Here is a 139884-nt window from a genome sequence, read left to right as displayed (position 1 = left end):
TGCCATGGAGACAGCTCATTAGTCGAATAATGAGAACCACACCATCCACACATTGTCTTGTTATATCATCTCTGTATCGGCGTATTTGTGGCAGGGAACAGAACATTGGGTACTAGCATGTGCATGAAATAGCCGGTGACTAAGATAGAATTGTGGCACACTGAGGTCTTCGGTTCATCAGAGGAAACCAGTTTACCAGCTCAAGTAACCAGCTCTGCCTAATGGCAGCTGTCCCTATCAACATCTGCCTCTGACGCAACACTGTGGTACAGCTCCATAAGACTGTCCTCTCTTGTTAGAGTCATTTCACCGAGTTGCTTTCAGCTGCAACCAGCTCTAAATTAATCTGGTTCACAGAGATGCAGTTTTTAAAGTTTGGCTCTATAATCTTTGAAGTTATATGGTATTACTGATTACAGCTGTTAGCTGTAATTTCAGCATATTTGTAGCCAGAATGGATGAACCGCCAAAATTGCCAACATCAGGGCTTTTTCACTGACACTGACTCCGGATCATGATTGTAAGTTGAGTTTAGTTCAATTTCACTTCACTAGATATAATGGATTGAAAATGAAGTCTACACACCTTTAAAAAAAACTGTTTTAATGTTAAGACTGAAATAGCAGCAACATAAATGTCAAAATTGTTGCATCTTGGATGTAACCTGCCAAAAGACAAGAAAAATATCCACACAAAAACAAATAGTTGATTATTAGGGACATTAAAAAATCTACATCCCTGATATCATAGGTCTGCACACCCTGTCCAATTGATGCTTTGTGGAAGCACCTTTTGCAGTCATGACATCAACAAATCTGGATTAACTTTGCACATCTACATTTTAGAGTTTTATCCTATTATCCAAGTTCCTTCCTGTCCACAGCTTTCTTTAGGTCATTCTGCCTGTTTTTGATGGGATTGAGGTCTCGGCTCTGATGCCATTCCAAGGGCCATTTTCCTTTTCTGATTTTCTGATTCTTTTCTGATTCTCATATTCACTTTCCCTTTTTTTACCCTTGTAAGTTTGGATCATTGTTGTGGTGGGATGTGAAATTCAGCTGCAGCCTTCTGACAGAGACCAGCAGGTTTTGGGCCTAAATATTGTGACATTTGGAGCTATTCACTAAGCTACCACCACCAAGCTTCACAGCCAGTAAGGTGTTCCTTGGATGATGACTTGTATTGGCTTTCAAACATAGAATTAAGGCAAAAAGGTTCAACTTCTGTCTCATCAGACCAGAACACATTTTCCCACATGGTTTGGGGTGACTGAATGCATCTTTTGGCATGATTCAGACAGGCTTGGATGTTCCTTTTTGTAAAAAAAAAAAAAAAAAAAAGGGGGGGGTCTCCATCTCACCACCTTAGCCTCACCTTAGCCAGGACATGTGCAGAATATGGGAGATGGTGCTCACATGCAACGACCAGTAGTTCCTTCTCTTCCCCTTCCCCTTCCTCTTCCTCTTCCTCTTCCTCTTCCTCTTCCTCTTCCTCTTCCTCTTCGTAGCCTCCCTGATAAGTGTTCTCCTTCAACTTTGGAGGATTGTCCTGATCTTTGCGATGTCTCTGCAGAGCTACATTTTCTGCACTTACTGATGATGGGTTTGATAGTGCTCCATGATTCAGTGCTCTTTACTTTTCAGATTTATTCTTAGTGTTTTAATGTGTGTATTTAGGAGAGAGTTGTTATCCACCGGGTTTCAGCTCAGTCACACTGTACAGCAGGCAGGTATAAGGAGCACATTCTCATACTGCTGCAGACTCTTTCCACTTGAGGGCAATGTTGTCCACATAATGTGAGCCTGCAAACAGGAGGCATCAGTCCTACCTACTTCTGTCTGGGCTTTACTGAGGCTATTATGGGACCTTCAGATCTAAATGTAAATTAGGGATTACTTTTGTTATCAATTAATCTGCTGATTATTTTCTCAATGAATCCGTTGCTCTATAAAACAGTGAAAAATGTCCGCCACAATACCCTTAGAGCCCAAGGTGACCTCAGATGTCTTAGTTTGCTCGACAAGTTATCCAAAACCCAAAAATATCAAATTTATTATGATGTAAAACCAGGAAAAGGAGAAAAATGTGCATTAGAGAATGTGGAATTATTGAATTTCTTGAGATTTTGCTTGCTAATTAATAAATCAACTAATCATTGCAGCTCAAACTTAGACGAAAACAAATATACACATGGTGTGTTTTAAAATCTAATATTCAAATATTCTAATATTTAATAATGTAATAATGTGTTTTTTTAATGTTCTGCTTTTGCAGTACTGCTGATGTCCAATAATGACTATTGATGGGTCATTACTGAATACGTTTAAAACCTGATTCTCCTGTTAATGTGTGCTGTTCCACGTACCACTGGCAGAAATGTATGGCTTACTAACTGCAAAGGGTTTCTATGCCATTATACCGTAGCATATCTCATAATTCTGGGATTAGGGCTCCATGCATCGAGGCCCACTCCTGCAGACGTTGTTGGCTCTCTGAGGACACCATCATAAATCACCACAGTGTGAGACAGAGGGCTGTTTTGCTGTTTTACTCAGCATCAATAACCACCAGCTACCACTCAGGAAAAAGCATACACCACAAAAGCACCTCTTATAATGAGCTATAGCACAGTAGCTTACAATTGTGATTACTATCATAACACCATAGCATGCTGCAAAATACACAAAATGAATTATATTGCTAATAATATATCTATAGGGCCAAAATACCTCAGCTAATCAGTACTTAGGAGCTAAAACAAGAAATACTGAATTCTCCATCTTATTGTCTGGTAGGAGAGGATTCAGATCCTCTACTGAAGTAAAAGTAGGAATACACCTCTGTACAAATACTCAAAACTGCAAATGTACATAAATTATTACAAGAAAAAGTGCCATTATTTAGGTAAGTAAGTTATTCTATTAGATCATTATTAATGTTGCATTATCATAAAAACAACATTTAGCTGCTGTAGCTGGCCAAGGTGCCTCTGATTCTAACTATTTTATATAATGTTTGGTGGTTTGATTCACCGTGGGGCAATGCACCATGTTTAATGAGCCTATCATATGCTTTTAAAAGCTTAATCTGCAAAATAGAAAACTGTTGCTGTCAGATAAATGGAGTGAACTGTGCAATATCACAATATTTCCCACTTAAACGTAGGCAAATAGACATGTAAAGTATTGTAGTGTTAAAATACGGCTACTTGAGTGCATGTACTACTTTCCACCACTAATGTTATGCGTACAGTTGTGTGTAATGTTTTGAGGAAAGGGGGGAAATGAACACTGGGAGAAAAAAATGTTTCTTTAGTTTACTCCTTTGTATAGACAGTGAGGATGCAGCAGCTAAAAAAGTCCCAGCACTGTGAGTGGGCGTGTGGGGCTGGCTGCCTCAGACCAGCCACGCCTGTGAGGATCAGCATAATGACAGCTGTAATTAAACACTTTTTTTTATAAAAAGCCTTTATTGATTAACAGACACCACATGAACGAAACAATTTCAGCAGTTGGAGCACCAACAGATCTCATATTGTGTACATGTGTTCAAAGTTTTGAATGCTTTTCTATTTTTAGAATAGTGCATTGACAAAATGTACTATTTGGCATTGTTTCCAAATATTTGAAAACTGGTTTATGATTTTCTATTTATGAGAGAGTGAACAAAATCAGATTATTGGTAATAGAAATAGACTTGCTTATATCTGATAATAATATGCAATAATCTGACAATAAACAATCAGCCTCGGTGCATATCTGTGTAGTAATATCTTGGTTCATAGGTTGGGTTTATTGGTTTATTCTTCACCCCTCTGTCCACAGCTGTGCGGAAGTGACACAGCAGGCGCGCGCCCCGTCACGTCACGTCACGTCACGCGAGAAAGCAGAGAAGCCGAGCGAGAAAAAAAAAACATCAACAACCAGAACAACAGTGGCCGCAAAACAGTCCGCAGACATGTCCAACACGCCGCTAACAGCGCCGGAGGACTGCGTGGACCCGTGAAGGTGAGCTCAAAGCGCGGGTCACGCACGTTTACCGTAAATTTAACAAGAGTCAGAGCAAGAGAGGAGGAAGAGGAGGAGGAGGAGGAAGAGGAGGAGGGGGACTCGTCCACGCAAACATTGCCGCGTCATTAAAAATTCCCAAACAAAATGTGGCAGAGTGCTAAAACGACGCCGTGCGCCGATACTCACAACGAGCCGTGTGGTCGTTAAAATGACTGCGCTGCGGTAAGAGTCCCGCTGCTGGTTTTGTCCCGTGTTTTGGTTCAAAGGTTCATGGGCGGAAGAATGAGGAAGTGGCTGGTTAATAAAGGCTGGAGGAGAGCTATGAGGCAGCTCAGTGCACGGTGGCACGCACAGCTAAAAGAGTTAGAGGCGACTATTGTGGCCGCGGTGTGTGTGTGTGTGTGTGTGTGTGTGTGGGTGGGTGGGTGGGGGGGGGGGGGGCAGGAGCTGGTATCACAGTTTAACCTGCTGAGCTAAAGCTGCAGGCTAGTTAATGTGTTTGCCTGCAGCTGATCACATGCTGTTTGTCATAACGGCAGCATACCCCCACCCCCACCACATGTGCAAATGTGGTAACTAAAATGAAAAGCATTGAAGTTTAATGTTCAGCTAAAATGCAGCTGTAGTGAAACGTAGTCACCATTAGTTTCCACCTGTCCACAGACTGTGATTTTAAAGTTACAGTGTGTATGTTGTGTTTTGATTATTTATCCAACTTAGTTTCTCTTCTTGGGTGAATTGACTCTGGAAATGTCTGTCACTCTGGGCTGCAACTGACAATTACTCTCACAGTCATTTCATGTACCCATCCTTTTCTTGATGAAGCGTTGGGTCTATAAATAATCAGTAACTTCCCACAGCCCTTTGTGAGACACATCCCAAAAGATTGTCAGTTTGCAATCATTGAAAACAATGAATCAAATCCAATGTCATATCATGTATGTTGCCTTGTTAGTGATGTATTCAGGCATAATTTTGAATTTTCTGTCTTTAGGCTATGAATTCCTCTGAGCATGGAGTTTCATATGAAGAGATGCTTGAGAAAGGTAACTTCTGCAACTTGTATCTGTGCCTATTCAACAGCAAAATTCCCATCAACTTCTATTTTATTATATTTTACTTACACACAGTAAATGTCAATATTGAAGTGGAAAGGGAACAAAAAGTCTGATCACATGAAGTCCTGATGATCTCTAGCGATACTTTTTGATATCACCTCTGTCCTCCACCTCGTCGATGCATATTTATAAATGTGAACAAGAAAACAAGTGCTTTGACAAAGACAACGTACATCTCTCATTATTTGCAGAACACAAGCATGTCCAGGACGTTAAGGAGGAAATGGAAGATTTCGCTATTTGCGAGTCACCTGAGGGACTCGGAGGAGGATCCCCTGGGGCCACTGAGGCTGGTAAACGGCCATCTGCAGAGATGGGCCCTGACACAAACCAGTCCACCAGCAGCAAGAGAGTCAGAGTCTCTGGCGAGGTAAGCTAACCTCAGACTGTTTTATCTAAAAGCATATACAACATGAACAATTTGGATATCATTCTTGTCATCAATTCTGTCTAGATGAGGCGGCACTTGATGGATGAGAGCAGCAGACACGAGCCTCTTTGCCTCACCACAACTGGAGAGAAGCAGAAATCCAGCGTCTCCTACAGAAAGCCTCTCTTCAGTATCTCCCACAGGATCTCAGAGAAGAGGAACACGCCAAGTCTGGAGCAGCAGGTCACTCATGGGGCCGGGAATCAGCTTAACTTCAGCAGCATCCTCTCATCCAAGCTCCAAAGTCCCGAGGAAAACGGCCCATTAGAGACCTTTCCCACCACAGACACTTCAGGCCAAGCTTCGCCAACAGACTCCAGCCTTTATCCTCTCATTGAGAAAATGTTTCTCATTCTCAACACCCTCAATTCAAGCATGACGCAACTGCACAGCAAAGTGGACTTGTTGACTCTTGAGGTCATGCGGATAAAGAAGCAGATCAAACCAGCTGACATGGTGACGGAGTTCCAGCCTCCTCCCGAGTATCTGCTAACAAGTGAGGAACTGAATCAGCTGATGGAGCAGACATCCAGCGCTGGGGAGCTTGGGTGTCGGCTGCTGGTGCACCTCTTCCCGGAGCTGTTCAAAGCCAGGGAGTGCTCTCATGAATGCATGGCAAGCAAGAGGACACTGGAGTCTCTCCATCTGCAGCTGATCCGTAACTATGTTGAGGTATGCTACCCTTCGGTTAAGACCAACAGCGTCTGGCAGGAAGAATGCCTCCTCCAGATTAATGACTTGTTTAATCGCTTTTGGGCTCAGAGGGACATGGAGAGTGCTCGGCTGCTCAGGAAGCAGACAATCACAGGTGGTGGGATAAAGGCTGAGCATCCTCAAACCTATCATTTCATTAATGAGCAGGGCCAGGAGGAGCATCTCTCTTTAGATAACCAGCAGGGCAGCCTGGCTGCGTCAGACCTTGGTTTCAACACTCAAGTCACAGAGGAGCTGGATGAGTTCTCTTCCCCTGAAGACTTTGTTATTTTCCTTATGCACCGTCTCTTCCCTGAGGTTTTTGAAGAAGGGAAAATGCCAGAAGGCTCCCGCAGTTTCAGTAGTGTGGGGCAGCTAATTCTGGACTCTGACAAGATGGAAATTATAAGAAAGTATATGGAAGCTAATTTTCCTGATGTGCCTGAGGACAGCTGGCTTCAGGTGTGCATTCAGCATATGGAGGATGCACTCGAGGGTCCTCACAGTAATGGCAATGGGAGTGAACCTGACAATATCAACGACGAGGTCTATGACCTGGCCAGCCTTCCTGAGGATGTTTCCATTATTAAGGTTCCAGAGGTGGGCGATTGTGAAAGGCCCAGTCGCAAGTCCAAAAAGTCGCTGCTTAAAGCCGTGGATTTTGACAATCTGGAGATTCCTCTACCTGACTTTACTGTTCCCCAGGAGTACCTCTTGTCCAGGGAGCAGCTGAAGAACAACTATGAATGTAGCTTGTCCATTGGGAACTTTGCTTCTCGGCTGCTGGTGCTCATGTTCCCTGAGCTCTTCACCCACGAGAACGCCCGGAAGCAGTACAACTGCAGCGGCTCTCTTGGTAAGAAACAGCTCGACCCTGTTCGCGTTAACATGATCCGTCATTATGTGCAGTTAGTCTACCCTCGGGCCAGGAACGACAGAGTGTGGATGTTGGAATTTGTGGGGAAACTTGACGAGAGGTGCAGGAGGCGCGACACGGAGCAGAGGAGATCCTACCTGCAGCAACGCAAAGTGTACGGTCATGAGTCAGAGCAGGACTTCCTCTGCCAGCTCAACCAGCTCAATCCAGATAGCATGAGGGAGGATCCAGATATTCCCTCTTTACCCCCTGAGAAAAGTAGCAAAGACTTCTGTAAAATCCCCCTGGACGAACTGACTGTGTCCAAACCGGACTTCCCTGTACCTTCTGTCTACCTGCTGTCAGACACTGAGGTACGGGAAATTGTCCAGCAGAGTCTCTCTGTTGGAAACTTTGCTGCCCGTCTGTTGGTGCGCCTCTTCCCCGAGCTCTTCACCCAGGAGAACCTGCGGCTGCAGTACAACCATTCAGGGGCCTGCAACAAGAAGCAGCTTGACCCCGTCCGCCTCAGATTGATCCGTCACTATGTGGAGGCAGTGTATCCTGTGGACAAGATGGAGGAGGTGTGGCACTATGAGTGCGTGCCAAGCATCGACGAACGCTGCCGACGCCCCAATCGCAAGAAGTGTGACATTCTTAAGAAGGCCAAGAGGTCGAGCACTGTGTCATAATTACAGTACATTTCAGTTAGGCAACACTTTTTGTCATGAAAATAATTGCACAGTATATAAGCTGAAACCGCATTGTTGAACTTTTACAAACTGTCCTCTGTAGGATGAAGCCAAGCTGTTGAGTTTCCTCAGTACTATTCTTAGTCATATTTTACCCTTTGACTACAGCAGTAGATGTTGTAGTTCATGTAGTCTTATTATTGGATAAAGAGTTAAAACTGCTTCTATTTATAAGCCAAAACTGTCATAGCTTATCTAACATACTTTGTTGATAAATGTTGTAGCCTTAATAAAAACAATAACAATGATAGTAGCTAATAGCATAGATCACACATTTGCTCTATGGATAGAAATCAATCACAATGATGTGATATATTTCCATTGCAGTTACTGATGTAGCATTGTGCCACCACTGTTTTAATAACAATGTGCTTATGTTAAGCCTTCTTATAGAAGTTTATATTATAAATTTAACATGACAATGGATCATGGTAACCTATTTCTAATAAAATCATAATTATAAATATGGCATATGTTGGACTGTGTTACATGCATAATGGCACCAAAGTCAAAGGACTTGCAGGACATTGACTGCAGTTTTACACCCAGAGCAATGAGAGGTTGACCTTTTCTTAATCCTGAACACTCCCCAACAAGCTCTGTGCAAGGCAACGAACACTGCTTCTACTAGTACTAACCGTTTTATATTTTGGCCTCAATAAAAGTATGCAACAAGCATTGGCTGATATGAAGAGTAGCCCAACATTCAAAGTGTAAGGTCCCATTTTATTCAAAATGCACTTTTTAATGTCTTTCCAACATAAATGTGTCCCCAGTGTGACTACAGATCTCTAAACTCCAAAAAAGACTGTCTGCTCCCATCTTTCAGTAAGTGTGTGAAATCGTGGTGTTTATGATGTCATAAGGGGACGTGTTGATCATGTGACCTCCTCCACCCCTTAAGCAGGCTGACTGAAAACTTCCTAAATCTACCTCGTTCTCCGCCATTGTTTTTTCCTCGCTAACGCCAGCTCCTGGTAACACGTCGAAGATGAGAACAGCAGATTGTTGTTTCTCTAAAACGGAGCGTTCAGACAGAAGCTGAACACAGCTGCAGCAGCCATGTCTGCTACGAGAAAAATAATGTGTTTTTCGAACATTAAACCATGTAAACTTGTTCTAGTGGGACCTCCAAATACAAATGTGAACTTGAAAACAAGCAGAACATTGGACCTTTAATGATTCAGATGAAAACTGATGAAAGAAGATGCCCTGTGTTCCTCATCAGGACATGATTTTATTCCATTTCAAATCTTCAAAGTGCACCTTTATTGTGGATGTCTCACAGTATAATGGGTAAAGGTAAATATTCAGATGCTCCCTACCAGCTGCTTAATGTATACAGCCGCTACGAACTGTCGACCTTAACGTTATACCTTTATAATCCATTCTAGATCCCTTTTCATGGAGACCATTCAAATGCCGCTCGTGATGTTTTTGGCATTCATCTCTGCGGTTGTCATCACCCTCACTGGCAAATGGTGGTACAGTCAGTACTGGCCTACTCAAGTTCATGGCTTGAAGGCCTCATCCTTGGAAAGCTCTAGACATTTCCAGCGCCTTATGGCAACTTTGTGCTTTTCTGTGGTACTTTGTTCACCAAGACTCTTCCGCAGGATGACTCTCATCAGAGTAACCTTGTTTGTTTCTTTGTTCTCCGACAGCAACATATCCAAGGTGTCCCCAACTCTGACCTGAAAACAGAACAAAACATGAGTAATGAGAAATTAGGTAAAAGACACAAGTGGAAAAACTGAGACTTTGGCACAGGAATATGCAACCTGCAATCAAAAATCACTCACTGTTTTACTTTTCTTGATGAGTTTCTGTCCATTTAGCCTGAGCTTGTTGTGATAGAAGGCATCCTCAATTTTACTGTTATAAGAGAAAGGACAGTTAGTCTAGACACATGTTCGTAACAGGAAAGGGTTTTGGACGCCTTGATGTTTACAGCTTACATCTGAATAGGTTCATGCAACATAATTTCCCCAAATCTGTAATTCCTGTGAAACTGAAATGCCACTGAGAGCATGGGAAACTTGAACCACAGCAAACAACAAATATGTTGTTTAAAACCTGCATCCTACTCAGCGTGGACAGCATTTACTGGCTGATATCTGTCTATTTGAAAAAGTCTGAGCCCTTGTTTCTCTACATTTAGCCAGCTGCAAAGAAAACATAGCGTTCAAGTCTGTGAGGGCAGCCAACATGCAGTGACTCACTTGCGCGCTATGTCCAGGCCACCTTTCATGATGACATCATAGCGAAAGGACGACACATATTTCTCCATGTCTTTATAATCCTTTGGTAAATTCGGGTCCTCGTCCACCTCATCTTCATAATCACTGTCCTCAGGGTCTTTTTCATCCTCATCCTCTTCCTCCTCCTCCTGTGCCATCCTGGCTGCACCTTTCTTCTTGTTGCTTTTAAACCTCAGATGATGGACCGACCAACCCCTGACAGTGTCTCTGCCGCGAAAAGCAGGCCTGTGGCAGCAAAGTGCGGGGAAAGCCGAGCAGCCCCACAGCTGGCGTGTGTGGATGGCCCTGGGACACCATTCGGTCTGCCTCAGTCCGTAACCAGCAGCCAACAGGTGGCGGGGGTTCAGCCTTCCGAGCTGCCTCATGGCAAGTGCCTGCACCACCAAACTTTGCATGTTGGCGCTCCACCCAGTCACTAGGAAAACATAGTTAGGAAGCATACTGCTGCATTACTGATCTAAGTATGAAAGCAGTAAACAGACTGAATTAAGATGCATTCAGTGTCAAAATTAAAGTCCTAAGAATGATTGATTAAGCTACGGCCATCAGAAGACTATATGTATATCAACTCTGTTTACTAGGTCTAGAATAAACTGTCAAACTCAGTATTGTAGACTTCCTATAATCCTATAATCTCACTATTTATACAACCACTTGTGTTATTTCATTATGTATCCATGTGATACCTGGTTTTCACTGATTGCTAAACCACCTTTGCGAAGAGTATTTGGATTATAGTCTGCAACACTATCCAACAAAATCCCAATTTGCTGTCAAAATAAAAGCCTCGCTAGTTTGTCTCGCTTGTGTAATAGCAGATGCTACATTAGAATTATTTAAGATTAATAGCTACTTATTCTATAAAACAATGATAGCAGGAGAGATACAATCTGATGTATAGTCATGTAAATTAAATTGAGTTTGTTGATTTTCCGGAAGTGCTCTTTTATTCTGTTTCTACTTGAAACCAGCCAACAGCAAACATTTATGGAGAGAAGCGCTGCACCAGTTAAGGAATAATGCATTTTATATTTAAATAGGAGCTTCTGTTTTGCAGTCTTTTTTTAACATTATTTCATGTAAAGGGTGTTTCTGTGTGACTGAGCTTGACACTTTCCCAGCTAAAGTTGAAAACCAGCTGAAGCAGACACGGCTAGCTAGCTTCACTGGGCTCGTGGACTCATTGTTTCAGTCGACGTGCAGCCTACCACGAGCTCGCTATGCTACAATGACAGTGCAGCCAGTTTTTCCTCTGAGGCTAAATATGAAGTTACCAACATGCAATAATTCTTCGGTAGTCCACTCACCTATGGAGTAACCTTTCATTGCCTGTTACTGTGCTTCCTCGCTGCCTCTGAGCCGGTGGCTTGTTTACCAGCTGGTGTCAATGTGCTGCCACCTGCCGCACTGGAGGAGAACGACATTACCTGGCCGAGCTCATGAGGTAGCACAAGACCACACTGGGATTTTTAGTGTTTTTATACAAATCTATCAAAAAACCCAAGTCTGTGTCAGCCTCAGCCTTTTCTCTGTCCTCCTCTTTATACTTCCAACAACCGCGTTATGTTCTGTCATAACTCAGTGGTAGATTTTTTACGCAATGCCCACTTAATCTGCTATAATAATTGACCTGGAAATAATTATCTAGGAAAGTCGAGCTATCAAGTCAAACAATGTGGCTGTATCACTGTCAGCCTCTGCCTTTCTGTATTTTCATAGTTTTTATACAGTGGAAAGACTGAAAATTATTTTAATGTTATTACAGTATTCAATAGCAACCCTGCTATTTGTTGGAGGACAACATCAGTTTATTTTTTTTAAGGCGTATGCCACTGAGGAAAAGATTAATACAATCGTCTCCGGGTCATTTTCAAACATATTTTAACCAGTATTTCAAAGAATTATCTGCCAATGTTTTTAAAAAGGATTTAAAAGTAAAAGTGAAACTCAAAGCAAAATTAAATAAATATAGGCTGAAGATAGGCCTTTCCTACAGCACACATCTTGACTTGTCATCATAGGAAAACATCACTGGTTTAAATACTTTTAAACCAAAGAAGCTAAATAGAAGCCAGTCATCGTACATTGTATTATTTATACCTGTTATGCCCAAGTCAAAAAATCCATAAAAAATGTCTTTTGGTTTCCATGAAGCAGCTCCTCCAGTAAACACTCTCCCCATCCAGAATTTCCCAACAAGTCTGAGGATCCAAGCCAGCAACATAATTTAAATATACATGGGTTTCCCCGTGACATTTATTGCAACTTTTATTTTTCCAGCATAAGATAAATTTGAATACATAGTTTAAAAGGTGATCAAGGTATTTATATAGCCCATTTGATTATGATGACAACAAGAACATTTTAAACATTTTACAAGAAGCTTTAAGTTGTCATGTACTGTTTTATGTCCGAGCAGTTGTGTATTTGTCATTATATCAGCTTGAATACTTTAAGGGAATTTACATCAACATTCAGCTTCACTACAATTCATAATGTCTAGTGTCACTTCAAGTGCATAATACTGGTGTCACCACATTATTGAAAACAATGTACAAACAAGATGTTATTTGCTAGGATGCATACAGTAAGCTCCTGCTTAATGTTATAAAAAAGTCAGTTAGAAAGTTTGTATGGTGTCCATGTGTAAACGGAAGTGCATTTACATCCTTGCATATACTGCCTGTAAACTAAGCTCAGAAGAGTCAGACGTCCTCCACACGAATCAAATGTCGACATCCAAAGTCTCTTTAGGAAACGTGGTGACTTGTTGGTGTGTGCTCTTTCACTCTCTGAGCACATTCAATATACACTTGACAGTGAACTCATCATTTTAGAGATGAAAAAATGGAGCACAATTCTTTTACTATAGAGACATAATGGACTTATACTACAGTATATCACATATGCTGGTGGTTTACATTCAGGTATGTTTTATGGTTTTTTAACACACTGTTTTAGCAGAAGGAAAACATGCAGATCTGAGCACAGATTTAATGACCTTGTGATCTTCTTGCCTCTAAACCCACACTGTTGTTGTATGATAGATGATAATGGTAGCAACTGAAGTGACATCCACCTGCTCAAATGTACTGTAGATTCAATGTAAACCTGTCCTCGTCTTTAATGACATGTATACGAGTTTGTACCACAGTTTACGGCAGGCAGTAGGTAGAAAAACAGTCCACTTTAAGACAACATGTTAGAGCCACTCATGGACTTGCTTAATTGATTATGGATGATTGATTTTTCAGAGTGTGTTTTAGTTTGTTATGCTGAGGGCTCATAAGACTAGACAGTGTTAGTGCTCCAACAACTTTCCAGTTTCTGGGTCAGTCAGGACAAATCATGTCAAATGTTAAAGCAAAACCTTAAACACCTCAACAATGTTAAAAGCTTTTCGGACTCAGTTTTGTTTTGTTTCTCATTTCCCTGCAGGTTTTGTTTCTCATTTCCCTGCAGGTACCCAAGCTGCGACAGTGTGCCGTCACGCTGAGATGACCTGCGATGGAGGTGTGTTGGACAAAATGTTTCAAAAACTTCAGCTGTAAACATCGGGTTTAGACGTTAGTCCATCAACATCCAAAAGAAAGGTGTGTTTCTCTCTACAGCTGCCAAATAGCACCAACAGTCAAACAGTCAAGCAAGGAGAGATTCATTGTGGAAGAAGTGTATCAGTTATAGCCAATTCTGCACCCCATAGCCTCAATAGACCAGAATGCAACACAGCCACAAGTCAGGCCTGCATTGAGTGAGGGGCATGAGTCTTTTTTTTTTCTCTCGGTTAGAACAGCTTTTTTACACATAAAACCCTAACCCTGGAAATAAGTTTACATCTGTTGATAAAGGCATTCTGGGAAAACGCAGAAAGTCACTAACTAAAGAAGAAATCAGGCATAAAAAGACAGCCAAAAAAAAAACTGTAGGCACATGAAAAAAAAATCTGAATTACAGCACTTCACTTAAGGAATGAAAATGTTCAAACATAACAGATTGGCAGCGCACTGTGTGGGAGTGCCCAACTGTCTGTTTTGGATCGGAGGTTTCCATATTGACCAGTGTGTCTTTGTGATATGCATAAGCGCATCATATCTGATTATTCCTCCTTTTCACCGCTTCACTTGAGGGGATGGTGTTTGTTTTCACGGTTATTGCTGTTATTAGAAGTAGATTTGACTTGTAGAAACTCCTCCACTAGATGAGAATAAAATCGTCCGAATCAGCTCCCACTTTATCTAAAGGGTCGGCTCTGATGTGTTTGTGTTACTGAGACTTCACTGAATGGATGAGATGTTTAAACGTGCCCGTACCGTCCGTGGCGTCTGAAAAGGTCTTATGAGGTAACTGTAGCTTCAGTTTCAGTTTCATATGTACAGTGCATATGAGATCTTAAAAGCTATGGCAATGATGGTACAGTGTAACAGTCGTCGTCTGCTTGCTTTTCACTGGAAGCCAGACAGGTGTGATTTTTTCGCATTTGTGTATCCCAGTAGGTTCACATACTGTGTCGCTTTGTTCTCCACTCACCAATCACTGTTATTGCTTTGGTGATTCACACATTCAGGATTTGTTTGTTTCAGATAGTATGATAATACAGCACGAATCTGTGTATCTCACTTTAAGACTTGTTTACACACTCCACATGTCAGAGGTGTTATGTAAGGATGCTACAGAAATGCCACTGTGTGTTGTCAGTGACTGCATAGTCATAAGGAGGTCTCCACACAGGAGCCATTTCTGTGGAAAGACCTGTGGTTGTGGCAATTCTCGCTGCAGTGGACAATGAGCACTGGGTAGCAAAGTGCATCCTCATAGTCTGGGGGTTCCTCGTCATCTGTGGTGAGGCGCTCTGATAGACAGCGGGTGTTTTCGCTCGGACTCTCCTGGTCATCCAAGCTGCCGCTCCTCCAGAAGCAGCTGCGCTGGGAGCCGTAGCGCCGTGCCAAGGAGAACCGACTCCCGCTGAAGGGTATGCGGGAGCTGGCACCAGTACAGATGCTGAGGGCGCTCCTGGAGAACACAGAGGAGCAGCTGATGGCTCTGTGGCAGCGCTCACAATTCTGACGTACCCCACTGAAATTGGACGGGCACTGGGCCAGGTCCATCAGGCCAGCCTCTGAGTAACTGGGCACCAGTTGCTGGTTGGACCGAATGTGCCATTCCAGTTCTGTACTGTCTATGGTGTTAACACGAGGGATGCGACGCCAATATGGCCGATCGTCGCATGGGGTCACCGGGAGGTAATCATGCCCAAAGAGCTTCTCCACACGGTAGTGCACATAGGCAGTATGATACTCTGTGAAGACTCTGAGAGGCCAGGAGAAAGTGAGAAATGAGGCAAACCAGAAGACGTAGTGGGACAGATACCAGGGGTGGTGCTCTGGGTCAGACAGCACCAGGACGTACTCCTTCAGGTCTATGTTTTTCAGGTGCATGCCCTCTCTGGCCTCCATGTAGTCATCAAGGCCCTCATTGTCAGTGAAAAACCTTGCACGTTGTGTAAGGTAGGAATTCTCGGATTCTACGTTGGCAAAACTGAAGCACTTGGTGAACCTCATCTTTGTAAGAGCAGACTTCTCCAAGCCCAGCAGCTGTTTGGAAACATCTTTCACACCGCAGTGGCTGTAGTCAAATTCAGCCTCCGCCACGTGGGTGTTGACTCGTTCATGGTAAACCTGGGTGCTGGTGTAAGCGTCCCCGTTGCGGTAGCGTGTGACTTGTCGTGTTCGGCGAACATAGTGGTAGCTGATGGCTTTCCACCAGATACAGGGCTTAGCCTGCTGCATCCTTTGGATGCGCTCGTAGATGCCCTCCACATCCACTTTGTGCTGCAGCTCATTCTTCACATGACAGTGCCAGCACTCCACCAGATAGACTAAGTAGAGCATGCCCAGTAGGGCCAGGGGGATGTAGATATAGCCATCAGAGCAGGGGCTGTCATGGTACATCATGGATTTCCCTTTGAAGGCACTGTCAAAGGTGAGGCGGGTCACCTTGGTGACATGACACCAAACCATCGCTCCCATGCAGCCATACATGAGAACAGACAGGAGCAGGCATTTCCAAAAGCTCTCCCGGCACAGCGACTTGCTCAGAGACTGCTTCAGGGGCCTTTGCTGTTGAGTCAAAGCACAAACAAAACAAAAGAGGGAGTGACAGACTGTTATCACCTAATTTATCACCCACTTAAAGTGTCATGCTGCTTGTTGCAGTGTGCACCACCGCTGACTGATCACTGCAACATCTTTACCACAACAAGGGTTTTTAATTTTAACATTTAATAGGTCACGCGACTGCAGTAGTATCATTGCATTAGAAACTCCCAAAGGGTTCCCCAGAGAATCAGTGCAAGCAGTGGATAACAAGAAAGTTCCCTCAGCCCTGTGGACATTTCACGGCCTTTTATAGCCACCTACTGGAAGTGCTAGAGGGATATTAAGAGGAAATCAGTGCCACTTGGCCACTACAGATCGATGTAAGGCGGGCAGAGATACACATGTGTCCAACCGTTTTACTCTGAAAAGATTCATGCAGGCTACAAGCCTGTAAAAATCCTCTAATGTGAAGCTGGAGTTGAGGTGATCGCCTGTAAAACCAGATCTCTGCCAAATAATTCACCTGCAGCGTGTTACATCCTGCTCACTGTGCACATGGATCCATTTAAAGCCCTGCGCCAACATCTAACAAACACATCAGATAGAAAAAAACAAATAAAAACAACCTGACATATAGCTCTTATAGGGGATGCTAGAAAAGAATACCCACCTCCTCTCTGGTGTCCTCCTCGAAGACGGTGGTGGTGCTGGTTTCACTCGCAGTCGCAGCCGAGGCTGGAGGGGACATGGTGCTGGGCAGCTACTGACGGTAATGACAGGGCGTGGAGGAGGAAGAGGAGCAGATTTCACTACCTTGCCCTGCAGAGTCCCTCAAGCAAGACGAGCTGCTTGTGAGCCGCGCACTGCATCTGTCATCATGTCGACACAGTCCGCCCCGAGAAGAGCCCGAGACAAGACGACGGAGGCATGGTGGTCGGTGGAAGCCAAAACAGAGGGATCTTTCCCGGTGGTGGAAAAATGAGAGAAGCGGGAGAGGAGGAGGTGGTGGTGATGATGATGATGGTGATGATCGAGGATGAGGGGGGGGGGGGGGGGGGGGTTAGTATCTATTGGAAAGCCCGCATCCTGCCTCCTACGGTGTAGCTGTCAGTGCCGCAGTAACATGATCGTATAGGTTGTTGCTGTATTAGCTGGGATCGGTGCAAAATGAGCGGAGCGCGCCCTGCTCCTCACGGTGTGTCCACACAGAGAGGAGGGGGGGGGGGGGGCAGGGTCGCTGCCCAGGCAGGTGGACGGTGAGACGCTGTTGCGTAAATCTGTCGCTTAAAGGGAAAGTCCACCCCGAAACTGAGACCTAAACTGTGCTGCTCCGGTGAGGACGTAGTGTTTGAGGATGTAAGTGTCTGATGTCTAAGCTGGAGATCACAGCATCAAGACTAAAACTGTTGATCAGGTGCCACTAAAGCAGGTGGTCCATCAGCAGTGATTTATAAATGTATACAGTGATGGCTGGGCCAAGTGTTGGGACAACCTTTAAAAACCTCTACAGCTCACAGTATCAATGAAGCACTGTTATGATGTGATGCAAAAATCACAACATCACAACAGTGTAGGAGCATCATAGTGATGCGCTGATGTGGTGATAATTTAAACTCATCAGGTTACTCTCTGATCATTGCTCCACTTCGTACTCAGAAATTGTTTAAATACAATTTAAGAAGTTTGGAAATAAATGCCAGCAGGTGCAAGGACATATCTAGAGGGCTGTTAAATGGGGTGATGGGAGAAGTACTGAGATCCTTCACTTAAATACAAGTAGCAATGCTACAGTGTAAAAATACAATTGCATAAGTTGTTATTGCTTAAATAATGGAAATATATGCAAGAAAAAAGGAAATAAATGAAGGGAGAGTAGATGGTAAGTTGTTGCCATATGGCAAAAATCGTGGAAAATACCATAATATCCATTTTTTTCTAAAATCATTCTTTTACTGAAATCCAACTCATAACTGATGAAACGTATAACCCAGTACATCCTAATTGGACTACACTTTATCACAGTATGTTTGAAATGCACACAAAAGTGGACAAACATGTAATTCGGGTGAGACATCCCAGTTCCCTCTGTTAAATCTGTGATTTCCAGCAGTGTAATCCAGATGATATGTTACACTAGGTCTGAAATTATGATGTAACAATAATGCCATTTGCCTTTTAAATGTAATCAAAAGTTCTAAACACGGTGAAGCATGGTGCCACGAGAGGCTGCCTGTGGGGGCATTGGGGGAGAGCCAGGCCACCCAGAGGACACCCAGAGCTCACAGAGCAGGTTCAGAGCACAGCCAGGGGCTGGCTGGGGACTCTGCGGTATGCATGTAGTGGCCATACAGCAACAAATTAATTTTGTAAAAGAACGTATCAAACCTAAACTGGTTTTAATGATGAAAATTACAAATTAACGTACCCTAAATAATGTTTCATTTTTTTCTTGGAAGAATATTGCCTAAATATTGACCAATTAGTTGCCTTTGGGAGCCTCAGATCACGACCTTCTCAGTGTCAGAGGAAAAAGGAAGTCATACAGGATTTATTTGTCATTTCATCAAACACTTTTCACGACTAAACATTAAACATGGGTTTTATATTAGTGCTTTTTATTAAAATGGAGATAAAGCAGGCTAATTGTTGCCACATAACAACGCTATGCCTTAGAAGGTTAATACTTTCCACCGCTGTTCAGAGCTCCTGTAGACTGCAGTGTTTTATGGAGCCAACAATGAAAGAAGCTAAGAACTACAACATTTCCATGACTGATTTTATCATTGTGTTGCACAATATGAAAAATGTTTTCAAAACAGTTGTTTCAGAAACCAGAGTACCAAACATGAAATTAAAAAGGAAGCTCCATATAGTTACCGTTTGCATGTGGAATTACGGATCAGAAATAACAAGAAGCGCACTCCTCTATCCTGAACATCATTATAAAATATAGAAAAACATGCATGGTCACATAATTCAGCCACACGCCATGAAAGAGACTCCACCAAATATCAAAATCATACGAAATTCTGGTCACAGTTATACTTACAACATCTTTTTAAAAAAAATACAAAACTCCTTTCAGGAACCCATTCAGAGTCTCAGAGGGCCGAGTGAAGTTACATGCTCACGTGCTCTGCTTGGTTGTATAGGTGATATACATGCAGGGGCACTGCTTAGCAGCATGTATAGAAACCGTCACACACATTCAGCTGTTGTGTTGATGTTTCGCACATTTAAAAATTGATCACATAGAGAAGATTCCAGATGTTTATAAATGTATGAACATAAAAGATATATATGTGCTTACAACTGCATTACAGAGGGTTATTAACTAGATCCTTATTAGAGGAATGGATCTGAATCTTGTACAGACTTGTGCAGGCTGGATCACTGTTATTCAGTAAAGCCGCAGTTTGTTTCACAGATACTTGTGAATGAAGTGAGTGTAAACCTGACAATCTTCAGCCTCAGGGCTATTATCTCCTCATGCTGACCTCCTTGTGTGAAACTGTTTACTCCTTCTCCCAGGGTCTCCTCTTCTGATGACGAAGGGAACCCTTAAAGGGAAAGAGAACAAAGGCTGTGACTGAGAAAGCTCCTCACCAAGGGTCATACACTCTTTACAGAGATTCATAGTCATCCTCAGTTCTGAGATGGTCATATGGGAACAATCTTGGACTGATCTTTAGCTCCAACAATCTGATCACAGCAGAATCACCCTGCAGTAAAGCAGTGAAGCCCAGTTCCTGTGCCGGAGCTACTTACAGTGTACATGTTGGAGAGGTTGTTGAAGAGCACTTGGCCTGCGCTCACTTTGTTCCTCACCCCTCGCACGGTCCCGTTCTTGCTGCAGATGTTGATCCGTTTGTTGCTGAAGAGCATCTCTCTCTTGGCACTGGCGTACCTGAGCAGGTCATCGGGTTCGCAGCCGTTCTCGTCCAGGCTGGTCTCCACCACCAGGCCGCTCAGGTGGCTGTTGGCCTCGCTGGGGGGAGGCGGGCTCCCCTGCTCTGCCTCCGGGCTGCTGGTGCAGTCTGAGTCCACCGAGTCCGACGCTGAGCCGCACCAGGCCGTTTCATCCTTGAACACCTCCGCTAAGACCCGGCCGCTGTTGGCAGATGCTACTCTAAAGCGGACGGTCTTCCCAGCCTTTGCTTTCTCCTGTTTCACTTTTGGCCCCTCCATTGAAATACAAGAACGTCTTACATGTTTCACATCCCATTCAGAAAAGCCAGACGTGCTCTTTCAGCTCGAGTCACAGTGGGATGCAATTATCAAACAATAATATCCTCATTGACGTGTCAAAATGAGCTGAAAATACCCCGAGTACAAAAACTAGACACCCAAATGGTTAATAATGAATGAGCTTCTGCCATGGTAACAGCTAAAACAGGCAAACAGTAAATTGATATTACCATGATCAATAATAGATTAAGGTTAGTTTTCAAAGAGCAGATAGACTACAGGCCTGTGTCTAGTCTTAGGTGTGCAGTCAGGACATGCTCTGTTTGCAGTGACTAAACAACTAAAGGACTACAGATGACCCCTTTGTGCACTTTACCCCGTCTGCCCCTGAAGTGAGACAGGAAGAATAGTGATTTATCAAATATTTACCAACTTGCTGTAAAGATTACATTATAGGGCAATGGCAAGATGTATTACGGCTTTAAATAATATTGATGCTGTGCTTAGAGAAATGCATTTCATTACAGGCATCATCAGTTTTCTGGGTTTTTCACTACAACAGGTGATTACCTATGCAGCCATCAAATCAGGAGGAGCAAAAGCAACAAAACCATAAAATTGTCACAATCATGAAGAATTTTCAGCCGTTTTAATTTTCTGTTGTCACTCTGACTCCAAAAATAAATATATCAGTACGTTTCTCTTTTACTCTCCTCCTGACAAATACATCACCCAAAGCCATAAATCCAAGATTCATTTGTCACCCTGCTGCTCAAAGGAACCCAGAGGATGTTTCTTGGCCTGATGCCTCAAACAAACTCTTGAACTGCATCCTGATCAACGTACAGCAGATGTTTTTGTTTCTTCCTCAGCATTTAAGTCTACTTTACATTTGAGGAATTTACAAAAAAAAGTGCATGTTTATTTATGTTTATTTGTGTGTGCGTGTGTATGTGTGTGCGTGCGTGCGTGCGTGTGTGTGTGTGCAGACCTGTAGTTCCGCTCCGGGCCTGTAGGCGGCAGCAGCACAGAGAGTGATTCACAACAACCACCACATGAGCCGGACACACACACGTGCAGCTCAGTGTCAACATGGGCAAAAGGAGGCAGAATAAGCAGCTTTTCACCAATTTATCCAAAAAGCAGAAGAAGCACTTGAAGGAGTTTGGAGAGGAGCATCCCTTCCACGACGTGTAAGCAACGCAGCAAACTCCGGGCTGTTTTAAAGGGAAAATGAAGCTAATTTTATGTTAGCCCACTAGCTAGCTGTTAAGATACACTGAGAAACCTGTTTAGCCCTGTTAGCTATGCTTCACGTTTTGTGTTATTAGTAAAAACATAAAGGTGGTTTTGTTCGAAGGAGCCCTTTTACCAAAACATATAGGCATACCAGATAGACTGCCATGTTTTTGAGAGAGGGTTTCTAAAGACGAAAGGTCAAAATCAAATAGTCATATAGCTAATGTATGACCAACGTGGTCCATTAATGTAGATAATAGAAATATTCATAAGCAACAACAGAGTGCAAGGATGCTGGTTACACGTTGTTTATCTTGCATACGATATTATTGTCATCACTCATCACACTTTACTCTGTAATGTCCATTGACTGTTATTGGTATTGGCTGTAAACTGGCATGAGAAAGTGAAAAGAAAGAAACTTTTGACCAGGTGAATGAACATCTGAGAACACGAATCAGCAAACAATTTTGGATTATGTGTATTCAACAACTCTGTGAACGACACAGAATTAACTTTAATGCAACTTTTCTTAATTTTACTCCAATGTTAGTGATGGTCATCTCGTCGTGATCTGTGTGTTCTGTTAGACTTGAAGCTTGTTTCTCCAAAACGCATCTTTTATGTACAAAAAACAGTGATATAAGAAACATGGTAATGAACACAATGCTTATTTATGCAAATTCCTTTCCTTTCTTAACCTGTTCTCAAATCCTAGCTCATTTCTCGACAAAAGATCCTTATTGCCTAAGTAGTTATATTGCTAAGTTCATACATGTGTTTTTTCAGAGTCAAGGAAGGACCTGACAGAACTGAAATAGTGCAACTGGTGAGTAGCCGTGCACAGTCCCCGGTGACGTGAGACATAAAGCCCCATTGTACTCCAGACTGTTTTGTAATATTTTTCCTGATACCAGTATTATAATAGAAGGAATTCTGTTCCTCACCGCTCTGTTACAGCCAGCAAGCCCAGAGCATCCTGACGTTGAGCCTGATGAGTTGGAGGAGGAGGAGGAACTAGAGCAGAAAACAGCCTATCAGAAGCTTCTTTCAACTCTCGGCCAACCCACCAGTAACGACCAGAGTGAAGAGGACAGCACTGATGAGGAAGAGGAAGAAGATGAGCTTCTTGATGATGGTGAGTTGCTTATTTCCAGCACAGAGAGGACAAGGTAGGCTGTTATGTTGCAGTCGACTGAATATTGTTATGCTTTTTATTGTAGGAGAAAGTGACAGAGTTGGGGATGATGCTGAAGAAGACGAAGAAGAAGAAGAAGAAGAAGAAGAAGAAGGGGGAGAGGAAGAGCCAGAGGATGCAGATGAGGCTCTGAATGAAGGGGAGGATGTGGAGGAGATGACAGAGAAAGTGGAGGCAGGAGGTGAAGAGTTGGTAGACAAGGAGCTTGAGGCTCAGTTCTGTCTGGAGACCAATTTCATGGATGAAGAAGGACACGAGGACACTGAGAGCACTGCAGAGCACGAAAACAGAAAAGGTGAGAAGAGTTCAGAAATTCATTCCAATTATAATTTTTTTGCAATTTTTTCCAGCAGCCTTTGAAATATTTAATAGATGTGTTTATGTCATTTTATTTTCCAAAATAAGATACGTGGTAGCTCAGTTGGGAAATAATATTGAGTATAATATGGTTGATTTAAGTATGTTTTATAGGTTCTTTCTGTATATGCAGACATGTTTTTAGAGCATTTTGGCACAGAACTTGGTGAAGAGGAGGTGCAGAAGATAACATCTGGCAGCAAAGCCAAGACTCAGATCACGGTATTAACCGCATAACTTGACAAAATTAAAAAGATTTTTTTCACTGGATTAAATTGTAACTACAATTCATTTGCCTTTTCCTGCATTTAGTGGCCAAAATTGGGCACTTTACTCTGTACCAATCCCCTGGAGAAGTTTGGATCCATCGGCCCACAGAAAGACACAAGCCTCCCAGTTTTCCACAAACTTTTGGAGACTGGCTGGAAGGATCTGAACCAGACCTCCAACGCTAAGACAGTGGCTGAGGAGATCAGCTCACTGCAGCTAGAGCTGCTGGCTCTTATGGGCTCCTATAAGGACCTCTACTATTCAGAGAACTGTCCTCTGAACCAGGGCCCACAGGTTTGCAGTGCATACTGCCTCCACGTGCTCAACCACGTACTGAAGGCCAACTCCCAGGTCCTGGCACACAACGCGCAGCTCAGAGAGCAGAAAAGTCAGACTAAAGCTGGAGCTGAGCCGCAGGACGAACCCAGAGACCAAGGACTGACGCGGCCTAAGGTAAAGAGCTGAGTACATTATGTTTGGCTCCATTTAACACCTCTAAACATCGCCAATATTTATTTAATTAATTCATATTTTTTATAATATATTTATTTATTTCCAAGACTAAATATTTATTCTTCCACCACATAGCACGTTATTCAGGGTTATTTCTTGAGTCCAGCACACCTATGTAATGCTACGTGCTATCATCACTCAGCAAAAAATTATTAAAACCTCAAAATGTATTTCTTCTTGCTCTGCTGTAACGACTGGCGTGAACGTGTCAGGTCCTGATTCTCGTTCCGTTCCGAGGCGTAGCTCTGCGAGTCGTCCAGACGTTCATTAGCTTGCTGGAGAACAAAGGCAGGAAGATTGTGGTCAGCAATAAGAAGAGGTTCAAGGAAGAGTTTGGAGAGGAGCCAGATGAAAAGCCATCCAATCTGCAGAGACCAGACGATTACAGCGCCATCTTCTCGGGGAATGTTGATGATCACTTCAGGATAGGTACAGTTGAACAAACACAAGTCACCCGTCTTTTGGATATCCTCCCAAGTTTCTCTGCCTGAGGCACTGTCGCTGTCCTCTCTCCTCTCCAGGCATCTCCATCTTGAGGAGCAGCATACGTCTGTACTCCCCCTTTTATTCATCAGACATCATCATCGCGTCTCCGCTGGGCCTCCGCACCGTACTGGGAGCAGAGGGAGAAAGCAAGAGAGACTTTGACTTCCTCTCCTCCATCGAGCTGCTGGTGGTGGACCAGGCAGATGTCTTCCTCATGCAGAACTGGGAGCACATCTTGGTAAGAACACACACCTGTTCAGCGTAGCACACGACTGCGATCTGTTCACCTGTTTTATGTTTTTACTGCTGGCAAGGTTGTGGCGCCACCTGCTGTTTAGCAACCACTGTAGATTTTGATAAATCACAACATGTTGAAGTTGAAGTCACATGGTCTACCCCATCTACAGCATGTGATGAAGCACATGAACCTGCAGCCGCTGGACTCCCATGAAGTGGACTTCTCCAGAGTGAGGGTGTGGAGCCTGAACAACTGGGCCAGACACTACCGGCAGACTCTGGTGTTCAGCTCCATCCAGGAACCTCAGATCAACAGCATCCTCACCAAGCACTGCGCCAACTACCGTGGACAGGTACTGCACTTTTACTCTGGGGCCACACTGCCTGCCTCTATCTGTGTGAGACGGCTGCCTCGCTGAACTGCTGCAGCTTGCACATGTGTGGTGTCCACAGAGACGGCGTGGCTGCTACGGTGCTGCTGCCTGCCTGTCTTTCTGGATTGAGTTTGCCTTTGATAATAGATCATCATCAAATAAAAATCTTGTTAACAATCCTGTCCACAGAAACGTTACTCTGCTTTTGATTTGAATCCAATGCGGGAAGTGTTGAGTTGAAAAAAAAGTATATATTTTCTTTCATGCCTGTATCAAACATCTATATATATATTATATATCATATATCTACAGGTAGAGAAACTGCAATGAAAGGTGTTTAGTGTTGCTGGTATGATGCCAACATGACTGCCTCAGATCATTTCCACTGTCTGTGTTTGTTGTTAACCACACGCATGTCGCTGAAAAAATAGACGCCAACTCTCCAAATAAGTGGCAGCTGAGCTGTGTGAGTCTCCCTGAGTTACACTGCTGATGCATCCCTGTTTATGTGGATGCCAAAAAAAGCCCAGCAGGTTCTGTGATGCAGTGTGTCCCCGGCCTTACACCTGCTCTGAGACTGAACATTCAGTGCAGACTGCGGTTTAGCGGGACACATTACTAAGAGGCAGAAATGATCTCATAGGTTAAGTCAATGTCAGTGTTTGGAGCATTAGCCACAATAAGTTGTTTACTGTGGTCAGCCGGATATCCCAGGAAAGCCTGCTGATTTTTTTAAGATCAAGCATGAAAAGACGTTTTCATTTGTATTTTAACCAAAGTTTCTCCGTTGTCATTTGGGGATGTATGTTGTTATTTAATGTTGATTGTCTGTGTGTTTTTTGTCCCAGATTGCCACTAAGAACATGCCAAAAACAGGTTCCATCTGCCAGGTGCTGGTTCAGCTGCCTCATGTCTTTCAGATGTTCCCCTCTGACAGCTTCATGGACCATGATGCTCGGTAAGTTTTACCCACAGGATGAACGATGCGACACCATCGCAGCCAGACAGCTTGTCCAGACCAAGGCTTTTTCAAATGTTTTGGGGAAAATACCATGTCCCCAATGATTCAATGAGCTACACTGTAGGCTACATTTCAACCTATATTTGTTTATGCTTTGACAATTTGGCACGTAATTACTTTGATACAGATGAAGACTTAAAAGCGAGGTGATTTTCAGGCAGATTGTAGAGTTATATGAAGCACCTCCCAAAGGGGGGGGGGGGGTACGGGAGTGTTGAGGTGTTTTTTGTAAAAGCTTTATTTTTATGTCATTAGCACAGTAGTTTCCTTTCATTATTCAAATTTATGTCTGAATAAAAAAAACACAATACATGCAACAGCTCTAGGGATCTTGACCAGTGCTTGGTAGATCACCAAAAAATTTAAAGCTGTATTATTTCCATTGTTCCCTATCCTGCCTGTAGGTTTCAGTTCTTTTTAGATAAGGTGCTGCCTCAGTACAGGGACTCAGTGATGTCCCACACTCTGATCTACATCCCATCTTACTTCGACTACGTCCGTGTGCGCAACTACATGAAGAAAGAGGAGATCAACTTTGTCAGCATCTGCGAGTATTCCAGGAAGTCAGAGATATCCCGAGCCAGGCACTTCTTCCAGAAAGGGGATAAACAGTTCCTGCTCTTCACTGAACGCTTCCACTTCTACAAGAGGTCAGTTCTTTTTAAGGCTCCATTATGTAGCCCCACACGTTGTCTTTTCAGTGGTTGGTATTGCAGGGGAGTGCAGGTTGGTAATGTGATGAGTGTTGTGCTGATAGTGATTTCTTGGTATCACCCCCACATCATAAATACTAAAGGCTTCAAAGACAGTTATCTTTATTACTCTTTTAAGAGTTAACATATCACCAATTGCGATAACACATGTAGGAAATGTGATCCCTTTTACAGGGTTCAAAAGTTAGACCTTGCGTCAGATGTGTATTTGTGAGGAGTCAAAGTACTCAATCCCCTTTTCTGTAGTTCACTCATGTTATTATTGTAGTCTATTGATTTAAAAAACACACACAGATATGCTTGTAATTTGACTAAAATTGAACCTCAAATGAGATTTTCAATCTTAAAACTTTTTTTTTTTGAAGAAATGCTCATAAAATTATACCCCTGTTGTTTTCCACAGTATCTGCAGGCTGTCTGGGGACATCACACCCTTAGAAATGTTTCAACAGTGGTTTGTTGACACAGGAGGCTGTTCAATTCTTTTTAGTGGAATGTAATCAGCAGTATATAGTAATACACAGACTTAGTTAATTCTAGGCCATATTGTCCCAACTGGTTTTCCACCATACTTTCATACTGTAGCTTTCATTCTACTGTATTAACTATTGAAATGGTCTCAAAAAGTCTTAAATTTAACTTGGTGAGTCCTGCAGAAATCTTTATCTCTGTCTTCCTTTATGTAGGTACACCATCAAAGGGATCCAGAACCTTATATTTTATGGATTGCCCTCCTTCCCCCACTTCTACAGCGAGGTATGTAACATGCTGGCAGCGGGGGGTCAGGGAGAGGAAGCCAGCTGGACCTGCACGGCCCTCTACTCCCGCTACGATGCCCACAAGTTAGCTGCCATCACCGGAGCCCAGCGAGCCGGACAGATGCTGCACTCCAACAAGACTGTTCACCTCTTTATTACCGGAGGGGAAGATAAAGCCTCCTGATGGAGCTGGACAAATGAAAGGGGGACTACTGAATGAAACCACGGTAGACGTCTACTGTACGTTATTACAGTAGGATGACCCTGGAATGAGTGGAACAAGAAATATGTTGAATGCAGGTCTGTGGCAGTGAACTGTCACCACATCATATCAGTAGCCGGTTTGACTTCAGAAAAAGTGCCAATCCGTTATATTTGGACAGCGTTGGAAACATGTTCATCAGCTTTGTTTGATGTGCTGTAGCTGGACGCCGTCCAGAAACATCAAGCCACAAAGTGAAGGGATCCTAAAACATGGTGATCAGGTGTGATAACATGTGAAAACATAATGCACCAGTTGGATGTTTGTTTCTAGACTCAACATACAGAATAAATATTTTGTTATTTTGGGATCATCATCCCTGATATTTGATAAGAGTTTATATGTCTGTAGCTGAAAGTGACCGTGCTAAAATGTTCCTTAAGTGCTAAAATAATGATCAATGTGACTTTTTACTTTTTGTTACAGTGCCATGCTCAATATATTTTTTTTTCAAATTAATCAATGTTGTGTTGCCTTTGTTTCCTGGTTAAGTATTTTATTTAGATGTTTTTTAAGACATAAGAATTGAAAGTCTAATACTAATGCTTATACTCCTCCGAGCAATCTCACAAAAACACAACTGAGGTGTGTCTGTGAGCAGATCAGCAACGTATGTAATGTGTGTTTGTGTGATATGAAGTATGCAAGAGTGTGTGTAACAGCGAGCCCAAACTGTACCACAACTGACTGTCTGAGACAGAAAAGGAACACAGCCAACAAAGATATGGACAGGCTTCCATAAATGTGCTGTGGGTTGTATGGCCCATCCACATAATTATGTAACTAGTTAGTGTTGCTGCAGGACTTTGGCCACAGAATGACTGCGCTTTCTCCTTTGGTTAAGGTGTCAGGCAACACCTTGGACTGTAACTGCTGTGATTATGGATGATGAGACCCAGAAGCTGAGCCTGAAGCGGGAAGTGGGGCTGATGGGAGCCGTGTCCCTCATCGGAGGGACAATGATCGGGTCTGGGATCTTTATGACCCCGCAGACGGTGCTGTACACCATCGGCAGCCCCGGAGCCAGCCTGGTGGTGTGGGCGTGCTGTGGTTTACTCGTGATACTGGTGTCCTTCTGCTACTGTGAGCTGGGCACCGTCATAAGAGAATCCGGCGGGGAGTACATCTACATCCTCAGGACTTCGGGTCCAGTGGTCGCATTCATGTTAATCTTCAGCTCGGTGTTATTTGTGAGACCCGCTGGGGTTGCTGGCTTGGCGCTGGGTTTCGCTCAGTATGTCGTGGCTCCTTTCTACTCAGACTGCCCCCCTCCAGTGCTGCTGGTGAAGTGCGTGGCTGCGGCTGCAATTCTCCTGCTAGCCATTGTTAACTGCCTCAATGTTCGCTATTCAATGTCAGTCCAGGTGTTTTTTATGGTGGCCAAGGTTCTGGCCTTAGGCATCATCATAGTAGGAGGTGTTGTGATGCTTATCAGAGGGCACACTGAAAACTTTGAGGACTCATTTGAGGGCACAAATGTTGGCATCAATCCAGTTGGAATTGCTTTCTACCAGGGATTGTGGTCCTACGATGGCTGGAATAATCTGAATTATGTGACTGAAGAGCTGAAACGTCCAGAGGTGAGTAAAAGGCTGCATGGAATTTCTGTGGGAAGTGTTGTTGCTCTGAAGAAATGATTGACTAAGCAGTAAAACTCAGACACTGGCTGTCCTCCCCACCATCACCCTAAAAAAATATAGCAAATGTTTTTCTTCAGTGGAGCAAAGACCATGAATGCTCATGAGAAAAGGATTTATGTTTAGTGCTGCAAAGCTCTAAACCAGAACACCATCCAAACTAAACTAACACATTTAGATACTTTGTTTTTTTTAGGTTGTACAAAGTCCTTTTTACAAAAAAAAAGTTTTTTTTACATGTAGAACAAAGTGATGCACAATGTTTGAACTACACTGACAACTGAGAGCACAGAAAGAGACAGAGATCCCCCTGAGCGACAGTTAAATAAGAATATAAGAAATCACCAGTTATTGGTAAAAAATAAATTGGAAGCTTGGCATCAAAATCTGTGCAGATTTAAATAGGAACTAGTTGGAATTAGATCAGGGATTATCAACTGAACCATACCAAGAAAAACATTTATGGCTGTATTAATTAACGTTCATTTATTTATTCTTTTGGGGCCAAATGTAAATAATACATTTAGTGTCTGAATGATACTGTTGTACAATGTCTCTGTATCTATGTTAAAATCGCCCTTAAAGAAGAAAGACATGAATGTAACAGGTGACTCAAAACGTTTGAACAGTATGCAAGAAACAACTTCAAATCCACACTCCTAACCTCATTGTATTTTTGGCTTTGGATTTTGTTGATTTTGATATCAGTCTGATGACTAATAACTGGAAAATAGCAAAGCAGTCCAGGGTTTTTCTTCCTGTTTAAAAAATCTATTTGTAGATTGTGCCATAAAACAAATAATAATTGTTATTGGTATTGTAAAGTAAAATTTAGCATTCAGCCTTAAAAATCTATTATTACTAAAACATTAAAACCAATAACTTCCCTTCAACCCAATGTGGAACATTGTTTCTTTCCTACCAGACCTGAAAACCTACCAGCTGTTGTTGTGAGGAGAGTTAATGTCAGTTAGCCAGCTGCTTAACCTCAGCAAAAGATTACCAAAAAAAAAAAGCAAACTTATTCTTAGTCCTGGTGATCTTCTTCCTGTAATAGTTCAGATCTGCAGTTTCACATTCGGTTCTTCAGTGTGTTTTTCATCAAAATTGGATTATTTGTACTATTGATCGACTGGCAGTTATGCCTTGTTTAAGTGTTAGACACTAACAAAAAATCAAACATCACATTTACCTTTCAATGAATACTGAAAGTGTGACCATTGATTAACAGAGCAGTGCTGGAAAAAATGACTGAAGTCAGAAACAGGTACCTGCCTTACCCTGCTTCAGTGAGGTTAATATCAGATGTTTGAGGGTAAACTGTTAAACTATAGCCAGTTGACCTGTTAATGTCTATTATACACTGTAAATGTCTTTTGGGAGACGGTGGTGATCAAACAGAGATTCAATCTGTAGAGGGAAGTGGACATCATAGGAGCTGTGTAATTCGATGCTGGAACCACGATGGGATCCCAGATCTTCATATCGCCAAGTGTGAAGTAGCTGGAAAAAGAATAATGGTGTTCTGTATGAAAAGGTTCAGAGCGAGTTTCTCCTCAAACGAAGGAGCTCAAATATCATAGCGTCCTTTTGCTAATGAGAAAATGTAACAAATAGATCTGCAGATCTTATGGAGCGTCTGCAGTGATGACGAGGAAGCTGAACCTCAAGGTAAAGTTCTGAGAACTGAAATCGCCTAAAACATATTTTAAATTTGTCCTCTCCCTGTTAATACTTAACAGACGAGCAGAAGAGTCTCAAATTCAGTCGTAAAACATTAAGTATAACTGTCAGACAGAGCAAGCTAAGAGCAAAAACATTATTTTAGGGCTTGTTTGCATTAGTTTTGCAGACAAGCTCGGCCTTCTCAGTTTACAGAGACAACTAAAATATCTACCACTGATTTTGACGCACTCATGAATATCGTATCATCTTTTGCTGCGAAAAGAGAAAATGTGATGTGTGTTTAAAAAAAAAAATGCAACATGGGTAGTGACCAATGTCGATGACGACGTTGAGGGTGTTGATCTAAACTTAGTACTTGTTGTACACATTACCCAACAGTTAGATAACCTACAGGCAGTCTGTGTATGTGCAGTGCCATTGAGGAAGGAGCAGCTCTCAGACGATGGAGAGGGAAGTGGGGATTATAGGAGCTGTGTCATTCATTGCTGGAACCATGATGGGATCTGGGATCTTCATATCGCCCCAGTATGTGCTGGCTGCCATCGGTAGTCCTGGGGCCTCTCTTATTATATGGGTCTGCTGTGGCTTGATAGCCATGCTGGGAGGACTCTGCTATGCTGAAATGGGCACAGTCATACCAGTGTCTGGTGGAGAGTTTGTCTACATTCTGCGGACAGCAGGAAAAGTTGTGGCCTTCATGTTTGTCTACAGCTTCGTCATTGTCATGAGGCCTGCCAGTGCCACAGGAATCGCCCTGAGCTTCTCTAAATACATCGTGGCCCAGTTTTACCACAGCTGCACCCCTCCACAGCTGGTGGTGAAGTGTGTGGCTGCAGGAGCAATCATGGTGCTGGCTATAATTAACTGTCTCAGCGTCCGCTTAGCCACCGGTATCCAGGTGGTGGCCATGTTTGTGAAACTGCTGACACTGGCAGTGATCATATTGGTGGGGGTCGTGATGCTTTTCCAGGGACGCACTGAGAATTTTGATAATCTCTTCGAGGGAACAAATGTTGGCTTCAGCTCCATTGGCATTGCTTTCTATCAGGGCCTGTGGTCCTACGACGGCTGGAACACTCTGAATTATTTAACTGAAGAGCTGAAACATCCAGAAGTAAGTTTCAGAAATTATAAAAGTGCATGCTGTTAGCAAATATTATATTGGGGGTTGTATATTCATGCAATCAACTATGCAATCTGTATCTACAATGGAGCTCTTACATCCTTTTTGTTATCTGTTGTTTATGGATATTCATTCATTGAACAAAACAATACATTCATATTGCCCTGGAACAGGCTCCCATGTAGCCTGATACCTTGAACCACAAACACAGCAGAGTTAATATTAAAATCATTATACAACACATGTAACTCATTTTTACTGTCTCTTGGCCAGTTACTGTTTTGCCGGTCAAGCTGATATGCGTTTATACAGTCTGCAGGTGTTTGTCTACTTTATCTGAGTGTCGGCTCTGTCAGGGTGAATAACACCTGGATTATCCTTCATCTTGCGCTCCCTGATCTTTGTGGAAATGGCCGACAAAGAACCTGAAGCCCTGAAAATGAAGCGGGAAATTGGGTTGATTGGCGGTGTAGCACTAGTTTCAGGAACTATGATCGGATCTGGTATATTCATGTCCCCACAGTTCCTTCTGGCGTACGTGGGGAGCCCTGGAGCAAGCCTGGTGGTCTGGGTTCTCTCAGGAGTTGTAGCTATGTTTGCAGCATTGTCCTATACCGAGATTGGGACACTGATTTCTGAATCTGGTGGGGATTTCATTTACATACTGAGGATCTATGGTTCGTGTCCGGCTTTCTTTGCAGCAGTCACTTTTATCCTGGTTGTAAAGCCACTCAGCATTGCAGCAATGGCAATTAGTATTGCAGAATACCTTCTTGCACCCTTTTACACAGAGTGCCATCCACCTGAGCTGGCAGTGAAGTGTGCTGCAGCTGTGATGATACTGGTTGTTGCCATAGTCAATGCCTTGAATGTCCGGATCGCCATCAGAATCCAGGTGGCCTTCTTGGTGGCCAAGGTGCTGACGTTGACATTGATTGTAATTGGAGGGGCAGTTGAGGTCATACAAAGCAACAGTGTCATTGTGGAAAACTTGAAAGTTGAGAATGCATTCAAAGGCACTCAGTACTCTTTGAACACTCTAGGAATGGCATTTTATCAAGGACTTTGGTCTTACGCTGGGTGGTACAACTTAAACTATGTCACTGAGGAGCTTAAAAGACCAGAGGTGAGACTGTAAGAAGCTGTACCGTATGCGTGTGAGTTAACAATGTGATGCCTTTTTAGAGGCTTTGCAGGACAAATGTCTTGATGCCAAGCCGGGAGAATGACGAGGAAGTGGCTGTATTGTAAAATAATGTTGATGACATGTTATTTGTCATCCTCCTGTCTTTCAGAAATGTTTCTTTAATATTTATTCATTCGAAACCCATTCACCAATCTATTGACTGTATGCCAGAACTTCAGTCAGAGCACTTCTTGTATTAGTTTCTGTACAGACCAGTGGTTAAACTGTGTGAGGTATCAGTCCTTAGCTTGATAAGGTCACTCAGCTCATTTAAGGTGCAGTTGTAAACAAATAAAAACTTATCTAACTGTGGTAATGATTGCTGTAATCATGTGGATGTGTGTAGTACAACATTCTTTGGCTGAAAAAGCAGGTCAGACTGAACGTTATCAATCATGGCTCATTTTTCTAAGCATTTAGAAGTTAGTGAACATCCTCATGCAACCTATGTTCATTTCCTAAACTGTATGTAAGACACTGAGTGAAGAGTTGATGCACCGATGATGCATTTTGACCGTTTGTCAGCTGTCCAGCTTCATGTATGTTTGTTCAAAATTCAACACTGGGTTAGTACATATTTCCAACTTGTAAGCGCACTTAGTGTTCTTTTGGTTCAAACTCCTGGCTCAGTCTTTTATCCCAGTGTAAATATAACATCAGGCCATGGCGTAAGCTCGTACAAATTGTCTGGAAGATAATGATGCTTTCCCCCCCCCCTCCAGGTCAATCTTCCCAGGGCGATTGTGATAGCCATTTCTCTGGTGACTGGTTTGTATCTGCTGGTGAATGTGAGCTACTTGACAGTAATGACACCTAAAGAGCTTGTGTCCTCCAGCGCAGTAGCAGTAACCTGGGGGTAAGACAGCACCTGATGTTGATGCCACACACATTGATGCAGCACAGCCAGAGACCATCATCCTTTCTTGTTCAAGACAAGTGACTTGAGGCGTTCATTAGACTTCTCACAGCTCAAAAAGCTTCAGGCAACTTGTTGCACATGTGCACTAGATAAACACATTTGGATGTGTAAAATAAGTGAAGCCTTTTAATCTGAAAAGACCTGTGTAATCAACTTATTTACTTTTACTTCTGTCATCAACCTGTTAAGTTAAAAGTTACGTCAGTTTAGAATTCACGTAAAGTTTGGAACAGTAAAGAAAAATCTGAATAATGAAACCCCATTATACCATTTGTACTTGTAGCTGCTGACATGATTCAGCTTTTCTGAGAACGTCGACCTCTGTCCGCAGGAATAAGGTGTTAGGAAGCTGGGGCTGGATCATGTCCGTGGCTGCAGCGCTGTCTGCTTTTGGGTCACTGAACGGGACGTTCTTCAGCGGGGGCCGCGTGTGCTTTGTTGCCGCCAGGGAAGGACACATGGTGAGAATCTCTCTACCATCTGAATGTATTTCAGTGTTGGTTGTCACAGAATTTCACCAAGATTTGTGTTTGCTTTGTAGCCAGATATTCTGGCCATGGCTCACGTCCGCAGACTGACTCCATCCCCAGCCCTCATCTTCACCACTATTATCTCTCTGGTGGTGCTGATCCCTGGAGACTTCCAGAGCATTGTCAACTTCTTCAGGTGAGGGCTGTATTAAATCTTGGCATTTCTTCCTCATTCCTTCTGTATAAAGAATGCACAGCCAAATTGTATTTGTCTGACATTCCTCCTCGTTGCTGTTGTCAGTTTCACTGCCTGGTTTTTCTATGGCATCACCCTGTCTGGACTTCTCTACCTCAAGATTAAGAAGCCGGAGCTCCCCAGGCCGTACAAGGTCAGTCTCACACACGTACGCCCTGAAAACACCGTCATTATAAACACATATTTGTATTTTTTTTAAGACAGGATGAGAATCGGCTTGTTTCCATCTCTCCACAGGTTCCCATTGTGCTCCCCATACTGGCCCTCATTGCAGCTATATTCCTTGTGCTGGCGCCCATCATAGACAGTCCTCAGATTGAATACCTCTATGTGACTTTATTTATTTTAAGCGGAGCTTTAATCTACGTACCCGTAATCCATTTCAAGCTCTGCCCGGGGCTGCTGAGCAAGTTAACAGTATTCTTGCAGCTGATCTTAGAGGTCGCCCCTGCGGACAAAACCCTGTGATTTTGACAGAAAAATCCAGAGGAAAAGAGGTGTTTTTTCCACTTTTATTGCCTGGACATTTTAACCACACCTGTTTTTACTATGACACTCGTGAAATGTTGCAGTTTACAATCAATAGCCACTTATTACCTCCCATTTCTCTCTACAACTGTGCACAGAGATTAACATCTGCAGGAAGTGGGAAGGCAGTCATTATTTGTCTGTAAAAAAAAAAAAAGTACTTCAAAAAGCGTTCCAAAGTCAGGTTGTATGTAGGAACATTTTTGAATTTTAGCATTCAGATATGTATTGTCTTTTTGCACTGGTGCATTTAGCGCTGCCTTATTTGATGACTTCATAAAAAAAAATACAATTCAGAAATCCTGTATTCAAAATGTAATTCTATAAGAAATAGATGAAATATGACTCATGTTTCTGTGCACCAGTTCATCCTTAGGAGAGAATGTACTCAAAGAGCTAAAGATTTCTATTATTGTGAATCTGTTTAAGTTCTGTTTCAGTTCATTTGTAAACAGTTCCAGATCAAAGATACATAAAGAAGAAAAGAAGACTCCTGTCCCGGCACATGATATAAATGCTGGAGGAAGCTGTTGCTGTTCTCTAAAAAAAAAAAACTGATACATGAGTAGGAAAAAGCATCACAAATGAAATGCTCATCAACAACAATGCAACTCCAGGGCAAACGTATGAAACAAAAATAACCTAAGAATTAGACTGCAGCATCCTTTGCCACTGAATAGTTAATACTGTAAATACCATATGTTACAGATATTTAAAAAAACTATGCAACTTATGATTTAATAAGATGATGCAGCAATAACTATGCTTCATAAAACTGTATGAAAACGAAACGAGGCTTGTTTCTCAACAAGTCTTGGATGGATTCTTATGAAATTTTGTGAGAATATTTATGTCTCTCCCAGCATGAAGAACAATATTGATGATCAATTAATTAGCATTACAAACAGCCTCACAGAGCCGCTGGCATGGCTGTAGACCTCTGTTTTCTAATTCTAGCTGTCTGTTACTTAGGAGACATCTCGATGGAGCTAACCTTCCTGAAACAAATCAGCTTGTTTGGTCTTGAATTCCAAAAAAAAAAACTGCATACAGATTATGTGAATTTAAAAAAAGTTTATTAAATAATTGTTATCCACCAAAAGAATAAAACAACACATGGCCAGTTCATAGTGCAACTGTTTGCTTTTTTCAAGTAATTTTGGCCTTTTTTGTAAGCTTGGCGCTGTAACAATACCTGCTGATCCAATCAGGAAGAGGAAAGAAAGGGAGCGGTTTTGACAAGTAAAATAATAATGCAATGATGAAACAGACCGCCCTTAATCACAAGTTCCCAGCTTATCAACACAGTCCGAAAACAAGAAGATATTTCTTAAGTATACGTGAGTAATTGTGTGTGTGTGTGTGTGTGTGTGTGTGTGTGTGTGTGTGTGTGTGTGTGTGTGTGTGTGTGTGTGTGTGTGTGTGTGTGTGTGTGTGTGTGTGTGTGTTCAAGAGTCCTTTTGTCAAACTCCCAGTGAGGAATCACTCGCCTCCAGTTTTCTTCTCTGTGCCGTTAGAAGCGTTTGACTGACTTTCACATGCGTCTTCACAGCTCTGCTCCCCTGTCCCACTCCCACCTCCTTGTGATGACTGGTGGTACAGCATGTGAAGTCGCTCTGCGTTCATATCCGCGTCCTCCGCCCCCTCGCAGCACGTTATCCACGACTGAGGAATGGCCTCAATGCCATAGTGGGCCCCAGCGATGGCCCCTGCCATGCAGGCTATGGTGTCAGTGTCCCCTCCCAAGGCCAGGCTGTACGCTATTGTCCTCTCCACTCCGCCATAGTTCTCTGGAAGGCAATCCAGGGGCTGCAGGCAGTGGAGGACGCAGAAGATGGCAGTGGGGACTGAGTGGAGTGCCGCAATGCCATTACCTGGAAGGAAAGACACACTGAAAACTTTGAGGACTCACATGTTGGCATCAATCCAGTTGGAATTGCTTTCTACCAGGGATTGTGGTCCTGCGATGGCTGGAATAATCTGAATTATGTGACTGAAGAGCTGAAACGTCCAGAGGTGAGTAAAAGGCTGCATGGAATTTCTGTGGGAAGTGTTGTTGCTCTGAAGAAATGATTGACTAAGCAGTAAAACTCAGACACTGGCTGTCCTCCCCACCATCACCCTAAAAATATATAGCAAATGTTTTCCTTCAGTGGAGCAAAGACCATGAATGCTCATGAGAAAAGGATTTATGTTTAGTGCTGCAAAGCTCACCATTAAAACCAGAACACCATCCAAACTAAACTAACACATTTAGATAGTCTTTGTTTTTTTTAGGTTGTACAAAGTCCTCTTTACAAATAGATGTTATTTTGCATGAAAAGTTTTTTTTATATGTAGAACAAAGTGATGCACAATGTTTGAACTACACTGACAACTGAGAGCACAGAAAGAGACAGAGATCCCCCTGAGCGACAGTTAAATAAGAATATAAGAAATCACCAGTTATTGGTAAAAAATAAATTGGAAGCTTGGCATCAAAATCTGTGCAGATTTAAATAGGAACTAGTTGGAATTAGATCAGGGATTATCAACTGAACCATACCAAGAAAAACATTTATGGCTGTATTAATTAACGTTCATTTATTTATTCTTTTGGGGCCAAATGTAAATAATACATTTAGTGTCTGAATGATACTGTTGTACAATGTCTCTGTATCTATGTTAAAATCGCCCTTAAAGAAGAAAGACATGAATGTAACAGGTGACTCAAAACGTTTGAACAGTATGCAAGAAACAACTTCAAATTCACACTCCTAACCTCATTGTATTTTTGGCTTTGGATTTTGTTGATTTTGATATCAGTCTGATGACTAATAACTGGAAAATAGCAAAGCAGTCCAGGGTTTTTCTTCCTGTTTAAAAAATCTACTTGTAGATTGTGCCATAAAACAAATAATAATTGTTATTGGTATTGTAAAATAAAATTTAGCATTCAGCCTTAAAAATCTATTATTACTAAAACATTAAAACCAATAACTTCCTACCAGACCTGAAAACCTTACCATCTGGCTCAGAAATGGCAACAAAGAGGGAGGCCTCACACAGATTAAGCAGCAAAAAGTTATTTTATTCAACTAAAATGAATATATATATAAAGGGATCAGTCATGTAAGTATGTGTGGATGAGTGAGCATGTGGTGTGGTGCATGTTGAATGGTGCAACAAACCAAACAAAGGAAAAAGGTAGGTATGCTGTGGGCCCAGGAGAGAGAGAGAGAGACTCCCAGAAGGGGAGGGCTATACGCCTTTCTGGAGGCCGCCGTCCAGTTAGGCAGGTAGACTGAGAAGCCTCCCAGCTCCACCTATCAGCCCAACTCCCAGGATCTACAAAATAGAGCATAGCACAAAAAGCAGGAGTGGGAGGGTTCGTCACACCCCCTCCCTTAAAATGGGGGACCTCACTAGGCCCACCACAGCTACCAGGTAACTTAATATTACTCAAACAATACAAATAAAGACACACTCGGAAATTCATTGGCTGTCTATACCTACTGCAGGAAATCTCATATCAGACATAGCAACTCCTCTGCAACTTTGGTACCTAAGAAGCATTTAAGAGAAGAAAACCAGGACAGACAGAGTCAACTGCAGAGAGGGAAAAACACGAAATAACTAAACAGTCATGGCTCTGGACATGGCATCAGCCACTACATTTTCAGCACCTTTAACATATCGAACATCTAAATGAAATGGCTGGAGGAACAGACACCAACGCATGAGCCGCTGATTTGGATTTTGAAGTGAGTTAAGAAACGTTAGGGGAAACAGACTTATTACGAGGGGGGATCTAAAGCCACTAAAGCCATGGCTAGACGCATAAGGAAACAACAAGCAATGACTAATATATATAAAATAAGGGACCCTGCAACTAACAAAATTCTATATGAACCAGAAGAAATAGAAAAGGTATTTGAGGAATATTACAACAATTTGTATTCGCAGCCTACTCCTGCAGGTGAAGAACACTTGATGGATATTCTAGACAATTTAGATTTGCCAACAATAGGTGCAAAGCAAAACGCAATACTGACTTCAGAGATTACAGTCGAAGAGATCCAAGGAACAATTAGTCGGGCGAAATCAGGGAAATCACCGGAAGCTGATGGGATTGGAGCTTCCTTTTATAAAACATTCAAGGAAGAGTTAATTCCACTACTACATGACTCATTTAACTATAGTCTCAGGTCAGGTAAGATCCCTCCCTCATGGAAAGAAGCTATTATTTCTATTATTCCAAAGGAAGGTAAAGACAAAGAATACTGCTGTAACTACAGACCCATATCGCTTTTAAATGTGGATTACAAGCTCTACACCTCAATTATTGCTAAAAGGTTAGAGACATTTATACAGGATTTGATTGATGAAGATCAGACCGGATTTATCAAAGGGAGGCAAACACAAGATAATATAAGAAGAAGCTTACATGTTCTAGAAAATATACAGAGCAAGGGAGAAAGTGCAATTTTGGTAAGCATAGATGCCGAAAAAGCTTTTGACAGTGTGAATTGGGTATTCTTGTATAAGGTATTGGAAAAATTTGGATTTAATGAGGAATCTGTGAATTGCATTAAGTCATTATATCAGGAACCTATGGCAAGGATCAAAATAAGTGGTAGCTTAACAAAACGTTTCAGTCTAGAAAGGGGGACAAGACAGGGGTGCAGCCTCTCTCCCAGTCTATTCGCATTATTTATCGAACCGTTAGCTCAAATGATTAGGCAGGAGGAAGAAGTTATAGGGGTGAAAATAGGAGGGGAGGAACATAAAATAGGACTATTCGCGGATGATATATTGATATTTTTAAAGCAGCCCAACGAAAGCTTCCCAAAACTCATCAAGTTACTCGAGAATTATGGTGAATATTCGGGATACAAAATTAATGTCACAAAAACACAGATCTTGTCAATAAACTACTCCCCGTCCCAAGAGATAAAGGATACATATAAACTCAATTGGAAAGCTAAATCGATAAAATACTTGGGAGTAAATATCACAAAAGGAATAGACAAGCTATATGACGCAAATTACACTAAAATAAATCAAGAAATTAGGGGAGACTTGGAGAGATGGTCAGCTATTATTTTGGACTTCAGCTCAAGGATAGAGATAATTAAGATAAATGTTTTACCAAGACTCCTATACTTGTTTCAATCTCTGCCAGTAAAGATCCCACCAAAGCAATTTATGGAATGGGATAGGTGGATATCGAGGTTTATATGGGGAGGAAAGAAACCTAGGACCAGATACAAAACTCTGCAGCTTACTAAAGACAAAGGAGGACTGGCTTTGCCAGCCCTTGAGGAATATTTCTATGCTGCACAAATCAGACCCTTGATATATTGGTGTAACAATGAGTATTTTTCAAGATGGAAAAGTATAGAAATAGGGCAGACGGACGTTGAAGTACGGAACTTGATAGTATACAAGGACCTACTTGGAAAATTAGGTAACCAATTGGATGTAATAACCAAAACTACAATTGAAATATGGAATATTGTTGTTGAAAGGTATAAACTGGAGAAAGAGATAAAGATTTTGAGTTTGTTTGCATTTGATGATAGGTTTGCACCTGGGGTAAATGATAAAGGGTTTAAACAATGGGCAAGAAAAGGAATCACGGCAATATGTACAATGGTTGAACGGGGCAAGCTGCGGAGTTTTGAGAAGTTGAGGGATAGATTTGGATTGGATAAACATGAACAATATCGCTACTTGCAAATAAGGGACTATTATGAAAAGGAGATAAAAACTGACACGGATAATGAAGTTGTTGAGGTATTCCGAAGAGCTTATGAAGGTAAAGAATGCAGAGCAATCTCAGTCCTATATAGAAGTTTGATGTCATGTAGAAAGTCTTCCTTTCTTTATATAAAAGAAAAATGGGAAAAGGAATTGAAAGAACAAATAACTGAGGAAGAGTGGTTTAATATTTGTAAAACGCAGTGCACGTCCACTAGCTCCAGGATCTGGAGAGAATTCAACTGGAAGAATGTGGTTAGATTTTTTATAACTCCAAAGATTAGGAGGGGAGTGACGTCTGTGCAGCAGCCATGCTGGAGAGCATGTGGTCACATGGATGCTGACCATACACATATATTCTGGTCCTGTCAAAAGTTAGAAGGATACTGGGACAAAATTTGGGGGGGTTTACAAAAAATAATAGGATATGATGTACCAAAAACATGTAAGATACTTTACTTAGGGAATTTAACACGAAACATAATACAAAAAGAGGATGAGTATCTTGTTAAAGTGCTGCTATCAGCCAGCAAAAAAACAATTACGAGAATGTGGTACAAAGTAGAACTGCCGACCCGGGAGCAGTGGATGTGCACTGTGGAAGAGATTTTTGTAATGGAAAAAATCACACACAAACTGAGACTCCAAGAGGCACAATTTGAGGCTAAATGTGAAAAATGGACTGATTATAGAAGACAAGAAGAGGACACCACCATTACCATTTGATAAATAAGGACATTGATGTAAGGATGTGTGCTTAACTATGTATGTATGATGTACCCTGACCTGTAATTGTTGAAAGAAAAATGAATAAAAAATAAGTTTAAAAAAAAAAAGAAACGTTAGGGGATTGTGATCTGTGTAGACCACCAAAGTTGAGGGTGCGGCGTGCACCTGGAGAAGGAACCATTCTATCTGCTGAAGGGCTTGGCATCACATGACGTCCTGGAGACATCTTACGCACCTCCCAGGCTAAAGACGTGGGCCTGTTCTGTGCATCTGTTTTCTCCAACTTCTCCTGAAGCTGGATCCAGTCTATGAGAGCTTTGAAATCCCGTATATAGTTGTCCAGCATCATCAGCACCTCCCCGCCTTCTACGACGCTCTGATCAGATTCACAGGTGACGTAAATCTCGTCCACAGTTCGATGGAGATTGTTGAAGAGGAAAGCCCAGTAGCGTGCTCGCAGGTCCACCTTGTGGGGCTGCCTGGCTTTGGTGGGGCTCTTCTCCACCCCCTTGTCCAACAAGGCGCCAGCTGTGCCTTTACTTTCCACGCCAGCATTCTGTTTCTTATTCCTTTGCTGTCCAGGATTGATCCTCTGGGCCCTGGGATTGCCGCTGGAGTTACTTTTGGACTTTGCTTCCTCCTCTTTGTTTTCTAGAGGTACACTCCAGGCAATGAGGTTTCGAGCAGCACGGCCCTCTTCAGCAACTATCTTCCTAACCTTGTCATGGCTGTTGGAGCGCTGGAAAGATGGCAACACGCCATCTTGGAGAAAATAACCACTGGCTGCACTCTCCACTTCATCATCTGAGAGAACCTGGCTGTACAGAACCTGAAGGGTGGGGTCATCTTTTTGTTCTTTCACCAGATCACTGCAAGACACAGGCAAAGGAAATGCAGGCACAGGAAACACAGATTTTGTTTTTTTGTCTAGATTTTCAGGACTGGAACCACCACTGGTGTGGCTCATGGCACATGTCACTGCACAGGTGGGAACAACCACAGAAGATTTTGGAAACTCAGAACCCTCCATTGGGATCTGAACATCCATGTGCGTGGTACTTCAGGCCAAACTCGATCCCCAGCCAAGTCATTACCCAAGATTACCTGTACTCCCCTCATAGGTAACGAAGGCCGCACTCCCATGACCACATCTCCTTGCACCAGACCTGAAATTAAAGTCAGTTTATGCTGTGGAGCAGAAAAGACAGTCAGTCCCATCCCTTGGACATCAACCCTAGACCCTGTGTCAGTCACAGGAGAGAAAGGCAACACTGAACCCACAATAAATGAATCCAGAACCCCCGAGTCTCTTAATATTTTAACAGGAACTTTCTTCTCACTCCCCACCAGTGAAACGTAACCATTTGACACAAACGCAGCATAGCCAGGATCTATCCTGTTTGAGGAATTTATTTGCACTTTCTCCACAACAGGAAGCTCAAACACTTGTTCTGAAAAGGATTTTGTGTGCGCCTGCAAAGCAGCAATGACACGGTCTCTTTCCTCTGCACGCAAAGATGCCGCAGCCCCAGACGGTTTTGCTCCTATATTACCAGGCTTAAACTTCTTTTTCCACTCTGGACACTCATTTCTCCAGTGACCCTTACCAAAACAATAATTACAGATGCGATTTGGATCCAACTTTCCCCGTAGTCCACGATCTGCTTTAACTGAAATCCTCTCCATTCCATCAGAAACATATTTACCAGAGTGAGCCCCCACGCAGCCATCTCCACGAACACGATTCTCACCAGAAAAAACCTTATGAGTCAAAACATACTCATCTGCCAACTTGGCAGCATCTGAAACTTTACTTACTTTCTGTTCATTAATGTAAGTAACAACACGTTCAGGCAGAATATTTTTAAACTGCTCGAGCAAAATTAGCTCCTGCAGATCCTCCAAGATTCTAGGACAGTACTCTGCTCCTGTTGCAGCTGTAACAGAAGAAGCTGTTTTTGCTGTTCAAATGTCAATCCAGCCCCAAGACCAGCCAGAACAGGAGCCATAGTTGACACTTTTCCAGACACATGTGCTCTGGGGGAACCTACATCAGAACCTCCGAACATTTCTACCTGCACACTTGATTTTTCCACTGAAACCGACAGAACCTTTTTTTCTACCAATTTGCCCTTTAATGTGACCAACAACTCTTCTTTTCTGAGCTTTTTAGAAAATTCGACACCGTAGTATTCAGCCACTTTCAAGAGCTGATCTTTTTTGTAGGAGTTGAGCAACTCTTCACTTGGGCACAGAACAAAGTCTTCTATGGAAGCCATGTTAAAGTATGGAACCCCATCCCTCTGACTAACTGCCTAACCAATTCTATCTGACTTACTCAACCCTAGACTTCATCTAAGTTAGTGGCAGGATAAATTAAGCACAGAGCCCAGTGACCCGGTTAACTTTCAGCATGCTGAAAATCACCTAGGCAGTCATGGAAGTGCACCCGAGCAACTGCTCTGACCACCTACTACACAAAAACAACAAACTAAAATAAAAAAGTTCAGTGGTGACAGTGTTTGCCCCACATTGACTGTACCTAACAGGAATAAGAGTTCCAAGTAACTACCAGCCCATACCTTAATCTGGCAGCTCAGGAAAACTAGTATTTTTATAGCCAGGCCACAATGTCTGAAGAGCCCATTTACTGGATAACAAAATGCTGAACAGTTAAAGTCAACCTCTACAAATTCCAGAGCAATCCAACTTCCATGTGAAACACTCCCTCAAATGAAAAATACATTTACCAGTTTCCCAGCACCAATGATCCCGGACGAGCCCCCATTTGTTACCATCTGGCTCAGAAATGGCAACAAAGATGGAGGCCTCACACAGATTAAGCAGCAAAAAGTTATTTTATTCAACTAAAATGAATAATCTAAACAAGTCATCAATAAACTGTGTTCATATAAAGGGATCAGTCATGTAAGTATGTGTGGATGAGTGAGCATGTGGTGTGGTGCATGTTGAATGGTGCAACAAACCAAACAAAGGAAAAAGGTAGGTATGCTGCGGGCCCAGGAGAGAGAGAGAGAGACTCCCAGAAGGGGAGGGCTATACGCCTTTCTGGAGGCCGCCATCCAGTTAGGCAGGTAGACTGAGAAGCCTCCCAGCTCCACCTACCAGCCCAACTCCCAGGATCTACAAAATAGAGCATAGCACAAAAAGCAGGAGTGGGAGGGTTTGTCACAGTCGGCTCTGTCAGGGTGAATAACACCTGGATTATCCTTCATCTTGCGCTCCCTGATCTTTGTGGAAAAAGCCGACAAAGAACCTGAAGCCCTGAAAATGAAGCGGGAAATTGGGTTGATTGGCGGTGTAGCACTAGTTTCAGGAACTATGATCGGATCTGGTATATTCATGTCCCCACAGTTCCTTCTGGCGTACGTGGGGAGCCCTGGAGCAAGCCTGGTGGTCTGGGTTCTCTCAGGAGTTGTAGCTATGTTTGCAGCATTGTCCTATACCGAGATTGGGACACTGATTTCTGAATCTGGTGGGGATTTCATTTACATACTGAGGATCTATGGTTCGTGTCCGGCTTTCTTTGCAGCAGTCACTTTTATCCTGGTTGTACAGCCACTCAGCATTGCAGCAATGGCAATTAGTATTGCAGAATACCTTCTTGCACCCTTTTACACAGAGTGCCATCCACCTGAGCTGGCAGTGAAGTGTGCTGCAGCTGTGATGATACTGGTTGTTGCCATAGTCAATGCCTTGAATGTCCGGATCGCCATCAGAATCCAGGTGGCCTTCTTGGTGGCCAAGGTGCTGACGTTGACATTGATTGTAATTGGAGGGGCAGTTGAGGTCATACAAAGCAACAGTGTCATTGTGGAAAACTTGAAAGTTGAGAATGCATTCAAAGGCACTCAGTACTCTTTGAACACTCTAGGAATGGCATTTTATCAAGGACTTTGGTCTTACGCTGGCTGGTACAACTTAAACTGTGTCACTGAGGAGCTTAAAAGACCAGAGGTGAGACTGTAAGAAGCTGTACCGTATGCGTGTGAGTTAACAATGTGATGCCTTTTTAGAGGCTTTGCAGGACAAATGTCTTGATTCCAAGCCGGGAGAATGACAAGGAAGTGGCTGTATTGTAAAATAATATTGATGACATGTTATTTGTCATCCTCCTGTCTTTCAGAAATGTTTCAGAAATGTTAATGATTGCTGTAATCATGTGGATGTGTGTAGTACAACATTCTTTGGCTGAAAAAGTAGGTCAGACTGAACGTTATCAATCATGGCTCATTTTTCTAAGCATTTAGAAGTTAGCGAACATCCTCATGCAACCTATGTTCATTTCCTAAACTGTATGTAAGACGTGAAGAGTTGATGCACCGATGATTTTGACCGTTTGTCAGCTGTCCAGCTTCATGGGTAAATGTTTGTTCAAAATTCAACACTGGGTTAGTACATATTTCCAACTTGTAAGCGCACTTAGTGTTCTTTTGGTTCAAACTCCTGGCTCAGTCTTTTATCCCAGTGTAAATATAACATCAGGCCATGGCGTAAGCTCGTACAAATTGTCTGGAACATAATGATGCTTTTTTTCCCCTCCAGGTCAATCTTCCCAGGGCGATTGTGATAGCCATTTCTCTGGTGACTGGTTTGTATCTGCTGGTGAATGTGAGCTACTTGACAGTAATGACACCTAAAGAGCTTGTGTCCTCCAGCGCAGTAGTAGTAACCTGGGGGTAAGACAGCACCTGATGTTGATGCCACACACATTGATGCAGCACAGCCAGAGACCATCATCCTTTCTTGTTCAAGACAAGTGACTTGAGGCGTTCATTAGACTTCTCACAGCTCAAAAAGCTTCAGGCAACTTGTTTCACACGTGCACTAGATAAACACATTTGGATGTGTAAAATAAGTGAAGCCTTTTAATCTGAAAAGACCTTTGTAATCAACTTATTTACTTTTACTTCTGTCATCAACCTATTAAGTTAAAAGTTACGTCAGTTTAGAATTCACGTAAAGTTTGGAACAGTAAAGAAAAATCTGAATAATGTAACCCCATTATACCATTTGTACTTGTAGCTGCTGACATGATTCAGCTTTTCTGAGAACGTCGACCTCTGTCCGCAGGAATAAGGTGTTAGGAAGCTGGGGCTGGATCATGTCCGTGGCTGCAGCGCTGTCTGCTTTTGGGTCACTGAACGGGACGTTCTTCAGCGGGGGCCGCGTGTGCTTTGTTGCCGCCAGGGAAGGACACATGGTGAGAATCTCTCTACCATCTGAATGTATTTCAGTGTTGGTTGTCACAGAATTTCACCAAGATTTGTGTTTGCTTTGTAGCCAGATATTCTGGCCATGGCTCACGTCCGCAGACTGACTCCATCCCCAGCCCTCATCTTCACCACTATTATCTCTCTGGTGGTGCTGATCCCTGGAGACTTCCAGAGCATTGTCAACTTCTTCAGGTGAGGGCTGTATTAAATCTTGGCATTTCTTCCTCATTCCTTCTGTATAAAGAATGCACAGCCAAATTGTATTTGTCTGACATTCCTCCTCGTTGCTGTTGTCAGTTTCACTGCCTGGTTTTTCTATGGCATCACCCTGTCTGGACTTCTCTACCTCAAGATTAAGAAGCCGGAGCTCCCCAGGCCGTACAAGGTCAGTCTCACACACGTACGCCCTGAAAACACCGTCATTATAAACACATATTTGTATTTTTTTTAAGACAGGATGAGAATCGGCTTGTTTCCATCTCTCCACAGGTTCCCATTGTGCTCCCCATACTGGCCCTCATTGCAGCTATATTCCTTGTGCTGGCGCCCATCATAGACAGTCCTCAGATTGAATACCTCTATGTGACTTTATTTATTTTAAGCGGAGCTTTAATCTACGTACCCGTAATCCATTTCAAGCTCTGCCCGGGGCTGCTGAGCAAGTTAACAGTATTCTTGCAGCTGATCTTAGAGGTCGCCCCTGCGGACAAAACCCTGTGATTTTGACAGAAAAATCCAGAGGAAAAGAGGTGTTTTTTCCACTTTTATTGCCTGGACATTTTAACCACACCTGTTTTTACTATGACACTCGTGAAATGTTGCAGTTTACAATCAATAGCCACTTATTACCTCCCATTTCTCTCTACAACTGTGCACAGAGATTAACATCTGCAGGAAGTGGGAAGGCAGTCATTATTTGTCTGTAAAAAAAAAAAAAAGTACTTCAAAAAGCGTTCCAAAGTCAGGTTGTATGTAGGAACATTTTTGAATTTTAGCATTCAGATATGTATTGTCTTTTTGCACTGGTGCATTTAGCGCTGCCTTATTTGATGACTTCATAAAAAAAATACAATTCAGAAATCCTGTATTCAAAATGTAATTCTATAAGAAATAGATGAAATATGACTCATGTTTCTGTGCACCAGTTCATCCTTAGGAGAGAATGTACTCAAAGAGCTAAAGATTTCTATTATTGTGAATCTGTTTAAGTTCTGTTTCAGTTCATTTGTAAACAGTTCCAGATCAAAGATACATAAAGAAGAAAAGAAGACTCCTGTCCCGGCACATGATATAAATGCTGGAGGAAGCTGTTGCTGTTCTCTAAAAAAAAAAAAACTGATACATGAGTAGGAAAAAGCATCACAAATGAAATGCTCATCAACAACAATGCAACTCCAGAGAAACGTATGAAACAAAAATAACCTAAGAATTAGACTGCAGCATCCTTTGCCACTGAATAGTTAATATTGTAAATACCATATGTTACAGATATTTAAAAAAACTATGCGACTTATGATTTAATAAAATGATGCAGCAATAACTATGCTTCAAAAAACTGTATGAAAACGAAACGAGGCTTGTTTCTCAACAAGTCTTGGATGGATTCTTATGAAATTTTGTGAGAATATTTATGTCTCTCCCAGCATGAAGAACAATATTGATGATCAATTAATTAGCATTACAAACAGCCTCACAGAGCCGCTGGCATGGCTGTAGACCTCTGTTTTCTAATTCTAGCTGTCTGTTACTTAGGAGACATCTCGATGGAGCTAACCTTCCTGAAACAAATCAGCTTGTTTGGTCTTGAATTCCAAAAAAAAAAACTGCATACAGATTATGTGAATTTAAAAAAAGTTTATTAAATAATTGTTATCCACCAAAAGGATAAAACAACACATGGCCAGTTCATAGTGCAACTTTCACATGACAAAAGATTGTTCAACACAAAACAGGAAAGAGCAGGAAAGGGAGAGAGGAGAGCGTGTGTGTAATGTACTGTGTATGCATACATAGACTGAATTTCTGTATGACAGTTATCACACAGTTAATAGAGTCTGTCTGGTGACACTTTGATGGGTTTTTGTGTGTTAAGCTTCAATATTCTGTTGCCTACCAAACTGTTTGCTTTTTTCAAGTAATTTTGGCCTTTTTTGTAAGCTTGGCGCTGTAACAATACCTGCTGATCCAATCAGGAAGAGGAAAGAAAGGGAGCGGTTTTGACAAGTAAAATAATAATGCAATGATGAAACAGACCGCCCTTAATCACAAGTTCCCAGCTTATCAACACAGTCCGAAAACAAGAAGATATTTCTTAAGTATACGTGAGTAATTTGTGTGTGTGTGTGTGTGTGTGTGTGTGTGTGTGTGTGTGTGTGTGTGTGTGTGTGTGTGTTCAAGAGTCCTTTTGTCAAACTCCCAGTGAGGAATCACTCGCCTCCAGTTTTCTTCTCTGTGCCGTTAGAAGCGTTTGACTGACTTTCACATGCGTCTTCACAGCTCTGCTCCCCTGTCCCACTCCCGCCTCCTTGTGATGACTGGTGGTACAGCATGTGAAGTCGCTCTGCGTTCATATCCGCGTCCTCCGCCCCCTCGCAGCACGTTATCCACGACTGAGGAATGGCCTCAATGCCATAGTGGGCCCCAGCGATGGCCCCTGCCATGCAGGCTATGGTGTCAGTGTCCCCTCCCAAGGCCAGGCTGTACGCTATTGTCCTCTCCACTCCGCCATAGTTCTCTGGAAGGCAATCCAGGGGCTGCAGGCAGTGGAGGACGCAGAAGATGGCAGTGGGGACTGAGTGGAGTGCCGCAATGCCATTACCTGGAAAGAAAGACGGGAAATGTAGAGTGATAAGAAAAGAGGTCAGACAACTAAACTGGAGTGGAATCTGGAGGCACTAATTCACTGGTTCTAGCTAATAGTTAATAGAGTGATAAACTAAATATCTTTGGGTTTTGGCTGTTGGATGGACAAAACAAGCAATCTGCATAAGTCAGCTTGAGCTTTGGAAAACTGCGATACATCTTTCATTGTTGTCAAACTATAGTGGCTTTCCAATAAGACACTGTGGTGCTGCATGTCGGCGAACTTTAACTAATGCGTGCCGTAGCGATCAGCTGTGTAGCACAGTAACCAATTCAATGTCCGTATGTTTACCTTTGCTTTACAATGTACATTGCATCCACATAGAACATATCCAGTCACAGTATATACATGCAGTCACAGTGATGGTAACTGCCCCCCAGGTACAGAAACAGTATTACAACAAAAAACACAAAAGCAGCAACTGGATAAAAGGCTCCAACACAGATATTAGACAGACCAAATGGTTTCTTAGCAACAACAAAATATGTGTTCCTAACAGGCAATGGAGGGACAGAAAAGGATGGATAGATGACCAAAAAAAAGCCTTGTAAAACCCTTGATGAGGCAAAGTCAAAGATAAACAGATACTGACCTAGTTCAGAAATGACCTCTTCTATGCTGACCTTACTCCTGTCCATCAGGTCTCTGACTCTGTGGAGGCGCTCACAGAATGGCTTCTCTGCCTCTTTCAGGCTGGAAAGAAACACCATGTTAAAGACTGACACTAAAAAATAGCAACCCTAGTGCAGCCTGAATTGAACATTTTTTTAAATTATTCCATGATTCCTGATAATGACCCCCAAACATCACATTTCTAACCTCCTCACACAGCCAAGACTAGTTCAGATCTGTGCAACAGCAGCCATAAGAGGCGGCTTTATTCATGTGCAACTCACATTCTGGCATCATTTCTTGCTGCCTCGTTGTCCTCCACCTCCTCCATCTCTGTGATTAGCCTGCTGATGAACTGCTGAGGGAGGTCTAGCGCCCCCTGCAGGGAGAGGTGCACCGCTAACGCCTGCAGCACAGCCCCGTTATAACCCAGAGAGCAGGAGTGGGTCAGCATGGCACCCAGACGGGCAAACTGGAGAGAATAAAGAAGAAAGGAAACAAATCCCCAAGTCAGTGCATCTTCTAGTGTAACTCTGTGAGTTTAGCAGTCAGCCACAATTAAAACAAAACACAGTGCATGTAATGGTAAATGAGGTTGTGCTCATAAGTCACAATGTCAGTGTCTTAGAGGTATAAATAACACTGCTACATACACAAGACAACTAGCCGAATGTAAATGAAAATGTGTTAAACTCACTGAGCAGGTTCTTTACAGTAGTTACAAACAAATTGAAACTTTTAGGTACCAGTACAAACACGCTACAGTAAGACTGAAGTTTTAAACATGGCAATTCATAAAATGTGCACAGCTTCAACACGCACGACACCAAGGATGTGTTTTTGCCCAAAGGAAGACCACTGCTCACCCTATTAACATCAGCCGGATCAGGGAAGGCCAGCGCGAAGGGCGCCGCCCTCATGGCTCCCCCATTCCCAAAGGAGCCCCGACCGTTAAACTGATCTCTGGCCGGCTGGTACACATCACTGAGCTGAGGGGAGGACAGCTTCTTCAACACCTGGATCACACCAGAGCCATAACCACGACCCGGGGATGCACTGTACTCCTTAGCAAACCTAGAGGGGTGAGACACCAGGGATGCAATTTATGTGTGTGTGTGTGTGTGTGTGTGTAAGTGCTACCCTCAGTTTACTTTACAAGCCTTTGGAACAAGATTTGCTCCATGATGCATTTAAACTCTGCAGAGAAGCTATTCATGTCAGTGCTGTGCGTTCATATACCTGCGAGCCATGTCCTGCTCATCAAAACCAGCACGGGTGAGTAGAGATTGGACAACACAACGTGCCATTGCCGTGTCATCACTGTATTCAAGGATACCTACAAAAATATAAACACTGCATGACACACAAGAACATGTTGCATCACACATCAGCACTACCTTTAAATTATTGTTAACATTTTCTATGCATTAACTGCAGCTGCAATCTTAGTAGTCCTAAAGAAATCAACCAATCCTCATTTTTATGATTTGTTGAATAAAACGTGGCAGCCACGGTTTCTCTAATTGCATCTTGGTTTTCTCAGTTTTAAATTGAATGCTCTGAATGTGTGTTTTGCAAGGTATATGCAAGTATACAGCATATACCTAATTTTTCAGATGGCAAAGCATACACCCACTCCTAAATCCCCTCTGATGCGCATCAGTCAGTATTGTTACAAGCCATGAGGTAATAATCGTAGCTGTGTTTTACAGTACGTAAAAGACTGAACACAGTTTTTCATGTCTGGTAGTCATATTTTCCACCGTGCTCATTTACCAGGCTTGCAAAGTACATTTTTATCCATTTCCCCCTGTTGTCCTGTTCTCCTCTTGCATTTCCGTCCAAATGCAAGTGCTCATCGTTGTTCATGTGGGCCTGATTATTTAAATACCTTTCACTAAAAGCCCTAAATACCACAATCTCTCTCAAATTCACAGAATCACAGCATTTTCTTAAAAATTCTGCCCCAGCTGTCCCACATTACTGCGCTGTCTGATATAACATCTAACTTCAAATATGTTACATAAATTAGTAACCAGATTATAAAATGATCATTACATGAGTGTCAGACACAGAGAAGCCTTTAAATATGAAACAGGGGTCCAACTCTCAATGGCGTTTTTCTGTCCAGACATACTCAGATCTAAATGAACTTTGATGCATTTTTTTTTTTTTTGATACACTGACGTTTTTATCAACATAGCCAAGCTCATGATCACAAGACTTTGCTGCCAAACCAGTTGCCTTGAAAGTGGCCTCAGCATTATAACACCATTGAGCTGTCAGGTGATTCTTCTGAGCACCCCACACTGTGCTTACTTTCTCTCAGCCGACAAATATGGGCACTAAAGGTTCTCTATGCTGTTAAAAGTCTGTGTCCTCCAGGTTATGTGTAAATACACATAAACAGCATGACAGGCCAGAACAGTTCTGATTGCAAAATATTCACCTCTTCTGTGGCTGGTGTTAATTTCCTAATGATCCACACTTCTTGAATCCAAGCAGCAGAAGTTAAGTGACAATACTGAAATACTACTGGTACTAATTAGTTTTCCATGTTCAGAGTGATGGCAGCCCACTACAGCACTCACAGTCCCGCTAAATTAGTGACTTTTCTGCAGGTTAGCTTGGCTTGGGTCATGAGTAAAACAGGTTGGGGGGCTAACGAGGAGTCTTCCAATAATAATCCTGTAATCTGGTATCTCATTTTCCTTGGACTGGTATGAAATCTCGCCCTTTCACTCACTGTTTCCTTTGGTCTCGTCGTCCAGGCTGTTGAGGTGCTGCAGCACGCTCTCCATGGGGACCTCCTCCGCTCCCTCAAACTCTCCGCCGACACAGTCTCCCAGGACAGCCGCGACCAGCGCTCCCCTGAACCGGGACAAAGACGCCGGGCCCCCCGCTGCTGCCGCCGCCGCCGCCGCTCTCACCGCCGTCACTGCCATTCATGCGCCAGTGGAGAGACCCCGAACTACACCGAGAAAAATAAACCCTCCGCTGGTCGTTGTGAGCGGACTGTCAGACAGGGAGTGGACACAGTAGGAGCCGCAGTAACAACAAATGTCGCACCGTCTCCCTCTCTGCTGCTTCCTGACAGCCTTTAGTGGCGGTTTGACCCCGATGACAGGGTCGGGTCTGTGCACATAGAAATACATCTATATAGACTGGGCACTCATTGACGGCCAGGCTGCAGTCCGCTCTGTTATTCTGTTTCTATATGTGAGGACGTGCATTCATACCGAAGTGCATACAATAGATGCGAAACGACTTTAGGAGAAAAAGTCATTTGTTGGTGGCCGGTTTTTAAACTTTTAAACGTGACATCAGTAGATGTGTTGTGTGTGTGCACCCTTTCGCTGGTTTTTATTTTACCTCTTTTTATTATTGTTCTTAATACTTTTACCACTTTTCCCGCTCCTTTCATGCTCGCTGTAGTTTGCGCACATACCCTGAGTTTTACGGTGGATCCATTATTTTGTTCAGACCGCCCCCTGCTGAACAGGAGCTGCGGCCCTGAGAGGACGGGATCTGCCTCAGCTCTGACTTTGATTGAACAGTTATTGGTTAAATAGATAAAGGATGTACAATGGTGGAAGCCAGGACAAAATACAGGGATGTGTCTTTGTGGCCCTGACCTAATTCTTAATTGTTTTTATTGGTTCACAGAACTAACAGTCAGACTTTAAGGTGGTAGCTGGCTGACTAATAAAGACAAATGTACCTGCAGGCCTTTTTAACCCCTAAATAATACCAAATGTCTCTTACCCTTTACAGTTATCTGAATAGTCAGATTTTGCTTCAAATGAAAGTGATTAGATCTGTGATTTGGGGTACAATATGAGGGCTATGTCCTTTTGCAACTGTTGTTTTACATTTTTTTTTTAAAGGTCCTGTAATCTGCTCATTTTAAGGCTCATACTTGGTATTTAGGGGTCCTACTAGCGCAGGTTTAGATTGTTTGATGTTCAAAAAGTACATTTTCCTCACAGCAGACATGGCTGCTGCAGCTCTTTCCCTCCTGTGTCTGAACAGAACAATCTGCTGCTTCGCTCTCGTTTTAGACATCTTTACGTTACCTGGAGCTGCAACTAGTGTGGAAAAAACAATGGTGAGCGGCAAAGTGGATTCAGGAGGTTTTCTTTGGCTGGAACGGTCGGGCTGCTGAAGGGTTACAGGAGGTCACATGGTCAACAGACCCCCTTATGACATCATAAGGGGAGGCAAATCTAAATGACGTGTTTTCATACAAATTTACTGAAAGACGGAGCAGAAAAAAGGAGAGAAGATCGTCTTTTCTCATAGTTTGAGGGGCTCTAGATGCACCAGGGCCAAATATTTGTATTGAAAAGATATTAAATAGTACATTTTGCATAATATTGGACCTTTAATCCTTTTAACACAACTTGACATAATGCAGTCTGGTTTTGTATAGTATCTTGAGTGACCACAGACTGTATCAAACAAATTAACCACACTAAATCAGAGACCAAATCATGTTCTATAATGAAAGGATTATATTCGTGTACTATTTATGCACTGTTTTGTGCTATCCATTGTGCATGCTGTTAACAGAAGATTGCAGAAGAAGGGAAATTGAGTATATAGATTATATTTTCTATATTTATCTTCAACCATAAATTCAATGTTTCATGTCAATACAGGCTGGGATTACCGTATTGATGCGAATATAACAAATTTCTCTGGAGATTACACTTGATAATAAAGCGGGGTTCACTATGTGGTCTACATTTATGGTCTAGAAAAGTAAAAGTCATTAGTCATTTACAACAGCAGATTGTGCTTTTGCAAGACAATTATCACTTCAGACCGGAGCATCGTTGATAACTAACGTTACCTACGGCGCCAGGAGCAAAAGATGGAGAAAAGACATCTGAAAATACGGTAATACTGACCTCAGCCGTCTACCCCACCAAAGTGTTTGTTCGGCGTCGTCGTCTTTAAATTAAGCAGCCCGTTCATTTGTAAAGCTTCAAAAGGTGTGTCCCAAAACACTGAAGGCTTACAGCTGTGACAGTGTGACTTACTGGAGTCCTCCAGCGGCATCTTGTCCCGCTGTCCGCCGCTCGCACACGTGGCCTCTGACCCCCGGAGGTGGGTGGGTGTTTGGAAGCGCGGCGTCTGCAGCATAATTAAAACATGGCGGACTCGGAGGAATTTAGACTTAAACGATTAAAGGTAAGGAGCATACACGGACTATAACCGTAGGAGCAATCAGACGGCAAGCTAAGGTGACTATCTGACCTAGATCCATAATATGACATGTAGTTATTGTGAGCTAGCTTCCGGTTGAGATGTGCATATCTAAGCTAACCTTAGCTAGCTTAAAACACAGTAGCTTGATGCTATTCAGCAAAGATGCATGCCGCTACGCCAAGCTCCATTTAACACTCAACAAACGAGCACATTAAACACAATGTGATGCAGTGGCTCTGTGATCCTTAACAGTCTTTATTAATCCAGCTGTGCAGATGTGTGCTGCAGCTGACTACCGGCTCCACAAAGCCCTCTCTGCCGAGGAGGGCTGCTGCTAACAATAAGAAAGTAGAGATTTTATTGAAGTGAAGTGTTGCCATGCGGATCACTTAAATGCTGTTTTCACCCGAAGACCCCACAAAGTACTGCGATGTCTTCATCGACATGGTGTGATTGTGTAGCGTGTGTCTGAAAATGTACAAATATTACAAACAACGCAACGTATTGGCGATTTAAATGGAGTTTGGTGGGACGCCCCCATCCATACAACTGATCGGACAGAACGGGGCCTGTAGCCTTTATGACCTTTAATAGTAAGACACTGAGAAGTCTGGGTTTGCTGGTTCTCCCTAATGTTGACTTATGTTAAATGAAGAGAGGGCGTTATTTGCTGAGACTGTGAGATTTGTTCCTCACAGTAACCTAAAAAGATAGATATAAGGTCATTACAATTTGCAGACAAAAATGGGACCTTCCCATCTCGACATATTCAAACACACTGCATCCTCACAGCAGCCCTGTGGTGATTGTTGAGCTTTGTACTGTCACTCTTGTGTTATTACTCTGTTACTTGTGTTTCTGTGTAAGTGTGATGGGGAAAGGTGGCTTTCCAGCCAATTGTATAGAAAATGGATTTGCTGTTGGAGGCAGTCTGTGTACAGTAGGGGCATCTGCTGGGCAAACACACACTGACTGCAATAGTCAGGTCTACAGTGGATGAAGTCAGAGGTACAATGTGTGCAGCAGTAGGAGCAATAGGCCTTTTTGTGGCAGGCATTGTGATGTGTGATAACCAAGAACAGCACAGGTGTATGACATACCACGCACGACGCTGCTGCAGTCCTCTCAGGTGACCCACCTACTGGGCTCTGGTACTGTGCATGCCATCACCTAACTTATCAGGACCGCTTGAGCTTTTCCTGCCATGACAAGATATGTTCAACTTAAAGGTCTGTGATGGCCTTTACTGTTGATGTTACAAGTAACTGTAGATACATTAGTGCCTATCTTTCTGTCTTTCTGCAAGTTTAACTCTGGTAACTTGTAATCTGAGATGATATTACGTGGATGTGTGTGAGGCATTTCAAAGCCTGATGGTTCATGAAGTTAATGAGATGTGGGAATCTATTTTTGATTTTGCGTTTCATTGCAGAATATTGTTATGATGAGGGAGGAGTTGCAGCAATTTACATTATAAACATATAATGACATACAACATGAATATCACTGTCTGAATTGCAACATGAATGTGCATCTTGAAATCCCTTAAACTATTTTTTTTCTCCTCTGCAGCACGAAGAGCGCCTTTCCAGAGTATTTGACGAAGTGATGGGACTTGGAGACTTTGCTGACTCCTCCAGGGGCTCTGCCACCTCCTCCAGGAGCGGAGGCCAGGACGAGACAAAGGGAGTGGACGAAACTTCAGGACAAGGCGAACAACAACCGGTAGAAGAAGATGATAGCAACAGCAGCAGACAAGAAGAAAAGATGGAGGAGGGGATGGGAGAGTCGTCCTTCCCGCGTATTTTGTCCCCTCCCTCTGACCGACACCCCTCATATACCATGGGAACCAATGAAGGAGGAGGAGGAGGAAGTGGAGGGGCAGCATTTGATGATGCGCTGGACGGCCTTCCTGCATATGGGCCAGAAGAGGAAGATGAAGACTGGCACTTTGCCCTGCCAATGGGCACCCTGGAGGATGTTAATGTGGATAAGACTAGCAGAGAAAGAAGAAATCCAGGAGGTGGAGCCAACGAAACTCGAAGAGCCCCCTTCGCTTCTCAGCCCAGAGAGGAGGAGGACGAGCAAGAGAGGGAAGGGAGCAGTGGGTCTGCTAACACCTCCCATTCCTCGCAGGACCACACACCTGACAACAGCAGAGGTAAAGCTGCATACGCATGAGAATTCATAGACCGTTTTTAAAAGACTAGATTGATCACCAGTGCCGTATTGCAAGTGTGTATTCACTGAGTTGTATCACAGTATTGAAGGGGCCCTGACACTCCAGGATAATTTGGTTTTTGCTCATTAAAAGGACACTCGGCCAATTTCATACCTCAAGTTCAGTTAAGTGGACACAGAGAGTACTATTCAGCCCAGGGAAATGGGTTTATAATGTGCTCTTTGGCTGTTGCGGGACTTACCAAAAGTCTTGAGAGAATAACCCTGATGAAGTCATAGTGATGGATCCAGGTTATTTGGGGTTTGGAGACTATGTATGGGAAATGCATTGTCAGGATTTCTTTTATTCGTTGAAAATTGATTGAAATTAATTTCAAAATTCAATTTCGATTATAAAAAGCCAAGAGCAGGATCTGTTATTCTTTGATCGTAAGGAAATGACCACGCACTGATAACTCTAGTGCAAAACAAACCTTTTTCTTGAAATTTTCTCTTTTTGAACACTATTTTCAGCACATAACTAGTCTGTTAAACAAGAGTGAGTGAGCCTTGTTTGTTCAGTTTGTCTGTCTGTTTTATTAGAGTTTGTCTTTATTTGACGAGTAGATTTTGTAGCTTGTTTTTGTGCAAATTTTATCAGAAGACATTGGGTTAACACAGTTCTTTGAAGTTGACGGGGTGTGTCAATGTTTGGAGTGAGCTGCCAGTTTCAGCGGCCCTCCTTGGGCTAGATGGTACAAGCATGGGAACAAGACAGCTTTCATTTGTCACAATAAAACGTGAGCTGAATATGGACTATTTTTCCACAGAAATACAAGAAAGGCAGTGTAAAATGCTTTGAAAGAACAGTTTCAAGGTTGCCAGGGAATGTTTTGCAACAGTGTATCATTGTTCATCATTTCCTGGCATTTATGGTGGCCAGGGCAGAGCATGTGCAGTTGTGAACTCTTGCTTGAAGTGCATACCGTTTTAGGTGAGTATTGTCTTTTCTACCTTTATGTCAGATGGAGGTGTCCTGAACCAGGCAGAGGAGACAGAAGACAGCCAGCAGGGAGAGGTAAGGATCCGGAAAGATTGTCTGGTAACTGCATTTAAAATACTCGACAAACTTTCAGCAGGTAATTATTACTATTCTTTAATTTCAGAGGTCAGAGGCAGCTCCGATGGAGGACAGTAATCCCCAGATATCTCCTACTATCAACATTAAAGATGAGCCCATTGATGAGGGCTACGACGCTGCTTTACTGCCTCAGAGCTCCATCAGACAGATAAAAGAGGAGCTGGAGCATCAGGAGGTAGGTGTGGAGAGGGAAAGCTGTCAGCGTGCATCTGCACATTATGTTGTGTACTAGATGTAGTATTGTAATGTTCATATTTAATAATGGGAGAGGGTTCAACCAGAAAATGATGATGAATTTGGATTGAAAGCTGCTGAAATCCCATGCTGTGTGCTATGTGTACAAAAAGTAGATACATTATGTTCAAACCAATAATTAATCAACTTTATTCTCTTATATGATTTAAAACACCACGACCTGAAATGATGAGGAAGGCACTTTAACAAAATCTGATCTTTCTTTTGTATATCAGGAAGAGCTGAGGATCAGCTCTGTCTACTCTGTAGGTGGAGGGAACACATTTGCCCCCCCAACATGTGAGTTTATTTGTTCATTATGACATGTTTCTCTCTTATTTTTAACACCGAAGGTGACATTTTGTCATGTTAGGTCCTGGGGACAGAGCAACCTTTTTATTTTGGGCAATGTTTGTAATATTCTTAAAGCAAAAATGTGATTTCATCAGTCCATAACTTTACCTTTACTTTAAGATACAGTCCAACTGAAATCGCTTTTAGTTTTTTTTGGAGTTCAAATGTCTTTTTAATAAGATCTTTTCCATGTTTGTTATTAAAAGTGATCAAAAAGTATAATTTCTCGGCTTCACCAACCTTTCTCCTCTCAGCCGCTCAAGTGCCAGCAGCGGTCCCAGCCCCCCCTCCGGCCGCCATTTTTATCCCAGGTAGAGGTGCTGTGCTACAAGCCATGGCTCCCATCCCTGTCAGACCACCAATTCCATTCCCAAGTTCGCTTCCAGCTCTGGCACCAGTACCCCCGCGTCCACCACCTCCCCCTGTTCCCGGGAGTGTTCGCTGCAGTGGCTGCTCTAAGGTACTCTTCTAACTCGGAGCTGCTCACATTATTCAAAAAAAAACTTAACAAGACCTCACTATGTAGATGTGCATGCTATTAAGGAAAACTGTCATTATTAATGTGAAATTAACTCAGTATTTTAAGTAATTAACACCACTCATGTTTTATGTATTGTTATTAACGTAAAATATGGACTATGATATTAAATCCATCAATCCACCAAGCTTTTTATGTCTTGTAATTTCTCAAGTTTGTGCTGGTATGCTTCATGATTGTGTAAATGGTTGCAGGTTCTGCTAAAAGGCCAAACAGCATTCCAAAGAAAAGGTTCGACGCAGCTTTTCTGCTCCACAGTCTGTCTGACCGGCCATCTGCCTCCAGCCACCAAGAACCGATCCTGTTTCCAGTGCAACAGGTAGATTTTTATTTCCAGGTGACATTAGTATGAACTTCCTTGAAGGATTACATTTAGGTAAGGGTTTCATTTAGCTGCCACTTGTTGGCAAATCAAGTATAAATGGTGGTTTTGTTTACTTTATGGTCCAAATGTTGTGCTGTTTTCTGGTGCTATGCCCTATAGCTCCTAATTTAACGCAAAACACTGTTTTGCTATTTTTGACTATAAAGTTGCATGAATACATTAAGAGCTGGTTTTACAATGATCAAATATGGGGGCGTAAAGGATGCAGCAAGACAGCAAGACATTTCCACCAGGGTTGCAGCAGTATACTGGTATGAAAATTCACAGTTATACCATGAACATTTGCGTATTTACAGTATTGACTACCAGCCGGAGAATTATGTTAATGTCAATATGGTAGACTGTGATATCGTAAAGCTGTGATATTTTCTGAGACCATCCTGTGAAAATCTCATACCACTGCAACCGCAATTTCCACTATATTGATGACAGCAATTAATGTTAAGGTTTTAATAATATTCCTTTGTGGATCACTGCATTTGGTTTGTATAATAGATGACCATTCTATCGTTGCCTAATTCAAAATTTGTCTGTTTTTCTTTAATCCCTTGTGCTATTCTCTATGCAGGGAGATCATTCAGCCCAGGGACATGATCACGATTCCCGCAGACGACAACACCTACATGCACTTTTGCGGCCAGTTCTGTCTGTCTGTCTTTCGACACAAGAAGAAACAGTGTGATAAGATTCCTGATAAATGGGCTGACAAACGAGTGGAGAGGAAGCCCGAGAAGCCGCCTGAGAAGCCAGTGGAGCGACTGCCCGAAAAACCCTTTTGCAGTGTCTGCAAAGTCTCTAACAGGGTAAGAGATGCAAAAAGTCCAGCTTTAACAGTAAAGACTTTGGTTAAGACAGTAAAGACAGATTTTGGCCAGCACCCCTGATGAGACAAGTCAACAAGTATCGTGTCTGAATCCAGGTCTGATTCTCTGTGTCTTCAGTCTATGAGCTAATTATCTTTCTTGTCCTTGTTTTTAAATGTGAAAATGTCGACAGCTGATTGAACATGAGGTCACCCATCAAGGTCGGCTGCACAGACTCTGTAGCGATGCTTGTTTTGTAGCATGGCGCAAGATGCGGCAGTTAGCCATGAACTGCTGTGAAGGCTGCGGACTTTACTGTAATACCAGCTCAGGCTCCTGTCAGACGCTCACCATTGATAAATCTCAGCTCAACTTCTGTGGTCCTACCTGCATTGGCACCTACAAACAGGTTTGTCTTATCATTTATATAATTTATATCATTTTCTATCAGCTAAACTCCCAATTTTGCACATCACTGGCTCCAGATGACACACAGCGTACCGAAAGTTAACCTCTACAATACAAACTGTTCTCGTACAGACCTGCAGAAAGATGGTTGAGTGTGCCTACTGTCACAAGACGGCGATAGTGTCCTCCACCATCATGGAACGGGACCAAAAGGGCAAAGTTCAACTCTACTGTTCGTCTTCTTGTGTGGGACACAGTCGGCCACCCAGACACATTCTCACTGGTAGGACATTGCGCAGAAATACACTTGCATGCCGGGGTTAGCTGGTATATGCAGTCTGTTTATTTATTAATGAATACACATGGTAGCAGTTGGGGTTTTTGTAATGTCGCCCTTTTACCAATAGGTGCTGCATTCCCCTGCTGCCTGTGCAAGGTATCAGCTGTTCCTCAGTATCATCTGGCTATGGTGGACGGCACCATTCGTAACTTCTGCTCCTATGACTGTGTTTCTGTATACAGGGTAAAGGCACCACTACCATAAGAGCTTGTTTAATGGAAGCTGGCGATGGAGCATCTGTAGGTCGTTCTGACATTGCTGTTGTTTTCTCTCCATGTCTTTACAGAAGTCCGGTCTCACATCTCAGCCGGACCTGATCAACGGAACCTCGTCTCTCAGGGACCCCTCCCTCAGAGAGGCCCCCAAAGCGGGACCCTCTGTCGGAGCAGACTCAGTCCCTCCCATCCCTCAGGACAACACATCTTCAGCCCCCTACCCGGGCCACCATCACAGTCATACCTCAGTGCCCCCACTGGTGCCTCCCTACCCAGCCTTGTCCTCCCCCTCTGTCCCTGGGCAAGCCCAGGCCAGAGCACCTGCTGGTCAGCCCCTGAAGCCAGCAGAGGGTGGGCTCAGTGACACCCCCAAGCTGACCTGCCATCAGTGCAGCAAACAGTTCAACATCAAGCCGCTGCTTTTCAGTCACCAAGTACGGAGCCCAGCTCATATGCACACACTCTGTGAATATACAGACATTTAACACAAACTTCCTGATAGCTGCCTGCATAACTCACCATCATGATGAGGATACTGATGATCACTTTTGCTTGCAGGGTCGTATTTCTGTGTTCTGCAGTAGGACATGCTGTGAGCAGTATAAAACCCAGAAAAATATCCTGATGCCCTGCGAGGGCTGTAAACAGGAGAAAGTGCTCTTTGACGCCGTCCTCTACAACCAAGAGGACCTGTTTTTCTGCAGTGAGAGTGAGTTAACACAGCATTTCCTCTTTGTCCTCTCCTCTGCATTATATTCAGATATTTCTGTGCCTCACTGGAGATATAATTGCAGCCTTAAAGTTTCTCATAAAAGTATGTAATTGCAAATGCAGCATATCTGATTACTGCCAGTGGACTTGGTCGACCCAGTCACAGTCTTGACAAAACTGGCCCAAAGTTATCGCCTCCCTACTTTTTAAATGAATCGGTCTAAATGTCAAATTCAATTAGTGTCATTAGACTTGTGTGCTGAAATGTATGTTTGCAGTATTAATGCACTATTATAAGATTGTTGTTTGCATGATTCCCCTTCCTTTTTATACATATTTTATAAGAATGGAGAATTTTATTGCCGGTGACTGCTTAAGTGTAATTGTTGTGCATATGGCAAATAACTTTTAGCTTGTAACTGTTATTCAAATGATATGACACCCCACCCATCGTGTGTTCCAGGCTGTAAGCTACTCTTCAAACATGACCTGGCCTCTCATAACAAGGATTACCGCTGGCGTCCCTGCACCTACTGCTCCAGCATCAGCCAGAAGATGCTGCACAGCCACTATGGGGGCAAGATGGAGGAGTTCTGCAGACCCCACTGCATGTCCCAGTACACTGTACTCTACTATGGGGTAAGGAGATAGATATCCCACTGCACTGTACTTAATATGCCATTGGACCAAGGAAAGCGCCTTACTGTGTATTCAATGTGATTCCATTTTTTTTTTTTAATCTTTCTACGTCTCTCTTCTCTTGTCTTTTCTTCCCTCCTCCTCCTCTCCTGTCCAGATGGGTCGATGTGACAGTTGTAGGAAACAGGGCTACATGGCTGACAAGCTGCAGTGTTTGGGTTCAGTCCGCAATTTCTGTAACCTGGCCTGCCTGCTGCAGTACTGCTACCTGCATTTTGAGACGGGCCAACACACCAGCAGTAACGGTACTGGAAAGGCCCCACAAACACCATATGGTAAATTGTGTTGTCACTAAATTGGTTACTCACAAGCTCCAGCTGACAGAAAAGTAGATGTGGCTTGTTCCCCCGGCAGTTGGAGTTATCACGCTCCAGGACCATATTTTGGGTTTGACTGCTGCAAGACGTCTCTTTGGCTAAAATTCTGAACACCCAGAAAAAAATTCTTGGCCCTTTTGTCTACATAACTGGGCCGGGAAATCCCAGTTAAATGTAGTTCAGGCCTGTGAGGCTGTAGTTAAGATGTTCAGTCTGTATGAGCTGATTTGCTGAACCTTACTTCCATCGATTTAATGGTAAATGGTCTGTACTTGTGTAGCGCCTTTCTAGTCATTAGACCACTCATTGTGCTGTTCCACTACATCCACATTCACCCATTCACACAGTTGGAACAACTCCTAAAGGTTGGCAAAGACACTGCAGAAGATTTTGTATTTATATTCAGCCATGACCAGCAATGTGAAGAATGATTTCATCGGCGTGTATTATTTGCAGTTGGTACACAGATGTTTTGTTGACACGCGATCAAAAGAGGGGACCGAAAAAGAGCATAAATCTCAAATGGTAAATTTGGTAAAAATGGTCAAATTAAAATCTGTTTTAACTTTGATATGTTTCTCTCTTCCTCCAGCTCCTACCCAGCCCCACCACTCCTCAAAGATGAATCCTGTCATAGCTGATGTTGTATCACTAGCCAATGGCTCTGCCACTCAGCCCAGTGTGTCAGCAGATACTGCTCTGACTGGTCAGTTCACACACATGCATACACATACACACACACACACACACACACACACACACATACACACACACACACACACACACACATACAACCCTGGGTGTGTGTTTTCAAAGTGCCCTGGTCAAAGTAAACAGAGCAAGAGGGCGAGATTTTTTAAATCTTTAATTAAATCAATTTGAGCACTATATACAAATATTAATTAATTAATATTTTCATGATATGCATATCTCTTGGAGGGGTTTAACATAGTGTTTGTCATGTTTTTTTATTCCTGTTGTGTAGGAGCACTTCCGACCTCCAATGTGGATGGCAAGAATTTAGACCACGTATGTATTCTGTATGTGTGTGTATGTGTGTGTTTACTTCAGGGTAGACCTTACATACAACTTTAAGTCTTGACTCAAAACTGTTAAACTATTGACAAGAATATCAGTACCCAATAATTATTTTTCTAAATCTCTTATTTGAGAGCAGGTCAGAAATAAGACAGAGTCTGCCACAACACAGTTAAGGTTACCAACTAGATCAGATCTTTGTTTATTTTTGCTGTTTTTCATGCCCTGTCCAGGCCAGTACTCAGACTGATGCCATGCGCGTGCCTGTGTCCCGTCGACGTCAGATGAAGAACAAGTCGGTCCTGTGTCGGCCCTTCACTATGGACCAAGAGAGCATGTGCCAGCTGCCTGCACCTTCCACTGAATCAGCAGGTAACTACAAAAAAAAAACACACCTGAACAAGTTTGGGCAGTTTGACTTTGTTACACCTCGTGTGTCCAAATACCAGGTGGACATACAGTCTACTTTCTGCACGTTGTTCGTACAGATATTTGAAACATCAAAAATTACATATTTCAAATCTGTCTTGCAAGAGATAATAATGAAAATTTTTATTCAGTTTTCTACTTTTTCCCACCATGATGGCTAACTCTACATTGGTTATGTGTGCACATACTCTGATGGGGCAGAAACTTCAATCCTTGCTTGTCGTGTGTGGGAGGGGAGAGATCTTTCCGAAACATCTCCTCATGCTTACTGATGAATCCAAAGAGCTCCTGGCAGTGGAGGGTTAGGTTTCTCTACGAGTCAGATGCTATGATTTTCCTACCACACAAATCAGAGGAGCCAGTTACAATTAAAATCACAAAAACTACGTGGAATTTCGCTTTGTGGAATATAATACTCACACAAGGTTGATAGTGATGTACTGGTCTAATATTAATCATCTGTTAAGTATAAAACATTGGACTTTTCTGCCAAGACAAAGAAAGGATTCTGCAGGAAACTCTTATACTTTGCTAATGGAAAATGGTTGAAAAACGTTACGTGGTCCAGACTAATGTTACGACAAACGTTTTTGCTATTTTAATCCAGAATAATTGGTATGAGTTATACATAAGTCAATGCTGATACCTCTACAATGATGAAATGATAATAACAGTGAAAAACGATAATAATAATGGTGAAAAAAGCAATGATATTATGGCACTGATAGAAGTAGCCATTCACCCCCAGGCCATAGCTGGTGTTTGTCACAAACCTACACACAATCTAATTCAGTCATTCATTTTTTTTGGCTCGTTCAATTATTTGTTGTTCACAACTAGCTGTTTCAATAATTGCACCAGCTCTGCTAGATAGCTCCTTGCAACCTGACCGGCTGTCTGCTGAAGCATCCACATCTCCTGCACCGTCGCCGAAACCTCAGGGAGAAACTCAGCCGTGTAATGGCGTGCCAGCGCGCCTAACTGGACGCCATTTCCTGGGCAGGAGGGAGACTGAGTCTGACTGCAAAGTCTGCTCACCTTACAAGAGGAAGAGGCCGGAGGAAGAGGAGCAGGGGAGGAAGAAGCAGAAGACGGAGGAGGATGAGGAGCCACAGAGGAAAACAGAAGAAAAGGCGGAGGAGACGAAGGGAGTGAACACGCTTGATGAGAATGATGGGAAAGGGAAAGAGGAGGAGCGCTGTGAAATGACGGCTTGTGAGCGGAACAGCAGGACGCTGAGCAGACAGACGTCGTATTACTGTAAGACTTGTTCGGGAGAGCCCAGCCTCTGTCCTGTGCCCTGTTTTGAACTCTTCCACACCAGACTGATCTATAAAACAGCTCCTGAACTGGAAACGCAAGGTGAGCCTTCAGATTAGCACAAAACATTTGATTCAGTTATAATCTAAATATATAATAGCACCATTAATTAGTGAATTAAGTTCTTGCTGTATATTGCTGCCATAGCTGTATCCACTATCATAGGATTCCTACTATTTGTTGGAAGAGTAACAACAACGATGTCCTGGCATGATCTTTTGACATTTATGTGCTTTTTAAAAGTAAATTGAACTGACCTCTTAAGAGTGTGTCACCCGAGTTTCTCTCTCCACAGCCTCCTGATGTGCTGACATGGGACGTTTGACTTCTACCGTGACACTGGACAGAGATCGAACAGCTACAGGGTAAACTGGTGTTTCACCCTTGCACTACTTTAGTGACCTTAACCTCCGTTTTTTTGTGGTCGTCTGTTTCGGTTGAGCCCAAAAAACCTCATCAGTTTACAGTTGTTACATGGACGTGTATTTGCAAACTGGTAGTGCAGTGAAATGATGCAGTTAAAGGGGATGTTTTTGTATTTTTTTATAACAGACTAAAGATGGCAGTATTTATGATCCGTTCTGCAGAGCAGACTCTAACGGCGGTCTGCATCTTCTCCCTATAAAAGTATTCATTTAGTGTGGGGTTTTATAAGTGGTCTGTAACTGATGGGCTATCAGTCGAGACACAGTTGAGATACTTCCTTAAGTGCTTCTCTGACCCACAGGCTGTACTGTAACACATTAGTAAAAACACATTTTACCTCATTTATTAATGACGATGAACACGTCATTAGCTGATCCCAATCATGGCGTATTGGTCAAATGTCTTAAATCGTGTGAATCTAGTGTTGCATTCATTTATTCACTGGGTTCGGACTGTGCTGCCACATTATTTCTAGTTAGTTTTCAGTCCTGATGGCACACACAAGGATGTTTTTACAACCCCCACGTCTCTCGATGTGAAATCACTTTACTATGTTACCGACTGAAAAGTAATTCGCTAGTTCACCCGCAGTAACTTGTGCCTGCCTGCTGTGAAGAAATGTGACGGTTCATTGTTCCTGTGCAGGTTTCTTATGAAGGTAATACCACACTGTTTAGGCCTACTCCAAACTAATCTCTGATATCTTCTTGAAATTAGTGTGTACACCAGTGCAAAAACCCTTTCTTCTAAAATCCAACTGAAAATGTACTTGTTCATGAAGCTGGATCCAGGCGACTGCTGCTGCTATATATACTTCTACTTTGAATTACTGAATTAGTATTAAATAATTCTTTGTGTTCTTGTAAAACTGTGGCTCATTTCTACAGGATTTTCGCTCCACACTAGATAAACTGTGCAACTTCTGTCTAAACAGGCTCCACACTAGATTTAATCTCACGAAAGATCCATCACAGTCCATCTGGGATGAGAGATGGTTAAATAAACGCAGCTGGTGGTCTGTAATGCATGTTTTTAAAGGAGATGGACTTGAAGGCGATATTATAGGGGTCCAGTTCTTGTAGAAATGAACCATTTTCCTGTAAAACGGCAGTCAGACTCAGTGAATGATCTCAGGTGGAGGTCATTTGGTTGGGCTCACGCTCACAGCCGTACTGACCAAACATTCCCAATAAACTTTGTTTCCCAGCCATTCTCTCCCAGTCTGGTGTTCCACCTGTGACTTGAGATGCTTTTATCAGGTTTACACGAGGCTAAAATCTGCAATCACTTGAATTTTCTAAGGAAAAGCGCATTCATTTAGACGTTCGGTTAACTTATTTGTACCGATAAACTACATTTTAATGATTGTTATGAGTGTGTGATGTATAAATGTTTACGGTTGAATTCCTTGCTGTACCTCAGTGCTGATGCAGTCATGTGAACCAAAGTTGGCCTCAGATCAGCTCAGCTTTGGCTTGGCTGACATTTGAATTGAACATGAGCTGATCTCAGCCCTGTATTACATCCCTGATGTTTACTTTTTACTTCTCTTACTACTGTCTGGCGTCACTTTTTGTCACCTTTTTGTTACTTTTCCACTATATCTGCTTGTTTTCACTCGTGATTTTCACGATTACACTGACATGGATCAGATTGTGAAGTTATTTGCATTTTGTTTGTTTTTTAACAACTATTGTCAACACCTGAAACTGATGGTTTGTGTTTTGTTAAATGCAAAAAATTGCCAATAAATATAATGTGAGAGTAAAATGTTTGTGTTTGTTATTTCTCAGACTCTCTCTGTCTGACGGTAAATGAGAACAGAAGGCTAACATGGACTTGTCTCAGTGTAAAAAAAAAAAAAAAAAAAAAAGAATGAAACACATGAATCAAACCCAAACTGTCAGCTATTTATTTTTAAGTAGCTGCCCTATACTAATGCAACTGTCAATTTAAGATGTTTGTTGAAGTCAGCTGCATAAGTTGGCTCGAAAATAATCAGCCTGTATCTAAGACAGGAACTCTTCAAGACAAAAACTAAGTGCTGAGAAAACAGGACTGGAGAGGCAGAAATGTAGGAGGGCTGTTTCACAGTCGGAGAAAAGACGACATGCACACAAACTAACCACAAGCCGATTTTCTGATGAAAATAAATTCATGAGTGTGGGCAAAATTATTTCACAGGTGCTTTAAACACTTGTAAAGATGTTTCCAGTGACATAGAGATCTGCTGTTTGAATGACCGGCACACTGCAAAGGTGAGACAAAACGCCGCCCTGCTTTTATCAACTCAAGTGTGTCATGTGCAATGTAGACTGAACAAAAGATGCCTTTAAGCATGACATTAGTAAACAGCATTTTCTATCCGTATTCTCAACTGTTGTCTCATATTAATTGTGATTTTTGATACATGCCAAAATTACATGTAATGTAATATAATGCGTTGATCTTTTTTTTTTGATAAAGGGTTTTATTAGCAACAAGGAGCATACAGTAAAATGTTTTGTCCATCCTTAACATGAATGTATTTTTGAGTCATTTTCTGAAAAATGACAGTTTCAGTTTCCTTGCCATCAAAAGTACAGTTTAATGTAAGTACATTTATGTCCCAGAGGCTGCCCGCTGTCTAACTTCTTGTTTAGCTGCTGCTATTCATTGTACAAAAATGCACCTGTGAGTGTGTATAACACCTTAAAACTGCATTTTATTGTACTGAGGTGTCGATAATTCATTTTCCCCTTTGACCATTTCCTCCTTCAGTTGTTTTTATCCAGTTCATTTCTGTATTCACTCTGATTTCTGAGATGTTTGCTAGGATGTTTATTTGTCTCCTTTTCAATTCTAATTTTTTTTTCTGTCTTATTGTGTAATTTATTCCTCTATCTCATCTTCATGATCTCTTCTCTCGTTTCCTCCCTCCCTCCCCTCTGCAGATCTATCTCTGCCTCCAGTCAGCTCCCCAACAGGAAAGGAGGTTGTGAAGGTGGTCATGGTGCCAGTCCCAGTACCGGTCTACATCCCAGTGCCTATGAACATGTACTCCCAGCACACGCCTGTTCCAATGCCTATGGCCATGCCTGTATGTCCCCTTACATGGATATTCTATTAATGCAGCATACATCTACATTGTGTTGAGTATTTGCTGCTGCAAATCTAATGTTAAATCTCCTGTTTCTTTACAGGTTCCAGTACCAATGGTAGTACCACCACAGAGGAAGGACATGAGAGATGCAGCAGTCCAATCAGAGCCTCTGACTGTGAGAGAGGAAAAGGAGAAAGATGGGCCTGTTTCCACTGCAGGTTAGGGCATAGAAAATGTGGCTTTTGGCCTTTTTTCAAAAACTTGATGAACCAAGTTTCACCTCACCTATGTTTTCCTCTGTTTTCTGCTACAGACCAGAGCAGTTCTTATTGTGGAGACATGAAGTCAGAGGTGGTCAGTCCCACAATCTGTGAAGAAGAAGAGACTCGAAATGCAGCACAAGCCGAGCTGTCACATACCATATGTTCAGAGAGGAGCACAGAGTCAGCTGACCCCCAAGTTAATACCCAGCCAGAGGACAGCACGACAACAGGCGACGCCCCGAGCACCAGCGCAGAGCAGCCTCCCGCCTCTCCAGTGATGGACTTGGAGACCGACATCCCGTCTGGTGAGAAATCATGTAACTTAAACATATGAAATATAGCGACTATTTTTTGGCATGCCAGCACCCAAAACATAGGGGATAATATACTCAACAGCACGCATACACACACACTCACACACACAAGCACTGACTGTCTGTGTGTGTCTTTGCAGAATCATTGGATCCGAAGCCATCTGCTCCACAGCGAGGAGTGAAGAGACCCAGGGAGGGTTACTCTGGCAGGAAACGGGTATGACTCCCCTGATAGATCAGCAGTGTTTGGGTAAACTCAGATTCATTTTTCAGTCTCTGACTTAAAATCTCGTACTCTTCTGAGTAACTCTTGGATCATCGGATGACTTTCTTAAATACTACGTGTATTTATAGTGAATATTCTGCTCAGCCGTGTAAGCCGTTTCCCCTGCCGCCCAGTATGCACTTCATCTCTGTCCCTCCAGGGTCGAAGACGAACTGTTTCTTTGGGCCGCACTGCAGTGGTGACTCCAGCCGCTTCCAAGCTGAACCACTTGTATGGGGTGAAAGCCTGGAAGAGCTGGGTCCAACAACGAAACAAACGACTGCGTGAATGTGAGCCTCAGTTCTCTTAACCATTCCAGTTTTGTCTCTTCCTCTGACTCGTAGTGTTTCTACTGTAGCCTGTTTTATTCTATGCTAGTTGTCTTTTATGGTCTCCTCGCCTGTAGCCAATCCTGTGGACATTAAAGAAGACGTCCTTCAGTGTGACTCCGCTGAGCTTAGCTTTGCTCTGTCTCGCTTCATCAGAGAAGTGAGACGGCCCAACGGAGAGGCCTACAGCCCAGACAGCATCTTCTACCTCTGTCTGGGGATTCAGCAGGTACACACACACACACACACAAAGACAGGCGCACATCTCTGGTTTCCATGTCTGTTTTTCCAGTGTGTTTTTTATTGACTCCTCCTTTTCTGTCTCCCTCTGTTTAAACAGTATCTGTTCATGAAGGGCCGCATAGAGAACATCTTTACTGACGAGCTGTACAGTCAGTTTGCTAACGAGATCACTGGCATGCTGCGGCTCTGGAAACCTAAACTACTACCTACAGGTATTTTAACACTCACGTATTCATGTATTTATTCACCGTTTCAGGTCAACAGAACAGTATCAATAGTACAGGCAACAACAATGACAAAGGACGGACACATCTAAATAATTACACAGATATAATAATACTAATAATGATATGCAAAAAATAATAACAATAATTATAGATAAGTACATTTTAAAAAAACAATTGAATGCTATTTATGGTTGACTTTTTTTCAATGTATTTACACTAAGTAATTATCTTTGTACATAGACCCTTTTATTGGCAGTGGCGGAGCCCGTCATTTCCACTATTGTTTCAGATTACTTACAAGTGTAAAGGTGCACCAATCAATATTTCCATAACGATGGGTCAAAGCACAACCTTTAAGGCTGTGGTGGAAACGCTACAGTTGAATCTCCTCTGTGAGAGACGAGTGAAATAAGGCGAACGGTGAAGTAGCCATCTTCATGGGAACCGCCTGGGCAAGTGGGCAGCTGAGCTGTCAGCCAAAAAACGGTCAGATAAGCAACCGTGTCCCCAAATGAGTGCAAAAGGTTAATAACAGGTTATCGATTCAAACACGTTGTTAAAGGTGGAGTAGCACAAGATATCAGATAGTTTTCTCAGGAGTTGCTGGAGATCATTTCGATCACACTAACGTTGTTCTGTTTGTGCTGGATGTGTTGTCAGACAACACTTGCCAACACGTTCACCATATGGACTTTATACTTTTGATAATATTTTACTGTTGTGTTTGCAGCGTGTTCTATTGCCTCCACTTGGCCAAAAAGAAATCAATTAATGCTGCTTTAATATGACAGAGTGTCTCAAACTTTACGAAGGTTGTATTTCTGAAAATGTATTTTTTAGTGAAGATATGATTTTGAGATATGTACCTACCAGAACTCATTACCATGAAATCCAGTTCACTTAATATATCCATTGTTCGTTCATTCAGTCACGGCCAGACTGAAAAGTTTTCCTTCCTCCTCAGGTGGTGTAGCTTCCTCCCGCGTTGTGGAGTCCTACCTGTGGGAGTGTAAGCAGCTGGGCGCCTACTCCCCCATAGTGCTGCTCAACACACTGCTCTTCTTCTGCACCAAGAACTTCCGCTTCACCACGCTGGCGCAGCACCAAAGCCTCTCTTTTACCAACTTCACTCGAGTATCCAAACCTTGCAGCCGAACAGGAAAAGTCCACTACCTCCAGTACCAGAGAAGCAGCAGTGCCACATCCCGCCGGGAGGAGACAGGTGGCTTTTGTGAAACAACACATTCATATCTTTTTATATCAAAGTAGGAGTCAGTCTATATCAGATGTCAGTTACGTCAAATCCATAACTCTTAGTATCAGCCTCAAAAAGTTTTTTTATATCAGCTTCATCCTATTTCTAAACAGCAAAACTAGATTTATAAATTTGCTCCTCGTCCCAAACAGCATCGTATGTTTGGAAAACGTGACTCACTGAGTTTTGGTGGTTTTTGCTTTCAGAGCGATTGAGGAAAAGGCATGGAGATGAAGAGGGAGACCTGCAGATGCTTGAAAATGTCACCAACCCTCTACACTGTCCTGTCAGACTCTACGAATTCTACCTCTCTAGATGGTGAGACACACACGCACACACACACACAGGCGAACTAACAAATAAAGCACACTGACCGGCACACATATGAAAAATGCTCAGTACATCTAATACAACTGAGCAAATCTTTCTTTGTCTTCTTGCTCTTTAACAGCCCAGAGTCGGTGAAGAAGAGAACTGACATGTTTTACCTCCAGCCTGAACAGAATGTGCACACACACAGGTGAGAGTCCGTTTGAATGTTTCCCTCTGTACTATTTGTGGGTATCAACACACAAAGGTGTCTCTTTATGTTAAAGGCAGAATCTGAAATGTTGGAGTAGTATCCCACCCCCCTCCACTCAGGCTCTCCACTAAAGCCACTCCCCCACACTGCGTACTGTCCCTGTAATTCCAATTTTTGGCTGCACTTTGTCTGCCAATCTTGTGTGAATATCTTTGGCCAACCCTAACCCTAACCCTAGCCCACAGACACCACATTTCTTTCTTTTTTTGTCTATTAATTTAATTCATTGATTTCTGTCCGGCTGTTATGAGAATTCCAACCAATACGACAAAAATAATTTGCAGTCTCTGCCTTTAATTCTATAAGAACAAACATTTTTCTATTTTGTTTTCTATTTCCATCCTTGACCTCAACAGCTCCCACTGGTACACCTCTCAGCCATTAGAGGGCACCACTCTACAGAGCATGCTCACACGCATCTTGGCCGTCAGAGAGGTTCACCAGGAGCAGGAAGCAGCCCGATGTCAGTCCTCAGCCGCCACCGGTCATGACAGTTTACAGTGACATGGAGCTCTGCTTATTCACATCCTGCTTCTGATCTTCTCTGCAACAGAAGCCTTCTGTGACGCTGAACGCTTCACAGTGAATCAAAGCTGTCCGTACATCCACGAGCCACTCAGACTGAAGCCGACAGGTCTTTGAAACGAGGAGACAGAACAAAGAGAGACGCAATGCAAGAACACTTTGTCACTAAGAGAGACATGTTTTAAGAACTTGCAAAGCGTGGGATGTTTGTATTTAGTTACCTCAGTGGCCATACCCTTCCCACAGAAATGCACAATGAGTTTACAAACATCCAGTGCCCTAAAATATGAAAAAGGGAGTATTGAAAGACTACATTGTTACCACAGTTGTTGTTTGTCATCGGCGTCACACCTCAGTGATGTCTATGCCCATCATTTATCACCTGTGGCAGGTTTATTTACCACCAAACCTGTCGCATGTACTTTTTTTTTTATTTCTCAGAAACAGACTTAGACTGGTGTGAGGAGCAGAACAGTCAGAGTTTACATCCATCAGGCACCGTCTGTTCAGGTCTGTTCATTAAGGGGTTTAAATGTGCCATTTATCACATTGCTCTATGGGGAGTATTTACTTGCACAGTGCGAGTTTTAAAGGCTGATACTGGGACTTAAGGATTGAAAACCAATTAGCCCTTAATCAATCAATACTTAATCAACTCATCTTGTGTCTTTGAAATACCTCCAAAACCTAAAACAGTGACATTTTGTGCAGATTTTTTATAACTGGACGGAGGACAGAGCTTGGTAAAAACACCATGTAGATCTGGTGGATGAAACATAAAATATGTAGTTAAACAAAGTGCATCCTTATCACCACATTGGAGGGGGATGACACTGACCGGCTGCCATCAGGCATTTAGTTAACAGCCAATATCAGATTTAATATGTTGTTAAACATGTATACTGTATACCAGTGTAACCCTTCTTATGGTAACAGAGGAGACTCATAGTGCCTCTCATATTTTGCTGTTTTATTATTATCTACTTATCTGATATTATGTTGCTCCCCTTTTATATTCTTCATTCATCCTGTGTGGCCTTATTTCCTCCCCAACAACTTCCCCGTCCTCCCTCCCCCTTTAACCTTGTTTGTCCATGCACATTCGCCCCCTTTTCCCTCCTCTGTTTCCCCCATACACCCTCGCTTATTCCGTCTGGAGGTACTGTGGAGGAGTCACTCATTATAGTTTCCAGTTTCCAGTTTACTGCAGTGCATTGAAAATTATTACAGTTACAACCCCTGCTCGCTATATTCTTTGCCTTTATGCATTCCTGTAATCATGACATCTCCCTTTCCTCTTTCTAACAGCCACTATCTTTTCCTCTCTTTTTCTTTTTTCCCTCCATTTGCTGTTGTTTCCTAATTTGAGGAAAAATGGAATTGGGAGGGTTTGGGAGAGACTCAAAAGTACTAGCACAATACTTTTCCTAACCCTAACCCCCGATGTTTCCTGTATTATAACCAATGGTGTTTAAGGTATAGTATGGTTTTGTGGGCCATACAGTCGAAACAAGTATTGTGGAGATGTGCCTAAGACATTTACCACTGTATCAGCAGCGGTAATCAGTTTTGTTTCTGTTCATTCCTGTGGTCTGTAATAAAGCTTGGATCAAGAGTGGGTTCTGAACTTCTTTTTTAATTGGCATACGCAGTAGATCGTTCTGGTGACTCAAGACGAAAGACAAAATGTGGCACACACGATTGGTCCCGAGGGTTGCTGCCATAAACCCTCAGTCACACGGCTCCCTGTCTGAGATGTTAATCTCAACCAAACATGTCTGGACTTACTGAACACTGATGCTTATGCATCTTTTAATGTCCATTTTACGTCAATAGCTGCCTTTTCATAGAAAAATCTTAAGATTTCCTTCCATGAGTGGTTCAGAATTCCGCAGGTTGACCTGAAAATGAAATATCTATGACACATGTTGCTACGTTGAGATTTAATGAAATATATTAACATTTGTTCTCTTGTTTTCTGGTAGTAATGACTCCACTTCCCACAAGACCGTGTGAGGCAGTCAGGGAGCCACAGTGTTGTAATATGTTCGTTTCTACTTCTGCATCTATTTTGTTGTTGCTGTTGTCATATTTTGTCGTGGAGGCCACCGTGCCTTTACTTTTGGCTCATGCTCATGCTTTCTATCAAATGTTTGTTACTGAGTGGACTCAAATCAGACACAGAACACTGTGTCCGGTAAAACCATTTCCCTTCATATTTCTGAAGTTCATGTAACCACTGCTGGTACAAATGAAATATAACTGTTTGAATGTTATCACACTCTTTTGAGGATTGTTGAGGGAGACAAAAGGCCCAAAGACAGTCAGGTGTCTTGTTGCCATGCACAAAATGCTGTGTTGCCATTAAGTATTTGAAATTCATCCTATTCCTTTCTTTATTTGATAGCAAAGTAAAGCGTTTATAATGGAAGCATGACTGACACGAAATGGGACGTTGAGAGTGTAACTGAAATTTGTGTAGTTTTGAAACATCGACTCATAAAATGTGTAAAGTTCTTTGTGTGTGTTTGACTTTGTTGAACATCAGTTTATCCTCACATTTCTCACTGGGACATTTCTCCGTAGTTGGTGTCAGAATTGTAATTAATGAGGGAATTAATCAGTCATGACTATAATAAGTGATAGGGCCAACCAGGGCATTATTAATAGGTTTTATTCTCTTTGTTATGTTAGTGGTTTTGGCACTGATGGGTAGCCAATGACAAGTGCTTTCAGAGAGGTGCATGTACTGTATGCACTGGTGTCACATCAGTCTCAGCTCAAGGTCCACTTACTCATTTGTTCTCAAGCCCATATCACACATCATCAGCTCTGGACTTTGCTTATTGCAGTTACTTTGAGCACTCATGGGACTTGTTGTTCATGTCGGATTAAAAGCTGAGCTGGTCTTTAAACTGAGTCACACAATAAACAAACTAATGATCCAGTGCCCTCAGCTCTCCTGAGAAACATCTTCACCCAGTGGAGGGTTGTGGCAGCGACAGGGAAAGTTCCTGAAGGCTCCGGGGGAGCGCTGGGACAGTCCCACAGCTTAGACACAAAGCTGCACAGGGGAGGACACACTTTAACAGTGAGGACTCTCATGGACTCCAGGCTCCGAAGCAGCCTGGAGCTGATGGGCAAACATCAACTTAAAATCCTGGAGGCTGAGAGTTAGCGGGAAGAGGAAGCAGGAGGAAGAGAAAGGCTGCAGCTCTCAGACAGCAGTTTGATCTGCCTGTATGGCTGAACCCTGAAGACGTCACCTGCTGTTTGGCTCCAGACGGGAAGCTCCACCTCCAGGCAGCCAGAGCTCCGTGTGTGGGGGAGGCTGGGAGAGGGCCGAGACTGTCGAGAGGAGCTCGGAATAGGAAACGCAGCAGAGTGTGTGTTCACACACAGAAGGCAGCAGCACACAGGACACACATGCACTGATCCACATGCTGTTGCTGTGTAAATTTAGTGTTTTAATGATGATCATCCAAACATGTGTGTTTATGTAATATATAGTTTTAATAGGTTTAAAGGTTTGCCTTTGGCTTTTTTATTAATAATTTTATTTAACCAGAAAATTGGTTTTGTTTCGTTTGTTTTTGCAGTTCAAAAATTGAAAGAATAAACACAAGACATAAATTGAATAGACAAAATGGGCTTTTAATTTATTTAGTGGAATATTATTTATTCATTGGAATATTTTTCTCGCTTGTTATTTTAAAGTATTCTCATTTAAGTTTCCCTTGTGTTAATCACCATCCAGAAATACTTACATCCATTTTAAAGGGGTCGACGATATCCTCTCCATTCAGTGGCTCAGGCACAGAAAACAAATTAAAGCCCTTAAAGGAAAAGCATGTTCAAGTGATATGATGAAAGTGCCCCAATCAACTAAGAATACAAAAATACCTCCAGGATCATTTCTGCCTGCATGTACACAAAGAGGAACAGGAAGCTTCATATTGTAATGAGGTCTGTGTGTTATCTGTGATTCAGATATTCAAATATTCTCCTCCTGCTGCAGTGAACAGGTGATGTCTGCCCATACTCTGTCTCATTTATATGGTCTTCATATACGGCTCCCTGTGAGCTTTATGAATTTCACTTTTAGTTTCTTTAAGAAAAGAGAGAATGTAATTCAACACTTGCTGTTTTTAATCCAGCCGTGTAATTTGGGAAACAAGTCTGAATTTGATCTTTAAGCCACCTCTAGACATGAATTGGCTGCAATCCTTCAGCTCTGAATATTCACTTATTTTGTCATTTAACAGTGGGTGTGATATGCTGCTCTTGCTCACAAGGCTATCAACACTAATACTACTTTTAAAAAAATGCATATACAGAATAAGTGATCAATTTTCTATCCTAGCTTTTATTTTGGCCAAACACGAGTCATCTGTGTACAATCTAACTCATGTGGTTTGAGGAGGGTTAAAGGAAACTTTCACCACTGATCTCTCTCTCTCACACCTCTCTTGAGTAGAGAGCCTGGTCTGGACCTGCACTCTATCCTGAAAATAATGTTTGCTATGCGCTGGCGCTATATAAATAAAAGTGACTTGACTTAATGTAACGATGTGAGTGCAGATGGATGAGGATGTTGGACCGTATCAGCTGTCTGTGAACTTCCTCTGATCTGATGGGCAGACACTTTACATAACAGGCACTGCTCATTTTGCATAGATATCATAAGCATACTATCATCATGTGCACGTCCTCCACAGATATAAAGGTATCATTACCATCATGTGAGCCACAGCTTGGAAATCAAGTAACAATAGCAGTAAACCACACATTGTAGCACCAAATCGTAAAATCTTTATTTAAATCCATCTACTTTGGATGTTGTACACTAACAATGATGTAGCAGTGACCAGTTCCTGACACTTTCAGTCTTTCAGTGCATTTTCAAAATAGTGTTTTTTTTTTTTTAAATGAAATGATCAAATTCCATATCACAGAGTAAGAGTCAAATTCAGCAAAGAGCACCTTGAACTGGTGAACTGGTGTTACATTCTTTGATCACAAATATATTTTAAATGTGCAGCTTGAAAAAAAGACTTAACAGAGGGTGATCATTTACATTATTTCACAAGACTGAGTGGACAACAGGCACCTGCTGTGAATGAACAGAGCGTGCATGGACTTTGAAATATGAGAAATAATATTACCTGACACATGTGTAATGTAATGTTAACTGACAGACAGTCGATTGCTCAAAGTCTCCTTGAGTTTTAACAGTGTTTCATGTTTTTGTTTATTCATATGAACAAATGATGACAGATGGTGAGCGTTGCCTGTTGGCCTCTCAGGGGGAGTGAAGTTTAGGTGATACCCTCTGACCAGAGAGGAAACAGGGGGTTAAAAACATTCATATCCAAGACAGGTAGGAATACAAGAACTGTCAACAGCAAAAACAAACAAACAAACAAAAGAAAAACAGTGAGAAAACTAAACTGACAACATTTATAAACCAAGTCTTGACAAATATGTTGCACTCCTGCTAAGGCTGGACAAAAAAAAAAATTAGTGTTATCATTTGACTGAATTTTCCAATATCTGTCCAAATGGATGCTTTAAAACCAATTACTGATAATGCCTAAACCATACTGCCCAGCCTTAACTGTTGCATAGTAAGAAAAAGGTCATAGCAGGTGTCTAGGCCATGTCCTCTTCGCCCTCCTCCTCAAACTCGCCCTCTTCCTCAGCGGTGGCGTCCTGGTACTGTTGGTACTCGGACACCAGGTCATTCATGTTGCTCTCAGCCTCCGTGAACTCCATCTCATCCATGCCCTCGCCAGTGTACCTGAAACACGTCAATATTCAGTCATATGCATTTTGGTAAAATATGAAATAACATTCATGGATGAAGATGTGTCACTCACCAGTGGAGGAAGGCCTTGCGGCGGAACATGGCGGTGAACTGCTCAGAGATGCGCTTGAACAGCTCCTGAATGGCTGTGCTGTTGCCAATAAAGGTGGCGGCCATCTTGAGGCCACGGGGAGGGATGTCGCAGACAGCTGTCTTGACATTGTTGGGGATCCACTCCACGAAGTAACTGCTGTTCTTGTTCTGCACGTTCAGCATCTGCTCGTCCACCTCCTTCATAGACATGCGGCCTCGGAAGATGGCGGCGACTGTCAGGTAGCGGCCGTGGCGTGGGTCGCAAGCGGCCATCATGTTCTTGGCATCGAACATCTGCTGGGTGAGTTCAGGAACTGTCAGAGCCCTAGAAACAGACAGACAGTTCAATTAGGATACATTTCAAATGCATTAGAATACAACTTGAGGGTGTGATGCAGTCTCCTGCCTCTACCTGTACTGCTGGCTGCCCCTGCTGGTCAGGGGGGCGAAGCCTGGCATGAAGAAGTGCAGCCTGGGGAAAGGCACCATGTTGACAGCCAGTTTCCTCAAATCGGCATTGAGCTGGCCGGGGAAGCGCAGGCAGGTGGTCACCCCGCTCATGGTGGCTGAGACGAGGTGGTTGAGGTCGCCGTAGGTGGGCGTGGTGAGCTTCAGTGTGCGGAAGCAGATGTCATATAGGGCCTCATTATCAATGCAGTAGGTCTCGTCTGTGTTCTCGACCAGCTGGTGGACGGACAGGGTGGCATTGTATGGCTCCACCACTGTGTCTGACACCTGGAGTGGAGGGAAAGACGAGACAAAGGGAGGAAGAGGGAACAGTGTTAAAGCACAGAGAAGCATGTGGAGGGACAAATGTTTAATTAAAAAAATATTAAATATTCTTATGTGTTATGTGAACCTTGGGTGAGGGCACCACGCTGAAAGTGTTCATGATGCGGTCTGGATACTCCTCTCGGATTTTGCTGATGAGCAGCGTGCCCATGCCGGAGCCTGTCCCTCCTCCCAGGGAGTGTGTGAGCTGGAAGCCCTGGAGGCAGTCGCAACTCTCTGCCTCTTTTCTCACCACATCCAGGACAGAGTCCACGAGCTCAGCTCCCTCAGTGTAGTGGCCTTTAGCCCAGTTATTACCCGCTCCGCTCTGGCCTGGTTGCACAAAAGAAACAGAAATGTATCATGACTGTGGTGTCTAAACCTCCAGGGTCTAATTCTACTTAAAATGTGACCTCAACATACATGCAAAGTCAAACTAAATTTACTTGCAGTGAGTGAAAACACTCAGAGATAGTACGGCAATTTGATCAGCCAGAGTTTGAGCAATACACATGAGTGTTTGCATCTAAATCCTCACCAAAGACGAAGTTGTCTGGTCTGAAGACTTGACCAAAGGGACCAGACCTCACAGAGTCCATTGTGCCTGGCTCCAAGTCCACCAGCACTGCACGGGGGACATACTTGCCACCTAGACATGAAAACACAGGTGAAATGTTGGCCAGACGAAGCAAAAAAAAAAAAAAAAGCATTTAAGGATCGATATTTTGAGCTCTTTTAAGTTGTGGTGACCATTTCTAATTTCACTGATGTGAACAGCAGATTGAAATGACTACAATAAAAACTGTTTTAACAATAGCATACCAGTTTGACACATTATTTATTATTTTAATAACAGTTGGAGGATGGCATGTTTATACAGGCAGGTGTGCAAACTGAGGAAGCACAGAAAGTGATAATATGCGTAATAAGTGATGCAACAAGTGAAACAATATAATGATGCAGTTCATTCTTTGAATGAAAGTTTTGGAAACAATGATGCCAAATCATCTAAAATCATAAATTTAAATGTCATAATGGACTTATATGGGGGCTAAGATGTTGCAAATTAAAGCTAAAGCTGTAATATTCCTTTGGGATGTTTTCCTTGGCTGGAGGTTTGTTGATTGTTGTGTCGTGGAAACGGGGCGACAGTAACTAGGAAGCAGAGTCGGGCTGGGCCCATTGGCTTCAAGGCTGGCTTCTTATGGGGTAAGGAGCTCCTGCTGGATGGCTCCGGTAGCAACAAGCCTTCCGGGTGGTATTGAATTACCGCGGCTCTCTAAGAAATTAGATAATCTAACTCTGTAGCACGGAACCGTGAGCAAAGTGAGTTTAACCTGTTGCCTCGTTGTAATACACATTGATCCGCTCCAGCTGCAGGTCGCTGTCCCCGTGGTATGTCCCGGACGGGTCGATGCCATGTTCGTCACTTATCACCTCCCAGAACTGCAGTCCGAGAAAGAGATTAAAGGACAACGGTTACATTTGCTGGCTAACTAGCATGACTTAGCTATCCACCAAGGCTATCATTAGCTTTGTTGCTAAGTACGCTAATTTATCTGCCCGCCCAAACCAAATTTAACATTCGCGCTCTAATTCAGTGAGTTAAGACTTCGCTTAGAAACCAAAGCCATTCTCACCTTAGCGCCAATCTGGTTTCCGCACTGGCCGGCCTGAAGATGGACGATTTCCCTCATTTTGGCTCAAATAACAAACTTCTGGGCGCCTGACACGGACAAAGTTATTACCGCACTAGTACTCCAGTAACGGACTAACCTGAGAAGGTAGGAGCGTTGCCAACTACAGGCGGCCGATAAACGCAATTGGAGGAGCTAAATGTCAGTCAAAGCGCACTAGACATCTCATTGGTCGAGAAAACTTGGTCGCGGATTTTGATTGGATGGTGCTACAAGGGATTCGTTGCCTTGGTGACATAACATAGACTCCAATACACAACAGCATATCCGCTGAGACACAAATTTATGACGTCACTTCTCCCACTTCTTGCTATGTTGTGATCACAAAAAACAGCCCAGAGTGATTTCATGCGTATTAAGCGGCAAGTTGGCGATGTGACTAATCTTGTACAAGGAAGGGAGGAATAAGGAAATGTTGCACCTTCCTGCGCCACACGAGGGCGACAGAGAGCGTTACAACAGTACTGAGCTCACCTGACAGGTGGTGTTTTCAGTTCACTATCCAGACTATTACACTAAGAAAATAGTCACCAAATAAAATAAAATCAATCTTCTTTTTCTCCTTAATAAATGCACAAGCTTTAACAGGCAGTGCATTAATTGTCTGCAGCACTGTACATTTAGCCAGAGATCTTCATTAATTCATACAAGTGGAAATAAGCTCTGCAGTCGTAGTATCTGTCTCATAGACCCTTTATCATAAATGGGTCTTTTATGCAAGAATAAAAGAAGGATTAATATTCTTTTACTCAAAATCCGTCTACCCTCTTCAGTGTTCTTCTATAATACTAATATTACAACTCCAGTCTTCTAATGAGAGCTCAAGAAACACATTTGTGAAACAAATTTAAATTCCAACATAGAAATCACAATTTCTAAGAAATATTGATGATCATGACGACTGAATATGTTTGGTTCCCCGTCAGTCCTAACCTCACTTACAATTTGCAGTGCAGAAGAAATATAGAAAGGACAATGACAAAGAAAAATAATATAATAGAATACAATAGATAAATGAGCACACTTATAAATGTATAATAAAAAAGGCAGATGGTATCGAGGTATTTTCAGAATGTAGTTGCAATATTTTGAATTGAGGTATTTTCAGAAATTTTATAGTTTAGTTATAATATTCAATTGTGCATATATTCTTTATTTTTTATGAATATCAGTTTATAAATGAAAAATCATGAAGGACTTGGGAAAATGTTGGTCAATTTTTTTGGGTGAATGAAAAAAATGTCCCCATTAAACTCATCACATCAACAATGAAAATATATAAAAACTGATCATTGTATCTTTTTAACTGAATAATTGGAAAATCATTTTATTTTTAATGAGCTGGCGGCCGGCTGTCACATTACGTCACATTCCTGCGACTGTTTATGTGTGACGTATCATCATGGCGCTGTTTCCAGCTTTCGCTGAAGCGGCGAGTGACAACAAAGTTGAAGATTCGTCTAAAGGTGATTAGTCCTTCACGTAGAGCCCGTTTAGATATCGATTTATCTTCGCCTCAATGCTCTGTTTTAGAAGATAATCGCACAGAAGCACCAGCTAGCAGATATTAGCTGAACCAACTCCGCCTGTCGCTGAGGCTCAGTGACACAACTGAGTGTTAACCTACTTTCTTATCAAGGAGTTTACATTCCGCTGTTCTGACAATTTCTTTGCTTCATATAGTGTCTAGTGTCACATTGGCAAAATAGACGCCTGTATACACTGTATAACCTGTTCTAGAGAGAGCGAGACAGATTTAGTGATTTGTTATGCGTTAACAACGATGCATACAAGGTTTAAAACAAAGGTTTTATGCATATCTATATATCATAGTTACATTATTAGGATATGATGTGTCCACATGAGATTAATGGACCTGATTACAACTATAACACTACACGGCATGTAAACACACACAGTGAGAGATAATCGCCATCATTGTCCCTGAATCCTTCTCCTGATTACTGACTAACTCTTTTTTTTCTCCACTCTCTCCTTGTAGAATTAGACTGGCTGCAAAATAAGAGTTTTAAGAAAGGAGATGTCCTCTCTCTTCACAGTCGTTTATCAGAGAAGACCACTGAGAGGGTCAATGAGAAGGAATCAAGGTACATATCGACATTACATTATATATTTCTTCTGTTTGTCTTGCTAATGTGATGTTATTCTTATTCTTCTGCACAGTAACTAAACATTCAAATTACTTGAAATTCAGTCAAATAAATGTTTGATTTGTATGTTGTGTCTGCATCTCCCATTAACACTGAGTTCACCTTATAATCCTCAGTGTAGCCAGAGGGGTGAGCTCTTCGGAGGAGGAAGAAGAGGATGAGGGTAATGTGCCACTCAAAAAGAAGAAAAAGAAGAGTGAAAAGAAGAGGAAAAAGAAGAAAAAGCACAAAAAGAAGAGTGGGAGGCATTCGGACAGCAGTGGGTGTGACTCTGAAACCATTTACCCCAGTGACCTCAAGAGGGAAGAAGAGGCAGACAGGTACAGACACACACTTTAACATCACACATGCTTACACTCTTCATTTTATGCACAATACCACTGACTTCTGCTCTGTATATGTGTGTGGGGTTGTGTGTGCATCCGTGCAGGCCCCAGGTTGCTCCATTAGCAAGTCATTTCTCCTGGTTGGATGACCTTCAGTCGCACACGGACCAGCCGTTCTGTTTGGACCGTAAAGCTGATGCAGCCAACTGGACATACAAATCCCTGTACAGAGGAGATGTAGCCAGGTAACACACATACACACATACAGTCTGCACCATGACTGTGACAGCACTGTGACATTTCTATCCTGAAATATGTACATCATTGAACTCTCCCTCTCCCTCCGTGGACTGAAGGTCACAGTTAATTGTTTTTTTTAGATTTATGAATTCAGGTGTGTGCACAGGTTGAGTTCTTTGGGCCATTCTGGGGCAGGTTTAAAGGCTACAGTAGCAAAACAGTATCAAAAATGTAGTGGATTATCATTTCAAAGATAATTGTGAAACTCTTTGAGTGTTCCAGGTATAAGAGGAAAGGCAGCTCGCCCTTGGGTGTGGACCCTCGCAAACAAGGAATCATCTGGGAGGAGTCCGAGTCAAATAAGAAACAGAAAGGAGGGAACAAGAAGAGGACAGCAGACAGATACTTCTCTACAGTCACCCGCCAACTGCTGAGTTCCGAGCCCCATGTTCTTACATTGCCAACGATTCCTCAGTGTAGCGATGCCATCAGGCCCACGTCCTTCCTCCCACTGGGGGATGATAAGGAGAGCAAAGGAGGAGAAGCAGGTAGGAGATTAAGCCACAATGGGCAGTGAAGAGGCACGACATCAAAACAATCAAGCAAAACCTCCCTGGAATTGTTATTTCAATATGAGCTCAAACGCCACACATTCCAAACTGACATAGATTTTAGTCAGACATATCAGTACTGTAAGTTATTTGTAACAGGAAGAAAGGAATTAAAGTTTTTAACTGTCACATTCTTAACAGGTAATCTTTAGAAATACCCAGAGTAAGGCTGGCTTGATATTGGGAATTAAAATAATTGGCCTATGAAGAGTGGAATGTGTCTTCAGTCTGCAAAGATTGAACACTGTAATGTTTTATTAAGAACATTTCAGGATTTGAGAGTCCTTTTTTGCATCAGAGATCACTGGTATTTAAATTTAACCCTCACATCGAACTTCAAACCTTTCATGTGTCACAGGAGACAGAGTGCTGACGTCGTCAGTGAATCCCCTCGGTGTGTATGACTCCTCCACAGCCCTGTGGCTGCAGGGGAAGGGACAGCAGGTGCAGGACATACAGACGGAGCAGAGCCCTGTGCTTTTGGCCGGGAGGACCGAAGAGTTCAATAGGCAGCTCAGAGAGCAGCCAGCAGACGCACAGCTATGGATAAAATTCATAAAATACCAGGTGAGAAGACACTCTTTTTGTTTGTATGAATGTCTGTGTGTGAGTGTTTGCACGCCTGTGCACTGTACCTCATCATCTCCTCCCTCTTACTAGGATGAGCTCAGTGCAACAGTGTTTGAAGGCGAGGAGGAGCAACAGAGCAGCAATTCGGCTGAGCGTCGTAAGTCTTCCTACAGAGCAGTCCTGGAGAAAAAGCTGAGCATCGCAGAGCGCGCAGTCTCCACCAACCCTGGCTGCATAGCTCTGCAGTTGGAGAGGCTCAGGATCTGCCAAGAGCTCTGGGAGCCCCCACTTCTGGCTAAAGAGTGGAAGAAACTGGTCCGTCTACAGTCACAGTGCTTTTGATTGCAGAGCTTGTGTAACCAATGCTGATGTCTGAGCATGTCTGTGTAACAAACCTCTCGTGTGTTGTATTTCAGGTGTTCCTCCACCCGAACAGTGCCCCCTTGTGGAGGCAGTATCTGCTGTTCACCCAGAGCTACTTCAGCAACTTCACTGTGTCAAAGGTCAATTCTGCCTATGGGAAGTGTCTGAGCACCCTCAGTGCTATGCGTGACGGCAGCATGGTCTCTCACTCGGCCCTGCCTGGGACTGAGGAGGATATGTTGGGTAACAGAGATTTTGTTTAGCCTTTATCTATCCAGTTTTCAGTCAGCCCAGTCTCTGCATCTGTCACGAGAAAGTCCACACATATAAATACACATATTCTCATTTGTGTGAAAACTTTGGGTTTTTTTTTAAGCTTAATGCTTATTGGAAGTAATTTTTCCTTGTTGTCTTCTCTGTCTGTCCAGATATCTTCACCCAGCAGTGTCATTTCCTGCGTCAGTCTGGTCACTCAGAGAAGGCGATTTCTCTGTTTCAAGCCATGATCGACTTTACTTTCTACAAACCTGATAACGTACGACAACTGTCCACCAAGCAGCAGGTAAACACGAACACACTCTAAAACTAATGACACTGAACTTTGACATTGTTTTGCATTTTGTTTGTTTAATGCATGTGCACAAGGACACACATGTATGCAGAGCAACTTTGATTGACAGTCAGTGTTGATAATGTGTGAAGAAGTGTAACTGTGCACCAACAGACTGCTAGCTAGCAAGCATGGATGAGAACAATGTAGGATTTAAAATATTAAAATAAGTGAATACTTCTTATAGGCATTGTAGAAATAGAAGAGGACACACATTAGTTGCCCAGTTTTCTAATATAGAATAAGGAGGAAATTGCGTCTCCCAGTTGATTTATGTGTGTTAGATTGTGTGTGTGTACAGGTTGAGTTCTTTGAGCCGTTCTGGGACAGTGGGGAGGCGAGGGTTGGAGAGTTGGGGGCCAGAGGTTGGAAGGCCTGGATGCTCCAACAGGAGCGAGGAGGGTGGCTGCAGCCCTGTCCAGGTAAAACACACACACACAGACATCTTTGCAGCCTTTCCTTTTTCATCTAATGCATTTGCTATTGTAGTGTTTCTGGATTAATCTCTAAATTCATTTGTGGGCTAAATGCGTAAAAACAAGAAAATGAGCTTTGTGTGCCTGTGTGTGTGTGTGTGTGTCCACAGAGGAAGAGGAGGAGGAGGAAGAGGACGAGGAGGAGGTGAAGGATCAAAGCCAGCCTAAATGGACAGTCTGGTTGGATGTGGAGTCGTCTCGTGAGGCAGCTTATTGGCTGCCCTGGAGGCCTGACAAAGCCAAGGGCCAATCAGAAGAGGACTGTGAGGACCCTGACAGACAGGTGCTGTTGTAAAGTGTTTCTGTTTAAGTATGGCATGTTTACATTATGTTAAAATTAAGCCACTAACAGATGTGACTTCTCTCTCTTTTTGTCCATTGTAGGTGTTATTTGATGACATCGGCCCGTCCCTGATTTGTCTGTCTTCACCAGAGCTCCGGCTTCGTTTTCTTCTCCGATTCTTGTCATTCCTGGGGCTGCCCGTAGACTCTGTGCTGTCTGCTGCCCCCTGTCAGCCTGGCCTGCTGCTGGAGAACCTTTCTTTACTCACTCAGGGTACCGATGGCACCATCAATCAAACTAACACTAATATAACAATAGAATAATAGCAATATAACAGTAACAAATCTGGCTCCATGTTCTGCTCCCAGGTAATGAGCTACAGCGTCCTCTGACCTCCCACAACCTTCCTGACCCCGGGGTTAACTCTGTAGGTCACATGACCACCCTCCAGGGAACAAGGAAGTGGGCCGGGCTAGGGAAGCTGGGTGAAAGGTTCGTCACCAGTGTGTTCAATATGGTCCAGCCTGTCCTTCCTGCTCACCACCGAGCCGTCCTGTCACTCAGCTGGATGCAGTACGAGAAACTCAAGGTAGCCGTCGGTTCATCTGGAAGACCTATTAAGATTGGAAAAAAGGTCAAAAAAGTGTCTGTCCTTAAGTTCATTTGTTTTTGTGTTTGCCAGGTATTGCGCTGCCTGCATGGTGGCAACAAGAAGCGTCTCCGCTCTCAGGGCAAGAGCAGCAAGCGGGTTGCCAAGCAACTACTCAAAGAAACCGACAACCGCTCGTCGTTGGTGCTGTGGCGGGAGTACGCCCACCTGGAGTGGGTGCTGGGTAACCTCGACGAAGCTCGCAAAGTCTTCTCCACGGCCACAGGGATAGGGGGAACCAAAGGGCTGCGGAGCCCCACCCTCTGTGAGCTATGTCTGCTGTGGGCCCAGCTGGAGGTGGAGGAAGTGGCAGGTGTGCGAGGAGGAGGACTAACTGATGTCACCGCGTCCCCAGCTGTGTGTGTACTAACAAGGCTAGCAGAGGGAACCTCCTCATCCTCTTCTTCAACCTCCCAGTCTCTCTCCACGGTTTCCATCCTGAAAGCCAGGAGGTCGTACGAACAGGCTCTGACTGCCAGCTTGTCTGCCCTGGACCAAAACCTCCACAACCCTCAGGCCAACAGAAAAGGTTACATTTAGCTCATTACAAATGGCTACAAATCCTGTTCACTCTGTCACTGCTGACCATTTTTCCATACATACCATATCATTTGTTTAGACTCATGACCGCATGTGTATCCTGCTGCTAGTGTTTTATAATTATTTTAGGTCATGTGACTTCCAGTCCATCACATTTAGATGTCTTAATACTTTGTCAATCAGTCCCAACACTGTTGTAGGCTTTAAAAAATGGTGGTCACTAATGGGACGTTCAGAGTACATGAATAGCAACCTTCAACAATAAGTCATTATTACCAGTTATGGTAATAATACCAGTTCCAGTAACTCAACTGTGTGTTTGTCCATACAAAGTCCTGATCCGATACCAGTACTTCTCTTTGTCCTAAATTTAGAACCTGTTTATCTCACTGCATGAAACTCATTGAAGTCATTTTTATGTTGGGTAACGTTAGGCCAGGGGATCGCTGCAGCACTAAAAACTGACTTGTTGGCTTCCTGTGACTGAATACATGTAACTGATAGTAGAAACACTGAATTTGTGATACTGACAAAGAGACTGTATTTGTTATGGATTAGTCACATCTGGCCAATCCACTTAATCTGGTATCTGTGCTGACACTGATCCAGCAGATCAGACTGGTGCATAGCTGTCATTATTCAAGATATAAGTGTATGTTTTTTTTTTTTTTTTAATAAACAAAAGCATTGCCAAACTAATGCTTCCCACTAGCAGTTACACTCCATTTTAGATTGGGTACCATATGGTCTGTACAGCAACTGTTCTGCTGAGTGGAGCTATAGCATTCAGTTTTTTTCGCAGTAAAAGACCATGGAAAATCCTAATCAAATGTGTAAATAATAATACTAATGATTCCACTTAGCTGCAACACTTTCAGGGTCGTGCTATTGCTGTCACACTATCATGGCTTAGTGGGACACTTGAGTACTCCTGTGCTTTTCATACTATGAGAGGGTCAAATGTCTCCTGTGAAAAATGGCCATCTGTAATTAATTTGCTCTTACTTCTCATCATTCCTCCACCAGGTCAAGAGGACCTGCTAGGAGAGACGCTGCGGTTGAGAGGCCTGGTAGGCTGCTACGCTCTGTTCCAGTACCTCACAATGGGCGTCCAAGCAGCTATCGCTGTCTACAGCCAGGCTAGAGAGAGGATGGAGGAGCTGCACCTAACGCTTGACAAGCAGCTTACCAGTAATGAGGAGGCCAACCTTGCTAGCACTGATGATAGCCAGTCTGCAGCTGATTCCAGCCACACCAGCAGGCACCATGTTAACAGGCTAGGCTCTGAGTGTGAGGGATTAGCAGTGCAGCAGGCAGCACTGCTTCGGCACCACAACAGCATCAGTGTGTTTCCTCTGATGACACTGAGACAGACGCTGACCTCTGCCCTCTCTACCTGGCCCAGCAGCGCCTCTCTCTGGAGCATATATGTACAGGTAAGGTCTCCTCGTTAGATACCAAATCTAATTCATTTTTTTAATCATTGTGGGTTCATCTCAAATCACTCGGTAGGAACAAGCTTCAGTAACAGCTATATGCGCCTTCTCTAGATGTGTTTCTCCCTGTTCTGTTCACGTATTCTTACCAAAGCAGCACTTTTTTATTTAGTCACGATGACCCTCATGCGACCTGTGTTTCAGGTGGAGAACCGTTACCATAGTGCCGGCCGGGCGCGTCGCTTTTTTCACTCTGTAACCAGGAACAACAGTCGGGTTGTGCCACGCCTCTTTGCCATTGTTGCCGAACAACAAAGGAAGCAGCTGGTGGATGTTGCTCAGAGGTGAGAGCAGAGAGGATGATGGGTAGGTGTGGGGGTTATCCTGCACTCATGCTGACCTACATTACCTATTGATAATTGTGTGTATACATATATTTTTTATGGTCTTTACAGGTCTTGTTGCCATGACGCTGCATTGCCCATCCTGCCAGAGAATGGCCTCAGCAACCGTATCCGTGCACTGTTTGAAAGCGCCATAACAACAGAGATGGGTTGTCATTGTCCTTTACTTTGGAGGATGTACATACACTTCCTGGTGAGACAGCACATACCGCATACAATCACACAATCACTGCCCTTGTGAGGAAACGCTAAGAACTCATTTCCTCTTCTTGATCTCAGCTGAAGGAAAGTTACAAAATAAGGGACATTCATAATCACTTTCAAAAGTGATTCAATCATATCAATGACGCCACCAACTGACACAAACGTCAAGGGATGCGTGTTTAACTGCTTTTCTTTCTTAACAATATGTGATGATAAAAAGCCAAAAATAATTTAGTACAGTTGCAAACGTTACATGTATCAATGATCTTTCAAAATAAGATAGCAGTGAGGTAGTAATTTATTATTTTGACTAAGCTAAGATAAGAGTAAGACATATGTGAGTTAGTTTTGTAGAGCTGGGCACTATTGATCACAGCACCTGTCCAGTGAGTGCAGACCCAATCATCCGTCAATCATCCAACTCAATTAGAGAAGAGAAATTTAGCACCAAAGCTATTTTATTCTTTTTTTTCATCAAAGGAATCAAATTCAAAGATAACAATGTGCATTTCATGTGTGTCATTCTGCTAATTAATCTCTGACCTTAAAGTGCTGCCTTCTTTTTCTCATTTTCCAAATATTGACTCAGACAGAAGTAGAAGAACTACCACACACAGTAAGACCAAATATTGATCATCAGTAAAGTCATGTAATGCGTTTGTATGTGTTTGTATTTGAAGGTGTCAGAAGGGAAGGTGGATAAAGCCAAAGGGATCTTCTACAAGGCCTTACAGAATGTCCCCTGGGCCAAGGTGAGACACAAAAGTGGTTTATCCTACCAGCAGCCGACCTCGTTCTACTTCGTTTTTAAAAAATGTACACACTAGAAATTAACTCTCTCTTCTCTCACTCTCTCTGTGGGTGTGTATGAATGTAAATTTGCATTTATGCAAATGTATGTGTGAATGGCACGTGTGAAATCAGGGTTTGTACATGGACGCAGTGCAGCTGTTTCCCGAGCATCTGCAGGAGTTTGTAGATCTGATGACGGAGAAAGAACTCCGACTCAGACTGCCTTTAGAGGAACTGGATATACTACTGGAGGACTGAACACACACACACACACACACACACACACACACACACACACACACACACATCTCATTCAAGAACTTGAGTTTGCTTTACTGGCAGCAAGCCAACCCACATAGTGACACGTGATGGCAAGAACAGGAGACGCAAATGCAAACTCAGATGTTTACACACACGCACACAAACTGCAGTATTACACTCAGAATTTGCAGTCATCTTATCTAAAGATGGACAAGAACCTTTGTACATTATGTCTAATGATTTATTTTCACCAGGACTGTGTTTTAGTACCTGTCAATAAATATATGATTCTCATGTATGTGTTGTGTGCTCGGTTTGTTTACACATGTGAGCTTCCAGTTCGTGTGCGCTAAAGTTGAAGGCTGGTATTTCAAATAAAATATATTCTAAAGCCTGTGACATTTATATTTGATGGAATTGCAAAGAGTGGCTCCACATCAAAGTCTAATGACAGAAACTGCTGACAAATAGTGAGATAAATGAGAAACTTTGGGTTAGGAGACTGGATCTGATGATGATTATGAGGTTAAATGATGTTGTGTCCGGCACCTTGGTGAGACACACAGATACCAAGAATAAAATGTGAAGTTGATAAAGTTGTAACTTTTTCAGTTCTAACTTTCTGTGACTCTTTTACATTAAACTTCATCATGTGAACAGTGCTCCTGTTAAGTCTACCAGAGTTTAACTATGAGCTGTTGCTTGTTTTCTAGGTCCTCTACTACTTTTAAGAAATATATTTAAACATGGGGGATTCTGAGGGTTTTTTAGCTTCTTTACTCATATGCTGTATTTATTCATTCTTTGTGTGTCTCACGGCTCTATTTGTCAGCTCACCTGTGAAATACTTGAAAGTCTCTACCTGCCCAGCCCGTTCATCACCCATAACACAGGACACACTGAGCACAGTACAGGTGGAGGCGCTCCCCGCCGCCGCCATCGTTGCCGCGCCGTGGTTTGACGCATTGCAGATCCGCTCTGGCCAATCAGCGGCCTCTGTACGGCTTGTGGAATATTGCGGGTCCGCGCTGACCAATCAGAATCCGCCTCTCAAACACAAAACTGCAACTTCCCCAGCGCCGTCAGCCGCGATGTTTAGAAGGTATCCTTCCGCCTGCATAAAACTATGTGTAACACGAAATAGTCCGCCAGTTAGTGTGTCACTTTCGACGGATTAAAAAAAACTGCCTTAAATAGACACGAGGAACCCCCCCACCTAAAAGTCAGTCATCTCACCTTTTTCTATAAAGGCAAAAAATGTACTTATGCAATTAGTTAGTTAAATTAGTTTGATACAAAATATAATAAAACACAAATATTACTATATAAAACTGTGCATAACCCATTACAGCATTATTTGTCATGTGGAATGCATCAAAGGAAAATACTGTTTTTGCCTGAAAACACAGGTTGTTGTATTTGAGATTAAAATTAGGCCTACATAATGTCAGTGCATTTAAAGAGGTTACTGTAATCTGGTTACAGTAACACTGTCTGTCTGTGATTTGGAAGCCAGATGTAATGGAAGCCAGCTGGACAACAGACATCAGCAGACTTTATGATTGGTGCCAGGAGGAGGGGACGTGTGGCCAACATATTGCAATAAGTTTCTTAAAAGTAGACCGATACTGGAAGGTATGAGAGACATTCTCCTATAGCCAAAATCTGACTAATAACTCAGCACAAATGAGTGGTTTCTGGCTCTGAGACAGAGATACTCCTTATCACATAATACTATTCTGGCTGCCTCAGACCATAACCACAGAAACGCATTAATTTCATCAATGAGATCTAACGACTGCTGTGGGTACCTGCTTAGGCCATGTGTACTTGTAGTCCAGTAGCTCAACTGCCTGACTGATGCTTGAAGTCCAGTGACAGAAACACCCCACTGCCACCAGGTGAGACACGACTCACTCTGTGTGACTGACCAGACGCAGATTTTAACCAACACAGGGCAGATTGAGGTTTAAGTCTTTCCACTATCACAACTGTTTAGCTCTCATTAAAACTTTACTTATCATTCCCTAATAATTAGCCATCTTATTTTGATTAGTGGCCATGGACAGACCCTAAGCTTTTCCCAAATTATCACTAAGTTGAATGCAGTCTTTTTCTTGTGTGTCTGATTTATGACTGTGTATGTTAAATAACAAAGGAATGGGCTTAATTTCATTTTGTACAGTGTTACAGACCAATCGACCTCTCGTGGTCTCAAATCACACAGCACGAAGGCTGGATTACCAGCAGGGATAAACATATTGTGCATGCAAATTTGTTAGAGAGAGTATAATAATAGCTAAGGCAGGTCTTGCATCATCAGCTCATTTCCATGTCTTACAGAGGGACATTGTGTCAAAATCTTGTTTATACAGCATCGTTATTTTGTGTGTATTCCTCATAAAATTGTATTTACTCAAATTACAGAGGGGATTAGATGGGTTGTTAGAGGTGCCTGGTGGCAAATTCTCGCCCCATGGCCCCAAAATAAGTCCATCCGGCCCTGCACAGCATGCAAACCCCATCTTGTTGTTCCTGTACTTCTCTTTCTCCATGGAGACTAGTTTTTAAAGTCAGTAAACTGAGTAGATTCAGAGTAACTTCCCTGTGAGAAACATGACAAGCCCAGAGACAAGCGCACCGCACGCGCACAACGGCAGACTCGTGTGCGTGTGTGCGTGCGTGCACGTTTGATGAGGCGGAGAAGGCGCGAGGACGCCCCACTCAATGGGCGACAGTTCGCCACAGTGCGGAGGAATACAGTGAACCGTGCAGCGGTGGTTCGTCCTGCCTGCCCGCCTCCAGCCAGCCTTGTTCGGTGGCAGCCGTCCATTTCCTCTCTCCCCGTAGCGTTAGCGAACCGACGTCTCTGACTCAGACAGACATGGTGAGTATTTAATCATCCTTCATTGTGATCTGAACTACTTGTAGCTGTGTTGGGTTGAGTACCAGCCGCGGGGTCTTAAGTGTCTCCCGCAGAGCCGTTTTGTTGAGTTATGCTGAAGTCTCCGCAGCAGAACAGACTGTGTTAGCTAGCGGTAGCGAACTAGCTGTTAACACTCAGATATAATGTTAGCGGCTTATCGCGTCAGCGTTGTTAAGCTAGGAGCTGTCAGAGAAATGATAACGGCAGCTGATATTATTACCCCTCACTAAGGTGTGCTGCGTGTTACAGGTGGCCACATACTGGCGGTGGTTGTGGCGGCTCGGTTGGCTGCCAATGTTAGCATCACAGCTAGTTACGGTGCACCCCCAGTTGCTGATTTCCCGCTGTCTGACAGCTGTAACACCAGTCGGGGCATTTTCGCTGCAAGAGTGGCGCCCTTAGTTTGTTTCGGGAGGCATGCTGCAAACGCAGTTGGTAGTGATGAATCTTTGATGTCGGTGTTGCAGCGAAATCTGTAACCAATGTAGCGTCTAATTCACAGACATCGCAGCTCCGATAAAGACTGATGGGTGAGGTGTTGGTGGGGTACAGACAGATTTACACAGCAGTTTCTGCCACCACGGCTATTAAATGCTGTCAACCTTCCCGTAGTATTCATACAGGGTCATATATTTTCCTAGCTGTTATCGTAACATTTATTGACCACAGCTGTCAAAGTACAACATGTGATCACTGTAAAAACCGCAGTGGCAAAAGCTGACACAGCATATGGTGTAACACCTGTACATGTTCACTTTGCCACCGAACAAACCAGACATGTTTTATCAAATGTTTATCTCCTTTATTTGGACATTAATAAGGTCTGCTCTGTCCTGTCTATCTGAACATTGCAAGCAGGAAGAAAATCGTTTTGTCATTCCTATAATGTGAACCAGTTATGTGGCTAGATGTCTATCTCCCTCCCTGTGCTAGTACATACACTTGTACATAAGTGCACTATGTATTCAGTGTCCCTGGAGGAGTCCCCAGGGAGCGATAACATCAGACATCAGTCATGAGGTTTAGTTTATAGCTTGGTGAGGGAGTTGCTTATGTTCACACACATACAGAGCTCTGTTGTCATGTAGGAAAATGTGATTATATGCTATAGTGTGTCTTTTCCTCGGGCTATATTTAAGTCTTAAATGGACACAAACCTTGTTTGACAGATGCAGTCTGCTGAACACATCCTGTTCACTGGGCTCTTTCATTACGCAGGCAAAGTCCCCTTCTTCAGTAAACCTCATCAGTTATGTAAATGCCTTGTTTACAAATCCTGCAGCAACATGATGCTTAATTTCATTTTCTGGATCACATCTTAAGTAAAGTTTGGTTGAATCTGAAATGGTCATTTTTTATTTCTTGTTGTTTTTTTACACATCCTACTTACTTGACTAACACAGTTATTCATTGATTGATTTATTCACTCATTTATTTATTTATTTAAATTTCTTGAGATATGCGAGGCAAATGTCGCCTGACAGACATTAAATCTTTAAGGTAACAATTTATTGGCCGTTTTAACTTCTGGTTAGTATTATAGGTACACGGTTGTTTTGTGGCTGATAGGTTTCACACAAGAAGTAGGAAGCATTACATTTAGATAAATTAAATTAATTCAGTTTCCCTGTAAATTTCCTAATATTGTCTGTTGGTCAGTAAAAGTAAATGACAGTGCGAGTGTAGTGTGTAGGCTCTATCGAACAGGAACGCAGTCTGTGTTGCCAGGCATTGCAGTGCCTTGAGAGGAATTTGGCCTGGATATTAGAGGGGTTAGCAGCTTGTTAAACCATCATTGCAGTGTGCGCACATGCATGGACACACACCCATCAGCGCTGTCATTATCATCAGCCAAATTCTGAAATCCTCATTATCATTGCTCGACAGAGCTAATACCTTGTAGATTAAACTTTTCAGTTTTGGCCATCATTCTCTTTTTATGTTCTCTCCTCCCTCTCATTCTCTCTATTATCATTATCATCAATGTCATCTTTATGCTTTGATTTCTAAAAACCTCTCACACAGTTTCTTAATCACTTAATTGTCACAACGTACTGCATCCTGAAAAATATTCAAATATCACAACTTGTGGTCTTTTCTTTTTTAAAAATGGCAAATGCAGAGTCAGTGATAGCAGTCTCATAAAGTAATCATCATGAATGTTGTATGCCATATTGCTAATGGCAAATATTTCTATATAAAAACAGGCTAGTGCTGTGGATTTTGCCAGAGAAATTAAAAAACATCATATGGGATTTCATTTATCTAATGGGTACAGTAACTTCAAACCCACAGACGACTATAATGTAGAACTTCAAATATTGAGATAAAGCCTTATGTTTTTTGTCGTGGTGTCAAGAGGTCATGGACTTAACGTAGTATGTCAACATACTTATGTTGTGTGGAAAGGAATGAAATCAGGAGAGTTCACAAGCAATGGGATGGGGATTTGGAGTGTTGAATATTGTTGGCAGCAGTACCTTGTAGAGGACACACTTAATTCTTCAAACCATTGATTAGAGTGTATTCCTGTGTGTTTGTGTATATATATACTAATATTGATGAATGTATGGATTGAATTTTGTAAGAGCAGTTTTCCATTTAAGCTCTTTTCTTTCAAACAAACTCAGGACTCACGGTAAACCGTTAAGGAAATTAGTGTGTCGCTCACCGAATCTGCTGTAACTGTGGACAGGGGGCCCCCCCAGAGGGGGCCATTTGGTGTGACCCATGATGCTGTGTAGGAGGTCAGATGACCAGCAAACTGATCCTCCCTAGGAGCTGCAACTGTAGCAGTGAGATGACAGGCCACGGATTAACACATGCACACACACGCACACACACAAACACACACACACACACACACTCACAAAAAAACCCCGTGACCTCCCCCAGTCTGGGCACTGTTACTCTCACACATCTTAAATCAATTTTCCTGACACAGTTGGGTGACCTCCTCTGGCCTGGCCTCCTGGCTTCTACACACACGTACACATTGTCTTTGTCAAAGTGTTGAAGGCCTTTCATCTGCTGAACTGCTGCAGGAGGTGGACACTTCATCTGTGCATCCATCTTTACTGTACATTTGCTGGGGAGATGGACAGACGGCTTCACTGTCATGCCAGGGCTCACACATACACACACACACACTGACATAGAAGCACAGAGAGTGGGGTTCTCTAAGGTCTCACCCATTTGAAGTCAGATGCAGCTAGTGTCTGACAGTGTCTGGTCAGGTGAGCTCGTATAGCTGCCAGATGATATGAGGACAGAAAGAAAGATCGACTGTTAAGCTAGTCGGCAGACAGATTTGTTTGGGGACTGACAGGTAGCTGGACGGACTAGTAACCAGGAAAACGTCAACAGAAGGACCAGCTTTTTCATCAGCTCTTCATCCAGTTCATGGAAGAGAGAGACATCGCCTGTCAGGTCGGTGCCAATCCACTGACCTTTGCCACTCCAGAGGGATTGTGAAAACTTCTGTCATCTATCCAGTCATCCACTCACTCTGGACGGATTGAAAGACAAGTCCCGCAATTATCTGGCCATCTGATAACCATTCAGGTGTCCATCTGAATATCTAATCAACCAGGAAGACTAAAAAATACCCTTTTGCTTTATCTTAAACCAAGGCTCAAAGTTTTTTCCTCAGATTTACAATTATGTAACTATTCAGAGAGATGGCAAAATCTGCTGCCCATTATTCCCTCTGTCCATCCATTTTACAAATCAGGACCGACTGATAGATGTCTGGCTATCAGTTCTTTCATTCATCTAGTCCTCCCATCCTAAGACACCCTTCCTGTCCTCCTTGTCACCACTCCCTCATCATGATGCCCAAGAAAGTCGCTCTGTACCCAGCAGAGGATGAGTTAGTGAGTCTGTCCACCGTCTACGACCTCTTGGACGAACAACAGCTCTACTACAAAGAGCTCATCCAGCAGCAGGAGAGGAACTACAGGGCCTTCCTACAGATGCTGATGGACACGTCATCCAGCCGAATGGACGGCCTGGTCAGAGAGATGCAGGACCTGAGGAATGTCCTACAAAGAACCAAGACCGAGCTGGCCGAGGTTAAAAAGCAGGGCGTGCAGAACAGCAAGCGGGCTGAGTGCCTGGCTGAAGGCTTGGTGATGGTGCGGGGGGCGCTGGATGGCCTCACCCTCAAAGCAGGAGTAACTGCAGGAGGTGTAGGAGGAAGAGGTGTGGACCTGAAGCAGCGCAGAGGAGGTGGTGGGTTAAGACTGGACGGAGGAGGTGGGGGCAGAGGTGGAGGGGCGAAAAAAACAGAACCAAAAGCAGCGAAGCTGGTGGCCGACCTCACCGATATCCACTTTGATGACATTAAGGTTGTACAAGGCGCATCCATGGAGTGAAATGAATGGGTTTTGTAGAGTTTTTAGCGTCAGTATCTGTACCATGTATGGAAAGTCTGTGTACACTGTAGTTCATACCAGTGTCTGGTCATCATGGACACATCACTCTGCCCATGACACATGGTTGTTTTAATGGAGCTGATTCCATTTAGTGTTCGATCACTTTCTCTCCTCTGATTTGTGATTGTTCGTGCGATGGTGTGCTGACTGGCCAGGAAGAAGGGTTTTTACACTTTGAAAGTAAATGATAAGTATTGTGACAGGCCAGGATATGGGTTTGTTAAAACCTGTCACCCTTTGTGTACCTGAAAGATTAAACAGTTTTTGTATTTTGAATGTGTATTAATGTTTCTCTTCTCTTCCTTCCCTTTCTCTTGTTTTTGTTTTTAAGGCTGACCAACTAACAGAAGAGCAGATTGCAGGTAAAGTGATATAAAAACACTAACACATCTTTTGCAAAACAACACACATTCTCCACATAGGTCCATCCATCATCACACATCTGCTTTTGCTAATATTTTCTCTTCTGTCCTTTCTTCCACCCTCTATATTTTATTTGTCCCCTCCTCCCCTTGTGACTGTCCAGAGTTCAAGGAGGCCTTCTCCCTGTTTGATAAGGACGGAGATGGGACCATCACCACCAAGGAGCTGGGCACTGTCATGAGGTCACTGGGTCAAAACCCAACTGAGGCTGAGCTCCAGGACATGATCAATGAGGTGGACGCAGATGGTATGCTGATTTCCTCCTCAACCTGGGGAAGGATTTGGTTGAACCAGTCTTTGTAGATTGTTTGTTTTTTAACTATTGATAGGGTTTTATTTGTCTGACTTCTGACTGTCTCTCCGCCAGGCAACGGGACCATTGACTTCCCAGAGTTCCTGACAATGATGGCAAGGAAGATGAAGGACACTGACAGTGAGGAGGAGATCAGGGAGGCATTCAGGGTCTTTGATAAGGTAAGCACGAGGTTGTGTGTGTGTGTGTATGTTTGTTTATGTGTGTGTTTTGTTTTTCGTTGTGAAGACAAATCAAGAAAAATATGATATCTTTTTTATCTCAACAGCAGTTTTGCCATAATACAGAACTAATTCAGCTGAAGTCGGTGCTCCCTAAACTTAATTTGAGCAGAGGACCTGCTCCTCTGTGTGGCCTGATGATGATACTTGATAAAAACTCTCCATTGTATACTGTGTGTAGCTGACTGCAATGCTGTTTGTGTGTTGTGCAGGATGGCAACGGTTACATCAGTGCAGCAGAGCTGCGTCATGTGATGACTAACTTGGGAGAGAAGCTGACAGACGAGGAAGTAGATGAGATGATTAGAGAAGCAGACATCGACGGAGACGGACAAGTCAACTATGAAGGTACAGGAGAACAAAGTCTGTGTGGAGACTGGATAAAACTATTTGTGTTACAGTTTGCAACACAAAGCCATGCACCCATCCTCCATCTTCAGTATTGTTAATTCTGTTCATGAAAATGGGCTAAATCATGTAAGCTGACAAACACGGATAGTAGACAGAAGTTCAGTAGTCATTTTGTGTATTTAATGGCTGGTTTCTTTTAGTCTAATTTTTACTCTGCTATAGTACAAAAGTTAAACAGTGTTCCTGATGTGTGTTTTTTTTTTTTGTCCCCACAGAATTTGTTCAGATGATGACTGCCAAATGAACTGCTCTCACAGCAAAGACGAAGAATCAGTCAAATGTTTCACTTACCTCTTATTGCAAAAATCTACATTTATTCATACTGTTCTGTATAGACAACTTAAACTGAATGTTGGAAAACTGAAAATCTGTCCATATAAACAAGCTCAAAAAAGGTAAAAGACCTAAATCAATCTGCATGTACTGGCTTGTATGTCCCGCCCCCCCAGCGCTGAGCTGCCCAATCAGATCTCAACTCGTTAGCCAAGCAGCCTCTCTGCAGCTGGCTGGTTTGGCCACTGCTCCTCTGCTTCCTGGTTCCATCTGCCTGATGTCATGATGATTATATGGGCTGGCCAATCGCCTTTTTTCTATGACTTCCTGTTTTCTTTTTTTCTGTTCTTCATGCATGCAGCTTTAGATGGGTTACTGTTAGGAGCCCAATGGCAGAAGGCTGTTGTTGGGCCTCAGGTCGGCCTGGGACCCACAGAGAGGAAGGAGGGAGGGAGGGGTTAGTTGACGGATGGATGGGAGTGAACCAGCTGAACCTTTGCAGTTTGCTTACCTAAATGAAGTCAGTGACGACAGAGGTATTTTTAAGAAAAATATTAAAATGGAATAAATAAGAACTCATTTTAGATTCTGTGTTTCTGGCATGTCAGGATACTCGCTTTATCCTTTTGTGTGTTTACCTTTTTAGAGGGAGAATCCTGGGTGGGGCATGGATTTGAGCCCTTGGGGCGGCTGGTGTCTCCTAGACTATTTGGATGGGTGGGGTGGGCTTTAAAGATGATGATATATCAGAGCAATATTTGGGGCAATATTGCAGGTATAATGTTTTGGAGAGTTGGAGATTTACAAACAATAACCGATTATCTGACTGAAGCATGCTTAGGTGTGGTATATTGCCTCCAATGTTGCGTGTCTATCATGATTTTATGGGGTGATAAATTCAGTTTAGTGGGGACGGGGTCGGTGCTTTGCAGCATTTCTATCTTGTGTTTGTGTGTGAGTTTGCGTGTGTAAGTGTGTGCGTGTGGGTGCGGCGAGGCCCGGCCCAGTCCAACTGTTCAGTTCAGTTGATCTGCATTCCAAGTTGTACATGCTAGTCTTTACATTTTGTTTTTCCAATAAAATACCATGAAGTAACCTCTCGTATTGGGGTCTTTGTGTGTTTGTTTCTTAGAAAAATGAGCCGACTTGTGTTTTCTCTCGGTGCCGGCTGGTTCTGTGGGGGAAGTGCTGCTTTAAAATGACTCATCTGTGCTACTTAGTGGATGCAGTGTCTTTTCGTAAGCACAGACTCTGAAGCCCTGTTAAAAACACATTTTAGGAGAGGCATTGGTCCGTTCCTACATACCCATATCACTTCAATCAGCAGCCATCACCGGCTCAGACAGTTGGTCCAATTTATAGCAAACACTAGAAAAATGCCACAAAGAACTGCAGCTAGTCTTTCATATAATCTGACTATTTACATAGCATTTGATTGCACAGTATGAGAATTCAAATGAATGATGGGAAATGGGAGAATGAAGTTAACAGTTCAGGAAGGAGGCAATACTGTTCAAACCTACTCTTCATTTATTTAAGCATATCACCATGGCTACTCTTAATTATCTTGTTGATACAGCCATTTAAAAAAAAGCACTTCCCCTGAAGCAGAAACAATGTCCACAATATCACATATGAGGGAAAGGCTGCGCTACAGGGGGATTTTTACATCATGGGATCATCCAAAAGTCTTTTTCTTGAGTCGAGTGAAATGTCAGTGATAGATATGGACACCAACATGTCCTCACTTAACTGTTGGTACAATCTGTGTATGTGTGTGCAGATGGGGCGCCACAAGGACTTTTCTAGATCGTAGAGAACGTCTGTCTGCAGATGAGGAGGGGTTGCTAGGCAACAGAGCCAGGCATGGGGTGGGTGGAAGTGAAAGAGATGGGAGCAGAAAAACGTGGGAGTTTGAGGAGCAAGCAAGAGAGGAGACGAGGGGAGGACAATAATAGAAACCCAGGACTTGGGGGAGAGGGAGAGAGCGAGGGATGAGGGGAGATAATGAAAACAGATTCGCAGTGCATCTTAAAATCATGAATTCCCTGCTCTTCCTAAAATACCTCAATCCTTCCTTTGATTCAAGAGCTGATATTGTGTTGATGTTCACTGCAAGTTTTAGTCCAGCAAAGACACTAAAGGCCCCACTGTTTAATCGCTGGGGATCTGTGTCAATAAGCAGCATAACTTCATGTCTGTTCTGCTGTTTGCACTGATGCCACTTCCTAGAATATAAAAGATGTAGCTGATGATCCTGCTGTGTGTGTGACACACACACACACACACACACAGAGTCAGTGGCTGAAGTTATGTAACTGTCTGAAGTGTATTAATATATCTTGCTGCTCGCTGCTTGCTATTAGAGAAGCGCCACTCCAGCATCATTAACGGGGTTTCCAGAAGATTCTTTCTCAGATTTATCTTGCACACATTTACCTTCACACACACACATGCAAACACAGACACACAATCCTCCACTCCTGGCTCCAGCTTCGCCCACATAAATATTTCAGTTTTTCGCCTGACAGCTAGAAGAATGGAGAGTGGTGTGTGTGTGTGTGAAGAGTTGGACGGCCCATGCTGCTGTATGGGGCAGATATTCATTATTTCTCTTTCTTTCCTCTTCCAAAAGTGCATAGTCATTCATGAGAATCACCAAGCCTCATCAGAATCATGTCAAATTTTCCAGCCACTGCAGATAAATGGATAGTGGGACATGTGTAGTGACAAATAAAACTATTGTCTCTTTTCCCTTTTTTGAATATTAGACACTAATTGTAATCCCTAACTTTGGGGTTTGAGGGTATCCAATGAGATATCCGTCTCAAAAAATCCAACAATCTTAGAATAGTTTTAATCGTATGTGACAAGAGAAAGAATTTCTGGAAAAAGTACTTAAGTACCTTTTATTAAAGTAAAAGTATCATATCACAACAGTAGAATACTCCATTACAAGTCAAGGTCCTGTACTCAGCATTTTACTCAAACCTTATCTTAAAGTAAACAAGTGTTGAGCAAAGAAAGTGAAACATACAAAGTGAAAGTATTCACTGTAAAGAACATGTTCACAAGGGGTCAGGAACTAAAATGTGAAAAGCATGTATCGCCAACTGTTTGATTTTTTTTGGAAAACTACACGACGCATGTAGAAATTCTGCTAAACTGGACATTTAAAGAACCATTTGATTCTCTTAAAATGCATCGTCACGCAGCGTCAACAGGGCTCTTTTTCTCAGCTCTTCCTTCTGCTCTGCAGGTTAGAAATAAATCCTTTGAGAAGGTCAAAAGTGACATATATTACAAGTTTCAAAGGCAGAGCATGAAATCTTGGGATATCACAGCATTGATGCAAATAACAAAAGGGCAGAGGAAAACTGAACCCCCACATTTTAATAAAATGAGAAAGCGTGACTCAAAGGTGCAGCTGATGAAAGTGACTCAGAATAAGGAATGAGAAAAAACAGTTTGAATGAAGGTGGACTTTAGATGATGAAAAATGATAGCATCATCTGTATTAAAGCATATAAATGTAGGCAGTATCCAAGTTTCAAGTCCCACCCCCCCCCCCTCCCTTGTCTTGTTTCGTTTGTTCATCTTAAAATCTCAATAACAAATTCTCATCATGAACTGTATATTTGGAAGTAATTAAGATGCTTGTGTGGGAATAAAAGAAGTCCTCAGCATATGATTACTGTTTTTTTTAATTTTTTTATTGATGAACAAAAACAAAAGCGTGACGGGGGGAAAATAAGAGCCCTAATGTGCAGACATATAGACATGATGATAGAGATTAGATTAGATAAGACTGGATTAGATTAGATTAGTGTGCATGTCTGGATGTTTGTATGAGAGGCAGTGAAATCTGTGTTTACTGATCCTGGAGAGGTTAGTGTATGGGGTGAGGGGTGTGTAAAGGAGAGACAGAAAAGACACAGTGTTAGTGCTAGACTGATAATAACTGCACGATGTCACCACAATATCTTATTATCATCATTCTCACTAATAATGGCAATAATAACAACCACAATAAATAATATGACAATAATAATTTGACAGTCTTTGAATACATTAAAATATAAAGTAATAATGATTGATGCAATAATTGACACAAACAAGAGCCCCTCCCCCCACAGCCAGGCCCCAAGCGACACAGCCAGCAGCCCCAGCGTGAGACAGGCGGAGCGGATCAGCGACAGACCACACACAGTCAACTTCATTTTCAGTGGAATGTACAGTCCAGTAATATGTAGCCCAAAGACCAGGATCTGCCCCGTATACAGTGTGTCTCTGAGTTGAGGCCATGACCTTTAAAGGGGGACTGACTGCTGGGGATACCTGAGAATCCAGCAGCACCGGGGGGGTGGGTGTGTGTGTGTGTGTGTGTGTGTGTGTGAGACTCAACTGTAGCTTCCTGACACTCTAGGACAAAGCCTGTCAGCGCTGTAATCCTCTGATAAAAAACACACACAGAGGAGGACACACCCATCCACTGACAGACACACACCTGAGAAAGTAAAACACACTGCTGGCCCCGAGGTCACAGTCAGAGGGAGCACCCCACACACACACACACACACACACAGAACATTAAGCCTTAAGGTCAATATTTTTCTCCCATCGAAGCATAAATGATGAGTAGAAGAAGCTGGAAGAGCAGAGGCACACACAACAGACAAGGAGTCCCACTTGTTTTTAACCACTTTTATTACCTTTGTCACTATTATCCTAATTTCAGTCATTCATTTACAGCACAAAGGACTCACTGAGCTCATGTCGACAAGCTGAATCAGTTTGTCCGTTCTCCACCAGTAACATCACTCTCCAGAAAATAGAGTTATAATTTACTTTCTAAAATAATAACAATAATACACTTGGAACAATCAAATATACAACAATAATCCTTTGTATTCATAATCAAAAATCAAATGGACAAAAAAATAGCTATATTCATCTAGTTCAACTTTCAACATGACTGTGACAGGACACAAAGACAACACAATCACTGGCTGCATTTACACACAACAGAAAATCTCACTTGTTTTGAGAAAATGTTTGTAACAGATTCCTTCCATTTGTAATTTGTTAAAATGTTTATGTTTCATAGGGGCTCCGATTTTCCGTGAGTTCACATGACACGTGCCTCCTTTCTCTTTCTGTTCGAGTTACTGAAGGTGGCACTTTTATATTTCCAGCTACTGTGACTACAGCTGCTCATGCTAAAGGATGCTTTTCCAAATAGATCCAAAAAATGTAGAATTGTCAATATGGAATGGTATTTATTTTACAGCAGTAGGAAATACCACCCTCACATGTGTACGGTGCCTATGAAGCAGCATGAGCAGCCGGTTAGCTGAGATCAGGTTAGCGGAGCCAGCCAGCCGTTTCCTGTCTTTATGCTAAAGTGAGCTAATCTGCTGCCAGCTGCAGCCGTATAGACGTGAGAGCGTTATCAATCATCTCAACTAACTCTCAGCAAGACAGCAAAAGCATTTCACAAAATGTCAAACTATTCCTTTAACTTCTAAGCTGCATGATGGTGCACGTCTTAGGAGAATGTGTAAAATCGTTGAATGTTGTGGAAACTAGAATGTAAAGGCTGTACATGTGAGATAAAATGCGCTTTCATTTTACATTGTAGAGCAAAAAAGGACTGACCTCCTTTGTGTGTAAATGCAGCCTGTGTTTTGGCATTTAGACTCCACTGACTGATTGATTCTTCAGTGATCTGTCAATCAAGTCTGTCGACGCTCCAGGAGATTCTCAAAGATCTGGCTGTCCTGAGCCAGCCATACAGCAAGTGACCGTGTGTGTGTGTGTGTGTGTGTTTCACTGTGGAGATTATCAGTAATATTTGGCTTAAAAAGGAAACATTAATACAACTATTTACCTGCCCACAATCCATTTTTTTGTCAGATTTACCCTCAGTGCGCGGAAGGAAAATAAAACTGTGTGCGTGTGTGAATTTTCAGACTAATCAAAACGTAAACAAAATGTAAACTCTTGTGAGCGCTAGCAATGGCAGAGAAGGAATGCAAACATAATCTTATTTACATCTTTGACAAAAAGGACAAAAACAACAAACACACAAGGCGTACTACAAATCACACACAAATATGCACAGGCAACGTGTTGGCACACATACACAGACATGGGTGCACATGCACAGACGCACACAGGCAACGAAACAGCACACAGACGCATGTCCTCGCACACAGTCGGGGTCACAGCCACAGCAAGGCATTATGGGAAGGGGGAGAGGGCAGCAGGAAGCGCGTATGTACTGTATGTTTATGTGTACTTATATACAGCGTGTGTATCTGAGGGTATGGCAGTAAAACCTTGTGCAGGTGTGTGTGTGTAAGTGGCATGCAGGCATGCTGTGTGTGTGTGTGTGTGTGTGTATGGGGTTGTGTGCAGCTTGCAGGTCCATTATTTGTGCCACTGTGCTACAGTACGGAGGCCATAAGTGTGAACGTGGCGTGTCTCATAGCGCTCTGGGTATGATGGTGAAGGGCAGAATTGGGCTGCTGGCCTCCAGCTCCAAGGCGGTGAGGAAACACTCGGTGGCAGCAGCAGCATTTCCTTGAGCCTGCAGGACCTCACCCAGGCTGTTCCACACATCATGAGCCGTACTGAGGAGGAGGAGGAGGAGGAGGAGGAAACAGGAGGAGAGGAGAGGAGTTGAGGAGGAGAAGAGGGGAGGAGAGGAAAAGATGGTAAGACGGAAGGAAAAGGTGAAAAGCAAATGGTATAGAAGGGTAGGAGAAAGGAAACAGGAGAAAACAAGGAAAGGAAGAAATGAGAGATGAGAGGTGATAAGAGAAAAAAGAGTTACAAGCAGAGGAGAAGGGAGAAGTAAAAAAGGAAAGAGAAACAGAGGAAGAGAGGAGAGAGGTGAGGTGGAAACATGAGAGAAGTGGAACAGGGAGGTGAAGAGAGAAAAAAAGAAGAGCAGAGAAAATGTAGATTGTAGTGAGTGTGGTGTCCTAAAATATAACAACTATGGTGCACACACACACACACACACACACACACCTGTTGACCTGCACAGCGTCCCTCAGGACCTTCTCAGACAGACTGTAGCGCTGCAGCTGGTGAAGAATCAGACCCTGTGGAAGACAAAAAAAAAAGAGGAAGAAAAGGGCGGAGGAGGAAGATGAAGAAAGAGGAAGAACATTATAGTCTGTTGCTGTGTATCATACTGGTGGTGACGATCCTTGTTGGAATGTGAATTACATACAGCAACAACACGGCTGCCTCACTTGTAATGTTACTAGTTTTATTGTTCTCTAGAGTATAAATGTATTTCATTCAGATGACCGCTGCATTATTTTCGTAGACTGCATCGTTTAAGGTACGGCCACTCGTGTCCATGTAAACTGTGGGACTCACTCGTTTGTCACCAATACCGATACACGCCTCTATTGTCCAGACGTGTTACCACAGACTGTGTAAAAGAAGTGGACGTAGCTTTCAGGTCTGAAAAGTGAAGCCGATGTGGCAGTGCCTTGAACCTCCATTCTTTCTAATGGCCAGCAGCGGGCCGCTCTGCTGGTCGCAAAAAGAAATTTGATTGTATAGAAGTCTGTGAGAAAATGGTCCAGATTCTCACTTGATTTATTACTTCAGTAAACACTTTCCTAATGAGTTTATGGTCTCAGTCGCTGGGATCGAGTCGTCTTCAACACAGCAGGGTTTGCTTTAGGGCAGGACTACATTGTGGCCCACCAATCAGAGGAGCGGTCATGGCAAAACCTAACCAATCAGATGCAGAGGACTTTGCGGAACTAACGCCACTTGTGCTTCCAGGACCAAGATGACGATGCCCAAAATGTGGTAAACCTGTGGCTTCAAAACAGTGGTGCACCAACCAATGGGTAACGTTACGGTGGCTAACGTCCACTTCCTTTATTCAGTCTATGCATGTTGCAAGCTTTTCTCCTTAAACACATATAATCCAATAGGGACTGAACATTTGCTATAAAAGAAACCTTGTGTTCTTTTTTTTTTTTTTTTTTTTATATATACTTCAGTGTTAATTTATGGGTTTATGGGCTAAAACAAAGTGGCAGTTTCCTAAATATTGTGTGATTTTGTCCACTGTTAAGAAGGTAATGTAAGGCCACACAGTTTGGGTGAAATGATACTGATGTAGTAAAAATCTCAAAGTGAATGTGCAAACAGAGTCAACTGAGGAAGAGATAGAGGAGCGTACTAAGGAGGAGACACTGTTCCCTCTTTTCACAGAACGTCTGATGGGGCTGTCCCAGAGGACTGTGGCTAATTACATAAAACACACAGACCCTCAGGCTGTACGGACACTGAAGGCAGATGGGACGAGATTTGTTTTATTCTCAAGAGTCCAAACACAAGGACAGAGCAGAAGGAGAACATCAGAGTGTGTGATCTGTGCATTACCAGTCTCTGCATGGTCTTGACATGCGTCGGGTTGATGGACAGGGCCTCCTCATACCAGCGTTTGGCCTCGTCCATGTTGCCCCTCAGCTCGGCTATCTGCCCCTTCATGTACAGCACGTTATGGGATGTGGGGAAGAGGTTGGCGGCTTCCTGTGTGCAGGCCGAGGCCTCGGCTGGCTTTGACATGCTGGTGTACACCTCAGCTGTCAGGGAAACACAGACAGGGAGTTCAGCTGTTTCAAACATTATGATCTTTGTCAAATCCACTCATGGTTTGGTATAATTACTGTAAACTAATGAGATACGGTCAGTGTATGGTCAATCAGCAAAATTAAAAATAAATGCTGTTGTTGTGTGGTATTAAAATGAAGTATTTCAACATCAGTCTAGACTTTTGCACTGTTGAGTTTAAGTAAAACTATTGAAGATCTACAAACAGAAAGCTAAATTTACTTTAAAAAACATTTAAAAACATTTAAAACTGCCAAAAGAAGAAGTAAAGAATGGGAGAGAAATTGCAGTGAGAAAGCGTAACTCAATTTCTCTCCCTCAAATTGCATCAATAAAACAAACATTGCCAGTATCAGGGCCACAATGCTTTATGGGTATTGCTGAGATGAAGACAGAAAGATACAAACAAAGAGTGAGACAGACAGAGGAAATGAGTTTGAACTGTCTGCCTGTCTGCCCTGTGACTGGATGATTATATTAGCTGTGTCGCCAAGCTGGAAATGACCACCTCTGACAGGAAGCAGCTGGAGAGATAAACAGGAGCACAAACAACCCCCGTCTATGTGTGTGTGTGTGTGTGTGTGTGTGTGTGTGTGCTGCCTGCATCTGTTTATTTATACTCTTATTTATACTCTCAGTCTGCATATGTTTGTGTCCGCTGGTGAAGCTGAAATGAGAATCAGGGCTCCAGTGTACTCCAAACGACATCTAATCTGGTGTGATTGCAAAGGCCGCTAGACTGCTGTTAAATACAGTCTGACGAGATAATGCAAGTACAGTCAATACAACTTCAAGTCTGCTGACGTCTCGGCCTGTTCTGGGAAGAAGATCATGTGTCACAATGTGGGAAAATGTACAGTTAATGGGATGGTATGTTTCAGTACACAATCAAATGTACTGGAAGCATAACTAACTCAACTAACTCGCTGAGCAGAAACAGGTGACAAAAATTGCTTTGACTGCACATCCAGTATTTGTCGAGGTAGATGAAGAAAACATATTTTTTTGCTTTGAGGCATCATCTGTCATTATCTCTAACTGTGTCATCAAGTCTGTGATCCCCAAACATGTTACATTGTGACCCCTTAAAGCGTGAATGTCTGTTTGTGATGATAATATCACAGGTTATGGCCTTTCAGTGTCCACGTGGGTCATCAGCAATAATTCTTCCCTCTTGGGGTTGTCTTATTTGAAGGATTTTTCATGCCTGAACTGATGAAACACCCCTCTGGAAAGAGGCTGCTGACCACTCGCCGCAAGAACAGTTTCTTCTCATCTGCAACTGGACTCATCACCCCCACTAACACGGCTCCACATTTGTTCACCTAGAGAGACTCCAGCCTGTGTCCTTGACCAAGGAAACATGGCAGCCGGGAGGCTCTAGTGCTCCAATATCTCACACTCACCCTGTGTTCACCTGTGCAATATCAGACTATGGCCTGTTGAATGTATAGGTACCTCTTACTGCTTATCTAGCTTTCCCATTCTTAAAAAACAGATATTAGCCTTTTTCTCTATTTTTCTCTATTTTATATGTTCAGATTTTATATTTGGGTTTCTGATTATAAACCATTATACCAAGGCAAATTCCTTTTAATGTGAAAACATACTTGGCAATAAACTTAACTCTTAATTCTTGAGTATCTGGTATTTCACAAGAAAGTGGAGTGAGAAAACTATTTTCTATTACAGATTTCTCTCTTTTTCAATTTAATTTTCTTAGACTTACCTTGGGACCACTTCAGGGAGTCCCAACCCCCACAAGTTATGCTGATGGAAATTTGCTAACATCATGAAATATTAGCTACAGTCACTTCCTACTTAGTCTCAGTCAACAAGGCATTACACGAGTGCACCACAACCATTGTTTTGTCTAGTATTGCTTCCTCTGTAAATCCTGTGCTAAAATCTCATTTCAAAATACATGAAAAATACTATTTCTTCATGTATGTACCATATGTGTACGTGTTCATACCTGCATGCAGCCAGATCTGAGCCAGCGTCATCCAGGGGTGCAGGGGTCCATGTTTGGGGGCGCTGCTCTGCAGAGAGGAGGCTACCTCAGACAGAGCCTGCTCTACACGACTAGCTGCTATAGATGTAGCATGAACCGAACCTGAAGGAAGACAATCAAACCATTACACACGCCATCTCCAGGAGGATCTGACTTACTACTACAGCAGGACGAGGCAGCCATGTGCCACAATGCAGGGCTTTAACACAACCAAACACAACAGCTGGTTTCACTGATTCCAACGACTTCCGAGAGAAAAGAGGACGTTTTCAGTGAGACCTGTGTTTGGGTGCAGTAAAAAGACTCTGGGCCCACATTGGTGCACAGTTTCCTGTTCCTGCTCATGAGGCTTTAATCAGTGCACACCATTCCACACGCTGCAGCACACAGTGTTATGGCCCTGGATTAACCAGGTTAAAATGAATTAATTTCTGCACCACCATGCATAAACACTGCACCAATCTGCACTCTGCTGATTAGTAATTGAAAGAAGTGTGTCTCCGAGTTTGTCTCTGCGTTTAAATTACATCAGATTATTACAGGGACACAAAATGGCCACCACACTCCAGGTCTGTGAAAGCAAAACGTGATGTTATGTCTCTGTTCAACTCTTATAATATTTTCCACATATTACCATAACCATTTAATGTTATTTACTATTATTATTTATTATTATTTTTGACTTGAGTACACTGTGTTGTCAGACATCTTGTTTGTATTTGGTATCTCAGCAATCATGATTTAATCTGATGCAATTTACATTTTTGATCATTTTATACAGCTGCTTTTACTGTTTAGACATTACAGCATATATTTTTATGTTGCTCAATACCCCCAATAAATACTGGAAAATATAGATATTGATTAGGCTGTGAATTTCTTAAAAAGAGTGGGAAAAACAATGACTGATCTAAAGATGGTGCTTGGCAACAATGTCGTTTTGGGCTGTTGTTGAATTGACAAATATATATAATATATAAATATGTGCCTTTTACACCCTAAACAAGGAGTAAATAAAAGCTTTACTTGATAAAAGATCTCCCATCACCTTCTATTTTCCTTGTGGTCTCCCATGACAAAGTCTAAACACTCTTGCTCCTTTCATCACGTTCAAATGAGTGTGTGTGTGTGTGTGTGTGTGTGTGTGTGTGTGTGTGTGTGTGTGTGTGTGTGTGTGTGTGTGTGTGTGTGTGTGTGTGTGTGTTCAGGGACAGAAACTACTCGTGTGAAAGATGAGAGAGATAAAGATGAAAAGAGAAGAATCGAATATTAAAACTCTGTGTGCGTGTAAATGGATTTAGGGGAATGACAACAGGAGAAAACCTTAAAAGATCTGAAGTTAAGTATCCTGGTTTGAAGAAACACTCAAAGAATTAATGTATTAGATGCCGACATGCAGTAGGGCAGCCTGGTGCAGCACAATCAAACATGTTACAGTATGTTGAAACAGTGTATTGTTCCCTATATTTGATTCATATTGATGAAAATCTAAAGAACTTCTGCTTTGTGACGTGAGTAAATCTGTCTGCCAGCTTACACAAATGTTGTGAAGTGAAGTAATAAAAAGCTGCTCAGTCAGTGAGCAGTCAAGTCTGGACAGGTGGAGAAAGACGTAGATGAGATGATTGCTTTCACTAATACCATTTTGTGCCCCTAATATTCAGGTTAGTCTAACAACTGGATATTTGTTAAAAAAATAAAAAAAGACTGACAAAACCTTGAGACATCTGAAAGATTTGATTTTAAATGTATAAAAACACATTTTCACTCAGGGACATTTAAACATATGCTGACAGATTACTGAGAAAGCTTCTTACAGCGACTTGTGCCTATAATGAGGACAACTCACACAGCAACACGTGCACCAAAGCAGCTGACTGAATTAAAGGAATACACTGACTTACAGGAAAAAAAAAAAACACTGATCACCGCGTCAGCGCTCGTTTGTGTGCTTCCTTCTGTGCTTCCAGTGTAATACACATTTTAATAGCAGTAAGATGATGAACGGTTCATTTTATATCCGCAGAGTGAGTACAGTGTGCTCAAATCTTAGTATAAAAGTCAGTAAACTAGCTAAATCTTGACAAGAGATGCAAACAAGATTATGAATGAGGAACGTCTTAATAAATGTTTCCTTTGGACCATTCCTTTCTTACCTTATCAATTACTCCCTCATATAGCCTTTCTATAATAGCTTATAATTGTGGCAAATTAATTAGGACACTTTGGTAAAAAATTACATGAGTCAATTAAGATTGCGAGTAACTAGTGTCTCATGACGGTTAGTATTAGCAATATTACAGCTATATTTCACAGATGACTGTCGCTATAAGCAGGAAGCTGCTACTTCCTCTCCCTCCTGGTGTCGCTCAGTAAACCGTTGCTCTCTTTTGCTTAACTGAAAAGGATTAACATTTCAGAAACAGTATTGTCTTCCACCTTTTACAACTCATTGTGCCCTCTCTGTGTATTGTGCGTAAAGCATTCCAAAAGCTTTCCAGCAAGATTAAAAATTGTTTCCTGCATTATTTCACATTGATCTTTTTTTGGCAAATAGCAAAGAATGTGCAAGCACTGGTTTTGGAGAGCTATTCCTTTAAGTCCTTGTATTCCTTTATATACTGTACTATCAGCTAATAAAATTCTGCTACAAACTGGCCGCAGACATTAAGTTAAAGCAGAGCATATATGTACATATTTTCTTTGCACAGATATTGTACATATATCAGAACCTCGTGAGGAAAAGGAAGGTCATCAGTGACCAAAAGATGGACAGAATAATGGATGGAAAAAGGAAGTTCAGATGGAGGTTAGATGGCTACTTACAAACAGAAAACATGGAGGAAAAACCAAGAGTGTTAGCGTCCTGAAGGCCGCCTTGAAATACGGAGGGATGGGAGAAAACAGAAAGACGACTGTTAATGACTGAAAGACAGGAAGAGGCTGAGAAGAAATATCCCAATCATTAAAAAGAACGGTGATTCCTGAGGGGAAGACTGTAGAGCTCAAAGAGGTTTTCATTCATCAAAGTCTCCTTTTAGACCACATCACTGGACAAGCAGCTTCCTCTTGTGCCCTTTTTATGCTGTAATCTTTTCAAACAAATGCTTATTTAACCAACAAATCTGCATAATTAGTACTAATAGCCATAAAGTTTCATTAACCAAAAGAGGCTCCTCTTTCTCGGCTTTGTAACTCATTATTCCATCATTGGAATATAAATACAGTAAGAAAAGAATCTAGTCAAATTTTCAGTGACTGCAATTATCCTGATGGACTCACTGAGAAAAATCATGTCCTGGAGGCAAAATAATTTGTAATGTTTTTGCAGCTAAATAAATGTATTTAAATAACAACCATTATTTCCCAGTGCAAACATCATTAGTAGATGAGATGGCAATAAGGAGAGACAACATAAGGTTGGAACCAGAAAACAAGACAAATTAATGTTGGCTCAAATGAAAAATCCTCGCAGAAATGGAGATAGAGAAAGGAGGAGGACGTAAAATACTGTTAAAAACAGGAGACCCGCGGCCGGGGAGAAGCAACAGTAGAGATGTGAAGAGACAGTAGAGCTGTAAAATGTCAAAAACCAAAACCAAACTGATCTCTAAATCCTTGCTGTATCAGCTGTGAGTGTGTGGAGTTCATCTGTGTGTGTCAGGTGAGTAAGTTGAGACCTTGAGCAAGTCACAAAAAAGCAAAGCAACTGCAGCAGGTCCATCAAGGCTCAACTGCAGTCACACTCAAAGCATCCGTTTGACATGTTACCATGCAGACTTACAGCACATCTGAGCACTGTGTGCAACTAAGAAGCACATCCAGGACTCTGTAAGAGTTAGTCGCTTTACTCTTACACTCATTGTGCATGCTGGTGAGCTTTTCATGTCCAGCAAAACTCAAGATTCAGTGAGGTCAAAAGTATAGCAGGCTCTCTGACTGATCATGACACACACAGTTTTTGGGCCATCAGCCTATTGGTCAGCTGTGTTGAGTCAGTGATGAGAAAATTCCCCAAATGATCCACATGTCCATGACAAACTGTTCGCTCCAGTACAGTCCACACTGTAGCAATGTCCTGTGATAGCAGGCCAGCTGTGTTGTCTGAGTAACAAAACATCTACTGGAAAGCTATTGAAAATGAAGACAGGCAACCGTAATACTATTATATACTTCTAAGTCTGAAGTTCTAAGACCAAAATCAACAATCAGTTGATCTAACAAGTGAGACAAGTAAGTCTAACACATCTGATATATCTTATTCCTCTTATTCTTTATTCCTACAGCTCTATTGTCCAACAGCTATAGCTAAAAATACATCAGTGTGCCACACTGTTGCACTGGGAGACATGTTCCTTCACTACAATGAACATGGGTATTTTTAATCACTCCCCATACACCGTCCTGCTGACGTAAATAGGTGCTGGCGCACTAAATCCACAGCTGAAAATAGTCCCCAACAAATAAAATCTTCACTCCTGTTTGAGTAACGTTGGCTCAACACCACAAACATGAAAGTTTAAGATTTATGTCTTTATGGGCAAGGCAGTTGGAACGTATCGAGAGAACAACTAACACTTTGGATTTGGTCTTTCCACGAGACAATGACAAAATCATACAATAATAATCATCAGTCTTATCCTATAAAACCTTGTGGCTCGAACTTGTGCACTGAAGGCACGTACCAAGGTGCTTAATTTCTACTGGGGAGACAATCAGCTTAGACAGGTGTAATAATCACAGGTGATTATCTGCTAGGGCAGGACGCATAGACTCACAGTCTCTATCATATAGTATTGTACTGATATCACATGAGAAAAAAAATACCTTAAAGTCACTGTAGACTGGTCATCTACTTTGGATTTATCAGTTATACATAGAGGACCACAGCAGGGAACACATACAGGGAACGCTCTCATTACTACACACAAGTTAATCAATGAGCCAATGCACCAAAAACTTAGTGTATCCTTATAGGTCACTCTCCACACCATGCTATACGCTGAGTGGGCGTGGAGGTGGATTACAATTGGAGGAGAGCTTCCGGAGAGTGACGTGGTTGCAAAAGGAGTGGGTCCTGGTCTTGATGGGCGCAGGAGGAGGAGGAGGAGGAGGAGAAGGGACGAAGGATGGGTTTTTGGGTGGAGGGAGAGGTGGAGGCTGGAGGATGAAGACAGGGGAAGAAGGGGAGGAGATGGTGGAAAAGGTGGATGGGGAGGTGGGGGTGACCAGTTCAGAACCAGAGTGAGAGGAGGAAGAACCTGAGACTAAAATACAAGGAATAAAACAGAAATGAATGAAATTAAGCAAGAAAGTCAAAGAAAGGAAAGAGACATGGGTCACTGGCTCTCGATATGCATACACTTTTTACAAAGTGGAAACAATATTCATGAAATTCTCTGAATGAATATCATTTATGTGAGAACTAATATCACAATAAAAAGCAACCAAGCAACAAACAGAACAAATGACACGAATAATGAGGAAAAACCAAACCAATAGTTGTGAAACCAATACTGGACCATGAATCAATAAAACGATGAGAGGGAAACATTGTTCTACAGACGTTTTCCTTTAATGTCTGTGAAAATGAGGGAGAGCGGATACATATTAAAAACAAGACAGGGGAAACCATATCTTTCCTTGATGGCTTTTTTCATAATTAAATCATCACTGACAAAAGATGATTTCCTTGGTACAAAATAGGTATTTCAGTAGGGTCACAACTGGATAAGTGTGATGAATTTTGTGTGAATCTGTGTTTACTGAAACACCGAGCACAACTGAATTCATTTCACTGGGGAGGTCCTGAGTAGCAGTGAAAAAGCTTGTGTTTGTGTCTGTGTGTGTGTGTGTGTGTGTGTATACCTACCAGTCTCAGGGTCACTAAAGTCAGGCAGAGTCATGGCGTTGAGCTGTCGTCTGTCTGCTATTGCTCTGTCCAACAGACTGCTGCCACGCCCCGAATCACTGGCACAAACACACGCGTTTACACACACACACACACACACTTAACTATTCTAATGTCACATTTTCATTTAGAATTAACAGTTGGGTTTAATATATATTATAGGCTCCTAAAGCTGTTATTTTTAACGCCAGCTTGTGATCCTACACAGACTTCCTGTTTACAGAGTCAATGCCTTTTGATTGGATGGCAATACCGAAGTTTCCTCACAAGTGATTTATACATTAAGTCTAACAGACAAAACAAACATCAAGTATCAGTGTGTGTGTACCTGGGATTGGTAAGGTTGTAAAAGCTCTTCCAGATCTGCAGCATGTGTTTGCAGGTGAGCAGAGCTTCCTCTGGTCCTCTACACATGGACTCCAACTTCACCTTGGTATAGAGCAGACTACAATACACAGCACACATAATAAGTCCAGTGAAACAGACATAAAGACACGCTGTGTGTGCTTTGAATGCTGAGTGTTGAGGTTGTGAGCAGCTCTCACTTGAAGTTCTCAGGGTACTCGGACAAAGCCATCTCTATAATATTGAGGGCGTCGTGGTAGTGTTTCTGAGCAGAGAGCAGCAGGGCCAGCAGGTGCAGGGAGTGGACATCATCCCCCTGAAGCTGCAGCGCCTGTCGAACATAGCCTAGTGCCTCGGGGATCTACACACACACACAAAATACATATATAAACTACAGGTTTTGACTACCGTTGGGATAAAAAGCACCACCATCAAATCAGATGTGAAAGTCCCTGACTTTGACTGTGTGGCATCCACAGGTTTTGATGTGCACATTAATCCTGTTATTACAAAACACTGTGTTACCTGTCTGGACACAGCCAGCTGCAGTGCCAAGTAGAAGGCTGCTAGATGGTCAGTAGGAGACAGACTCTGAGCTCTACAGAGAGAGAGAGAGAGAGAGAGAGAGAGAGAGAGAGAGAGAAGACATTTCTTGTGTTCAGACATGCTCAATAAAAAGTTAAATAAGAGGACATGAAATTTTAAATATAAAAGAGAATAAAAGAGAAAACAGAGAGCAGTGTGGCTCGGCCCCAACCTCTGGAAGGCTCCCAAAGCTTTCCTCTGGTACTCCTCCTGTGTGCTTCGCAATGATGCTGCAGAGACACCGGGAGACAGAACCAGGGACAGAAAGAGAAAGATCGAATGCAGTCAGGTGCATTATTTACAATAAGTGCAGCAGTCGGTGGAGGCATTCAAAAATATTCATTGTACGGCCTTAATGCTGATTCTTTCAAGTAAGAAGCAACAAGGTGTCCTGATTCTCATTCTCTCTAGTCAGAGACGTGCAACAACACAGACTTACTCACCATCAGTGGCTTTAAGGCTGTACACCAGCCCAATGGCCAAGTAGCCTTTGGCTCTGAACTCAGCTGCTTTCTCCCCCATGTCAATCACCACCTTTCCAAAGCACTCCCCCTCATCCAACTGAATTTTGGGTGCAAATAAGGAGGGAAAAGGAGCAGAGATTTTGGTGGTTTTATAAAACAGAAACATGGTTGTGAACAATTTAGATTTTGCTGTATTTGACTTGTTAAGGATAAATAGTTACACAGTTTCATTGCACTGCTTAATTAGGACGAATAATGACTGCGGTCAGCCCTGGCTTCTGATTGGTTAAAATGTAAGACACGCTGCATGTACTTGTTAGTTTAGCTGAAGCTACAGAGCCTTGAGAGCGCAGCAGTCTTTGACCGTGTTTGCCCCACGCACTTTAAGATGAAAGTTTTCAGTTGATGGTTGAACCAAAGAACATGTACTACAGAGTTTTATTGAAGCACACAACAACTACATGCTTGGACTTCATAGCCTGAATGAGCATTTTCAAGAAATAGAGAGAGCCACACTAACATAGATTAAATGAGATAATTTTAGAAAATCAAGGTGTTTAAGGTAGGACATTTACAGAGACTGTGGAAATATCTACTATTGTGTACGCAGGGAAGTAGCTTAAAAAAAGATTGGTTCAGCATCTAGCTGTGTTTGAATTTTGTGTCTGCGGGATGGTCCTTACCCAGTGCAGAGGTCCGATACACAATTTAACAGCCAGCAGCGGAATCGTGGGGTCGTCAGGCTTCAGACGAATACACTCCTTAAGGACTTTAACGGCACGAGCTGATTTCCCCGCGGCCATCAGCGAGAGAGCGAGCTGGTACCACAAATGGAACTCCTCAAAAGCAAATTTCATGGCTCTCTCCAAACACTGGAGACATTGGAAACAGGACACATTTCATTAGCGTTACCTGGGTTTCTCTGAGCTTCATCAAGTTGTACAGCCACTGCAGAGCCATTTACATTGTAATAAAACAATCATCTATTAGGTGAAATTAATTTGAAAAAGAATTGAAGTGTAATTATATGTGGGTTTACTATGGGTGTAGGTTTCAACACTTTCCACACTTACTAGGATTGTGACTATGCCTCCCACAGAGGGCTTACTCACCTCTGACAGCATCTCATACTGCCCTCTCCTGCCCAGAGCGATAGTCAGCAGGTCGTACACCACAGAGGCAGACTGCAGGCTGATGATACGATCGTTGTTGTGTTCAGGAATTCTGCTCAGGACAGCATCACGGTTAGCCTGAAACACACAGACACATATATAGATGCAGAAATGGTGAGCTGAGGATGAGCTGCTTTAGAAAGCGGTGTGAAACATTTTGCAAAGAGTGTTTGTGTCTCACCATTGACTCACTGATGAGCAGCAGCAACAAAGCTTCTTCTGTGTTCTCCTGAGGGCAAAACAGACTGAGAGAGAAATGCGCCAAGAGAGTCAGAAAGATGCAGTTGGACGAAGGAGGAAAAAAGGGAAAAATTCTTGAATTGAGTTCTTGAATTACAAGATGGAGAGAGCTACTGGTGAGAAACTACATCATCAACAATTTCATTTAGGAGCCACGCTGGCTATTTTCCACTGTATTCCCATTTTAGCTTCAACAAACACACAATATCACTTACTTCTCTCCTGAGTACACACGTGGGCGTCGGCTTAGGCTGTAGTTCTTGCTGTGAGTGTGTCCTTGCCGTGTGGGGTCGTCCAATGGCGACACGGTTGGCGGGTCTTCCAGAGGAGACCAGTAACTCTGTTCGCACATTCCTCTGAGCAAGATCTCTGCAAGCTGTCTGGCTATGGTCTGCATGCACACACACACATGCACATTTGGCAAAGACACTCTGGCACCAACACAGCAGCAATCTGGTAACTTGGGGCTTACTTTGCTTCTAATACACTTAGAATACAGTTATATTAAAATCCTCCTACTTGCAACTTTAAAGCTCACTAATTAACATGCGAAACACCACGTTTGTTGAATCCGTGCAAAAACCAAAGCATAAAAACAACAAGTTGGGGGTTTCATGCTGAAAGATGTCTTTTTGAGGTTGCCAGGCAACCAGTGGAGACCTAATCCAACTGTATGCCCCAAAATGCCAAACTATTCCTTAAGGTAAAACCAAAGCAGAAACATGAGGGAAGTGATACATGATCATCTCCTGATCTCAGACCCAAATAAAAAGCCCTCAGAGCCCCTTCCTCACCATGCGTAGGCTCTGGGTGGTTCTGGTCTCAATGGCGCGAAGAATCTCCCGAAACCGGCCCACTCCTCGTGTCAGGTTGCTATGGCAATGTAGTGAGAAAACAGGAGGACAAACACTCGTCAGAGCCTGTAGCATGTGTCTGTGGGAATGCGAGATAACTCAAAACAGACAAAATAGACAAAACAAAACAAAACATTTTCAAGTACCTCTCTTTGTGCAACCATATCGGTTTTAAGTAAACTTAATTCCAAATATTAACATCAGGACTCTGATCTTTGTTTGTGTTTTTTAGATATTTCATGGTGTGCTGAGAAATTTTGCACGCCGGCATTACTTCCTGTGTAATGAACATTGACACCAGAATTTCTTTTGGATGAATAGAGCATGAAACAGTGAGCTAGCTCCTGACAAAAAGCTACATAGGCAGAAAGTGCACAGATTTCCACTGAGCACACTAAAACATTATTTCTTCCAGCACAAGGACTTAGCAGCTTTTCCAGCTCTGAAACTATGTCTGCTGTACTTTAAACAACAACACTGTGCTGTGCTGCACTGTTTATGTTACTTTTCACACTTTTCTGCTTTTATCTAACCTGTCAGCAGCTTTGTAACACAATAACTGCAGGGTGGGTGGAATGTGCCCACATAGGGTTGTTCTTGGTTCTTGTTTGGGCAAACAGACGCCCCTTTCAAAACTAGAAAAAGTTTTTACATTTTTGATCCTCAAAATGTCAGACAGGCAACTCCAAGCTCTCTTTCTGATCTCCCTGTACCCATCTATGCACCACCTACGGTTTCCCTCTCTTACCCGTTCTTGAAGTGGATGACGTGAGCTCTCTGCAGGCCTGTCTCCAGGAAGTAGCCCAGTTCCAGGTCCTGGGCTGTCGGGCCTGGCTTTGGGCTGCGGTTCTGAATTCCTGCTGACAACGCCTGAGGAAACAGCCATACAGGCATAATGTTTATGTTAATAGTGTTAACTTATATTTGTATTATCAGAACAAAAGGTTGATTCATTTTTCATTTTTCATGCACAGCTGCAGCTAATGTGTACCAGTTTCATGTTTAAGTTAATAACTGTAATTTCTTATTTCTGACAATTTTTCACAGCTATACTGTGAATCATCACATGTATAATCTTCTTGGGCAGAAACTCTCATGGGAGACACTTTGCTTGATATCATTTTATGACAGTAACACTTCACAAAATCCAACCTGGCTCACTTACACTATTTAAATTCTAAAGTGACGTATTTGCGAGTAAGACTGCAAGAAAAATGTGTTTAGGGAGTGCCTTGGTAGTTGAGTGGTTACAGCGCAAGTCACATGACCGCATGATCTGTCTCTCTCGCTCCCCTATTTCCTGTCGTTATCTCACTGTCTTGCTGTCTATCAAATAAATTAAAAAGGGCCAAGGTAATATACAGTACACTATAATTTTATTGGTTTATGTTTCAATTAATTGTGTTGAATTATCAATCTAGCAACAATAATAAGAAGCTATATATCACAGTAATATAACATTTAAGCTAGGGTTGTTTAATGAACCTATAATAATCTCCTGTTTTAATTAGTGAGTTAGGGGTAATGTTACTAACAAGTGCTATTAGATCTCAGGCTTTTCGGTCTTTAATTAATTACATTTACATACAGTGTTCGTATTGTATATTAATATTCCTATAAGGTCTTCAGAGGTGACCTTATGAGACAATATGTTGACCTATCGATTAGTCAATAGATGGAAAATGAATCAACTATTTGGATAAGTGATCAATCATCAAGTCATCTTTAGGACAAAAATGCTCAAATTTCACTGGTTCCAGCTTCTCTTTGTCTTACACGATAGTAAACTGAATATCTTTGGGTATTTTTCTCTATTCTCTGACATTTTATAGAATTTTATTTTATAGATCTTTGATTTGTAGCCTCCTGCCTTTCACTGCAGGTTACTGTTGTTTGGCAGCTCAGTCTGCGCGTACTCTCAGACATTCTCCAAATAAAGAGGAAGAGATTTGTTTGCCAGTTGGCTGTCACAGGCGGTAACAGATTAGTCAAACTTGCACACTGTCAGCAGAATTTTCATCCCACACCCACAGCGTTGGCAGAGCGCTTGGGAGTCCAGGTGCTAACAAGATACTTGGTGAGTTATTGTGTGAGAAAATACTCTAATAGATGGTTATCAAACAAGTCATCGACTAAACACCCTCAAACTGCAGGTCTAATTGGAGGCACTACATTAAAAACTAGAATGCCACAAACAAATACCTTCTCAGCCTCCTGCAGGTAAAGCAGAGCGATGTCTCCAGACTTTTCATAGCAGGTGATGATTTCCTGCTCCCGCTCGGTTGTGCTCCTATTGGATGATGGAGACCCAGTGTTCTTATTGGACAGAGATGGAGAGGCAGCTGGGACCTTCTCTAGACACAGTCCTGAGAGGTGAGAGGGAGAGGGTGCTCAGGGTGACAGAAAATAAACAGGGAGTAACAAAGGCCACGAGTCAACTATCAGTGTCTGGTATTTATTTTAGCCATTCAAACCATCAGTATTTATAGATTTTTGCTTGAGTTGTGTTTGACACTGGTATGACCAGTCTAACGATGAGGTTTTCAAACCGGCCTGCTTTGTGCCTCAAAACATAACAAATAATTCATAATAATCAAAAATTACAATACATCCTAAATTACACTACACAGCTGCTTGACTTCACAATTGTCCAAGTTGAGTATCTCAATATCTCGTCATTGAAGGGCAACCAGAAGTGTGTGTGTGATCAGCAGTGACACTGTACTGCCACCATGTGGAGCGATGCAGTAGTTCAGAGGATACATCTGACTGGCTTGATGTCAGGTGAGGTGAAGGAGGATACCTTGTGATACCGTGTTTTTACCTTTAGTGGCGTATGCCTCTGCTATCATGGACAGCCTGTACACAGGAGCTCCCGCCAGCTGCATGTCATCCAGGTTCACCCTGCTGTAGTGACCTGTCAACGCATCAGTTATGTATTGATTAATAAATCGGCCCACACACTAGTGTTTTATACATACAGTAAATGGCACTTTTGATTGGTTCTGTCATAACTTGAACAAGTATCAATCATCTCATTTACCTCTTGGCGGGAAAGCAAATAAGCATGTTTTCCAATTTTATCAAAATGTCACATTTTATAACTTTCCTTTGAAAATGACAGGATGTTTTAGATGATGATTTGCTCAATGGGATGCACAGGAGTCTAAGACTTCTGTGACAACCTGACAAAAACAAAATAGCATAACATGCATATTCACTTTGATAATGTTGATGGTGATTGTGACATTAATCTTTCCCATATTGACCCCTAAATCTCAGTAACCAACATTAGATCTGGAAACTAGGAGTGAGTTTGTAGAATTAAGTCTTATTTAAACAAGTAATTTGTCTCTTTCATCTGCTGAAAATCATTATTTTTTCTTGAATTGCTAAACATCAGGAAATAAACCAAAACCCAGGAGGAGTCTGTAGGTTACCTAAAGCGTCTCTGTATTCTCCCTCCACATAGCACAGTTTGGCCATCAACACGCTGGCTTCCTGGAGGTAATCAGCCTGGAGGACACAAAATATGAATCTGAATACTTACAGTAAAAATCTTCAATTTCACATTTTATGGAACGATTTTGAAATGCTTTCATGAAATACATTTTGTGGCACTAAACCATGTGATAGAAACAGGAATCAGTGTGTAAAATCAATAAGACACAAGTGGTAAAAGTGACTACACAGACAAGAAACCTATCAAGGTAAATCATTAAGTAAATGTGTCTGCCATCGCTCCTTCAATAATTACCTTGAGGTTTCCTCTGTCCAGAGCAGCAGTCAGGTGTTTCCTGACCTCCACCAGTTTAGGTCGTGGGCCCCTGGGACTGGCTCCCTGTTTGATGGGGTTCTCCTTCAGGTACGTCTGAAGCTTGCATTCCCCCAGCAACAACTCCCCTAGGTCATCTACACACACACACAAAACATAAAATGTTAGAAGAAATTATGACTATAAGCCCACAACACTCATGTCTCCACCACTTTATCCCCCTTGGCGTTAATACATAGGGTTAGTCTAGGATCCATCTGGCAGTTTGTCTCTAAAATTAATTTACAACCAAGATAAATCAATAAATTAACCTAAGAGTGATATTTGGTTAATCCAGGATCACTATTTAAAGTGTAAAAGTCAAATTAAGATTACAGACAATCTAAAGAATATCTGAAATGAATTTAAACTCAAAGTAAGATTTATCTTTAACAACACTTAATGGACAATCTAATGACAATGTGCTGACGTGGTGACCATTGTGACTGACTGCAGTCTAGATATTCTACATATGGAGAAACACTGCTTCCACGCACATACCAGCGAGAATTATGTATAGCCTTAACAAGCTTCTCGACCATGTGAGTTTGTGTGTTTAGAGGTACAAAGGGTGAAATGAGCAGTAATCCTGTTACTGATCCCAGTCAGTGACAGGAGGTCTTAGCCTTCATATGCCACATTATATTATGTGAAAAATGAAAGCCTTAAATAACGTCTTTCTAAAATGATTCCACTGAAAGTCAACAAACCTCACAAGCTATTTGCTATCTGGGCACATCAGGCAATTGACACACACACTGAAGCCATTCAAATCATTTATTGGCTTACAGTTTACATTGAACAGAGCTGAAATAATTCCTTGCATCACATCCTTAACTAAGCTATGGTTGCTCAACTATCAGACAGAGCTCTTAATGTTTGGCTTTGCCTTTCAAGACTAATTTTGATTCTCAGCAACTGTAATATGGCTGCTGAGGCTTTCTGTTAATAGCTGAATTTCAAACATACAACTATCTTTAAGAGTAAAATAACTGAATAGACTGAGAAGCAGTGTCTTGCTGCTCTCTCTGGTGGGAAGTTTCAGCATGTTTTATCTCTCACCACACCACACATCAATGTGATGTTCTATTTAATATTTAATTGCATGGCAACTTAGGATATGATGGTGTTTACATGGAATTCTTTTTAATGTGTTTGCATGTAAGCCAGCTCCTGTTCATGTTAATCTGTGCATATCACCATGTCAAGAAGACTACTGCAGTATAAAGTCCATGTCAGACTCCACGCATCATGATGTGCGTGACTTCAAAAGCACATATTCAAGGAGCCAGTCAGTATTTTTATCACTGTGCTGTACTGTGTCAGTGTGTGCTGCCAGCAGAGCAGATTGAGCACCAGCCAGGAGTTTGACAGCTAGCACGTAGCGATAGCAATCACGCATCTTAGCCACACAGCTAAATCGGGTGAGGCGATGCCAAATGATTACAAATTAAGAATGCCCATTAAGAATACAACTAGTTTAACACACATGTCAAGCACAGGCAACATTGACCAAATGAGTGATTTTTGAATGGAGTTGCTCTTGACGGGAGAGCAGAGCGAGCCGGGGGCACAACTGTCAGACCACAGGAACTAATTATAACACAGTAACTTCTCCTAATCTCAATGTCAGTGTATCTCGGCGTGTAGCCACCACACTGGTCAACAACACAGTCTCTTTTTTGACCTTTGCTAGCTAACCTAACTGGCTCTAACCGGAGCACGGTGCTGCAACACTCCCAGCATCGGCTGCCTCCGTCAGGAAGTACCGAGGATTCAGACCGGGGAGAAGGCCTAACAGACTGAATGAGCCAACGACCGGGAAACCCGCACATTTCTTACCGTTTGATATCAGTTTGGCCGACAGCTGCCGCACTAACTCCGGTATCTTGTCCCACTGACTCTCGGACCGGCACCGCTCTATCTCGGTCTCCAGTCGTGAGCCAGACTTCCTCGCTGTCATCTTGGTGAGTGGACTCGACTGGACCAAAACACCACAGGAGGAGCCCGCTCAAGCTGACGGCCTCCAGGAGTACTGCTTCCGCTCCCCACTTTCGAAATAAAGGTTTGATTGCCACACATTTCTCTGTGCGTAGTCTGTGGTTCAAAGTAGTCCAGAGATGCTGAGAAAAGCCTGGTAGCAATTATTGAAAAATGACAGGTCAGACATTTCAGCAATACTAGAGTGTAAACATACTTGATTAGAAGTAAAAATCCTGCGTTAAAAAGAACAAAAGCATCACCAATAAATAGTACTCAGCAGGCAAAATGATCCTCGTCAGTGTTCTACATTACATATTGGATTATTATCAATGATCTACTAATATGTAAGCAGCATTTTAATGTCGTAGCTGGCGGGGGTGATGCTGTTTCTACCTATTTTCTGTACTCTTGGTCAGCTAAACTTATTTTGAAACTGCATCCAGTTTTACAAGCTCAGGTTTAAAATCTTAATCAGCAAAGTAACTATAGCCATAAAATAAATGTTATACGTTTTAGCTATAAAAGGTACAATATTTGCTTTTAAATGTAGTGGTGTAGAAGCAGAAAAAATACTCAAGGAAAGTACAAGTGCCAAAGAGTTGTAATTGAGTACAGTACTTGTGTAGTGTTGCCTTCAATAGTTATATTATATATATACTAACCCTAACCCTCTTCAGAATGGCCTCCAATCAACTCATAATGGCCTGAAACGTGCTCCTAAACACTTTCTGGGGGAACTTTTTTCAGAAAAAACACTTATAACACTTATAACTTTATAACGCTATAACTTTCCAACGGAACCTCCTAGAGCTTTGCAAACCACTTCCGCCTACCATAATTCGGCCCTTCTGAACACGCCGTTTCTCTACGACCTTCCGTTCCGGAGATACAGACAAAACAAAAAAAATGTTGCTAGTTACGCCCACTTCCCGACGTCACAGCAATTCGGGGGTGCCACCAATCGATTCAGCAGCATATCATCCAAGGGTGTAGAGACCATTTCCAGCCCTCTAGGACCTTCCTATCCGGAGTTATGGACTCATGAAGTTTATCATCAGGGTGGATGATATCAGTTTTCATCCTATAGCCTAACCCTAACCCTGACCTGACTCTCAGTAAAAAATATTTTAAACTTTTGCAGGCAGTTCACCATGCTGAGATTTTAAATAGCTCAAACTCTTTGCCACCTGGAATGCAGAGACAGGCTTCTAAATTGACAATTTTTATTAAACCCTCTTCACCCACAACAGAAACATTAGAAAAGGTCAAACAAAATACAATTTTATGGCTAAACAATAATCTGCACATCCTCAGGGATCACTACGATGCCCTTATAGCTAAGGCCCTGAGTGAACCACAGAAGTTCAACCTGGTGGCCTTTAATAAGGCTATCACCTGGGGACGAGCTAGGTACAAAAAGAAACTTACCACTACTTCGATCAATACCCTTAGGTCCTTACTGCAGTCTCCACCGAAATCTCCATCTACGCCAACTCCCTCCTCTCAAAAATGGGCCTATGAAGACACTCCAACTCCGCCCAGAGTTAATCTTGCTCTGAGGCCTACCCTATGCTCCCAGGTCCACTTACCTCTTGGTCCTTTGGACCCACCGCTCAGTTCTCGGAGCCCTAAGAATCCAAAGGAAAAAGAAAATGGCAACCTTACTCCCAGGCCCCAGCGACCTTCCAGGAGGCCCGTCCAGGTCCAGGCCACAGTGGAGACTGTGAGGCCTGGTAATCCTCTGCTGGCTCTACATGGAAACACTCCATTAGCCGAATTTAGCCCAGCTAGCAGCCCCATAGCCATAGCCGAGAAGACTGCTATCCCACTAGCTGAGACTAGCGTAACCGCTAGTTTGGGGCCTAGTGATGTCCCGAAGGACCCTAGACCCCACCCACTATTTAGTCCAGCAGCTAGCCCCACAGTGGGACCTATTATACCTACCAGCTCGAGAGGGGCCACTAGCGTAGCCGCTAGCCCGGAAGCTAACAGTGCCCCCCTCGACCAGACACCATACTTACCACATGATTTAGCTAGCAACCTCACAGCTAATTTAAAATACAATCCGAATCACATAGCACTTACCTCTTACTCCAATGTGGTCGTGGAGAACAATAACTCAATTGTCTCTGATCCTCTTCCAGATTCGAATCCACTGCAATCCTGGCCTGCGACGGAGCGGTCACCAGTGGCGGCAATGGTGCAACCGGGGGGCCACTTAAGAATGATGATGGAAAACACTTCAAAAGATAATACTTATCTGAGTGGAAGGACACACACTAAACACTTTCTGGAAACACCTTTTTTCAAAAAACACTTGTTCAAATTTTCACTCATCAAAATTTAGCGAACTTAACCCTTTAGGCGCCGGAGTTTTTTCAAGAAAATATACAATTTTGATATCAAGATTTCAAAAGGCTATAACTTGAAAGTAGTTTGAGATAAAGGTATACTGTCAATGAGAAAATTGTTCAGTATGACTCAAAGTCTGTGATGGGAGTGAAATTATTCATCTAATTTGCATATTACGACGTCACAAGGTGGCGGACATATTGGAAAATGTTCAATTTTGATATCAAGGTTTCAAAAGGCTATAACTTTAAAGTGGTTTGAGATAAAGGCATACTGTAAATGTGAAATATCTTTAGTATGAAACGAAATTTGGGATAGGCTCCAGAATCATCATTCAGAAAAAGAGAGATGAAATCAATGGGTTCAGAATTTGTCAGATCGTCTCCACAATAACCAACAGGCTCATCAAAATTTCGGATCCACTTTTGATACTCTTCCTCTTCTCTCAAGAACTGCCAGCCATCATCATCATTATCATCACCGCCGTGATTTACGGTGTGGCGATGAACGCCACCTCTGCCGCTATTAGCGGTGTGTTTTTTCCCGTGGCGTCTCCCGCGTCTGCCGCGTCTGCCGCGACAACCGCGGTTGTTTTCATCCCCGCTACATTCACCCATATTTGCTGTGTTATGAGCCCCCCTGCCACCTCGACCACGTCCCCTGCTTGACGATCGCAGAATGCTTCACCCCGGCCACACTGAGGTGAAGCATCCGCTATACCATGTGCTGATTGTGGACTATGGCGCGCGGACTCGCCGTCACTACTAATGTCAGTTTCTGCTTCACTGGACAACTGCATGTCTTCCTCCACGGAATCGGAGTCAGCCAGTACCTGACAAAGTACTTAGTTGATGGTAAACCGACCTCTCGGCATCATGAGTAAATGAAAAAACACTCTTTCGCTCTCGCTACGCTCTGCACTACTACTTCTGCTTCGCCGCCGCGTCTCTGCGCCGGAGGGTGTTTTACAAACTCTTTTTACTGTAAAACTTTGAATAGAACCACGCCCACAAATGTAGCTCAGATTACAGGCACACATGTCCGCCATGTCCTGGTGAAAAGTAATAACAAGATTCGGCACCACATTTATAGATACAGCCTGTTTTATTCAGCAATGTTGCTTGTCGCAATTTTGCGACTTTGGCGCTTAGAGGGTTAAGTTCATAACTCGGCCTAGGAATGTCCCACAGACACCGTTCAAGTTAGAATCCCTCTAACCCAAGCTACCTGACTATAATTTCAGCTCCATAACACCTAATACTGCAGAGCTACCGGTCAATCACTTTTCAAAACACTCAGGTTAGAGTAGGCTCCAATCCACTCCAAATGGCCTAAAACATGCTCCTAACCACTTTCTGGACGCTCCTTTTAACAAAAAACACTCAAATCAATCGATCTTAAGTTCATAACCTTGGCTAGGAATGTCCCACGGACACCATTCAACTATTCCTAGACTCCCCCTCACCCAAGCTACACAACTCTATAATTTCAGCTCCATAGCGCCAACTACTGGTCGCTCACTTTTCCAAAAAACGAAAATTTTCACTCCTCCCATTCAAATGAATGGGGAATTTTCAGTCGGCTATAACTTTCCAACGGAACCTCCTGGAGCTTTGCAAACCACTTCCGCCTGACATAATTTGGCCCTTCTGAACACGCCAGGCTCCGTTCCGGAGATACAGAAAATATAATGTTTTTTTCGCTACTTACGCCCACTTCCCGACGTCACAGCGGATCGGAGGGGGCACCAATAGAAAGCTAGCCTATGGAAATGGGGGGGTAGGACCCACTTTCAGCTCTCTAGCACTTACGGTTCTTGAGTTACCGCCAAATTGATGATCGCCGTTTGGGCAATCGTGGTTATTACCCCCCTTACCCTAACCCTAACCCTAATTATTGGGACACCTCTTCACTACAAAGCTATTCCTATGGTTTTGGGTTGTGTCTTGACAGAGAGGCGCGGATGACGTGCGGCGGCCAGTGCCCTTTCCTTTGGTTCCCCAGTTCAACCATTAGCCGTTGGGCAAAGTGGGGGGAACCATCGAGATAAACTTTAAAACCTAACCTAACCCCAACCCTAACCATTCTCTCGCTAAACTAAGGCCATTTGTGACATTTGACTTGAAAACTACTCTGCCTCAGCTGCCAAGTTGAAATTTCTTCATTGTGTCCTTTCATCATGTTAAAACAAACACCTCAGGGCACTTTGAAGCACGCTTCACCAAGTATTTCTTCCCAGACAGCAAATACTGAAATGGTTGTTTTCTTGCTTTTCTCACTAAACTAAGGCCGTTTGTGACATTTGACTTGAAAACTACTCTGCCTCAGCTGCCAAGTTGAAATTTCTTCATTGTGTCCTTTCATCATGTTAAAACAAACACCTCAGGGCACTTTGAAGCACGCTTCACCAAGTATTTCTTCCCAGACAGCAAATACTGAAATGGTGGTTTTCCTCTTCTCTCGCTAAACTAAGGCCGTTTGTGACATTTGACTTGAAAACTACTCTGCCTCAGCTGCCAAGTTGAAATTTCTTCATTGTGTCCTTTCATCATGTTAAAACAAACACCTCAGGGCAGTCTGAAGCACGCTTCACCAAGTATTTGATGTCCAGACAGCAAATACTGAAATGGTGGTTCTCCTGTTCTCTCGCTAAACTAAGGCCGTTTGTGACATTTGACTTGACAACTACTCTGCCTCAGCTGCCAAATTGAAATTTCATCATTGTGTCCTTTCATCATGTTAAAACAAACACCTCAGGGCAGTTTGAAGCACGCTTCACCAAGTATGAGCTGCCCAGACAGCAAATGGTGGTTCTCCTGTTCTCTCGCTAAACTAAGGCCGTTTGTGACATTTGACTTGACAACTACTCTGCCTCAGCTGCCAAGTTGAAATTTCTTCATTGTGTCCTTTCATCATGTTAAAACAAACACCTCAGGGCACTTTGAAGCACGCTTCACCAAGTATTTGATGTCCAGACAGCAAATACTGAAATGGTGGGTTTCCTCTTCTCTCGCTAAACTAAGGCGGTTTGTGACATTTGACTTGAAAACTACTCTGCCTCAGCTGCCAAGTTGAAATTTCTTCATTGTGTCCTTTCATCATGTTAAAACAAACACCTCAAGGCAGGTTGAAGCACGCTTCACCAAGTATTTGCTGCCCAGACAGCAAATACTGAAATGGTGGTTTTCCTGTTCTCTTGCTAAACTAAGGCCGTTTGTGACATTTGACTTGACAACTACTCTGCCGCAGCTGCCAAGTTGAAATTTCTTCAGTGTCCTTTCATCATGTTAAAACAAACACCTCAGGGCACTTTGAAGCACGCTTCACCAAGTATTTGATGTCCAGACAGCAAATACTGAAATGGTGGGTTTCCTCTTCTCTCGCTAAACTAAGGCCGTTTGTGACATTTGACTTGAAAACTACTCTGCCTCAGCTGCCAAGTTGAAATTTCTTCATTGTGTCCTTTCATCATGTTAAAACAAACACCTCAGGGCAGGTTGAAGCATGCTTCACCAAGTATTTGCTGCCCAGACAGCAAATACTGAAATGGTGGTTTTTCCTCTTCTCTCGCTAAACTAAGGCCGTTTGTGACATTTGACTTGACAACTACTCTGCCGCAGCTGCCAAGTTGAAATTTCTTCATTGTGTCCTTTCATCATGTTAAAACAAACACCTCAGGGCACTTTGAAGCACACTTCACCAAGTATTTGATGTCCAGACAGCAAATACTGAAATGGTGGGTTTCCTCTTCTCTCGCTAAACTAAGGCCGTTTGTGACATTTGACTTGAAAAGTACTCTGCCTCAGCTGCCAAATTGAAATTTCATCATTGTGTCCTTTCATCATGTTAAAACAAACACCTCAGGGCAGTTTGAAGCACGCTTCACCAAGTATGAGCTGCCCAGACAGCAAATGGTGGTTCTCCTGTTCTCTCGCTAAACTAAGGCCGTTTGTGACATTTGACTTGACAACTACTCTGCCTCAGCTGCCAAGTTGAAATTTCTTCATTGTGTCCTTTCATCATGTTAAAACAAATACCTCAGGGCAGTTTGAAGCACGCTTCACAAAGTATGAGCTGCCCAGACAGCAAATGGTGGTTCTCCTGTTCTCTCGCTAAACTAAGGCCGTTTGTGACGTTTGACTTGAAAACTCTCTGCCTCAGCTGCCAAGTTGATATTTCTTCATTGTGTCCTTTCATCATGTTAAAACAAACACCTCAGGGAAGCTTCACCAAGTATTTGATGTCCAGACAGCAAATACTGAAATGGTGGTTTTCATGCTTTTGTTGCACCCTTAAACGACAGGACTCAGTCTTCTGTTTGGCAACTTTATTCTTCCCGGTTCTGCATATTTTTTCTCTATTTTCTCTCATAGCAGTCCGGTCTCACGCGGCAACACTCACACGCAACCGTTTTTTCTTTTTTACAGAGAAGAAGACAAAAAAACAAAAGGTGGCGCCCCCTAATGACATTGGTCGCTCACTGCTTATCACACTCTTCGTCTGTATAAACAATGAATTAAAGCTGGACAATAAACAAAATCAAAATGTGTTCCACTCGAGATGCCTTATGTACAACATTTTCAAATGTACTATGCTGGATATTTCTAGGTCGCAACACCCTCCCCCACTAAAAAAAATGTTGCCTAACATTTTCTTTTCTCTATTATGACAATAATAATAATAGCGAATAAACAGGTAAGTATCTCAACACACATTACATATTACAGGGTCAGGCTGTGCTATCTCTTCTCAGTGTCTGTTTTTTCCTCTTTTTCATGAACTCTCATGGCAGTAATACAGGACTAGATGTCCATAGTCCATCAGTATAGAAGGGTGAACAGTCCATAGAAGTATTGGTGGGCCCCCCAATCTTCACAAAGGGACAAGGAAACTACCGTATACACCCAACATTATGTTTCCACATGTCTCTATGCCATGCATTTTATCTAAATAAGTGTACTTACTACTGTCTTAGTTTAAACCAGGTACTTAGATAGTAATCCATCTCTGTGCTTATTCTTACTCAAATAAATGCTCAGATTGCCTCTGGATATATTAACAGTAACATGTGTTTTCCTTACTAGTAAAGGTTTTCACATTACGATGAACTGTAATATTTATTAGACTATGGCCAAAACATTAACTCGCCAGTTAAACTAACTTATTATACTGCACATTTATGTCCTCCTACTCATCATTATGAAAGGGATACATGAATGATGATCTAGTAGAGGGGTCATGGCTGGTCCTCAAGGGCTTCTTCACACCGACACTGCAGGTCCTCAACAGCTTCAAGGTTGGTTGGCCAAGCTGGTCGTATGTGTAGATGCGCCTGGGCTGTCTGGTTCTCATCGGCCTCTCCCTCCATGCTTCTGGTTCCCTCTCCTCATTCTCAGATTCAGCAAAACTGTCCTTGTTCTCCAGTTCAACAACAAGATCGTTAGCCTGTTCCTCACTACACTGTCTCCCCTGCACTCGCTCCTCCTCTGAGCTCTCCTCAGGAATGACTGCCTCTGCAGGTTCATCTCTCAGTGTACCCATACCAGGACAGAATTCATCCGCTGCTGCATTGAGAGGAAGGTCAGCCGGCCTCACTGCTGTCCACACCTGATAGTCCTCCTCACTGGAACTGTCTGAGTTCACCAGAGTGTCACATCTGGCTTTTGGAGTTCTTTTCACTGTTTGCTTTGCTTTGTTTCCTTTACCTTTCTCTTTTCTGTTGGGGTCGCTGACCTCTGGCTTTTCAACCAGGTAAGGACATGGCAGGAGCAGGTTACGGTGTAACACTCTTTTTCTTGCTGTTCCTTGTAAAGGTTCAACCACATACACCGGGCTGTCTCGGCCTCTCCTTCCTTTGACGACATAAGTCATGTCCTCCCAGTAGCTGCGTAGCTTCCCAGGGCCACCTCTGGGCGTCAGGTTCCTTACTAGGACGTGGTCACCTGGCTCAAGAGTGGAGCTCCATGCTCGCTGATTGTAGGTTCTCTGCCCTCTTTTTGCACATCTTTTCATATTTTCCATCGCAATAGCATATGCTTCTTGCATCGCTTCTCTCCACTTCTCTGCGTAGCTTTTGTGTGACTGGTCCTCCTCTTAATCCTTCCTAGGGAACAGTAGATCCACTGGTAGGGTTGGCTCACGACCAAAGAGTAGGAAGAATGGAGAAAACCCTGTTGATTCGTGCACAGTCGAGTTGTAGGCACGAACCACTTTATTCAAGTGCTCTTTCCAGTTGGATTTCTGAGTTTCCTTGAGGGTGCGCAGCATACCCAGCAGAGTCCTGTTGAAGCGTTCTGCTGGATTGCCTTGGGGATGGTATGGAGAGGTGTGGGAATGGTGAATACCACAGTAACCTTGGAGCTTGTGAAAAAGATTGTTTTCAAACTCCTTTCCCTGGTCGTGGTGTATCTTGGATGGGAAACCAAAGCGCATAATAAAGTCATCAAAGATCTTTCTGGCTGCAGTCTTCCCAGATTTGGCCCTTGTTGCATATGCCTGTGCATACTTGGTAAAATGATCCACGACTACAAGTATGTATTCTTCACCTCCCTTACTTTTCTCCAAATGCAAGTAATCAATTGAGATCATCTCAAACGGTGCAAAAGTCTCAATGCTCTGGATCGGTGTCCTGGTCACTCTGTTTGGTTTTTTTCTTTTCAGACAGCAACACACTTGAGTAACATAGTGCTCCATTTCCTGCCTCATCTTCGGCCAGAAAAAGCGTTCCCGGGCGAGAGCAACCATGTGGTCTGCTCCTAAGTGTCCCATCTCCTCGTGCAGATGTTTGTAGATGACAGGCTTCAGGGACTGAGGAATGACCAACTGTGTTCTGGAAACTGTCTCTCTTCTGAGGATTCCATCTCCATCGATCTGCAGACGGGGCCACTCTCTGAGAAGCCGTCTGACGGTCTCACTCTCTGCCAGTTTGTGTCTATGTTTTAAATGAGCGTGTGTTCTCTTCAGGACCAAAACTCTACTTATGACTGGGTCTGAATTTTGTGCTGCTCTGATGTCCTCCACTGCCAGACACTGTATTGGTTCAGAGATATTGTTTCCTTCTGACAGTGTGTCTGTGTTACAGGTGACAGCGGAGATCCAATTGACTTCTCCTGTTTTCTCCCTCTCCAAGGCTTTCCCAAGTGATTCAATGACCTCCTGCTGGCACTCCTCTGTGCATTCCCACATGATTTCCTCAATTGGCTTTGGTCTCCGAGATAAGAAATCTGCATCTCGATTTGCTGATCCAGGCCTGTACTTAAGAGTGAACCTATAATCTGCCAACTCAGCCACCCAGCGGTGTCCTGTGGCATTGAGTTTCGCTGATTTGGTGACGTATGTCAGTGGATTATTGTCACTGTACACCGTAAAATGAGGTGCATGAAACAGATAATCACAAAATCGCTCTGTTATGGCCCATTTTAGTGCAAGGAATTCCAACTTGCCAGAATGCAGCTTGTAGTTCTTTTCTGCCGCTGTCAACGTTCTGGACCCGTAAGCTATCACTCGAAGTGCTCCATCTTGTTGCTGGTACAAAACTGCACCAAGGCCCTCCTCTGAGGCATCCACATGCAATATGAAGGGCTTCTCCAGATCTGGATATGCCATGACAGGTGGGTTGATCAGCTGATTCACTATTTTGTTCAGTATTTCTTGGTGCATTTCTGTCCACTGTACTGGGTGGGATGGTGGAAGCTGAGCAGATTGACGGCCAGGCCCTTTTTTCTTTGGGATGTACTTTTGTCCTGACTTTGGCTTCGCTAACAGTTCATACAGAGGTTTGGCTGTTTGGGAAAAGTCTGGTATATAGGATCTGTAGTAGCTGAGGAAACCCATCAACTTTCTCACCTCTCGAACAGTTGAAGGCGTCTCATGTCTGAGGGCTTGCACTGCTTCCACTTCCTTGGGGTTCATTCTGTATCCATCTTCAGAGATCACTCTGCCCACATAGCATACCTCCCGTTTGAAGAAGTCACATTTCTTGGGTCTTAACTTGATTCCACACTGTTTTTGGCGCTGCAGTACCTGCCTTACATTTTGAATGTGTTGTTCAAAACTGTGGCTGAACACCAGCACATCATCCAAGTATGGGACACAAAGTTCATCCCTGAGATCCCCCAGACATCCCTCCATGTAGCGCTGAAAGGCTGCTGGTGCATTGGTGAGTCCGAAGGGGATTCTGACCCATTCATAAAGTCCCCAGGGTGTTATAAATGCAGTACAGAGTCTGCTTCTCACACTCATAAAACCCTGGTGATAAGCCTTCCCCTGGTCCAGCACCGTGAACCAGGAGTTGCCTCCCAGGTTTTCCAAGATCTCTTGTATCCTTGGAATTGGATGACGGTCAGGCAGGGTCTTTCCATTTAACAGTCTGTAGTCTATGCACAAGCAAAGACTTCCATCTTTCTTCCTGACACATACTACAGGTGAGGAGTACGAAGAACAGGATTTCTGGATCCAGCCTCTGTTCAATAAATCCTGTATGTGTGTTTTTATTTCCTGGTAGAGGTGTTGAGGGATTGTATTGTATGTCTTTTGAACCGGGATGTTATCTTTTAGCTGAATGTCCATCTCCAGATCTTTAATGCATCCTGTGTCCCAATCATCTTTTGCAAAGACGTCACACTCCTCTCTGAGCATCTGCTTTACCTGCTGCTGTTGGTCCTCTGACAGATGACTAAGGTCCACGGGTGGATCCCAGGGCTCACCCTGTGGTGCCTGACTGGGGCACAGGAGGGATGACTTTGCTGTTCAATGACTGAGGCTGCTGACACTCCACAGGCTTTGTCTCTAGTGGGTAAACTGTGTCCACACTATGTAGCCAGCCTAAGGTCATGCGGCCACACAATATAATGTCATTGTCAGTTAGAATTTCAACAGTCACTGTTATTTTCCCATTGTCTTCTGGTGGGAGTTGGATCAGCTGTTCGCTAATGGTTAGTCCTGTAGGCCATGGTAACTCCTGATTGGGCTCTAACACTACATGTGATCCACTCAGCACCCTCCTATTCAGCTGGCCACATTCCACTTCTCTGATTTGGTTTCTTGGTATGGTAACAGGGCGTTTGCCTAGTCTGGCAATGTGGGTTTGGCTTTCAAGTTTTTGTTTTTTTAGAACAGAAAGAACAGCTCTTGCAGTTTTGCGTCCCACTTCCAGTGCTGAGCATAGTCTCTGTACCATGTGGCCAGAAGGACTGGAGTCTCCAGGTGGATCATTTGTCAGTGCCAACTCTTCAATTACATTAAACCCCATTATGGGGCGTTCAAACTCACTGTTGGCAACCAGAATTGGGACCAGTACTGGTTTATCGCTTATTCCTGACAGCATTTTTGGACTTTTGGAGTGAATTCAATTCCCACCCATCCTTCATAGGGGATGTCTGTTCTATTTGCTGCTGAGAGGTCTAAAACTCCTTCCTCAAGCAACTCCTCCACTGGCCTTACCTCAACATCTGGCAGGTAATTTCTTTTCCAGTCTGCTCCCACGATTGACACTTGTGAGCCAGTGTCCCACAGTACTGTAGTGTCAACACCACCCAAGGAGGCTCGAACTAGACA

At 42.8% G+C, this 139884-nt stretch overlaps 12 protein-coding genes across 15 annotated transcripts; 7 read left to right on the top strand and 5 right to left on the bottom strand.

Annotated features, from left to right (window-relative positions):
• Positions 1 to 3884: 3884 nt before the first annotated feature.
• bend3 (BEN domain containing 3) lies at positions 3885 to 8327 on the top strand. Of its 2 annotated transcripts, none has more exons than XM_070842218.1 (4): positions 3885 to 4007; positions 5005 to 5056; positions 5320 to 5498; positions 5583 to 8327. In XM_070842218.1, the coding sequence occupies exons 2-4, from the start codon at positions 5008 to 5010 to the stop codon at positions 7797 to 7799; spliced, it is 2445 nt and encodes an 814-aa protein (XP_070698319.1). In that variant the 5' UTR covers positions 3885 to 4007; positions 5005 to 5007; the 3' UTR covers positions 7800 to 8327. The 2 variants fall into 2 exon arrangements, with proteins under 2 accessions (XP_070698319.1, XP_070698320.1); XM_070842219.1 differs by lacking the exon at positions 3885 to 4007 and adding an exon at positions 4020 to 4232.
• A 707-nt stretch (positions 8328 to 9034) lies between these two features.
• mtres1 (mitochondrial transcription rescue factor 1) lies at positions 9035 to 11498 on the bottom strand. Its single transcript, XM_070842777.1, has 4 exons — positions 11428 to 11498; positions 10082 to 10535; positions 9662 to 9734; positions 9035 to 9553 (listed from the first exon to the last, which is right to left on the bottom strand). The coding sequence occupies exons 1-4, from the start codon at positions 11444 to 11446 to the stop codon at positions 9371 to 9373; spliced, it is 729 nt and encodes a 242-aa protein (XP_070698878.1). The 5' UTR covers positions 11447 to 11498; the 3' UTR covers positions 9035 to 9370.
• Positions 11499 to 14826: 3328 nt separating this feature from the next.
• LOC139212399 (transmembrane protein 151B-like) lies at positions 14827 to 16963 on the bottom strand. Its single transcript, XM_070842941.1, has 2 exons — positions 16886 to 16963; positions 14827 to 16236 (listed from the first exon to the last, which is right to left on the bottom strand). Exons 1-2 carry the CDS (start codon positions 16961 to 16963, stop codon positions 14827 to 14829), a joined length of 1488 nt encoding a protein of 495 aa, XP_070699042.1.
• Positions 16964 to 21473: 4510 nt separating this feature from the next.
• Positions 21474 to 28257, top strand: utp25 (UTP25 small subunit processor component). The gene is made up of 12 exons (XM_070842182.1): positions 21474 to 21596; positions 22432 to 22471; positions 22603 to 22780; positions 22866 to 23135; positions 23331 to 23419; positions 23510 to 23920; positions 24193 to 24409; positions 24502 to 24704; positions 24874 to 25056; positions 25926 to 26035; positions 26503 to 26748; positions 27498 to 28257. The coding sequence occupies exons 1-12, from the start codon at positions 21496 to 21498 to the stop codon at positions 27751 to 27753; spliced, it is 2304 nt and encodes a 767-aa protein (XP_070698283.1). The 5' UTR covers positions 21474 to 21495; the 3' UTR covers positions 27754 to 28257.
• Positions 28258 to 28631: 374 nt separating this feature from the next.
• On the top strand, positions 28632 to 35903 carry LOC139212260 (b(0,+)-type amino acid transporter 1). Of its 2 annotated transcripts, none has more exons than XM_070842766.1 (6): positions 28632 to 29411; positions 34186 to 34319; positions 34714 to 34843; positions 34924 to 35048; positions 35154 to 35241; positions 35346 to 35903. In XM_070842766.1, the coding sequence occupies exons 1-6, from the start codon at positions 28713 to 28715 to the stop codon at positions 35574 to 35576; spliced, it is 1407 nt and encodes a 468-aa protein (XP_070698867.1). In that variant the 5' UTR covers positions 28632 to 28712; the 3' UTR covers positions 35577 to 35903. The 2 variants fall into 2 exon arrangements, with proteins under 2 accessions (XP_070698867.1, XP_070698868.1); XM_070842767.1 differs by lacking the exon at positions 28632 to 29411 and adding an exon at positions 31575 to 32268.
• Positions 35904 to 45372: 9469 nt separating this feature from the next.
• Positions 45373 to 49411, top strand: LOC139211801 (b(0,+)-type amino acid transporter 1-like). Its single transcript, XM_070842198.1, has 6 exons — positions 45373 to 46085; positions 46674 to 46807; positions 47202 to 47331; positions 47412 to 47536; positions 47642 to 47729; positions 47834 to 49411. The coding sequence occupies exons 1-6, from the start codon at positions 45399 to 45401 to the stop codon at positions 48062 to 48064; spliced, it is 1395 nt and encodes a 464-aa protein (XP_070698299.1). The 5' UTR covers positions 45373 to 45398; the 3' UTR covers positions 48065 to 49411.
• Positions 49407 to 54580, bottom strand: adprs (ADP-ribosylserine hydrolase). The gene is made up of 6 exons (XM_070842199.1): positions 53566 to 54580; positions 52059 to 52155; positions 51686 to 51893; positions 51104 to 51291; positions 50800 to 50900; positions 49407 to 50162 (listed from the first exon to the last, which is right to left on the bottom strand). Exons 1-6 carry the CDS (start codon positions 53762 to 53764, stop codon positions 49771 to 49773), a joined length of 1185 nt encoding a protein of 394 aa, XP_070698300.1. The 5' UTR covers positions 53765 to 54580; the 3' UTR covers positions 49407 to 49770.
• Positions 54581 to 55946: 1366 nt separating this feature from the next.
• Positions 55947 to 76471, top strand: LOC139211933 (zinc finger MYM-type protein 4-like). Its single transcript, XM_070842361.1, has 29 exons — positions 55947 to 56015; positions 57606 to 58194; positions 59219 to 59271; positions 59360 to 59509; positions 59805 to 59868; positions 60177 to 60382; positions 60655 to 60779; positions 61414 to 61648; positions 61842 to 62057; positions 62189 to 62339; positions 62464 to 62579; positions 62683 to 63045; positions 63170 to 63320; positions 63786 to 63961; positions 64119 to 64296; positions 64931 to 65044; positions 65324 to 65367; positions 65610 to 65748; positions 70485 to 70630; positions 70734 to 70851; positions 70947 to 71201; positions 71351 to 71427; positions 71636 to 71765; positions 71882 to 72033; positions 72145 to 72259; positions 73239 to 73496; positions 73736 to 73847; positions 73981 to 74049; positions 74469 to 76471. Exons 1-29 carry the CDS (start codon positions 55977 to 55979, stop codon positions 74614 to 74616), a joined length of 4689 nt encoding a protein of 1562 aa, XP_070698462.1. The 5' UTR covers positions 55947 to 55976; the 3' UTR covers positions 74617 to 76471.
• Positions 76472 to 80178: 3707 nt separating this feature from the next.
• Positions 80179 to 83071, bottom strand: LOC139211558 (tubulin beta-4B chain). Its single transcript, XM_070841801.1, has 7 exons — positions 82948 to 83071; positions 82645 to 82753; positions 81846 to 81956; positions 81396 to 81640; positions 80949 to 81271; positions 80517 to 80861; positions 80179 to 80437 (listed from the first exon to the last, which is right to left on the bottom strand). Exons 1-7 carry the CDS (start codon positions 83002 to 83004, stop codon positions 80290 to 80292), a joined length of 1338 nt encoding a protein of 445 aa, XP_070697902.1. The 5' UTR covers positions 83005 to 83071; the 3' UTR covers positions 80179 to 80289.
• Positions 83072 to 84404: 1333 nt separating this feature from the next.
• Positions 84405 to 93209, top strand: nrde2 (NRDE-2, necessary for RNA interference, domain containing). Its single transcript, XM_070842984.1, has 19 exons — positions 84405 to 84470; positions 85007 to 85112; positions 85292 to 85495; positions 85606 to 85746; positions 86024 to 86289; positions 86711 to 86919; positions 87013 to 87237; positions 87339 to 87528; positions 87714 to 87847; positions 88197 to 88317; positions 88482 to 88654; positions 88756 to 88927; positions 89023 to 89243; positions 89337 to 89832; positions 90870 to 91279; positions 91484 to 91623; positions 91735 to 91876; positions 92568 to 92639; positions 92812 to 93209. Exons 1-19 carry the CDS (start codon positions 84407 to 84409, stop codon positions 92935 to 92937), a joined length of 3612 nt encoding a protein of 1203 aa, XP_070699085.1. The 5' UTR covers positions 84405 to 84406; the 3' UTR covers positions 92938 to 93209.
• Positions 93210 to 95701: 2492 nt separating this feature from the next.
• calm1a (calmodulin 1a) lies at positions 95702 to 103038 on the top strand. The gene is made up of 6 exons (XM_070842671.1): positions 95702 to 95827; positions 100634 to 100664; positions 100829 to 100972; positions 101093 to 101199; positions 101472 to 101607; positions 101886 to 103038. The coding sequence occupies exons 1-6, from the start codon at positions 95825 to 95827 to the stop codon at positions 101912 to 101914; spliced, it is 450 nt and encodes a 149-aa protein (XP_070698772.1). The 5' UTR covers positions 95702 to 95824; the 3' UTR covers positions 101915 to 103038.
• A 3594-nt stretch (positions 103039 to 106632) lies between these two features.
• ttc7b (tetratricopeptide repeat domain 7B) lies at positions 106633 to 127984 on the bottom strand. Of its 2 annotated transcripts, XM_070842669.1 has the most exons (22): positions 127837 to 127984; positions 125938 to 126092; positions 125621 to 125696; positions 125005 to 125097; positions 124383 to 124546; positions 122929 to 123050; positions 122121 to 122199; positions 121542 to 121717; positions 121268 to 121331; positions 121027 to 121164; positions 120598 to 120786; positions 119894 to 120011; positions 119623 to 119680; positions 119391 to 119463; positions 119066 to 119226; positions 118849 to 118965; positions 118482 to 118579; positions 117637 to 117876; positions 112571 to 112711; positions 110365 to 110567; positions 108982 to 109055; positions 106633 to 108578 (listed from the first exon to the last, which is right to left on the bottom strand). In XM_070842669.1, the coding sequence occupies exons 1-22, from the start codon at positions 127955 to 127957 to the stop codon at positions 108431 to 108433; spliced, it is 2808 nt and encodes a 935-aa protein (XP_070698770.1). In that variant the 5' UTR covers positions 127958 to 127984; the 3' UTR covers positions 106633 to 108430. The 2 variants fall into 2 exon arrangements, with proteins under 2 accessions (XP_070698770.1, XP_070698771.1); XM_070842670.1 differs by lacking the exon at positions 117637 to 117876.
• Positions 127985 to 139884: the final 11900 nt, after the last annotated feature.

The sequence above is a fragment of the Pempheris klunzingeri genome, chromosome 13, assembly GCF_042242105.1.
Source record: "Pempheris klunzingeri isolate RE-2024b chromosome 13, fPemKlu1.hap1, whole genome shotgun sequence".
Taxonomy (NCBI): domain Eukaryota; kingdom Metazoa; phylum Chordata; class Actinopteri; order Acropomatiformes; family Pempheridae; genus Pempheris; species Pempheris klunzingeri.
The sequence above is the reverse complement of the archived record's forward strand: the minus strand, read 5'-3'. Positions and strand labels throughout refer to the sequence as shown.

Bases quoted from the DNA above. Each gene is read 5' to 3' on its own strand.
- bend3 (XM_070842218.1), top strand. From the start codon at position 5,008: ATGAATTCCTCTGAGCATGGAGTTTCATATGAAGAGATGCTTGAGAAA. The intron at 5,057-5,319 runs GTAACTTCTGCA...CATTATTTGCAG, and splicing joins TGAAGAGATGCTTGAGAAAG to AACACAAGCATGTCCAGGAC. The intron at 5,499-5,582 runs GTAAGCTAACCT...AATTCTGTCTAG, and splicing joins GAGTCAGAGTCTCTGGCGAG to ATGAGGCGGCACTTGATGGA.
- mtres1 (XM_070842777.1), bottom strand. The intron at 9,735-10,081 runs GTGAGTCACTGC...CTCTTATAACAG, and splicing joins GGCCTGGACATAGCGCGCAA to TAAAATTGAGGATGCCTTCT. The intron at 9,554-9,661 runs GTGAGTGATTTT...TTCTGTTTTCAG, and splicing joins TCATCAAGAAAAGTAAAACA to GTCAGAGTTGGGGACACCTT.
- LOC139212399 (XM_070842941.1), bottom strand. From the start codon at position 16,963: ATGTCCCCTCCAGCCTCGGCTGCGACTGCGAGTGAAACCAGCACCACC. The intron at 16,237-16,885 runs GTGGGTATTCTT...TTGACTCAACAG, and splicing joins AGGAGGACACCAGAGAGGAG to CAAAGGCCCCTGAAGCAGTC.
- utp25 (XM_070842182.1), top strand. From the start codon at position 21,496: ATGGGCAAAAGGAGGCAGAATAAGCAGCTTTTCACCAATTTATCCAAA. The intron at 23,136-23,330 runs GTGAGAAGAGTT...CTGTATATGCAG, and splicing joins AGAGCACGAAAACAGAAAAG to ACATGTTTTTAGAGCATTTT. The intron at 23,420-23,509 runs GTATTAACCGCA...TCCTGCATTTAG, and splicing joins AAGCCAAGACTCAGATCACG to TGGCCAAAATTGGGCACTTT.
- LOC139212260 (XM_070842766.1), top strand. From the start codon at position 28,713: ATGGATGATGAGACCCAGAAGCTGAGCCTGAAGCGGGAAGTGGGGCTG. The intron at 34,320-34,713 runs GTAAGACAGCAC...CTCTGTCCGCAG, and splicing joins GCAGTAGCAGTAACCTGGGG to GAATAAGGTGTTAGGAAGCT. The intron at 34,844-34,923 runs GTGAGAATCTCT...TTTGCTTTGTAG, and splicing joins CCGCCAGGGAAGGACACATG to CCAGATATTCTGGCCATGGC.
- LOC139211801 (XM_070842198.1), top strand. From the start codon at position 45,399: ATGAAGCGGGAAATTGGGTTGATTGGCGGTGTAGCACTAGTTTCAGGA. The intron at 47,332-47,411 runs GTGAGAATCTCT...TTTGCTTTGTAG, and splicing joins CCGCCAGGGAAGGACACATG to CCAGATATTCTGGCCATGGC. The intron at 47,537-47,641 runs GTGAGGGCTGTA...TGCTGTTGTCAG, and splicing joins AGCATTGTCAACTTCTTCAG to TTTCACTGCCTGGTTTTTCT.
- adprs (XM_070842199.1), bottom strand. From the start codon at position 53,764: ATGGCAGTGACGGCGGTGAGAGCGGCGGCGGCGGCGGCAGCAGCGGGG. The intron at 52,156-53,565 runs GTGAGTGAAAGG...ATATTTTTGTAG, and splicing joins CGACGAGACCAAAGGAAACA to GTATCCTTGAATACAGTGAT. The intron at 50,901-51,103 runs GTGAGTTGCACA...GTTTCTTTCCAG, and splicing joins GCAAGAAATGATGCCAGAAT to CCTGAAAGAGGCAGAGAAGC.
- LOC139211933 (XM_070842361.1), top strand. From the start codon at position 55,977: ATGGCGGACTCGGAGGAATTTAGACTTAAACGATTAAAG. The intron at 58,195-59,218 runs GTAAAGCTGCAT...CCTTTATGTCAG, and splicing joins CACACCTGACAACAGCAGAG to ATGGAGGTGTCCTGAACCAG. The intron at 60,383-60,654 runs GTACTCTTCTAA...AAATGGTTGCAG, and splicing joins GCTGCAGTGGCTGCTCTAAG to GTTCTGCTAAAAGGCCAAAC.
- LOC139211558 (XM_070841801.1), bottom strand. From the start codon at position 83,004: ATGAGGGAAATCGTCCATCTTCAGGCCGGCCAGTGCGGAAACCAGATT. The intron at 82,754-82,947 runs GTGAGAATGGCT...CTCGGACTGCAG, and splicing joins GAAACCAGATTGGCGCTAAG to TTCTGGGAGGTGATAAGTGA. The intron at 80,862-80,948 runs GTAGAGGCAGGA...GTCTGTTTCTAG, and splicing joins AGGGGCAGCCAGCAGTACAG to GGCTCTGACAGTTCCTGAAC.
- nrde2 (XM_070842984.1), top strand. From the start codon at position 84,407: ATGGCGCTGTTTCCAGCTTTCGCTGAAGCGGCGAGTGACAACAAAGTT. The intron at 86,290-86,710 runs GTAGGAGATTAA...CATGTGTCACAG, and splicing joins GAGCAAAGGAGGAGAAGCAG to GAGACAGAGTGCTGACGTCG. The intron at 86,920-87,012 runs GTGAGAAGACAC...CCCTCTTACTAG, and splicing joins TAAAATTCATAAAATACCAG to GATGAGCTCAGTGCAACAGT.
- calm1a (XM_070842671.1), top strand. The intron at 100,665-100,828 runs GTAAAGTGATAT...GTGACTGTCCAG, and splicing joins AACAGAAGAGCAGATTGCAG to AGTTCAAGGAGGCCTTCTCC. The intron at 100,973-101,092 runs GTATGCTGATTT...TCTCTCCGCCAG, and splicing joins CAATGAGGTGGACGCAGATG to GCAACGGGACCATTGACTTC.
- ttc7b (XM_070842669.1), bottom strand. From the start codon at position 127,957: ATGACAGCGAGGAAGTCTGGCTCACGACTGGAGACCGAGATAGAGCGG. The intron at 121,718-122,120 runs GTGAGGAAGGGG...GTGTGCATGCAG, and splicing joins CCACCCAGAGCCTACGCATG to ACCATAGCCAGACAGCTTGC. The intron at 112,712-117,636 runs GTAATCCACCTC...GTCTTCCTTCAG, and splicing joins CCGGAAGCTCTCCTCCAATT to GTTCGGTTCATGCTACATCT.